At 40.8% G+C, this 140,952-nt stretch overlaps 14 protein-coding genes across 15 annotated transcripts in view; 5 read left to right on the forward strand and 9 right to left on the reverse strand.

The window, feature by feature from the left end:
• The window catches only part of LOC310948487 (alpha-1A adrenergic receptor-like), a 12,166-nt gene extending 11,214 nt beyond the window's left edge, over positions 1-952 (forward strand). Inside the window, exon 2 of the mRNA XM_083915631.1 lies at positions 1-952. This exon is cut by the window's left edge and continues 120 nt beyond it. Coding sequence (XP_083771757.1) covers positions 1-446 — 446 coding nt within the window. The 3' untranslated portion in view covers positions 447-952.
• Positions 953-14,877: 13,925 nt separating this feature from the next.
• Positions 14,878-15,955, forward strand: LOC310948580 (gastrotropin-like). The gene is made up of 4 exons (XM_083915755.1): positions 14,878-14,965; positions 15,066-15,226; positions 15,360-15,449; positions 15,616-15,955. The coding sequence occupies exons 1-4, from the start codon at positions 14,899-14,901 to the stop codon at positions 15,673-15,675; spliced, it is 378 nt and encodes a 125-aa protein (XP_083771881.1). The 5' UTR covers positions 14,878-14,898; the 3' UTR covers positions 15,676-15,955.
• A 1,179-nt stretch (positions 15,956-17,134) lies between these two features.
• Positions 17,135-18,010, reverse strand: LOC310948288 (gastrotropin-like). The gene is made up of 4 exons (XM_083915360.1): positions 17,884-18,010; positions 17,642-17,796; positions 17,455-17,544; positions 17,135-17,254 (listed from the first exon to the last, which is right to left on the reverse strand). The coding sequence occupies exons 1-4, from the start codon at positions 17,948-17,950 to the stop codon at positions 17,201-17,203; spliced, it is 366 nt and encodes a 121-aa protein (XP_083771486.1). The 5' UTR covers positions 17,951-18,010; the 3' UTR covers positions 17,135-17,200.
• A 7,447-nt stretch (positions 18,011-25,457) lies between these two features.
• ccnjl (cyclin J-like) lies at positions 25,458-43,550 on the reverse strand. 2 transcript variants are annotated; one of them, XM_083915055.1, is made up of 6 exons: positions 43,320-43,550; positions 42,530-42,637; positions 38,354-38,564; positions 29,545-29,844; positions 29,286-29,445; positions 25,458-28,597 (listed from the first exon to the last, which is right to left on the reverse strand). In XM_083915055.1, the coding sequence occupies exons 2-6, from the start codon at positions 42,605-42,607 to the stop codon at positions 28,075-28,077; spliced, it is 1,272 nt and encodes a 423-aa protein (XP_083771181.1). In that variant the 5' UTR covers positions 42,608-42,637; positions 43,320-43,550; the 3' UTR covers positions 25,458-28,074. The 2 variants fall into 2 exon arrangements, with proteins under 2 accessions (XP_083771181.1, XP_083771180.1); XM_083915054.1 differs by having other exon boundaries at positions 42,530-42,640.
• Positions 43,551-45,917: 2,367 nt separating this feature from the next.
• c1qtnf2 (C1q and TNF related 2) lies at positions 45,918-49,180 on the reverse strand. The gene is made up of 3 exons (XM_083914988.1): positions 49,011-49,180; positions 48,404-48,661; positions 45,918-47,675 (listed from the first exon to the last, which is right to left on the reverse strand). The coding sequence occupies exons 1-3, from the start codon at positions 49,036-49,038 to the stop codon at positions 47,035-47,037; spliced, it is 927 nt and encodes a 308-aa protein (XP_083771114.1). The 5' UTR covers positions 49,039-49,180; the 3' UTR covers positions 45,918-47,034.
• Positions 49,181-50,040: 860 nt separating this feature from the next.
• slu7 (SLU7 homolog, splicing factor) lies at positions 50,041-57,168 on the reverse strand. Its single transcript, XM_083915736.1, has 15 exons — positions 57,052-57,168; positions 56,617-56,785; positions 55,563-55,716; positions 55,398-55,478; positions 55,124-55,288; positions 54,874-54,939; positions 54,622-54,753; positions 54,353-54,450; positions 54,191-54,258; positions 51,583-51,722; positions 51,270-51,431; positions 51,072-51,173; positions 50,899-50,976; positions 50,671-50,790; positions 50,041-50,561 (listed from the first exon to the last, which is right to left on the reverse strand). The coding sequence occupies exons 2-15, from the start codon at positions 56,775-56,777 to the stop codon at positions 50,382-50,384; spliced, it is 1,707 nt and encodes a 568-aa protein (XP_083771862.1). The 5' UTR covers positions 56,778-56,785; positions 57,052-57,168; the 3' UTR covers positions 50,041-50,381.
• A 2,924-nt stretch (positions 57,169-60,092) lies between these two features.
• nsd1a (nuclear receptor binding SET domain protein 1a) lies at positions 60,093-75,734 on the reverse strand. Its single transcript, XM_083915710.1, has 24 exons — positions 75,463-75,734; positions 73,968-74,863; positions 73,326-73,467; positions 73,013-73,185; positions 71,077-72,928; positions 70,796-70,920; positions 69,749-69,965; positions 69,474-69,577; positions 69,304-69,363; positions 68,978-69,193; positions 67,895-67,987; positions 67,643-67,766; positions 67,341-67,541; positions 65,764-65,943; positions 64,621-64,777; positions 64,332-64,537; positions 64,085-64,197; positions 63,718-63,987; positions 63,505-63,621; positions 63,244-63,385; positions 63,016-63,122; positions 62,723-62,927; positions 60,807-61,445; positions 60,093-60,680 (listed from the first exon to the last, which is right to left on the reverse strand). Exons 2-24 carry the CDS (start codon positions 74,844-74,846, stop codon positions 60,538-60,540), a joined length of 6,465 nt encoding a protein of 2,154 aa, XP_083771836.1. The 5' UTR covers positions 74,847-74,863; positions 75,463-75,734; the 3' UTR covers positions 60,093-60,537.
• Positions 75,735-76,992: 1,258 nt separating this feature from the next.
• On the reverse strand, positions 76,993-78,960 carry LOC310948450 (UPF0461 protein C5orf24 homolog). The gene is made up of 2 exons (XM_083915592.1): positions 78,754-78,960; positions 76,993-78,466 (listed from the first exon to the last, which is right to left on the reverse strand). Exon 2 carries the CDS (start codon positions 78,461-78,463, stop codon positions 77,795-77,797), a length of 669 nt encoding a protein of 222 aa, XP_083771718.1. The 5' UTR covers positions 78,464-78,466; positions 78,754-78,960; the 3' UTR covers positions 76,993-77,794.
• A 322-nt stretch (positions 78,961-79,282) lies between these two features.
• On the reverse strand, positions 79,283-82,066 carry atp5po (ATP synthase peripheral stalk subunit OSCP). The gene is made up of 7 exons (XM_083915593.1): positions 82,012-82,066; positions 81,676-81,726; positions 81,481-81,591; positions 81,067-81,196; positions 79,954-80,066; positions 79,674-79,760; positions 79,283-79,547 (listed from the first exon to the last, which is right to left on the reverse strand). The coding sequence occupies exons 1-7, from the start codon at positions 82,036-82,038 to the stop codon at positions 79,437-79,439; spliced, it is 630 nt and encodes a 209-aa protein (XP_083771719.1). The 5' UTR covers positions 82,039-82,066; the 3' UTR covers positions 79,283-79,436.
• Positions 82,067-84,140: 2,074 nt separating this feature from the next.
• Positions 84,141-88,169, forward strand: LOC310948446 (serine/threonine-protein phosphatase 2A catalytic subunit alpha isoform-like). The gene is made up of 7 exons (XM_083915587.1): positions 84,141-84,494; positions 84,942-85,151; positions 85,278-85,451; positions 85,550-85,639; positions 86,322-86,483; positions 86,587-86,705; positions 87,458-88,169. The coding sequence occupies exons 1-7, from the start codon at positions 84,393-84,395 to the stop codon at positions 87,528-87,530; spliced, it is 930 nt and encodes a 309-aa protein (XP_083771713.1). The 5' UTR covers positions 84,141-84,392; the 3' UTR covers positions 87,531-88,169.
• A 1,584-nt stretch (positions 88,170-89,753) lies between these two features.
• sfxn1 (sideroflexin 1) lies at positions 89,754-100,730 on the forward strand. The gene is made up of 11 exons (XM_083915709.1): positions 89,754-89,818; positions 92,040-92,209; positions 92,330-92,500; positions 93,267-93,365; positions 93,491-93,566; positions 93,894-93,979; positions 95,597-95,724; positions 95,873-95,922; positions 96,173-96,222; positions 97,630-97,677; positions 97,863-100,730. Exons 2-11 carry the CDS (start codon positions 92,046-92,048, stop codon positions 97,957-97,959), a joined length of 969 nt encoding a protein of 322 aa, XP_083771835.1. The 5' UTR covers positions 89,754-89,818; positions 92,040-92,045; the 3' UTR covers positions 97,960-100,730.
• Positions 100,731-100,881: 151 nt separating this feature from the next.
• atp7a (ATPase copper transporting alpha) lies at positions 100,882-119,049 on the reverse strand. The gene is made up of 23 exons (XM_083915626.1): positions 118,857-119,049; positions 117,074-117,204; positions 114,740-115,244; positions 112,600-113,376; positions 112,168-112,380; positions 111,533-111,696; positions 111,118-111,279; positions 110,866-110,942; positions 109,644-109,863; positions 109,240-109,473; positions 109,059-109,150; positions 108,565-108,692; positions 107,594-107,748; positions 107,363-107,497; positions 106,979-107,173; positions 106,582-106,764; positions 106,264-106,477; positions 105,982-106,128; positions 105,728-105,870; positions 104,543-104,746; positions 103,725-103,842; positions 103,269-103,371; positions 100,882-103,137 (listed from the first exon to the last, which is right to left on the reverse strand). The coding sequence occupies exons 2-23, from the start codon at positions 117,191-117,193 to the stop codon at positions 102,864-102,866; spliced, it is 4,563 nt and encodes a 1,520-aa protein (XP_083771752.1). The 5' UTR covers positions 117,194-117,204; positions 118,857-119,049; the 3' UTR covers positions 100,882-102,863.
• A 3,138-nt stretch (positions 119,050-122,187) lies between these two features.
• fbxl3l (F-box and leucine-rich repeat protein 3, like) lies at positions 122,188-125,920 on the forward strand (the record flags this gene model as incomplete). The annotated part of the gene is given in 8 exon segments (XM_083915014.1): positions 122,188-122,275; positions 123,836-124,191; positions 124,195-124,206; positions 124,489-124,544; positions 124,604-124,670; positions 124,716-124,869; positions 125,549-125,577; positions 125,579-125,920. Coding segments are annotated over 8 exon segments (1,104 nt in total).
• A 757-nt stretch (positions 125,921-126,677) lies between these two features.
• Positions 126,678-140,952, reverse strand: part of atp10b (ATPase phospholipid transporting 10B) — a 20,829-nt gene continuing 6,554 nt past the window's right edge. The window contains exons 6-21 of the mRNA XM_083915919.1: positions 140,662-140,789; positions 140,193-140,445; positions 139,397-139,587; positions 136,745-136,921; positions 135,540-136,083; positions 135,321-135,421; positions 135,101-135,227; positions 134,795-134,979; positions 131,603-131,870; positions 130,945-131,021; positions 130,737-130,862; positions 130,440-130,640; positions 129,823-129,903; positions 129,591-129,695; positions 129,096-129,283; positions 126,678-127,499 (exon numbers count right to left, since the gene is read on the reverse strand). Coding sequence (XP_083772045.1) covers positions 127,214-127,499; positions 129,096-129,283; positions 129,591-129,695; positions 129,823-129,903; positions 130,440-130,640; positions 130,737-130,862; positions 130,945-131,021; positions 131,603-131,870; positions 134,795-134,979; positions 135,101-135,227; positions 135,321-135,421; positions 135,540-136,083; positions 136,745-136,921; positions 139,397-139,587; positions 140,193-140,445; positions 140,662-140,789 — 3,038 coding nt within the window. The 3' untranslated portion in view covers positions 126,678-127,213. The remainder of the gene's footprint in view (positions 127,500-129,095; positions 129,284-129,590; positions 129,696-129,822; positions 129,904-130,439; positions 130,641-130,736; positions 130,863-130,944; positions 131,022-131,602; positions 131,871-134,794; positions 134,980-135,100; positions 135,228-135,320; positions 135,422-135,539; positions 136,084-136,744; positions 136,922-139,396; positions 139,588-140,192; positions 140,446-140,661; positions 140,790-140,952) is intronic.

A 140,952-nucleotide genomic window follows, 5' to 3' on the forward strand; every position in this document is an offset into this window, starting at 1 on the left:
TGGCCTTCATCCGCATCCTACGATGCCAGTGTCACCAGCGCAATAATCCCGGATGGAGGGCCTACAACTACCGGTCCTCCAACTTAAGCTCCTCTGGACACTCACGCAAAGGCTCTACGGATCACAATTCCAGCTGCTTGAATGGCAGCCAGCGTACTATACCCTCCTCAGCCAGCCCGAGCCCCAGCTACCTGAGCAAGGGTCTCCCACCTTGCCCTGAAGGGGAAACATTATACATCTGGGGGGACACCACCCCGACTCCCTCGACACCCAACCTGCTGCCTGGCTGCCCAGCCGATTGCCAGCAGGGAGCTCCTAGAGGGGAAGTAAGAGGACGGAAACCAGCTGAGGAGACAACTGGCGGTATTTTCTCTTTCTCCTTTGGTAAGAATAGAGACACGGGAGGGATCAACAAAGACAGCATGGTGCCTGATGACAAGGTGTGACTCGTTCTTTCCTGACAGGGATTAAAGTCACAGAGCTTGGATGTAGGATTTCACAGGTTTGCCGCCCTCACTGTACATGGCCCCATGATCATTCATCAGTCAGTGGATTGTCGTTGTCATTAGTGGTCCGAGTAAGGTGAAAGTAACTGAGTATTGTCCTATGTTACTGTAACTGTGGTTGACATGGACAGGTTTCAGTGAACAGTGGGGGGTTCAAGACAGGTCATTAACATTACTGTTTGCCACCTTCTTTGATACACAAGTGCATGCATTTTGATAAAACGAAAAAGATATTTGAAGGAAAAAAAGGACACCTTTTCAGAAACCCAACTCAGCCTTCCCTTCAGTGAAAAATCTGTGTCTGGCCTGTAAAAAGAAAGACAAAGAACCATGTAAAATGTTTAATGAGACAAACAATCATATTTCTTTTGCAGTCACTTGATATCGTCATGGTATGTTGTGGAAATAAAGTATAACCTGGTTTATCTGCTGTGCGCACAATCATCAGATGCCGTCGTGTTTGTATATTTGATGTTTAAAACGTTTGCAATATCAATATTAATAATGTGATCGATACATGAATAAACATTAAAACGTTGATCAAATGTTGATTGAAGGCAAAGTCTCTCTCTGTAACTCTCCCCCTTTATATATGAACATAGATGGTTAAATCGATCTGATGGTTAAAGATCAGCACTGGATGTCGTTTGCTCTAAGTGCCAATGTGTCCTGAGTGAAGAAAAGGGCGCAGTTTTGCCTGTCTGAGGTAAAGAGCAAATATTACGCATTTCCAGAAAGCAGTGATAAATACGAGGGTTTATTGCTCATATAGAGAGGGCCCTTTGATCACAGCTCAGCTATAAGACATCTTACTGTATAGACCTACCTGTTCCCTTACCTCATGGCCCACTGACTCCTGGTACAGTACATAGCAGTTAATCATTTACCCTGATGGGCTTTGTTTTGACAATGAATCAATACTGGACATATGAACACACATTAACACAGACAAAGAGTCTTCATCACAGGACGCTTCTTTTGGTGACGGAACAGAAAGAGATTTAGATTTAAACTAGTGAGATCACACTGAAAGGATAGGCATCCACTCGTTGAACCCCATGGATTTATAGAGTGGCTGAGGTTCATGCTGCATCATGATTTCCATGCCAGGGAGTAACACCTCAGTTAACTACAGCCTGATTAACGACGACAGCGATTCTGCTTTATTTCCTAGCACCACTGTCAAAGTCTGTGTGCTGTGCCTGCTCCTGCCCATCCCCATCTTTGCCATCATGGGAAATCTTGTCATCGTGGCTGCAGTGGCACGTTTCCAAAGCCTCCAGACGCCCACCAATGCGTTTCTGGTCTCCCTGGCTGTGGCGGACTTCCTGGTTGCCGTGCTGGTGATGCCTTTCAGCCTGGTGCGTTCCATCGACAGCTGGCACTTCGGGCGCTGCTTCTGCCGAGCACACTTCTTCCTGGATGTCAACTTCTGTACGTGCTCCATATTTAATCTCAGCTGCGTGGCACTGGACCGATACATCGCAGTGTGTGACCCGCTGCACTACCCTGCCCGAATGTCCCCCAGACGCGTGGCCATGCTGCTACTGCTCTGCTGGGTTTTGCCTCTGGTCATCTCCTCTCTTTGCGTGTCCCTCGGTATGCACACTCAGTCGCTCTCACCCACAGGAACACAGGAGTCTCAGACCTGTCCGGCCACTTTTCATGTCCCCTACGCCTTTGCGTCCTCAGCTATCTCCTTCTTCATTCCCATGGGCTTCATACTGTTTGCCTATGGGAAAATCTTCATGGCTGCCCAGAGACAAGCAAGGATCCATGCAATCGATCACCAAACCGAGCAGCTTCAGATGAACCCCATGGGGACTCACTCCACCAGACGAGTCCGGGCTTACATGGAAAGATATTCTCTGAAGAAGGAAAGGAAGGCTGCAAAGACACTGGGTCTGATCATCGGGGTCTTCCTGTTCTGTTGGCTTCCTTTCTTCTGCGTGAACGTGGTCCATCCTCTGATGGGCTACAGCGTCAGCCCCCTGGTCCTGGAGGCCTCCATGTGGCTTGGATATGCCAACTCTTCTCTGAACCCTTTCCTGTATGCCTTATTCAACAAGAACTATCGTCATGTATTTAGAGCCATGTTACACTGTGGGATTTTGGGGAGGCAGTTAAGAGCATGTTTGGATTCCTCACTCTTTGGTAGGCAATCACATACTGTTGTTACCTTGGAGACGATTTCAAGGTGATCGTTTAGGCAATTAGGCAATTTCCTGTTAGGAGGGAGTTTTCGTCTGTTTTGTCATAGCCAATCAGTTGTGAGTTATTCAGCCGTCCCATAGATGAGAGCCGTGGTACAGCAGAGACCAAGACATCCCAACTTTTAGTATCTAGGCCTTGGCCCAGACCTTTTAAAGGTGCACTACTCAAAATACTGACGAAAAGCTGCCTCCATACAGTTCTCACCTACCATTCCCCATGACCCCAAATACAGACATGTTGGGGCAACCCTGGGCGCCAGATACCGACACACATTGCACTGACATGCATGCATGGTCCGACCGTCTATTGGAACAAACAACAGATTCTCAACACAGAGGGAGTGACTTCCTTCTCTGCTCAGGACGCCATTACTCGACCATACCTTTACACAGCAGATATTTGATTGCTTCTATATTTTTAATGCTCTCACCTATCTCAATATTGGCCAACATCATAGTTTGTTTTAACATTGATCCGTTCCACTCTTAAAACCTCGACAATACCAGTGTGTTGGCAGGCTGCACCAGCGTCAACTGAAAGCGACTAATTAATTAGGTTCAGGCGGATGTTGGTCTCCAGTGATTGGTCAGGGAAATCAAATCCCCCTCCCTCACAGAAATCAGTTATGCAGGCATTGTTAAACTGCAGATGGAGACAGAGCGTAGCAAGTTGACAATTCTGTCTGATATCAGGCAACTTTAAAAACACTGGATCCTGCATTTCCCATAATGCAATTTCAAAAACTATTTCATTAGACACAGGCAAAGGAGCCTGAATAGTTTAACCAAACTCATTTAACTTAATTCATATAATAAAATATGGCTTGTGGTATCGTTAACGTGTCAAAGAATGCTCACTTTGTTGTCATGGAAACTGTTGCTCTACATTCACTCTACCAATGGGACATGTGGTGGAGTGAGCGAGTAGTTCAGACCACTGACTTTAATTTCCTTTTGTGGCCAGGACAGAATAAATACAGTTATTCCCTTTCATTATTTTTTACTGTTTACTACAAGAGGCATTTTTTTCAGTAGGTGCACATAAGTCGAGGGAAAGATGAAATTTGAAAAAGTGGTTCATTTTTAGAGTTGAGGAGGAACACCTTGCTTTACCCTTCCTGCTTTCTGTTTTTTTTTTTTTGTATCAACCACAGTCTCAATATTTTTGTGTTCATTCTGCACCATTAACCTGTGTAACTTGTTTTAAGGACTGTGTCATAGCATAAAACTGAAATAAAATTGGATATCAAAATGATACCAAAGAAGATTTTTTTTTAATTCTCTCAAGCATAACAACTTTTATACAACACACACACACACACACACACACACACACACACACACACACATATATATATATATATATATATATATATAATTGAAATCTGATAAAACCGAGTTTCGACAAACAAACTGTAATACCAATAAATGTTAGAAGTGTTTGTAATTCGAATTAAAGTCACTGCTTAAAGTCAGTCAATGCTTCATTTTTTTAAGGAAGTTAACTCAATACCAGTGATGCACCGATCTAGTCACTTCAATCCTGTTTGCAACATCAGTTAGGGTTTTATATCACATTTAAAAATATCTCTTTGCAGTGCACTTTACATGGAACTGTTATTTATTTGTTTTTGCTAATGTACACATTGTTATTTGTTAATAAATAATATTAAGTACATCTGTGTTAATTTACCTTTTTTAACAAGGCTAAATGTTTATGTCAAGCCTGATGCCTTCACTCACATGGCAGTTATACGGTTAGTTTATTCAACAGTAGGATCGGATCGGTGTCGGGTATCGGCTGATACGCTCAGACCAGGTATCAGATTGGATCGGAAAAAACTGGATCGGTGCATCTCTACTCAATACCAGAAAACTATTTTACAGTGTATTGTCTACATTCACACATCCAGCTGTAGGCTAAGAAGAGAGAACTACACATATTATAATACATTAATTAATCGCCTTATTAAATAAGGCTTATTCATTATTCCTCGTTAAAAGGGGGCACCAACATCTTATATACAGGTAATGTGGACTAAGCCAGATGGAAACCTAGTCACCTGCAAGAATTAAAAGAAAACTTTTCTATCAGTTTCTCTTATCAATTAATTGTATCAATTATCTCAATCTCAATCTAAAAATGTTTGTTCTCGGACAACACCGACCTCAAAACTTTGCAAAACAGAATGAAAGCTTACAGACAACAGCTGAGTTTTGGGGGTTTTACTACAAAAACATGAATATATTTATAAACATAACATACATGATAGATTATAACTGGAAATTACACACATGAGAATAACACAGAAGATGAATGGGCATGGTAAAAGCTATGATAGGGAAATGCAATTTCTATTCACACCTTTATGGAAAGTAAAGTTTAATATCAAATAGCCAGAGGTCACCAGATCTGCTCATTAAAATACCAACGTCATCTCACCAACTCAGCTTTGTAGAAGGGGGATCCAAGAGGAAGGAGGTGTGTTTCACAGCTCCAGAGCCGTCGTCCAGACGTGCAGAACACCAGGTCTCTCCCGAGGTGCAGGGCTGGCAGAACCAGGTGGTCAGAGGATTCGTCAGAGGCAAAGGAGTGGACTGGCTGTCCAACAGAGCGGCACACGATAGGGGACGCTTCACCGTGGCAACGGATATTCAGCGTCAAGCGTCACTTTCGCTGCGAACCCTAAATCTTCAGCTTTAAGCGAAAAAAGAGTCTTTGAGTTTGGTGGATGAGAGATGGTCTCTTCTTGCAAGCTTTTGGTAAAATACAATCCTTGGTGGATCCTTAATGTCAATACTTACATGATCAGGTTTAATATCACCACATTTTGCAAACAACACACGTTTCTTTATAAATGAATAAAATACATATTATAACAGTTTATACTTCCTATAATAGTTTTCTTTAAGAACATATTAAAGGGTCTCTGGCCTTCTTCAGATGGTCTGTGGGTTGCTCGGAGTCATAAAAGTGTCACAGGTTTTCTGTGAGGAGCTGTGAAAAACACGCCCTATGGCCATAAAACGTATCTTGAGTCAGGTGGGGGGGTGGGGGGGGGGTGAAGTCTTTCTCCATTAATTAACAGATAAATTTAACTTTTTGGCAGTGTCTGTTTGTCTTACATAAATTAGTCTTACATGGTTCTTCATTAAATGACCTTGACGTCATTTTGTTCACTCATTAGTGTGTTTCAGCTTCACCTAAAAGGTCAAGGGATTATGAGAGTAGTGCAGGGAGGGAGAGAGATGAGATGTCTGATAAGGCACTTTCTACTTTCTGATCAGACTGGAATCTAGGGGCGTCATCACAAAATGTGTCCCCATTCTTTTGATGACGACATATGGGGCAATGTTTCCTACACAGCAGACACAGTTCCAGTTCACACAACAAATTAATCCAATATAATATAGAAGTCTTCACCTTCTCCTTATACCTTTTTCATTGAAACAGGAGCAGTATTTAATCCTTTGTTATTCAAAAAAACTGATTAGTGTAGCTTTGATCACTCTTAGAGTTATTAGATTAAATATATTTACAATAAAAACGTTAATCATGTCAGTCATCTGATATGGCTTTCAGTGCAAAATTAATCAGGAGTGTCTTAATGCTTCATTTTCTCGCATTCTTCTCACAGTGAATCAGCAGCTGGGACGAGCGCAGGTTTCTCCTTGAACACTGCAGGAACAACAAAATACAACATCACTGCTATTTTATACAACTTACACTTCTCTGTGCACTACACTTCAAACACCTGATTTCAAACAATAACACAATAAAGGTCCCTCTCCCTCTAGCGCGGGCACTTTGCAGGGACTGAAAGAGTGAAATATTAACAAGATCAAGTCTCCGTAGCTCTTACCTGGCTAAACAGGGAGGCCAGAGGGCAGCCCCAGCTCAGCAGAAAGTGTAGGGTCTCTGCTCTGAAGGCGAATGAATATCTTCCGGCTGGCTTCACATCCTTTCTTCTTCACTATATCAATGAGGCAGCGTGCCCTGTCTGCAATGGTCTGGTTCTCCTGAAGTATGGAGTCTTTCTCCCCATCATTCAAAACACCATCCTCTAAAAGGTCATCCAGCAGCTGACTAATCAGTTCTCTGGACACTCTCTTCACAAGTTCAGGCCTCAGTCTGGCAAGCTCCTTATCTAGAAAAATAAAGTGAAATCCAACTGAATTTTTCTGGCTCTTAGGTATTTCATAATGCACAGATATTGAAAACCTTTAGTTACACTTTAATACTGGTAAGGCCCATGTGTATTTGAATGATTGATTTTACTGTTTAATCACAATCTCAAGGTTGTGAATAATATAATACCATAAAATATTACAATGAATAAATGTTTGTGGTGTTAAACATTTTAACTGCATTTTTTAACAAACGCGGGAAAGACCTCATAGCACTTTCTTCTAAATACTCATACAATGTCTTACCATACATGGGCTGAATATCACCGGTGTTTTGATAGTCATCTGAAATAAAAGGCAGAAAACATATTTTAAAGAAAAATATACATATACACAAAATATGTGTATTTGGTTCATTTAGGTTTCATGTATCACAACACAAGATACTAACAAGCCATTTTAGATAAATAAGAGTGACACATAGTTTCCGTAAATAAAGATTATTTTATAATTACTAACCTTTTCGAATTGCACAGGTCCAGACTGGTGCAGATTCATGTGTAAGCGAGAGCTGGAAATTACTTTCTGGATTTTCAATGAACACTTCGAAGAAGTTTGGGTCCTTGCCTTCGTATATGAGCTTTAACTTCTGTAAAAGAAATATACAAAGGGAAAAGGAGTGGGATAAGATATTGTGCAAGGTCAGTTTTTTAAAATGTGATCTTTTATATGCAATTTGTCAAATAAGGTTAATCAAGATGTGTTGATATTAGAAGTTTTATCAAAGAGATTTTCAGGTAGGCAAATATGTTAGCATATTGCAATGCCATTAAAAGAAAAAAATGATCAGTATAATTTTAATTTTGTTATAACAACACGTTATTACGAAAAAAAACTTATCAGGTTAACTATATAATATTCATCTTGTTATAACGTGAAACATTTTTCAGCTTTAGAGGTGCTGGTCAGCAGATTCTGTTATCATTAGACTGGGAAAGGCCAGCTCTTTCCCCCTATTTCCAATCTTTATGCCTAACTAAACTAAGTTAAGATAATAAAAGCTAGACTAGGCTAAACTAAGTTAAGCTAAGATAAACTAAAATAAGCTAAGCTAAGTTAAGCTAATAAAAGCTAAACCAAGTTAAGATCAGATAAGCTGAGCTAAACTAAGTTAAGCTAAGGTAAGTAAAGATAAGCTAAGTGTCTCCTGACTGTAGCTTCATGTTATTCCATCTTATAATTTTTTTTTGAAAGATAGCTCAAAACTTACCTGGGGGTAAATTTCTGCCCTGTCCAAATCGGCTGTGAGGACAAAACGATCGTGCATTCTCAGGGACTTCTCTGGGTATGGCTTTTGAATCATTTCGTATCCACTGGATAATTCCTTATTTTTTATTGCCTGCAGGGAAAAAGACATCCTCAGCACAGAAGACAAGAGGGCAACAGCTGTCTGTGTTTTTAAATATGAATTAACATGATGATAGCAATAACCTGATGCAGAGCAGGGTCGCGTGGGATCAGATAAACATGGAGTGTGAGGAATGCTTTGTTGGTCTTGTATATTAACACTTTACAGTTAATTTTCACTGGAAAGCCGGCTCTCACCAGGACTCCTCTTGGAGAGAAAATTGGCTGGGACAACTTGACATGGGACAGTGTGACCCTGGACACCTGTTCCACAACGTCTCCACAGGTATCTATGTGTAGGACTGCAAACTTGCGTACAATTGTAGGGTTGTCTTCTGCACAAAAGAGAAGTGCATCATGTTTGTTTATATACTTACTATTAAACATTAATAAAGCTGTAACCTGTTTTTTATTACACAATGTTTGCTTGCCTGTGCAGATCCAGTGTGGCAGATAAGCTTCATCTAACTTTCCAGCAATGATCATGATGTCCAGTAGAGGACCTCCAGGAATGTACCGCAAGGTCTCCAGCCTCTCCATGTGTTCCTCCCAAGAGCCAAACCGGTACTTGAAGCTGACTTTTTCCTTACAAACCCAGCGCACTCCAGAGACACTGCATTCAAAGTTACCTGCTTCAGACTGTAGGCTATTTATAAAAAGGAAAAGTATTGTAAGTTTGGGTCTCCTTTGCACTGAAATATTGTTACAGAAAAAGGACTGACTTGTTTTTAATATATGAAACATTACAATGGACATTTTAATAATGCATGGGTATGATGAAACACTGAAAAATAGTTCCCTCTGTGAAAAAGTGTATTTGAAGATGTTTTACCTGTAAATTGGAGCGTCCTCTGCATCCACACAGTTTACTTCAGGCTCAAGTTGAATCCAGTCAGCCTCAGGGAATGTTTCACTTCCAGGCACCATCGTGGCAGGGTTGACAAGAATGTGTGGTTCAACTTCCTCCAAACCTCCATGGCTGCTGGCACTCCCCTGGGGCCTGTTTCACAAAGCAGGTTCAAAAAACTCTGAGTCTAACCCGGAACTCTGAGTTGATCTACTCTGAGATAGGAAACTCTGAGTTTTCGGTTCCAGAACAGCAGATTTGCGTTAGGTTGATCAACTCAGAGTAGTTTGACCTGGAGTTAAGCGCGTGCACCACAAGTAAAAAAAGACAGCATCAATGGAAACCTGATTCGACGAGTCACCATGGCAACGGGGAAGCGAAGGGCTACGCTACAACTGGAAATGGAAATATTAATGCAGGTTTACACCGCTGCAGCAGCAAAAGAGAGGGAGACGGTGCGGGAGAACATTGCGGCTCGGGTCAGTGCATAAGTTTAAATGTAGTCCAGTTGCAATCACAGTAATATCACAGGGGGAACTGCTTGAGTGGGAGCCTATTAGTTTATTTCATTTAAGTGCAACCCCGCGGGGGAGAAGCGCAGCTTAAGATGAAACATAAAAACATTTTTCAAACAGGTAAAACCTCAGCACAGTCTCATGGTGACGCCTCATTTTGAGCATGTTTTACATCGTAAAGTAAATATTACCGTAAGTGGCTGTTTTTTATACAACATATCAATGTTGTATAAAAAACTCCCATTTGCAAAAAAAACGCAGCGCAACACACAATATCTGCTGTGATATGAAAGCATGTCTGGTTGTTAATGTTGGAAATGTAAGGAGGGGTGAGATGGACTGTGACATGAAACGGTGTTGTGCCGTATTCAGCCCCCTCGCATTATAGGTGATATTCTGGATCAGAAGGCTATATAGGAGTAGTTTATATACCGGTAACCCAATTAAAAGCACACACTTTTGAACCTATGAATTGCAAGAAAAGCTGGAATTATATTTAGAAACGCTGAGTCAAATACATTCAACTTGCTCAAAAGATCCATTTCATTAATTTTGTAATTATGGCTGCAGCATATTAAGGATGTCTATGCGCGGTCTGATAATCATCTCCCGACGAATATTTAATTCTCTTTGCGAAATGCGTCACCTTCATTCACGGGATCGTTATCAAAATGACACGCCATGGTAGTGTAAATATTCACCACCTAATATAACTTCTATTGTAGGCCTACTGAATGACTTTTATACGTTGTATACAAAAACTCCCGTTTGCAAAAAAACGCAGCGCAACACACAATATCTGCTGTGATATGAAACGGTACCGCTCAAAAAGAGAAATGCCTGGAAATGCAAGAACATCTATAATCAATAGTCTGATAATCATCTCCCGACAAATATTTAATTCTCTGCGCAGTAATGCTGCAGCTTCATCCACGGGATTGTTATCAGAAGGACACGCCATGGTAGTGAAATATTCGCCACCTAATATAACTTTTAATGACTGATGTTTGCAGTGATTTTCTGAAAAAATAGACGGAACTATAGCAGAACTATACTACGCCAAAACTCGCGTGCTGACTGAGTGAATGAGGAAATCAAACACCGTGTGTGGCTGAAAGAGGGCGGAGACAGAGAGAAACTCAAGGTTTTCTGAGAAAAACCTGGTCCCGACCAGGTTAGTTTCAGAGAGCATGTTACCATGGTAACTGACCGAGAGGTTAAGTTACCTCTCTTTGTGAAACAGGCTAGAGTTACCCCTCTGTCTCTGGTTTGAGTTACCTCCCTTTGTGAAACAGGCTAGAGTTACCCCTCTGTCTCTGGTTTGAGTTACCTCCCTTTGTGAAACGGAAAACTCAGAGTTTCCCTCATTTCAGGGTTAACAGACTCAGAGTTTTCACTAAACCTGCTTTGTGAAACAGGCCCCTGGTTAACCATTCTGAAATGGTAAAGGACAATAGATATTGTTTTGTGTTTTTCCAGCTGGCTTATCAAAACATAAACTTTTTTATTATTTTACTCATTTTAAACATATAAATTATCCTCACTTAGGTAGGCTACGCTTAGACAGCAATTTGCACAAAAAGCCCAAAGTGAAAGCCTTTTGGTTAACATTGTTATCTTGTTGTCTTCTGTTATTTCCAACATTATTGTTTAATTCTATTTTTAGTTAAATATGTCTTTATACATTTCTGTGTGCAGCGTGGAGGAGGCTACAACCACATTTCATATTGCAATCCTGTCTTGAATAATGACAATAAAGCTGAGACTTTTACCCTAGATCTTCAAATTCTACTGGAAACCATCTCATATTGATTTCGCTGAAGTTGTCTTTGCCTCGGACAACTTTCGGACGGGCATCAAAGATCTCACTTATCTTCTCCTCCGAGGTTGGGAGAGTGCGGATTTTATCATCATTTTCTTGTGGAATAACACCCTTGGTAGGGAGCTCATCCAAAATGGGTTTAAAGTCGCTCACTTCGCGGGGCAGATCATCTTCTTCTTCTTTCTGATCTGAGAGAGATTCGAAAGAATCATTGGTGATTTATTCATTCGAAGTGTACCAGATGCATATTTGTCACATACTACATTAAGGTTGTCATTTGATTGTTAAATATTGTATGTATCATTACAATGCATAAAACTCCAGGAGGTTCTGTGAAATAAACATCACAAACATGACTCATATTCGACAGTGATTCGATGAGACCCATGAAGTGTTGGTCTGGATAACAGCAAAACTTAAATAATAATATTTTTAAACTGTTGATTTTTGATTTTGGAATAAAAAAAACAACTTATTATATGTTTAATGTTTCTACAATAGTTTATCATTACAACAGTGTCTCAGAAAACAAAGAAATGACTCACTGCTCCTGGGATCAGGCAGAGGTTGTCTCCCTGCCTCCATGACTGACAAAATAAAAAGACACAGTGTTACATTACAATTTCAAACATATGATGGACTTGACTTTTAGACAGTTAAAGATGTATATTTATTCTATAAATATAAATGATATAACTAAAATATAAAAGAAAAAGAAAACATATGAATTAAATATTTTAAAAATGGAAAAAATTATAAATTCATTCATTAAAGGATAAAAAGACTATACATAATTTACCTATAAATATATTTCAGCAAGGTTATTCCTCCAGATAAGTACCTCCTCCTTCCCCAGGATTATATTTGTATTATAATTTTCAATTTAGACATAAAATGTATTTTTGTCATCCAAAATATGTTAGTTAAATTTTATTCAAATCAAATCAAATCAAATCAAATCAAACATTATTTACAGAGCACATTTTAAACAAGATTTGTCCCTCCTGCCTCTAAAACTTTAGGACTTAATTGAAACGCTCAACAGGAAGTGACATCATCTGAGGCCATTCTTAGACCAAAAATACATTTTCTCACTCTACGTTTTATATTTTTGGTCATATTGTAAATATAACTGAGACTGTCAATATCAAGGGCAGAATAAACATTGCTTCATTGAGCCCTTGAAACTAAAGTCTGAATATGACACGTGAGCGTCAGTGATTGGCTGTTTAAACAACGTTGAATGTTCAAGTTGCAACCCGGAAGTTGAGGTGAAGGATACAAATGTCTATGATACTGGCAGTACTCAAGCTCTCTCTGGTGGTACTTTAAGGAATCTCAAAAGTTAAAAAAAGGAAACATTAATTCCTAATACTAAGAAAATACTTAAACTTGTAATATCTGTGAAAGAAATAGGCTTAGGATTTCCTTTAATAGTTTTGTTTCTGGAAAATTTCCAGCAATTTACCAAAAGTGTACAGTGTCTCAACCACATTTTAAGAATGAAGAATATAGAGGTAACTGGAAGGTAGGAAATCAATGACACCTCTTGGTGTGTTTAGATAGTTTAGTCATGTAATTAGAGCTGAATTACGAGCTAAACTGTGATGGAGCAGAGGTAAAGTGATTGGCCATGTCAGTTCTGATGCTACCCCTTTATACAGCGTGGCTGTGGCTGAAGACAGTCATCAAAATAAATAAATAATCAGATGAGGAATAAACCTTCCTGTCCCTAGCCGACTTTAACACTGATCTTAGTGGTGGTACTGGAGAGAGCCTGGTTTTAACTGAGGTGGTCATGTACAAAGTTTGAGAACCACTGCTCTATGATATAAATCCATTTTTTTTAAATAATGTTAAGTGTCTATTGTCACTAATCATTTGCAGTCAACCTCGGCTGAATTGTTCTGCACCGATGGGTCCAGGCTTCATGAAAGCCTTTTGAAAGCTTTACCTAGTGTTTCTGCCTCACGGAGGCAGCCCATCTCCGTCAGTGTGTCCACAGCCGCCGCCACAGCACCAGCCTCGGTCAAGGTAGAGACCAGCAGGCCCGTGAGCCCTGTGGGGTCGTTCACCAGGGGCTTCAAAGTCGACCAAGTGATCCGCGACCCCTCTCTGTGCCTCAGCAGCTGCTGGCAGAACCGGGAGGTCCGCGGCCCCAGCTGCACCATCGCGTTTGCTAAAGCTCTTACAGTGTCGGAGGACATTTCTCACAGACTGAGACGCCCCGCAGCTTGGGACACTACTGTCGGGCCCCGGACCATGAGGCCGAAACCAGCTGGATCTGATACAGGCTGAAGCCCTTATCTACAAGACAGAGGCTGCCTTCAAATGCAGTTGGAAATACAACGACCATTTGAAGATTAGAAGCAGCCTCATCATCAGGATGAGTCTGTACCCTGTCTGTGTGCCTTTCAAACCTGAATACCTGTTGATCTCAGTCTAACAAGCGACTTCAAAATCTCTATGCAATTGTGCCTTTTTTCTGCAATGTTTATAAGCAAAACAATTAAATGATAAATGATTGAATTTATTCAAACATGTACATAAAGAAAATAACACAATACAAGCTAAAGGAACAACAACACAATATTAACATGTCTGAAAAGGAATAACGAGGCAAAAATGCAAATTTTACCCCTCATGTCCTATCTACTGTATCTCCATTAATCAAGAAAAGTTATTCTGGTGGAGGTTTATTTGTTACGAGTTGTTTTGGTCTTTTTCCAAGCAGTTCTTTAGTTTACATGACTTAACAGGTAACTTAAATTCAAGAGGCTATTTTCCATTTTCTCAGTTAAAGTTATTCATCATTCAAAGAAATAAAGAAAAAAGATACACAAACCTGAGAACACAGGATGTTAATAAGGTAATAAGTTCAAAGACTTACTGTCTTTTATGTTGCATGTATTTTACTGCACCAAACATGCTCAAACTTGTAAAGTACTGGAAAACCCACGAACAGCGAAATACTTTGGATTTTTGCCAAGTTACAACATTTTGTCATAAATACATTTATAAATACGTTTTTCACACATCTGGTTGCTGACTACAGGGGAGCCAGGGTTGTGTTTAAAGTGTGTTATTTGACCGATCCTTGTCTTATATGTGCTGATTAACCAACAAAACATAGAAGGCCTACACCACTCTGCAGAGTAAAGTGTGCCCTGCTGTAGTTGGTCGTGTTGGATCATAGACGTGTATTATATCAGATGTGTTCACATAAATCAACTATAGGCCTATGTGTCTGCAGAGCCTCTCTTTCATGGCACAAGGAAGAGAAAGGTGAGCTCCCCTGAAAGCCACTGTATATAGTAAACGCACTGACACATGCTGAGAGAAAAGGAAGAGGAAGGCATGGCAGCGGTTCAAAAACAACAGAAAGTACCGGCAGGCCACTCCTTTTTTTTTATTTGTCTCATAAACTCCTTCTTCACCTCGTCTCCTCTCATTCACCATCATGACCTTCTCTGGGAAATATGAGCTGGAGAGTCAAGACAACTACGAGGAATTTCTGGAAGTAATTGGTATTAAGATTTTTCTTTTTAATGATACATGAGTCATAAATGGTTAAATGTGAGTTGTCATTCAACGTATTCATTTGAAATTTTAACTGCTCCGTCACAGGGCTTCTCCACGCCAAGACAGACCACAAAGTGGTAACAGAGGTGCTTCAGGATGGGAAACATTTCACCTGGACGCAAACCATTCCCAACTGGACCTATGCCAATAAGTTCACTGTTGGTCAGGAATGTGAGCTGGCAACAATGACGGGCGCCAAATTCAAGGTGAGTTAATAACGTGCACTTGTAAATGATCGTTTAACTGCAAATGTGCCACATGTTTACAACTTGTTATGAAGCTTTTTTATGTAAGCAAGTTCATTGGACATTTCCCTCTGTGACCTTTTGTGACCTTCAGGCTCCTGTCACCATGGTAGACGGCAAGATTTCAGTACCATTTCCTCAGTACCAATTCACGGCAGAGATGATCGAAGATAAGCTAGTTGTGGTGAGAGAAGCAACCACTTCACATATGCTAAAGCAATGAAACTCAGTGATCCTTTAAAACTTACAGAGACAACTTCTTTCAGAATATTCTCAGCAACCTAAATAGGAATTGTAGTTTTTTGCATTTTTGTCTTGAATCATCTTCATCTTTTCCCTGTGACCTCTAGAATTGCATAACTCCAGGAGAGAAGGGCGTGACCTTGACAAGAATTAGCAAGAGGATCTGAAGCTGCGAGACTCAACATGCTTCAGTTGAAAAGAGGCTGCATGCGGATGGTAAAACACATCATGAAAAGGCTCGCTCCATTTACTGAAGCAAGAGGAATAAAGTGCCCGTGCATCGTGACGAGCAAGTGGGACAACTCTTGGCTTCACAGGAGTGTATTTTGTTGTGTTACACTAAGATCTAACTTAACAATGTAAGTGGTGAAACTATGTACTGTATCTCTGCAAGGATGAAATAATTTACCAGTAGTTCGATGCAATAAAAAACACGGAAATACAGCATATTTTACCGATGCAATTGGATTTTCTTTCACTTTGTTCACACCAAGCATGTTTTGTTTACAGTCTCTGGTATTCTAAGTCTAAAACATTTTTTCTGTATAACTTGTACACACTACAAAGACACGCTAACATTTCAAATGTAAAAAAAAACAGATGTGTTTAAGGATACATGTATTATCTTTGACATTGGAGTAATGGTTGAAGTTTGAATCCATGGATGGCAAACAAACTGGTTATTAAATGTGACACACCCAGCTAGTTTGTTCAGAACAAATAAGAGCAACCTGGTGTTATACTGCAGGTATCAAATGAGCAGAAAAAACGGTTTTTATACTGGTCTGAATATGATCTTTCTTTTGTTTTATCTTATTTAGCTGCTACGGGTTCACTAATTTGAAACAAGCAGTGTTTGGCAGTAGTTTTTATATGCATCACAGTGATAATATAACGCTTACACGTAGTGTAACAAATAAATAAAAGTGTCTTGTTACAAGATGCTGATTTGAAATCTACCAGTTGATTCATAGGCTGCAGAAAAGTACTTCTGGCTTGAATCCTTACAAGCGATATTTCTGACATGGTGAAAGTGAAGTCTGGATTTAGGGAGAATGGACCAATATTGTGGTGTAACAGAAAATCATTATAACGAGTAGCGTTACGAATTACTCTTGGCAGAGAGTAATAAGTAAAGGAATAATATAACGTTTGAAAAGAGTAATGAGTAATACATTATTCTCATTATTATTCTCTAACAAGCTCAACATTTAGGAGCTAAAAGTAAAAAAAAAAGAGTCAGAGGAGTCTTTCATGGTTTGTGTCTCATGGCCTGCAGAGACACAAAAGAAAACTTTTAACTTTTAATGCCAACTGCCCATTTAACCTTCAAATATGTATAATAGCCTACATGTGCAAATAATTATTGTATTTCCATTATTATAATAGCATCAATATTCATCATCATTTCATATTTGTAGCCCTTTAGTGAGAGCACAGGGTTACAAGTGCGTCACCCTTCATCAGCCAGTTGGTTCAAACTATTCTGGTGTGGTTGGAAGCAACATAGCGGCTTCTAGCAGGGCTTTAAAACAGTGTCTTATCAGAGGTCCCCTCACTGTCATCATGTGCAACTGATCCTTCAAAAAGCAAATCATTGAACAAGAAGACACAAAGAAGTCGATGTTGGATACTTGAAATTAAATGATTTATTGATGCCTTTTCAGGTCTTATTGAATGAAATTTCTGTCATCATTGTGTCTTCTTACTGACCATCTTGCTAGTAACGTTACCAATGGTGCTGACCTGAGAAAGTGAGGAAAACATGTATCAAAATGCTGTATTATGTCACATCTCTGACACACACACACACACACACACACACACACACACCCACACACACACACACACACACACACACACACACACACACACACACACACACACACACACACAATGTGTACTCCAAAAACGCACATCCTGTTTCATAAGTTGTACATGCTCACCTCAACCAGCTTGCCATCAACCATCTCAGCGGTGTAAAGATATTTGGGGAACTGAATCTTGAGTTTATCCCCGTCCAAAATGGCAGTGGCCTTAAAACAACCCCAAAAAAGGCGTGATTGGAGCAGCTGAACAACAAAAATAATATCAGAAAACATTTATTAAGAAACAAAAAAAATATGAAGTTACCTGGAATTTCTCGCCATCCAGAGCCTCCAGTTCACTCTCCTTCCCAATGGTGAAGGTGTTGGACCAGGTCTGGTCCATCATAAATTTAGTCAACCTGAAGACGTCATTCTGATAGATGTCTGTTATGATGTCGTCCTGGGGCTCTTTTTCCATTCCTACAGAGAAAAGAAGATCTAGTTAACATCAATCAAGACACTGCAATCTAATACTTCTGACATATTTACGTGTATATGGTCTTTTACCAAGAGCCTTTAAGAATTCTTTGCAGTTCTCCTGGCTCTCCAGAATATATTTCCCTGATAACGCCATGATGAAGCAAACACTCTGCAGATGGCTGAACTGAAGCGGCTGGGTGCTCTTTATATGCTGCTCCTGTTCTGTTCTGTTCCCTTTCGTGCAAATGTCTGGGCAGGGCTAAAAACCGTTTCTCACCAGTTTATTCAAATATTTAAAGAAATACATCTGTAATCGCTGTTCTGCCCTCAGCATTTTGACATGACATGCAGAACGTTTTTACATATCCGTTACCATTCAAGTTTACCCATCGCCACACTTTCAGCACATAAACCATTACTACTATGCCAAAGCGTTGCTCTGAGCTCACAATCGGTCTGATCAGTCTGAATAAAAATAGTGTATTTTGCACATATGCAGTGTGGGCATTTGTTTTTTCAAAATACAATTAGAGCACCATGTCTTGGTGATAACCTTATTGTTTCGACTGAAATGCTCAGTACAAATAGCCAACAAACAAATCCACACGTAACACAAGCTTCTAAAGTATTAATAACATTAGCCCCCACACTATTAATCCACAGTGTTATGTACGTCAGTCTGAGTCAGAGAGGTACTGTGCCATCCGTGGTTCAAGTAAAGTCCAACTTTATTATCCTTTATTGCAGCAAGGTTTACGAACAACATTCATCTTTTAAAAAAACATCATCACATAATGCAACAAGGACAGATCACAGGGACAAACAGTACAAATGAGAGATCATTTCCGACGGAGACAAGAGCAAAAAACACAGCTGAATGCCAAATACATAAGGTAGCAAGATCTCAGGTTCAAGTAATTAATCAAAAAACATATATACTTTGTATCTTTTTGTCCTCTGAGCATGAACTCTGTCTATGACCTAAAGGAAGGAGCTTAAACTCCCTCTGCAGTGGTGAGCAGGGCGGTCTGGTATGGCCTGGACCTTCCTTCAGACCTGCCTATAACAGAAGTCAGAGAGCTGCAGCACACTCGCCCTAATAACTTTGAAAAGACGTGCAGTCAAACCTATTCTTATCAGCCAGATTCAGGTTCCTAAACTATGTCACAATGCAGAAGGACAGTACAGACTGAATAAAACTTCCGTAGAACAGAGTCATCACTGTAGTGCACACATTAAAAGAGTTAATTTTTAGTTGAATTTCCTTTTCTATCTCCAGCTGCCATGACACTAACATGCCTGCCTGTGTACCCGTTATACTGGAGCGGGAACATTTTCAACACCAAATGCTATAGTGAAGGATGGGAAGGAAGACTCTCACAGCTTTGTAAATAAGCTCGACAGACTGTCAAAGCACTGAGAGGGACCCCAGATGATCAGTAGCTTAAGACCGTTGAGGATAGATGCAGAGTTTTCTGAGCCAATACCTGCTAATGCCTGTCACGCAGCAGGAAGAGGAGCAATCCAATGTGCCACGTATGCAGGAGCAATACTGAACACGAACATGGTGCAGGATCGTACATTGAAAAGGTAAACACATAAAAGCATAAACAGAGCAGAGGTGCAGATAAAGTGCGCTCACAGATACTGGAGTATCTAGACTTGCAGAATTTATTACACATCCTAAAAAATACTAACTGAAGCATGCACTGGTCACAGGACATGCAACTTCTTCTCTTGCTTCCCTGCCTGGGACAGAGTGAAACAGTCACTGAGGAAATCACGTAATCACACAGCCTATGCGTTTAAATTTTTTTAAGATCTTAAATCTTTTCACAGGACCATCGGATGGGAAGTTTGAAATATGTATCCAAAGACGGATCCCCCTAAAAAAAGGGAAAATCGTGTTTTTGTTCTTGTTTTTATAATCACCATTATGCTTAGGACACAGTGTGTAGCCTTGTTTTCTTTTTCTTTATTGTATTTAATCATCACTTGAAAACAAGGAGGTCCCACTTTAGGTTTGTATCTGGTCTCATCAAACTTTTCTTTTTAACTTGTGTCCTTATTCTTATTACCATTTTACTGTTAGTCTTGTTGCAAATGCAAATAAACTAAATTAAACAAAATATTAACCCTTGTCAGCATTATTAAGCAGATATGAAGCCCTGCAGGCTCTGCAGCTGAGCCACAGCTCGGCTCAGGCGGCACAATATACTTTAAAAGATATTTGATTAATGTGAGCTGGGCCTCAGGAGGTGTCTGGTATCATGAACACCTGTGCAAACAAATAGAATACACAAACTCAAGATGCAAGGACAATTATTGAGACAGAGTTTATTGAGACACAGGTGTTGAACAGGTGTTTGCTCAACTTTCTTAAATATTTATTACCTGTTGTTTGTTGTCTTGTTGCAGTAAATTGTGTCTTGTAAGGGCTATTGTTTTCAAATGCAACACGTACACAACCTGTTTCCAGATCTCTGAATCGACACCCAGTTGTTTTCAGCAATTAATAAAGAAATGAAATGATGTGGAAATTCAGTCTGATGATCAAACTAACATGCACATCATCGGGACCAAAGGACAGTACATATAGAAAGTCCTCATACCCTTTTGAAATAGTCTTTTTTTTTGTTTTACAGCCTGAAATGATAATATATAAAAATATATAATATATAGGATTCAGGTCAGGGCTCTGACTAGGCCTCTCTAGGACATTCACCCTCCTGTTCTTTAGCCACAGTGTTGTTTTTATGGTGGTGTGTTTGGGTCGTTGTCATGCTGGAAGGTGAACCACGTGCCCATTTTCAAGTGTCTAACAGAAGGCTGCAGGTTTTCCTTAAGACTTTGGGTGTACTTGGCAGCATCCACTTTCCCTTCAATCCCGACCAATTGCCCAGTCCTTGCTGATGAGAAACAAGCCCACTACATAATGCTGCCACCACCATGCTTCACTGTAGATATGGTGTGTTCTGGGTGGTGTGCTGTGTTTGGTTTCTGCCAAACATAGCGCTTGGAGTTCAGCCCAAAAAGTTCCATTTGATCTCATCTGACCATATAACATTTTGCCACATGGCATCAGCATCTTCCACATGTTTTGTTATGAGACTCAGTGTGACATTTTTTCAGAGAAGGCTTCTTTCTTGCCATCCTGCCATACATGTGGAACTTGTGAAATGACTGTCACATACATAGATCGACCAACCTCGTAACTCCTTCAAGGTCACCATGGGCCTCTTGGTAGATTCCCTGATCAATCTCTTCCTGGCTCGGTCATCCAGTTTGGAGGAGCGGTCCGATCTAGGCGAGGTCTGGGTGGAGCCATATGCCTTCCACTTCTTCACGATACTCTGAATGGTACTTGGAGGGAAAGCTAAAGCCTTTGAAATCTTTTATATCCTTCTCCTAACTTGTGCCTATCCACAACTTTACCCCGGAGCTCTTTTAAAAGTATCTTTCCAACCATGGTGAATTATGTGTTACCATGCACTGCTAGGAGTGAAATCCTCAAGGAACAGCTGATTTTATTCTGAAGTAAAATCAAAGTCACCACAATTGATGTCAGGTGGAGGCAAATTAACCTGGTGTGTAATCTGGAAGGTGATTGGTTAAACCTGAGAATGTTTATAATGGTTATTCTAAAGGGACTCATCATTTTCCAATACTGCTATTCTAGGTTTTCATTTTTGGATTTATTTTTTAGAAATGTAGAAGAAATAACTTTCACTTGAATGTTGTAAGGCAAAATGTGTAAATCACGCTGGGAAAATATATTTTTTTATATATTATCATTTATTTCAGGCTGCAAAACAAAAAAAGGGACTATTTTGAAAAGCATGACTTTCTATAGGCACTGTACTTTAATATGAAATTGGATAGGCAAAATAATACAATGAAAACAAAGGTTTTTTTTTCTTTCACTATTGCTCCTCTTTCTTTTTTGGTCAAAGTCTTGATCCAGACGTGCTTATGTCTACGTAAGCTTTTCCCAAAATAGCTAAAGTGTCTGGAAAAATCAGGGGGGGAAAACTTTTAGAGTTTCCTTTCCTTCAACAAGTGTCTGTTGCCATGAATACCATGAAAGTCTTTTCTGTTTTGCATTTTTGCTCCAGGAGAAGAGATGCATGAAAAAAACTGCACTTTTCAAATGTCACCACTAAGAGGCGCCCTCATTCCGCAATAAAAACCAGAGCGAGCGGGCCTCTCCAAAGTAACCCACTTATAATATACATGTATTTCAATGCATCAAGAGAATGGGGTTGTACTTGTGCAATGAGCAGGAAAAAAGGATATAAAATGTAATTATCAAATAAATATCTGGAGTACGTTCGCATTCGGGACTTCCATTTACATTGACTGTGTTAATAATAATCACTTATTCTTCTGTTCTTCCAGAAATATTCAATTTATAGGCTACTTGTTTAGCAGAGAAATGTGCTCCTTTTGATGAAGGAATGTTGCAGCATAATGGTGAAATGTACTGAATTAAGACACTAAATCATGTATATCTCTCTGGAGCAGTCGTTGACATTTGACATGCTGCATTTCACCATGAAAAGGAGCAAATGGACAACATGTAGCTGCTGTATGGCAAAGAATCCAAGGCTCCTGTTATGGAGCTTTTTTAATGAGCGTTACATCACACATCACAAGAAAGGATGGTGGCTTTTTTTGTCGCGTATTCTTGAGGTGAATAAAAGTGTATTTTAATGATATGGACTGGACATGTTCAAAGCTTAAAGTCAGTGCCTGCTCTTCATTTTTTCTTTTGAATGAATGAATTCAGAGAGGGGACGGATAAAGTGAAAGATGAAGATGATAAGAAGAAAAAACATCACAGGATATTTAACTGAGAATAAAAGAAACATCAACTTAACAATAGCAAGATTGACTATTTTTAAATATCTAATTGTTTCCATAATAATGGCTCCTAGCTTCATCATAATAGTAATTTCGTTGCACCATGAGTAAGGTATTGCCACCACTACTTCTACAGAGGTTTACCTGCTGCATACAGACTACAATGGGAGAAGGAAACTCTGAAGGCTGCTCAAACAGGTGATCTTTGCTGCAGCAGCTAGAAGTACAAAAGGTGAAAAACATCAAGAAGTATTGCTGAGCATAAAGTAACAAAAAAAAAAAAAAGACACTCCATTCATGAATGAAATGATAGGCCTATAACTTTAAATTTCAAAAGTATAGGGAACAAATCAGACCAACATGTATCCACTCTACTGAGTCTCGACCCTCTGGTGAAGACTCAGCAAATGTCCTGGATTTTTTGTCTTATGTAGATAGATAGATGTGTGATATACATTTACTATAGTATGCAAAGTTTACAGATTAGTGAAGCATCAAAGAAACATTTTCTTTATGTAGCATAGATATAAGACAATGATGTTAAAGTGAGGCTGGATAAACCCGCCAGAAGGCCCAGGTTAAAAATGAGCTGCTGGGCCCCTTTTGACCTCCTCTTCCCCTGACTCTGTGCACATCCCCAACACCTTTCCAAGACTGGAATACTTCCATGTCCCACGTTTGCTATGTGGTCTTTTAATGAAATAAAATCAATTTAGGAATTTGTATCAGAAAAGCACAAAACGCCCCTGCTGATAAAATGTTGTGTTGTAAGATTTAAACAAATCTAGGCCACTGAGACCCCACCCAACCCCCCCAAACATAAGGTGAGCCCCATTCTCTGCACCCCCAACCAACCAAATTCTTCCTGGCTGACACATAAAAGGAAGCCAGCAGCTTCTTCAGCCCCTCGAAAGGTTGCAGGCGGCCGTGAGTGGTGCACTGTTCCCGTCTTCACCTCCTCCACCCCACCAGATGTGCCACTTAACATTGGAGATCTTTAAAAAAGTCCCTTCAATCTCAACATCAAAACACACTTTTTACCAAATGTTGTTAGAAAAAATACACAAATCACTTAAATAGTGTGCCAAATAGTGATTGCTCTTTAATCTGTATGCCAAGTTAATTACGGTTTGATCAGGCTTAAGTGGAGGAACATGTGCTTTATTTCATCTTTTGGTACTTAACTTGATGCTAATTAAAGATCTGTGAGCTTATATGATTAAGCATTTGCACATGATTATGTTCCAGATTTGTGATTGGGGAAGACACTACCAAACAATATTCTGCTGTGTGAGAGAACAGGCTAAAATATGTCCACAGTACTATGTCCAACGCAAGAAAGGCGGTCAATTTGCAAGCATTATATCGGAGTATAATGTCTTGTGTGTGAGAGAGAGCCCCATCACTGAATAGATTTCTATAAAACAAAATGCCATAAGACATAGAGAGCTCTGACTGAGCTGTGGAGGCGGAGTAAAGCAGAAGAGAGGCTCAACTTGTTTCTCAAATACTGAAGAATAACTTTGTCTGCAGTTAGAATAGAAGTACTGCTCAAGTGTGGGAATGAGATTAAATTATTTGCTTTTGATTTGACCCCAACAACAGAGTCTGCTTTATTCAATGGGAGATAAAGTATGCACATCTTTGAGGTTAGTAAAAGTTGCAATACCACAATATAACAATACTCCAGTAGTACAGTGAGTAACAGCAGTTCAGTATTATAAGAAAAATATACTTAAAGGTCTAAATGTAAAAAAACAAAATATACTATTTTCCTCATACTGTCTGAATAAACCTGTATTCACCCAGTCTGTGTTTCCAGGTCTTCCTTATCTGGGCTCTCAGCATCGCTGCACCTTCATTGCAGTTGGGGAACGACTGTAGCTGTATATGCTACCTATATAGTATATTTGTGACATCACAACTGTACAAAAATCCTAGTGGTTCGTTTAAAGACAGTTTCTGAATACGGGCTGTGTGCATTTCTCTAATGTTTTGATACTTTCACAGTATTTATCTAGCACCACGATCTCCTTTATTAAAAAAAGACAATGGAAGGGTGGCCGGTGGCACAGTGGTTAGAGCCGTTGCCCCATGTAAAGAGGCTGAAGGTCCCTGAGGCAGTGACTGCAGGTTTGACTCTGACTGTGGCCCTTTGCTGTCTGTCCTATCCAATAAAAGGCTTGAAAAACTGCCAAAAAGACAATGGAAATCTCACTTTTTATAATATGAGACCTTTAAGCAGAATGGCCCATGTTTATTCCGGCAGTCATCTGTAAGAAACATCTTATTTGTAGCTGGTGAAGGCAAGTCTTCCATTTAATCTGGAGAAATGTATTACGTTTATAAACTGTTTTGTATGTTAAATTCAATCAGCAGAGAAGAAGTATAAAGGAGAATAAAATGGAAATACTCAAATTATTGTAAAAACGCTTGAGTAAATGTACTTAGTTACTTAGTTGGGCCTTTAGTGTGGTTTAGTGCTACACTGTTAAAATGAGTGATGTGTTGCATTGACAGCATGCGGTCACAGCTGGAGGATTGTGTGTAAAGCCTGCAGGGCTTATTTCTAGAGCTGCTGCATTGTCTTTCCTCTGAACCAATTGGAGCACAGCAATGGAAACCGTAATTTCCCTAAAAGCTGCAGGCACTTCACTCATGCTTCCTCAGAAGAAACACACCCCTCAGAAACTCAGTTCACTGGTGTTTATTTTTCAGTGGCACATTATGATAAACGATTTCTATCATTTGGTGTCACATAAACCAAGACTACAAATTGGTACAAAATAATACAAAAATATAAATTGGAAGTTTGTGGTGTTTGTGGTGTCATTACTATCACATTAGACAAGTTTGCTGTTTGGTGTGAGTGATATCAGCACCTTTCACAGGAGGGAAAAATGCACCTATAGCTAAAAGACAAAAGCATTCAGTAATATCGATTACTTCAAGGAGGTGGCTGCAATATGCAACATATTCATTGTGTTCAGAGCCAACTGTCCACGAGGGATCGAGCTACAGCCAGTCAAATCACACAATTATCAAAAATAAGTTACAAAAGATGAACCAGTGGTGTACACAAGACAGTGATGGCTGTGGTTAAACAGAAAAACAATATATTGCACCTTTAACACCTCAGTGAGAAGTTGCTCATGAATTATGAGGAGAAGAGCAAGTTGAACTTCAAAAACAAAAAACAACCTGCAAAGGCATTCATCAGGAGAATCTAACTAAAGTACACTGAAAAGGAATGTAAAAATTATAACAAAACTGTACATGAAAAGATAAAACATAGGCATAGTATCTTAGTTCATAGCACTGGCAAAACAAATGAACTAACTGTAAAAGGTTTGATGATTGATGATTAGAACGGTCTGAGAAGAGTTCATGTAGTGAGAAATGCATGTCTGACTATGAATTTAAGGTTCAATGATGGCAACTGCTGAGGACAAGGCACGGCAGGTAAGATGTCCAATGTCCACAGCAAAACGCTTTGAATTCAGTCAAAATCATCCCAGAAGTTTGGATCCACAGTAGAGCTGCAGGGATTAGTGGATTAACTGATTGATCAATAGACCCAAAAAGCAATCGTTTGTCAAGCAAAAACCCTGGTTTCAGCTTTTCAAATGTGAGAATTTGATGCTTTTCTACATATTATGTGATAGTGAACTGAATAGTTTTGTCTTTTAAAGCCCTTGGTCAAATAAAACAAGCCATTTGAATTAATTCATTTGTCTTTTTTTTGGACATGGCTATTAATCTACAATTAAAATAATTTGTTTCATCCCTCATTCAGTCACAATTCAGTCAACAACATCCCAGAACTTAGGGTACATGGTGATTTAAGTTATCACCATGGTAACCAGAGGGCAACCCTTGTGACCAACAGGGTATCTGGATGTGTTTATACTTTAACAGGAAGTGGAAGATTGGGGATCGCAGCTTTACAAATGAGGGAAGCAATTACCGTCGACTGCCCACAGATGTTGTGTGAAACTAGTGACCATGAGGTTGTTCCACTATGACTCAAACAGACTGTTTCTGGCATTCAGTTACTGAACTGTCAGTAGAGTATGGTCCGGAGATGAAGAAGGGGACTTTAAAGCATAATAGAACAAAATAATGGGAAGGCTGCCAGTTTCAGCCTTGAAACCTGAGCCTGAATAAACAGTTATATGTATATTAGCAGGTACAAAGAAAACTATAATTAATAAATGGTGTGTTTCTAAGTTGGTATAAAACGCTACACTATATCAAACAAAAATTAAGTAGATAGGAAGAAATGAGTCATCATAAATAAAAGCTATGGCATGTTTCAATGGCATCATATTCAAGTAATCTTGTTCAAGTCCCTGATACTTAGTGGTTCATGTAAACATTGGAGTCAGTAACACACAGACACAGAACCAAAAGTTCATAAAGAAGGCAGCAGCAATTCATATTTACAATACACTAACATCGTCCACGTCTCCTTCACCATACTGGTCCAGTCACATCAGTTTGTGTTAAATTCTTTGAGTGGTGCCGGAGACACTAAATTTAAAACTTTAGTATGACGAAGCCTGCAGCTGCCAGAGGGACAGATTTTCACCCGTGTGACAGCTCCGCCACAAGGCTCGACTTTGGAGATGGAGGGGAAGAGATGACGAGGACAGAGAGAGGGGGGCAAAAACGAAACACTGCAGGCATGTTCCTGCTGTGGACTTCACCTGCTGAGCTCAAAACAAAGAATTCTTCGTCCCCTCCGAGGGCTTATGCAGTGAGGAATTCCTAAAGAGGGGCCCTTTAGCTCCAACAGAGACTACAGGAGTTGGATCAATGTTTGCAGCGACAAGCCTCTATTTTTTCTTCTATCTCTCATATATTGTGGCTCAAGAAAAAAACACTAGCCATTTTTGTTCCTCTCTAAATTTGTTAAATTTTTGGGATTAAAAATTTCATGTCAAGCAGCCAGAAACCCTTAACACAGATTATTTGTGTTCTGTGCATTTCTAAAATTGGCTCAGCTATCAAACAACTGAGAACAGGCACTGAATGAGGTGGTTGTTAGATCACACTGCTGCTTTCATCTCATTCACAGTGAAGACAGTCTCATATTAAAACAGATTTATATAAAAAAAAGAAAATTCAGAATATGGAAATAACATTTTTAAAATGCCTCAGTATTTCAGGGTGGTAGAGCATTTGTCACGTCAGTGTGATGACTTCCACCGGGTCTGTCTTGCCTTTGGACCTCTGCTTGCGTTTGAGGCGTCTCTGTGTGAGGGACGGGGGAGTCGGATGAGCTGGAGGTGTTGCGGAGCTGACGGAGAGAGAGAGGAGGTCTGGAAAAGGATATTTCGGGGTAGGGAATTGGAATGGAAGCATAGCAGTGCACTCCCGCAGGGGTTTGTGTTCTCTCTCCGTCTCCTGGCGTCACCTGTCGAAGCAGCCTGCTGCGAAAGTGTGATGAGTCCCCAGGTAGCCCCCGCTGTAGGCCATACTTAGACAGTGGCGTGGCTCTCCAGCGAGGGCCATCTGCACAGAAATGGGGCCCTGGAGCGGCAGAGCGCGGGACACTGGCTGGAGACCAGAGGTCAGGCTTGGGTATGAGGGGAAACCACCCCCAGGAGTCATGGTAGGAGCCCCAGCTAGGAGACCCATCCTGTGGCTCTGAAGGAAGTCCTGAGACATGTTCACCACAGACCCCAAAGCCTGGGAGTCAGCTAGCGCCTGCAGCTGGGACAGGGACGGGGAATGCTGTGAAAGGTGTGGGAATGCGTCCGGCTGAAAGAGCAGCTGTGGTGTGGAGGAAGTGGAGGAGGAGGAAGAGGCTGGTCTCTGGATGGTTGACACTGGAGAGAGGTGAGAGGTCTGGGGCTGAGGCTGCAGAGAGGAGGGCCGGTGAGGAGGAGTGGATTTGGTCTTGTTGGCCTCCTTAACGTCATTGTCATGAGCACTGTGGAAAGGAAAGGTAAACATTTTTTTAGAGAGATTAATCAACAAATATGTAGGCAAATCAATTGGAACTAAAACCATTCTTGCTTTGCAGGGAGAGAACAACGTGTGTGCAAACCTGAGTAACAGATCTATTTATAAAAAAAATAGATGCTCAGGGCAGAGGTCTGTACCGACCCTTTTCATTCAACCACAATTAGTGTGAACATGTGCAAACAATTACACTTACACTGATTTACACAGAAATGGTTGATAAATTACACTATATCATAACACTTGCTATCAGCTAGGATTATAAAATTGACAGGCTTTTAGATGATACAAACAACATTATAAGCCTCTACTCATTGAAGCAACGAGCAGCTTTTAATCCAAAAACCATGGCAACTCAAAATGTAGAGAAATACAGGTCTAAATGTCACCTTGAGTTTCCCACTACACTTCAAGAGGCTTGTCTGCCAGCCTGGCTTTTTGTTAGATCTTTTTCATTACGTGTGTGTGTGTGTGTGTGTGTGTGTGTGTGTGTGTGTGTGTGTGTGTGTGTGTGTGTGTGTGTGTGTGTGTGTGTGTGTGTGTGTGTGTGTGTGTGTGTGTGTGTGTGTGTGTGTGTGTGTGTGTGTGTGTGTGTGTGTGTGTGTGTGTGTGTGTGTGTGTGTGTGTGTGTGTGTGTGTGTGTGTGTGTGTCTTACAGCAGCATGAGCTCAATGCACTGGGTGAGGTGGTCCCAGGTGTAGCCTGTTAGTAGATGCAAAGCAGTCGTCCAGCTTGGGGAAATCTGAAGGCAAATGCGAGATGCTGCCACACACGCGGCAGCAACCTGTGATGGTCGGAAACTCAGAAAAGCGTGGTCTACAAGAACACAGACACAAAAGTTTCGTGAATTATTTGATCAAACGTACAACACAAGCTTATTAATTCATGTCCATCACCCCTGGATGTTCAACCCACCTTGCAGTGAGACCTCCAGAAAGTAGTGAGTGTATTTGTCCATGAAAGCCTTGGTCTTGGAGAGGGAGGAGAGAGGCCATCCATTGTACAGGTCGCCTTCTTGCACCGAGGCGTGGAGGTAGTAGTCAATAAAGTGGGCGGGTGTGGGCATGCAGAGATTCCAGCCAAAGGTTTCGAGCAGCAGAAGCTCCATTTTGATCAGATCCTTCTTGTTGAGAACCAGATTCAGGCTGCACATAAATCCCAGAGAGTTCAGCTGCTCTAGTTTGGGAACCCGGTCCTCCTTCTCCTCAAATTTACCTGAAGAGTAAAGAAGAGATGCAGTGAGGTCACTCAACAGTGTTTAGTGTTTAATGCAATGAATATATACAATTGACAGTTTGAGGTGATAAGAGAAGACTACCTAGGTATCGGTAGTCTTCTCTTATCACCTCAAACTGTCAATGTATTTTTTGCAGAGCTAAAATAATGGCACACATTCCAGCTGTCTTGAAACTGTGTCAGGTGTTTTTCAATATTTTAAATTTTATACACAATAGACAATTGATGGATTATTTTCCTTCAAAAAAAACCCCAACTAATTAGGCAGTAATATCTGTTGCCCGTAATTTATTTTTAAAGTTACCTTTATGGAAATCATGTCACAGAGGTCACAATTATGGCAATTAACACAATTGACAAGTGAAGTCCACTACTTGAAGAACTAAATCTCTTTCAAGGGTCATTGTATCTTCATCAAAATAATCCCCCAAAATAAGGGTGATGAACTAGCTAGCTACAAATGAGCAAGGGAAATGAGAAAATGGCATCTTGTTCAGAGACAAAGTTAAAACCAGTAATCTTGATTTGGGGTGATCATAACTCTTGGCTTTCTTTCAGTATTACAATCATCATTACCTGCAGCCTCACAGAGTCGGTTTATGGTCAGCACTTAAGAGCCTCGTCCAGCATTCACAAAACAACAAGTGCCTGCTAAGCATTAGCAATTAAGCTGACAATTACTGAACATCTGGCTAGAAAGCTAAGCTATTGCGCTATCAGGGAAACATCGCTATAGGCTTATATAGACAGTGTGAGTGCGCCCAGAGGGTGGGACGTTTACTGTGGATTATACAAGCCTTATACTTTCTATGAAAAAAAGCTTGATCCCTAATGTTTCTGTGCCTCTCACTCACTCCATATCCTCTAAGACATTACTGCAGTGCCATTTTAGTGAGCCCCCTCCCCATCCCAAGATATCCTCCTTTCCATGGCAACAGCCCCGAGGCCTCAGGGGCTTGTGTGACCAATGAAGAGGGGTGACTCTGTCTTTAATCCAAGGGTCCAGCAGGCCTCCTCTGCCCAGGCTTAAAGAATGAGGGCGGGGGGGTGTCAGGTTACTCTGATACAGGTCTTCCTCTAAAGCATGTGCCTTAGCCATACTCAGCTCTGAGTGGACGTTAATGGATTTTTGAGGCTAATATCAATATTTGAGAACAATAATAATGTACAGATAACACTAGCATTTAGCGACCATACGTTTGTAAACAAAATTAAACAAAACTACTTAATTTATTAACTGTTTAGAAATGCTAATAATATTTGTTTGTCAGTAGGATTAAGTCAAAACAAGTAGCTTGATTTTCATGAAACTTTCATGTAACTCGGTGGAAGGGTGTAGCATGGGCCAAGGAAGAACCCAGCAGATCTGAGTCGCATGGCAGATACACAAATTACTTATCACCATCATTAACATTGCAAAATAGGACGTGACCTTGGCAGAGGTCTGGGCTCTTCGAGTGCCTTTCTAGTTGAAGTCCCACTCCAGACACATTTTAAAGTATGTAAAAGCTACTATGCTATGACTAATATTTTGTACTATGATGATACTAGTCACTATAGTCATGTTCAGACATTTTAGGGGATACAAAAAGACACACATTTAGAGCAGGGGACGACTTTAATTTAAGCATCAGCTTTGTTAAATATGGATCCAGTTAAGATTTACTAAAAGCCTCCTCTAATCTGAAAGCATGTCAACCAAATTTTTTTTTAAAATAGGGGCTTTACTGGCTTTTCTGAGCTGTAGTTAAGTGGATACTCCAAGATACAAATGTCTGCAGTGTCTTTCATTGCCTCATTTACCTCTTTATGCCCACGTCTCAGTGAGTGTCTTCCTACCGAGTGCGATTTTTACCGCTGATGTTGCGTCCCACCATTAAGCAGGGCAGGAGAGAGGAAGAGAGAGGGAATGTTGAGAGAGCATGAGGGGAGGGGTGTGGGGCCAGAGGGGTAATTAGCAGAGAGGCAATAATGGGATCTCTCCACCAGAACAGGAAGCACTGTGAAACAGGGCTGATTACACCCACCGGGGCTCGTTCCACAGCCCAGTCCACACTTGCCCCATTCTCTCACCCTCATATCCTCTGGATCGGGGCTGTCTGCTGCTAGACTGCTATGTCCACACAGACGCTGCCATAAAAAGCCATCAATGCCCCCAGTCGTCACACAACTCGAGCCTCTTTGATCTTAAGAAAGACACAGTGCAAGTCAATCTCCTCATAGTGCTCTGTGATTACTCCTCTGGTTTACTGCTATGGGTGACCGGGCACATGAGAGACACGGGATGCCAAAAAGCTTTGAATACAAAAAACAAAGCAACTTCAGAGGGACCGACATAAGTACAGTATGATAAGAGCCACAAACCAGTTCGACTTACTCTAAAAAGAATAGACTCCTATGTGTATCACCGCCTGAATGACAAAACAGTGGTCTCATTCATTTCAATGAGTTGGCACAGCAGGGGTGCAGCCACAAAGTGCTCCAGCAAAGAAACACAGGGCAGAAGGGCAAAAAAGTTGCTTCTGGTTCCACTTTATCTGCAGCACAACCCAACATTAGATAAAAGTGCTAATTGAAGCTGCGACTATTATATACATTATGCATTGAAGTGTGAATTATTTTATTTGCTCAATCGTTTGCTAAACCACTTGTCTTCCTTTTACAGACATGCCCACTGTATGATAATCCCAGACAGTTTGGGGCAAAAATCATGCAGTTTTTCCTCATGTATCACAAATGGGTTTTTTATGTTTCTATTTTTGTCTGTACTTAAATAGTGTATTTGAATATATGTCTGCATACTGGGATCCCGTAACAGTCTTTTAATTGCAGCTGAGACTTTTGTGGATTAAATGAGACAAATTTTTATCTATGTTAGTCCCACAATAGCCATTTCATTGTAGTGTAACTTGTCTAAAATGACATGTTGTTACCTCTAGGATAACACAGTCAGAAGTGTTCACATCAAGAAATTTTCTGTGGTGTCCTTCAAGGTCTAAGTTCCTTGATGTGGTATTTTGGGGGATATTTGACCATTTTCTATCAATTCTCAAGTGGTAAAAAAATACTTAAATTTAGCACCAAATCTCCATAACAAATGGTGTCAACACAAAAATGGTTGCAACAACTTATGAGACATAACGGCGGGAATGGGACTGGGCATCATAAATTAATACCATAATATGCTCAACTCTTATACACCCCCCACCCCCCTTCATACAAAATTTAGCAAAGAATACGTAATCTTTGCCTGGTTGCTGAGTTGTATCTGATATATAATTCTTGATAGATTAATACTTAATGTCTCAGCAAAATTTCTTCACTTAAAAAAAAAAGTACATAGATTCAGTTTCCCGCCCAATCCACTAACAAACTGCACTAGTCAATCAAAAACAGTATAGCGCACAATTCAATTTCAATACGTTGTGCTATTTTACTGTTTGCCAAACAAGCTGTAAAATCCCATCTCAAGCTAATATAGACCCTTCATCAGTGTCTGGTAAGCCATTACATTTTGTGATTGTATGTCATCTTCTCACTGAGACAGTACTTTGTACCAACAACACCAGTGCAGCACCTTGTAGTGTTTCACTGTTGTCAGTGTGAAGGGGGCATGAGAGAGTCTGTGCATTCCTCTCCTGTGAGTTCAGCCTACCTGGAATGTAGGCAGCTAAATGATCCTTTCTTAAGTCAGCAAGCCGGGTAGAGGCAATGGTGAAGACGAAAAAAACAGCCTTCCTTTTTATCTACACCAGCTACCTTTCTATGTACTGGAAATACAGGACACATATCCTTCCTGAAGGCACATGATGATGATGAGAAGAGCAAACAGGGAGAAGTTGGAGGGCAGGGGTCAGGGAGAGGTAAGGCCAGGATGCAAGACCTCCTCCCAGGTGTGCCGTTTGTGGAAGAGGTGGGGGTGTGGAGGGGTTTAGAGTGATCAAGGCTGTTAGGAAACCTGAGAGCTGCATTCTCACCCAGAGACAAAGGACAAAAGGTTTCTGTTGCTCTTCGTTTTGCAGACATAATGTAAGTCTAATAAATTTTGATCAGTCCTTAAAGTATTTCAGTTCCTCTAAAAGACATGTAAGACGACCACAATCAATTGTGTGCTTTCACACAGTTTGTCATAACACCTCCCAACAGAGGTGCCAGTGACTGGTTATCATTGAAAAAAATCTTCCTAATGAAACTAGAACTACTAAAAAAAAATGGGAGAAATAAACATCATGCAAGACTCAAAACATAAAATATTGTAGATGAGCTACAAATGAATCCAACATTTAAGAAATTCAATATGTGAATGTATTTTTCAAACTGTTTTTTGAACAAACATTTACTTTTACCATTTAATGTTGATACTATTTTGCTAATAAAGATTTAAGTGACGGTAATCTTAATTTATTTCCTCATTCACTACTTCTTTTTCTTCTCGGCTTGACAGCCATGGAGGAATTTCCTCTGCTGTTTAAACTCCTTTTATTTGCTGGTTCATCTTTCATTGAGAGTGTGAAATTGGTCAAAGCTCCATCACTGAATCTCTGTGTTGCCACCCCTAGCCCCGGCAGCTCTCACAATGTGGGCCCGGGGCTGACCCTTGACCCCTGATGCTAATGACTGGATGTCCAAGGCGAATCTTAGAAACCCAGCCCTGTGTATTTATGTGCGTGTGAGTATGTGTGGTGTGCTTTGGGGGTATCCATGTAGTGGGGGTGTAAGGCGCCTTGCCGTATGGGTGATGATGAGGACTGACATAAGGAGGGTGTGCGGGCAAACAGAGCCTCAGGCATTACCCAACAAAACACGAAATATGACTTAATTCAAACATTTGTAGTAGGATATGTGGAATACATGCACACGAGCGCCCATATGAACACAAAGGTGAAACGGTGCTTTGGTAGCATCTGATGGTAATGAATATTATTAACTTATTCAAACCCATCAGTACATCTTTACATAATTTCTTTAATTACGAGAGCCCCACACGACAAAGGTTCAATCAGAAATATTGTCAAACCACTGAGAGGGGGGGATAAAGGGGGGAATGCGTTCCCTATTAATCTACATTTCAGGGCACCCTGCTGGGTGGTTCAGTTCTAACATTTCCCATTTTGCAGGCCACCACCTCTCCCTCCCTTTCTACCCTGTTTAACATCAGCAGCCAACCTGCCTTTGAAGTACCGCTCCACTCGTTTCCCAACCCCCCAGGGATGTTGGGCTGCTTTTACTGGCCGCCCTGTCCCAGGACTGGCCCGCTCTGCCTGTCCCTGACAAGGTGAGAGAACGAAGAGGAAACAGAGCCAGCAGCAAAAGGTAAAAGGACACCACCAGAGCCTGGTCGGTTAAATGAATATATGGCAGTAAAGCAGTGTCCTATCAATGGGAAATTCTCTAATGGATTAAACTGAATCTTAATTAGATGACCACAAAAAAAAAATCCTAGGATTATCACAAGGTTGCCACGGTGACCGTTTCCTTATTAAGCAACGTTAGCTTGCATCAAATTTCTACCATACACACACACATCAGACGCAAGCCCGCACACACAACCTCCACCCCTCCGCCTCGGCTCCCCTCCCCCTCTCTGAGAAGGGTCTGGCTGCCTGTCCTGCTTGCATTGACAGGCTTTTGTTTGAGGCCTGACTCGGAGAGCATATGGCAGGTGCCCCTCAGCACACAGTTCCTCCCCACCCCCGGGCTCCGGGGGCTATCTAAGTGCACTGTGTAGTCAATATGACTTAACTGCTTATGCGTTTCCCCATGTTGCTCTTTTTTTGTTGTTAAGAGACCCTTCACTGCATCAGGTTCACTGATCAAAATATATTAAATACAGTTTCAACAGTACCTTACTGCAGACACCAAACATCCAATGAGCCAAACAAAAAACTTATAATATATGAACAGAGAGTAAAATACTGTGACAGCGTATACTAGCTGGCAGCAGAGACACGTCAATGATGTCATTTACCATAACAAATAGCTGCAGTATGCAGAGCCCTGACTTCAGGGACCAAGATCTGCCAAGAAGACAGATGTGATCACTGCAGGACTTCATTGAATTTAAGACAATAGAAACTTTAGTTTGGGGATGTGAACTGATTTTTCAAACGGAATTGTGCAGTGTATACACAAATAACCTTAATGGAAGTTCACATTCAATTCCCCAGGATTGTTTTGCTTCTTGGAGTAATTGGATTCTCTGAAAGGAGGTGAGGTCTCTACATGAGCTCCTGACAGTCAATACCACTGAAAAACTGACCATTATCTCACTACTGCAAATGAAGAGGAGCTCATCCATGAACAAATATGCACACACACACAAGCACCCACAAAACACACACACACAATAGAGTAACAGGATTAAGCATTGACTGCTGAGACGCACAAAAGAAGTAGTGATTAATTAACCAAGTGCGCAAGCCAGAAAAATTTAAAGAAAGTCCATGTATGTGCCTGTCAAAGGCAGGCAGTGGGACCTGGGGAGGCCGTTCAATAACTAGGCCAGATTCCAAAGCACCTCAGGACAGATAAAAACCCAAGACAACTTTGAATCAAACACCCTTTCAAGCCTTCATCAATCATGGCTGAGACTCCCTAGAGTCCTAGAGGAGTCAGAGGCAGGAGAGAAGAGAGCCTGACTAACTGAGAGCCACAATCAAAAGATTCAATAGAAAACCAGATTAATCTATTAAAGAATAGACCTCTGTCCAGGTTGGCTTGATAATATTTATATCACTCCATAAGCAAACTCTCAAAGCTATTCTTGGATTCTCATGAGATTGCTTTAAAATAAAACCTCTTTCAAGTCTCATATTCAAATGTATCCCACCACAGAGACTACTCTGATTGCAAAGATGGCCTGTGCACAACTACACACACACACACCCCTCCCAAGTGAGTGGGCCATATTCCAGACTCCCACTTTGACGGCATCATTAGTCTAATTACCCATGATGCCAAGGGCTGCATTAACGTACAGAATACCTCACAGTCTGTTAATCACAAGACAGACACAGAGACACTAATATCTACCTCACAACCTGCACCATGCATCAGCAGGGGGAAATGATTAACATACCTGCTTTACACGCAACACACACAAAGACACAATGTTATATTTCACAGCAGAGAATCGTGTTGGATACTAGTTATTATCACTTCTCCGGAAACACTGACAAGAAAAGCAAAGAATAACAACCAGTCATCAGTGTAGGGAAGAAGAGATATTTAGGAATTTAAATCCAAACCTTTACTTGGTTGTTTTAAAGCTTATTAGCTATATAATTTAATCAGTATGTCTTCAGTAGTCAGACAGCAATTTAAAGGATAAGGCTGGGGTTATAATATTTTATGGTAACAAATCCCACTTCTTTAGTCCTTCAGTACTTTAGAACTTCCCTATCCTGTTTGCTCCAATCACATTAACTACTACTGAAGATGTAAAGCTTGAAAGGATTGGTCACAAATTCATAGTTTCACTATTTTTTAGAGGCTCAGTAATTTCCTAAAACAGCTGGCCATTGGAGCAAACCTCACCCAAAAAGGAGGAAAGGGTGAGTTTATTTTCAGTCGTGGATGAATATACATAAGGGGTCAAGTCAAAATTTATGGCAGCAAGGCAGTGTTTGTGGCAAAATAAATCCATGTTCATCACAATGATGGAACATGTCGCTGAGTAAAACGGAGAGCCGCCTTTACATGTTTTCCAGAGTTTTTGGACAACAACGGAGCTGCATGGCACAGAAGAAGAATAAACTACATCAGGCTTTGGCCACAAAAATAGTTGTTAGGAGGATCAATAAATTGTTGGCCAAGAAAGAAAATATAGAAATGATATTCTATTCTCTTTATTGATTGTAGCTCAAATTGACTGAGTAGAACTTAAGTAAATCCAGCACCCCCAGACATGTTATGGCAACCAGGATCAAAGACATACAAGAAGCTCTGCAGACTCAAGCATAACCCCCAACACTATCTCCTAAAACAATGGCACACTCAGCCTGCCACAATGGAAACCTTGTCCTTTTCCTTTTTTTTTTTTCAAACCAACATTGCAGCTACAGTAAACTGTCGACACAGGCTATCAGATCAATCTAAATAGTGGAGCTGGAGGAAAAAAAACAAAAACACCATGGTCTCTTGAGCGTAACTTAAATTAGCTTTGTTGCATGAAGTGTTTCACCTCATCCCAGATGCACATAAACCACAGTCACAGTCTCTCTTTAGTACAGAAGATTTATAATATAGTTCTTCTGTATTTACAAGTCAATTTTTAAGATGAAACCCAAAACCCTTATCTTAGTACAGTTACCTCTAGTAGATTTACATTTAGATCCCACGCAATAAAGCATTCAAAACGTCAATTAAAACACATATCTGAGTCTTAAGAGGAAAGATTAAGAGTTGGTATTTAAATAAATGTTACTCCAGAGCAAAAAACTATGTAGATGGATTTAGGGGGTGAAATGGAAGGCTGGAATGGACTTACTAGCTAGGAGCAGACAGGAGAGGGCAATGACATAGAGCTGCTTGACGGCCACATCATAGTGATCCATGAACAGGTCCAGCAGGTAGACGGCTAGGTGTCGTGCTGTAGGACATAGCTGGTAGCGATTACTCAGGATGGCCAACAAGTCTGCAAAGTATCGCCGCATGCCAATCTGCGGAGAGTGGGCTCGGTAGACCGGTAGCTTCAGCTCCTGGAGAAGGAGAAGAGAAGAGGTAAAAGGGGGATGTAAACGAAGGGGGAGTGAGAGGAGCCGGGTGGGCAGGAAGAAGCGGTGGAAAAACATGGGGGTTGTAAAGAATATGCATAATAATAGTGAGCCATGCGTGTTTCCTGCTGACTGGGTTTAACTGCTGTCAGGAGAGCTGATGTGTCTAAAATACTCAAAGACTAAAACGTCATTTGCCACCAGATATTCTTGAAAATGCTTCAGCCTCGTTTCAATTTCATTTAATTCACCGTCACTGCAGAGAAGAGGAACTAATTTGGGTCATTGCAGGGGTCTCTGAGCAATGGGCTGTGGTTGAGGGGGTAGCATGGTTTCTCCAGTAGAAGTTGAGTAGTAGATAGGATTAGGTTTCACCCCTAGCACATCTCCTATTCATGTTCAATTAGCTGCATGTGTTTCAAAGTAGAAGGAAGATACTCGGGGGCATTAGCATTGAATCAGCATCGGGTATCTTTACAATCAGAAAACGGGAGAGCAAAAGGCTGCAGTTTGAAAAATCCCCCTCAGAGTAAGAAACAGTAAACATTTAGTAGCATTTGTACAAACTCAAAAAACACATACTGTCTCTGCATTTAAGCTGCTTATATAAAAATGTTTTCAAAAACGTGTTTTGCTTTCTGTGAATCCAAGTAAAAACAAGGGCTTTTGATTTAGATTTAATAAGAGATTGAGGATTGGTAATCTGCTTGAATGGAAAAAGTGTGTGTGTCTGTGTGTGTGTGTGTGTGTGTGTGGGGGGGGGGTCTTTACATGAGAGGAGAAATACAGATAAACATCATGTCAGGACTGTTGTTTAGGAACATCCCTGGTTGTCGGCTTGGTTTAAAGCTTCATATTTCAAATCATTCAAACCAACACATGCTACTGAGCTAAAAAAAACATTAATGATGCTCAAACTGACACTTCAATGAAATCTAGACAAATAAACAGACCCCCCTCTCCCAAATCAACATATAGTCACTACAGCCCCGGTGCCACAACCGCCCATACCACCCAATCCTCCTCAAACTCTCCTCTCCTCCCACTGCTTGAGCTTCTGCCTCTGGTCCATCTGTCTGTCTGTCTGGGGGTACAAGGGCAGCAGGAGAATGGGGGTGGATGTGAAGGGTGGGAGGACTGCTGGGGTCTGAGGGGCTCCGGGGGGGTCTGTGCAGGGTGGAGAAGGTGCCTTTGTGGGGGACCCGCACCATAATTAAGGATTCCACAGCTGCCTCTGCCTGATTTGCATGTCTGATAATTTGCCACATGCTACACACCACAGCTATCTCCCACATCAGGGCATTACCACTGCAGCAAACGTCATTAAGGCTGGATGAGACTGTGGGGGAGCAGGCGCCATGCAGGAAATCTGAACGCTGTGTGAAGGCCTTTTTACACACAGCTCTGATACTCATTTCACCATTCCTTTCCATTACACATTTAACTGGGATTTCAGCTTAGCCACGTGTGAAGGCATTCAGTCATCAGAAATTTTGGAAAAGTGTAAAGCTTTTTGAGCATTTTTTATTAAGATAAAAGCCATCCGGTCAATTTAAATATCGCAAAAAAGAACATTTTTATTTTAAATGTTCAATTAACCTGTTGACTATTTAAAAAAACTATTGTTCAGTCCATAAAATCCAAAGTAACCCCCTTTTGTTTTTTTTTTGCAATGCTGCAATCAATCCATCAGCAACTATTTTGATAATTGATTAATCATGTAAGTTTTCAAGCAAAAATGGCAAACTTTTTTATCTTGATTTGAAATTTCAGGTTTTCTCTGTATTACACTATAATATACTGTACACAGTGTATTGGATTATCTGTTGGGGAGGCGGTAGTTTAGTTCATGGCAGAGTATGGCGTGTGCACGGGTAGCTGCAGAGGTGCCATGGCATCAAACCCCTAACTGATCAGGGCACCTGTCCATGGACAGCCCTCACTCTGACATCTTTCCATTGAAAGAATGAACTGTGCATCTCTTTCTTCAAAACAAAACGTGATGTCAAACTTTCACTGTTTTTTGTTGTTGTTTTATAGACCAAATTATAAATTGATTAGTCGATAAAATAGTATGTAATGAAAATTATTTATTTCAGGACAGTTTTCTTGTCCAACCAACAGGCAAACACAATGAGAAAAACGCAGCAAATATTAGATCATTTTTCTTGTCAAATGTCCGAGAGATTTCAAATTCATGGGTCCGAAAATATAAATGCAGTCTCTAGTGGAACACCATGACACTCTGCTGTTATGGTGATATATAAATGTAAACTTGTCTCGTAGCAATGAAACTCAAACCTTTACTCATCGGAAATTAAAAGATTGTTCATAGATCAAGTACCTTGACGCATCGTGCACAGAACCCCAATGGTAAATCGAGCAATTGGGAAAATAATCGTCAGATTAATTGATAATAAAAAATAATCATTAGTAGCAGCCCTAATTGTGAGAAGAAGCTTGAAAAAAAAAAGCTGCTCTTAACTGGTCTGACAAACATACTGCAAGTTAAAAAACAGATCCATACATACATATACATATATACATATATATATATATATAACCTACAGTATGTTGCCTGCTACAGGTGTTTAAATAACGCAATCAACTCTAATCTGTTAAAAGTCTCAAGCATTTCTCGATTCACCATTCATGCAGCACTTACAATGACAACATTGCATTACCGTGAACCTGCTGCTTGGGATTTTCACCAAAATGCTGATATAAGGCAATCCAACCTAACATTAGAATGACTACCCCTCTCTCATTATAGTCTAAGAGAAATAAGTGGGTGTGTTGTTTAGATTCAAGCTCTGCAATAGGGATTTTCAGTCCTATTGGGGTCTCATTCTGAGTCAGACACTGTCCAGCATGAGTAAACTGTGTCTAAATGAATGATTCACATATGGCTCACAAACATCTGATCCTCAATCTGATAAACTGCGGTCATCGTGCTACACATAAATACAATCCCTGGTTTGTTCAGGCCCCTGATATCGAAAACCTGATCTGCATTCAACCCCCTCAGCGTGAAGCTGGCAGCAGAGTGCCAGCCAGAAGATGCCAGTCGAGTGACAGATGTCTCCATTAAAGTGACACACGGGAAGAAATATGATCACGCTTCGAGGTTAATTAAGACATTTTCAATTAATGAGCCCTAACTCCTCCATGTAATCTCATTTAGATCATTTTTAAATAGAAAACAGGACCATGTAATTATATTTTCTTCCCAACTTTCAATCCAGTGTGCGGCGCATCATATGCTAAGCTGCAAACACAGGCCTGCTGGCTGTCGTATTTGTAGGATATAATAAACATTAACATTTAAATTATCGATAGACTTGCTAGTTAAGTTTTTCAATTAATCACTTAATCACTAAAATGTCAGAAAATAGTGAAAAATACAATTTCTCTCCATTTTCTAGCAAACAATTCATTAGCTGCCAATATCTTTTTCATTACTGACAAATCTACTGACTTGATTAATCATTTGTTTTTTGTTTTTTAAATGCTACCAAACTGTAGAAAATGTCCATCACAATTGACTTCATCACATGGCTTGTTTTGTCTGCCCAATGGTAAAAAACCCAAACATATTTAATGAATTAGGACAGAGAACAAAACAAAAAATATTCTCATTTGAGAAAACTGACGCAGTGAATTTATGGTAAAAATGTGCTGAAACGATGAATCTATTATTAAAAGTGTTCCATTATTATTATTATTTTTGGTTAAATAAGTGATTAATTGACAAATAATTGACCTTTACATATTGGTCTATTGTTTTAATCGGGCCTAATATACAATCCCACAACACAATGTTATTCTCAGGTTATTGGAGGATGAATAAGCCAGGGCGGACCGTATGATGTTTTTGTTTTTCAGTGTGAACGTCAGTTACAGCAGTCACAATGAAAACAGGTTTACTGTCAACAAAACAACAGACTCACCTTGATGCGGAGCGACTGATGGATATCTGCAGCCAGCTGTCCTTTCCACCATTGCAACTCCCTCTCCATCTTTCCCATCCAGAGGAGGCTTCAAGAATCAAGTTTTACCTGCTGAGACACACATACACACGTGTCCAAAATGAGACAAAAGTTCAGACACTTTGTTGGAGTGGTGAGAATAAAACTGGACATCTACTGAAACAAGAGAAGGGGAAGTTTCACTGGAAGTTATTCTACAAATGTACTCATTCTGACGGATTATAAGATTAAATCAACTAGCTAGATGTTTGTGTGCTGGCGACAAAAGCAAGTGGTAATTTAGTTGAGAAATAGAGTGGTTTTGATAAAGTTTCTGAACACATTGCTAATCCCCCAATGCTAGTCTGTGTCCCTGCATATAGGCCATTTTCTCTGCTCGGGAATTTAAATGGCTCAGTTAAATGCCCGCTCGACCACGCTGCTGTAGGGCAAATGAATCAAAAGCAGCCTTTCCCTGGTGTCATTTTAGCACACGGTCGTTCACTTTCCGACGACAAATAACTTAACAACACCTCACACTTGGGTTTATCGTTCAAAAACGTGTCTGCACCACGAGACAGCGGCCAAACACGGGAGGCTACAGTGAGGCTCCTCAAGTTAACAGCTCACAAACACTCGCCTCGTTTATCCAAACAAAAAGCAACACACTCTCTGAAGCTAGCGCATCTCGACACGAACACAGCTCGTCTCCTAAACACGGCAGAAACCTGGTGAACTTTTCCTCTCGGAGGTTAATACATGTGCCACTCACCGCTCCGACAGGAATGCCCCCCAGACCCCTTTGTCTCAGCCCGACATCCTGAACCGCACAACTCCTCTTTGGCTCAACTTTGAGAGAAACACCTCTTTTTTTCGGCGAAAAGACACCGTTCAAATCCGATGGTAAGTTCATAAAAACAGGCTGCCACCGCCAAATTAACGGCAACAGGCGTTTGGTTGCGCCGTTTCCCCCCAACTGTTTACACTTTTCCGAGAGGTTTTCGCTCCGTCGCTTCTCCTCCGGTAGCTGCGCTGTAACAAAGTAACCGTCCTTCGGCTGCACCAGCTGCTGCTGTTGCGGTGCGAGGCTCGTGCGATCGACGTCAAAGTCCCCTCTTGCAGCCTGGGAGTTGTAGTCCGTTAGAGGTCAGCGTCAGAACTACAAATACCACTTAATGTTGTTTTTTTGTTTTTTATTCTCTTGAGTCGGGTTGTTCTGGTTTATTTCTGTGTCTATTAGCTACTGGGATTTGTTAACAATGTAAAAATAAATAAATAACAGAAACACTAGATCTCTTAATTATGTATGTTGTCATATAAGTTGCCTTGAATAAAGCATTTTAAAGAATCATAACTATAAATACCCTCACATGTTTACAAAAGTGTTTATTTTTATTCTACGAAACGTGAGAATTATATTTTCTTTTCTTTATTTCATTATTTAATATATATGGTATGTTATCATATGTTTTATATTAATTGTGTATTCTTGTGTATTGTTTCTTGCATTTTATAGACCTTTTCAACTAAATTCCATCGCTAGGCAACAGTCTTGGTCCTTCTGAACTTCCTGTGAGCTGATGTCATTCACACAGCAACAGGAAATAAACGAGGACAGTTTTGGAATGTTCATGTTTACATCTTTAAACAGGTCCATAGATAGGCCTATTCTGAAATTACACATCCTATTTTCATAGCATATTTTACAATTTTAAATACTGAGCTATTTTAATTTATCTTATTTTTTGTGTTTATTGTTTATTGATAGAGTCAGTGTCGGCCTGTGAATGTTCTCATTTGTCCAGGTCATCGCTATCCCCAAAGCATAACGATAGAGTCAGTGTCAACTACAAATACCACTAAATGTTGTTTTTTATACTCTTGAGTCGGGTTGTTATGGTTAATTTCTGCTACTGTGATTTGTTAACAATGTAAAAGAATAAATAAATAACAGAAACACTAGATCTCATAGTTATGTATGTTATAACATACTGTAAGTTGCCTTGAATAAAGCATTTAAAAATACTATAAATACCCTTACATGTTCACAAAAGTGTTTATTTTTATTCTACGACGCCTGAGAATTATATTTTCTTTTCTTTATTTCATTATTTAATGTATATGGTATGTTATCATATGTTTGTATTTTAATAGTTGTAGTTTCTTTATATTAATAGTGTATTCTAGTATATTCTTTGTGCATTTTATAGACCTTTTTCAACAGGTCCATTGCTAGGCAACAGCCTTGGTCCTTGTTGACTTCCTGTCATTCACATGCGCTGCAGCAGGAAATAAAGGTCATAAGGTCCATAGATAGGCATATCCTGAAAATACATATCCTATTTCATAGCATATGTTACAATTTTAAATAGTGAGCTATTTGATTTTATTTTTTCTGTGTATTGCTTAGAGTCTGTGTCAGAACTACAAACACCAGCACATGTTCACAAAACTGTTTATTTTTTATCCTATGTAACAAGAGAACTAAATTTTCTTTTCTTTACTTGATTATTTAATACAGCGGTGTTCAAAGTTTTTTAGGCCAAAAACCCTTTAGCTGAAAGCGAGAGGGAGCAGAGACCCCCTTATACATACAATATATTCTATAAAATTGGGTTGTATTTCAAATTTGACTTACAATATTGTGTAGGGCAGCCTTAAGCTTGCACGCACACCGTTTTATGGTGCATACGATACTAAGCTATTGAAGTAATAATTATGTTATTGAAACATCATGTTTTAAGGCACACTCAACACTTAAATCTAATTGTATCTGTGGATAGTCATCAACGTTGTGTTAGTTAAAGGTTTTATGCCAATTTATATTTGCAAACAATAATTTGCAATCATGTCAATGTGTATTTTCATATAAATTAAAATGTTTGGAAAACCAAAACTTGAAAAAAAAAAAGATCAATCAATAATTTGGCGACCCCCCCTGCAGTTCCTCTGAGGGCCCCCTAAAGGTCGGGGACCCACTGTTGAAGACCTCTGATTCAATGTATATGGTATGTTAGCGTATGTTTATATTTTAATAGTAGTAGTTTTGTATATTTAGTGTATTTTAGTATATTATTTGTGTATTCTATAGATGGGCCTATGTTGTAGACATATATCTTATATTTGTGAGTATGTTAAAGTTTTTCTTGTATTTCGTCTTGAGCCGTATTTTTGTGTTTATTTTCCATTGATATGTATTTCTCTTTTCTAGTGCTGATGTGTACGTTTACTTGGTATTTACTGTTCCTGCACAAAGTCTGGATAACCTGCTGCTTTAACACACTAAGTGATCTATTTATCTATTTACTCATTCACTCTTTTTACTTATTTCAACACACTTATCATCAAAACCAAGTTTATGTATGTAAATGTTTAATTGATTGGTTAATACCAAGGACCATAGTTTACACAGGAAAGTGCCCTTTTTCTCATAGTAACCCAGTTTAATTTTTTCGGACTGGCTGGTTTCCCAAAGACATTAAGGTAACAATAATGAGCTGAGTAAAAAGTTGTAAATTAAAAATTCAAATGATACATAATGATTTATTTTTGTATTTATGTCATGCAATATATGGTAAATGGACTTTACAGCGCCTTTCTAGTCTTCTGACTACTCCAGGCGCTTTCACACCATTTGTCACATTCACCCATTCACAGTGATGTCAGCAGACATCTACATATCATCTAATACAACCATTCACAGCACGGGGAGCAATTCAGGGTTAAGTGTCTTGCCCAAGGACACTTTGACATGCGGACCTGAGGAGCTCGGGATTGAACTGCCAATCTCTCAAATGGAGGACAACCCGCTCATTAAAGTATATAATATATCCATCATTAAAGCAGTGAAATGAGAAAACATTTGATTTGTCTTATGAGATGGCTAATTTTAAGTTGCCTCCACTCAAATGTGTTGTATACCTCACTTAGATGTTTGACTTCATCCAAATGAGGAAATACACCAGGTTACATAAACAGTACAACAATACAAGACATACAGTAGGCACCTCTCTCCCTTTTCTGCTCCCTCTTTCCATCCTTCCATCACCTTGTGTCCTCAGGAATACATTATATCCTACTGTACAGTAAATATAGCAATGTTGGTGTAATTGCACTTCCAATTGTATATCGTCTTTGTGTATTTAAAAAAGAAGATGGCTTTGTGCCACCATCTATCAACCAGAAATAAACTTAACAGGCTTCCAGTTCCTGTAAGACAAATTCAAAGTTACCAGAGGATTAAAAACAATTATTTTTGGAGAAATGTTACAAAGATTTTGTCAGAATCACAGCACCATATGGAGGATGTTGCAGATACAAACACAGGGCTGCTCAACAGTTGTATTTCTATCCTTGTGCACCCCCTGCTGTCTGAACTTGTTAAACAATTACAATGCACTGAAGCACGCCATAGTGGATAAATTTTTACAAATGTTCATAACATTTTCATATGAAATTAAGACAATAATAAAAATAAAATAAAGATATCAGCTGTCATCCTGAGTATTAGCTTTTCTATCAGCCTCATTGAGATAGTCCTGGTCAGCGTAGATAAGAAAGCCAGTGAAGGTGCTGTCAGTCCAGAAAGGGTCAAAGAAGAGTCCGTTCTGCTCGGAGTAGAAGATCTGCAGCCACACCTGGTCCGACTGCTGCAGGTGGAGAACAGTAGAACCAGACGCCACATCGTGGTTCCCTGTGTTTGCATCAAATGTCTTGATCTTGTACTGTCCATTGTGGACCAGCCCGATGGCCAGGTGCTTGTTTGCCAGAGTGATATCATATGTGAAATAATAGACCCCGGGCACAGCACAGACAAACTTCCCACTGCTGGCGTTGTAGTGATCCCCCTCATTCAGCAGAATCCGGCTGAAGCGGATGGGCAGGCGTTCTTTAGGGTAGCTTTTCGTCATTGCCACAGAGAAGGCTGATCGGGCCGCATTGCCACAATTACACCCCCCTGGAGCTCCTTGCTGTCCCACATCACCCAGATCTCCTTTTTGTCCTCGTTTTCCAGCTACCCCTGGCGTTCCTCGTGGCCCCTTCAGTCCTCGAGGTCCCGCCTTGCCGATGACACCTTCGCGCCCTTTCACACCTGGCTTGCCTGGGTTCCCTGTCCTCCCTGGATCACCTGACACAATGAAGACAGAATGTTCAGTACAATTATCATACATTTTCAGAACAAAAGTTCAGAGGACCCTTGAAGAGCTCCTTGATCTGACTTTATGCTTCACAGTTTAGCATTTGTCCTGAAGGAACCTGTTGTCTTTATGTACAGTGGCACTTGAGTGAATCAAGTTGACACACATTAGCACTTTGTTTTGGTGACATTGGCTGTACTTCCTTAATGCTGGGGTCCCCAAGTCCCACCGCTGTATGAGAAATATATATAAATACATTTGATACAATCCCAGTCAATACATTTTAACTTACAGTATGAAATTATTACCATTATTATTAATGTTTTGTGTTGTATGTTATATGGGCTATGCATTAGAGAATATATGTTATTTTTGTTTACCAAATAGTCATTCACAGCCAATGACTATAGACTTTCAATGTATACATTTGGGATTTGGGAGGAGCAATGTCGTGTAAAGACATACTGTGAGCACTGTTCATATAGAGCTTAATGAAAACTTAACGCTTAACGTGTGTTACAGCTGGTAAGTAATGTGTGTAGCATACCTCTACATGTCATTAGTTCAAAGCAATTCTCAGAAAACTATGAAAAGTCATGAAGTATCAAGTTGATGAGAAAATGTTAAGTTTGTTGTTTGAGCTAAAGTTAAAGAGGGCCCAGGTTTGCCTCAACCCCAAACAGGACACAATAGTGGAGGAGAGTCGATCAATAACTACCTCTATCTCCATTTTCTCCCTTCTCTCCATCCTTCCCATCTGGGCCATCCCTCCCTGGGGTCCCCATGGGGCCCATGGCGCCTGGTGATCCAGGGGCTCCGGGGTTCCCGGAAGGCCCTGCAGGGCCTGGTAGACTGCAGACCAGCTGGGAGCTGTTGATGGTGATGTTGCGACCTCTCTTGGACGAGGAATTTGTTGATTGGGCGAAGGCAACTGATAGCATACACATCATCACATACGTCTGGATCATGATGTTCACTGCGGAGCCATAAGAAGACGAGGGGAAAGTATTTTTTTACAAGAATAAATGTGTTTTTGTTTTGAGTTAGTCGCAAGCAGATGATTTCAACGTCTTTTAATAAAAAAAAAAAACCCACTAAATCTGCCAGAAAAAAAGACTAAATGGGGAGTGGTGGCAAAGCGCATGCATATTATCTGGAGCTAAAATCTGATGACAAGACTTTACTCAGTTTCACGCTATGACTCAGCGCTTAATGAGAAATATGATATCTCAATCACACACGTTAAATCAAGGCAGAGTGCTGCTTACAGCATGTTTTTGCAAAGGGAGGATCAGACATTTCAAAAACACAGAGAAAGAACTCACCAGTGGAGAAATGATGGCCCATGGGCATTTTTCAAGCTCTGTCCAAGTCCTTTTTCTGCACGAGTGTGCACAAACTTTCCTACATGATTTTCCAATAATCGGGTGAGATATCATTCTTCAAGAGAAGAGCTGCAGAGAAATGTGCAGCCCAGTGAATCACAGCCCATAACATCCGCCCTGTTTAGCAAGTACACTGCCAACGAATGCTTTCATCATGATGTCATTAAATTCAAGTCAGTGCAGCAGTAGTGCACCGCTGAAGTGGTGACGCATCACTTGTTCACAAACTCAAACTGTGGGAAAATAGGATGTTATGTAACAGACATGAAAACAAATGTATAGTAAGTTTTGTTATATATCATCATGATAAAGTTACAACTTAGTGCATTTTATATATAACATACAGGAAAATGATTTTGAAGTGCCAAATTCAAATAGAATAACAAAGTGGTCAAGTGTATAAAATGCACCATGAATAGAACCAGATGTGGTTGTGTTTATGGATGTGATGCAGAGCCAAGAGCTGAGAGACCAATAAAAATGTTCCAGCTGCTGCACGAGGCAGTGCCTTGTGTTTAGAGACCTACTGTATTCACCTTTAACTGGAACCATGTGAACTGAAATTACATAACTGGTTCTTGTGTTGCAGGTTTCTATGAGACACTCTTAGCAACAACAACAAAAAGATGTGATCACACAAGGTCATTACAGACCTGCACACACTGATTAGGGTTTTAACTGTCAAAGAATGAAAACGAGTTGGAATAATGTGGGGAAAATATTCCAATGTTATGTAGCGATATAAAAAAAACAACCCAGAATAAGTACATTGATGCTCTGCAGTTAGCAAGCTCTACTCCTTGCAGGTCATAGCAACAGAGAACTTGTTAGGTTCTGTAAGAAAAACATTGTTCAATTTATTCTTTAAGTTACATTAGAGGTTAACAATATTTCATGTGGCTAATTTAAGATTGACAATGATCGCCAGCGCATGAAACAAAAACTTTAACTTTTTACCCAAGACAAAGTATTCCGACAAATATACATTTTATTTTAAAAAACAATGCTTTAATCAAACAGCAGCTACGTTCTTCAAACTACTGAGACTGAGGAAGGCTCCAAAATCTCCGAAAACTGTATTTTTCCTCAAGTACACAAAGAAAAGCATAATGTCATTTTTGGTCTATTGTCTATCGATCTGTGGCATCCAAAAACAAATAGTATTCAAAATGAAATAAACAAAACGCTGTACACATTTTCTGTCACATTTGTAACCAAACAGAAGCCTTCTGCTGCAAGTTAAATTGCATGAGTCCTATTTTTTTTACCGAGCAGTGGCTCTGGTAACAATCCTTGAGGAGAGTCAGCAGTTCACTGTCCTAGGAAGGGCGCCATTGGATCATCTGCCCGGCAGCGTTTCATACGGAAGGCCTCCATCTCCTCCTCAGTGGGCGCCTTTATTTCCTGCAAGCTGTTGTACGGCCTCTTTCTCTCATCCACCTGCATTATTGCCTCAAAGTGCTTCGCCCGCTTGTCCTCTGCTTCGAGTGCCTGGGGAGGAGGAAACAGGTTGGAGGTCATTGACAGAAAAAATCCGTCCAAACACCTGAGATGCAGACCGATGAACAGCATTTTTTCAACATCTAAAACATAACTATACCTTCTTCAGCTTCTCCTTCTTCTTCTCTTCATCATCTGAATCGCTGTCAGAGCCGTGCTTCTTGTTCTTCTTGCTCTTCTTTTTCTTCTTCTTCTCTTTCATCATCTTATCTCGATGCATCTGGGGATTCAAAACATGATTAAATCTACCTTTACACTGACAATAAAACAGCCATATGATCATTAACCGGGAACTTTTACAATCTTAAATCCCTGCAACATCACTTACCTCCAGCAGAGACTTTGGCTCTTCTTCCTCCTGTAGCTCCGTCAGTCCCTCTTCGAATGGAACACAGTCCGTGTTGTTCTTCACGTAATGAAGAGAACAAAAACAGAAGGTAAGTCAGTTAGGCATTTGCTTACCATGTGCGTCCAAAATAGCCTTTAAGCATATCTACTTACTATTCCAATTCCAGTTTCCCCTGTGCAGAAACTCTGTTTGACCATGGAGTGACAACACTTGTATCCCCAGAAGCCATCCTTCCAGAAGGAGCCCCAAATACACTTAAAAAAAGGCAAAAAATATTTTTTAGAATCCAAAGAAATGTGACAAAATTTAACAAGATACGTTTTTTTCCAAGTGCGTACAGCCATCCTTACAACGTGGTTGTTGATGAGCACATCCTCTTCATACTTTGAGCGAACCACAGCCTTCTCAAGCCCCTTCAGTACGGCACCATGACGAGAGTACTCCACGTAGTCCTCCGTCTGGGCCAACAGCAGCTCCCGTGGCGGTGCATCCAGGTGCTCTTCACCTCCATACTAGTTGTCACACACAAAAGGGAAAAACATCACCAGTGAAGTTTTCAGCCAGGATGAATACATAAGCCCCTATACAAACTGATGGTTTGACAGAGAGATACATGACAGACTGCTGCTAAAAAAAAAAGAAGGAGAGAAGTCAGAAGTGTACCTTCTCTAGAATGCCGTCCCTCTGCATCTCTTTAAAGTCTTCCTTCTTGACCTTGAAGGACCGGTGGAGCAGCTCCAGCTTAGTGGGGTCTGCCTGCAGATGCACCTCAGAGCCTCTCTCATAGGCCTCCCAGGCAAACACTGTCATAAGATGAAGCAGACAATTATTATTTTTATTTAGAATTTATTTGACAAGGAAAAGTTTTATTGAGCTGAAAAAAAAACCTCCTTTACAAGATATACATTTACATACATACAGTGCATCCGTAAAGTATTTACAGCATTTCCCTTTTTCCACATTTTATTACGTTACAGCCTTATTCCAAATTGTATTAAATTAATCTCTGTCCTCAAAATTCTACACATAATGCCCCATTATGACCACGTGAAAAAAGTTTTCTTGACAGTTTTGAAAATGTATTAAAATTAAAAAACAAAGAAATCACATTTACGTAAGTATTCACAGCCTTTACCATGAAGCTCAAAATTGAGCTCAGGTGCATCCTGTTTCCACTGATCATCCTTGAGATGTTTCTACAGCTTAAAGGAGTCCACCTGTGGTAAATCCAGTTGATTGGACATGATTGGGAAAGGCACACACCTGTCTATATAAGGTCCCACAGTTGACTGCATGTCAGAGCGCAAACACCAAGCATGAAGACAAAGGAATTGTCTGTAGACCTCAGAGACAAAATTGTCTCGAAGGTACAAATCTGGGGAAGGATACAGAAAAATATCTGCTGCTTTGAATTTCCCAATGAGCACAGTGGCCTCCATCATTCGGAACTGAAGAAGTTTGGAACCACCAGGACTCTTCCTAGAGCTGGCCGGCCGTCTAAATTGAGCAATCGGGGGAGAAGGGCGTTGGTCAGGGAAGTGACCAAGAACCCGATGGTCACTCTGTCAGAGCTCCAGCGTTCCTCCAGGGAGAGAGGGGAACCTTGCAGAAGGACAACCATCTCTGCAGCAATCCACCAATCAGGCCTGTATGGCAGAGCGGCCAGGCGAAAGCCACTCCTTAGTAAGCGGCACAAGGCAGCCCGTCTGGAATTTGCCAAAAGGCACCTGAAGGACTCTCAGACCGTGAGAAACAAAAATATCTGGTCTGGTGAGACAAAGATTTAACTCTTTGGTGTGAATGCCAGGCGTCATGTTTGTAAGAAACCACGCTCATCACGAGGCCAATACCATCCCTACAGTCAAGCATGGTGGTGGCAGCATCATCATGCTATGGGGATGTTTTTCAGCAGCAGGAACTGGCAGACTAGTAAGGGTAGAGGGAAAGATGAATGCAGCAATGTACAGAGACATCCTGGATGAAAACCTGCTCCAGAGTGCTCTTGACCTCAGACTAGGGTGACGGTTCATTTTTCAGCAGGACAACGACCCCAAGCACACAGCCAAGATCTCAAAGGAGTGGCTTCAGGACCGCTCTGTGAATGTCCTGGAGTGGCCCAGCCAGAGCCCAGACTTGAATCTGATGGAACATCTCTGGAGAGATCTGAAAATGGCTGTGCACAGACGTCTCCCATCCAACCTGATGGAGCTTGAGAGGTACTGCAAAGAAGAATGGGCAAAACTGCCTAAAGAGAGGTGTGCCAAGCTTGTGGCATCATATTCAAAAAGACTTGAGGCTGTAGAGGCTGCCAAAGGTGGTTCTACAAAGTATTAAGCAAAGGCTGTGAATACTTATGTAAATATGATTTTTGTTTTTTAGTTTTAATACATTTTTAAAACTCAAAACTTTTTTCACGTGGTCATAATGGGGTATTATGTGTAGAATTGAGGACAGAGATTAATTTAATACATTTTGAAATAAGGCTGTAACGTAATAAAATGTGGAAAAAGTGAAACGCTGTGAATACTTTCCGGATGCACTGTATACACAAATAGACTTATTTCTGGAATATATATCACTACGTTCATCTTGAATTCATCAGATTTACTATTTAATAAAACACTTTGATCAAGCCTGTCTTTGTTGACTCCCATGTTATATCAGAACCGTAGACATACTTTGGGGCTGGGAAATAATTTCCATAAACAGTTATAGCTTTGGTTTTTAACATCTGTAAAATTCAAACAATATGGTTACTTAGTGAAATTGTTTAATTTAGCTATGTCTGCTAGCTATTAAGGTTTGGTGACTTCCGGCAGCTAATGTTTAAAGTAAGTACAGGATTTACACTGGTTACATTTTAATGTTGCCGATACATACACATAGGGTATGTCAAGGATAACACATTTCCTTTCTTGATCTTGCTCAAATCAGTGGCCATGGGACCATGGGTACATCACACTGATACGTTTTCAGAAGCCTAGCTTCTAAGTTAAGAGATTAACCTTTTTTTAATCCCAGGAGGGAAATTGGGTGTCAAAGCGGCAGGGAAAAGAAACACAGGACAGATAAATGATAAAAACAGAACAGAATGTGATAAAACAGGGATACAAGTGATACAGGATACAGAGTGGATGGATGAACATGTATGTGCAGAGGAGTCTGCAGATAAATAACTGTTGTAAAAATAAATAAATGTGGTATGATGGCATGAGGCATATATTGTTACATTTAGGTAGTGGTGATAGGCTGATGAGAGCTGGTGACTTACACTGTGTTTGAGCCATGGTGATGGTGTCCCCCCTATAGCGAGCAAAGTTGTCTCCAGCATATCCCACCCTGTCAGATACAAAAAAAACAGTTTAAAAATGATTTCAGTCTAAGCCAATGAGAATTTTTGAACTATCTCGGTAATACAGTAACAACAACTTACTCGTCGGGGTTCATGCCTGTATTGGAGTATGGGTTCTCTCTCATAGCGCGAGTCTTTGGATCGTAATATGCTGAATTTGGATCCAAATTCCTCAAGTACTGTGAGAAACAGGCACAAGAAGTTCAGATTATTGGTCTCCCGAGTTAGTAACAGTACCTCACCTTCTCTTAAATCGACTGCCAACCAAACACAGTTCAAGTATAATTTCATTTAGACGGCTAAGAATAACACAGTATAATGGAACCGGTCTGTGCAGATTTGTCTCTTACTTTAGCTGTGTCTTCTCTGATACGCAGATTCCTAACAGTGATTCGTCTCTTGGAGTCAAAGTTCTGACCGGGCATGTCGATGTCATCTGCATATTTATCTTCATCCTCATCCTCGCTGTCGTGTTCCCGCTCCTGCAGGCGTATGATTCAAATCATTAAAAGTAAGTCTTGTAGAAAACAGACAAGACCTTTGGCTTTTAAGTTAGACAACAATGCAATTCATAGTTATAACGATCTTGACCGAATACTTACACTTTGGTCCAGTTTTCCAGAGGCCAACTCATCCTGAAGCTTCTGTGCTTTCAGCGTCCTTTTAGCCTGAGAGGCAGAAACAAATACAAAGTCAGATTCATGTGGTAAATCGGAAGTAGACAACACAGTTATAAAATACTTTTTTGTGCTGATAGAGATGTGGTGGAACAAAAGTTTGTTTTTCTGTTTATCAAACCAAACAAACTAAACATAGTTAAACACAGCTTTAATTGATTCCAAGACTGCTTACCAGATCTACTTTGGCATACTCTTCCACGATGCGCTGGTGTTCCTCAGGGTCATACCCGTTCCAGCGATCTCGCTTCCCGTCATAGTCCAAATCGAGGTTTACTTGACTGTGTTCATCTGGAGCTATACTGGTGCCTGTGAACTTCGCCCCAACTTTTCTAGGTCGCTGATGAGACAGAAGTGAATGTCAGGATAACATTATTAATGACAGATATCACATTATTTTTAAAGAACAGGATTAGAAATTAGTCAAAGATTGCTTTATCCATTTTTACCTCCAAGCAGTCCTTCTTCTTGTGCGTCATGGCGCCACAGTTCTCACAAGCTCCCTTACGAAACTTAGTGGAAACAGCATTCTGTTGGGAAATTTTTTTTTTGTTTAGCTTTTCCTTTAAAGTTTATTTGCAATGGCTAAATGAAAGTAACTAATTCCCCCTCACCTCTTGCACGCCTCTCTTGTACCACTCTCCAATGGTGGAAAATTGCGACTCAATTTCATCCTGTGGTCTCTGATGCTTTAGTGTGGGCCTTTTGGATGGGTCGATGTACCACGGCACTGAGGAAATATACTGAGGGATGTGAGGGTTGATGTCCCTGGAAGAGAAAGGAAGAGTCACCAGTGGGTCACATTGATATTACAGTAGCTGCATTGTAAATATGTCAATAAAAAGGGGAATGTTTTTTTTAAGTCTTCTGCGGCTTTGGAGGAACTTATCAAGTTTGGGAAAATAACCTGAATGATTGTTAGGATTGTCTCAGCTTAGAATAGAAAGCCTGTGTTACAAACTGGGGTCCTGTGGCTGCTCACAACTATATAAAAAAAAACACATTTTTGTAAACTTTGTCTACTTAATATTTTTTCGCCCTTATGAGCAAAAAAATGAACTCAAAATATTTCACATCAGAGTTTCTGAAAAATTTGAGTTAGCATGTGTGACATTCACCAGGCAGGTAGGAAAGGTCTAATGTCATAGAAAGGGTAGCATCCAGTTTTATAAGTTTAACCCAGTATTAGAGAGTTCAGTCAGAATATCTCTATATCTCTAATACTAAAATCGCCTAGAACAGGTGCTGAATAATTACACAGATGTGAACCCGCTGTAAGTTCGACTGGAGCATTTCTTCAGATTCTCTGAGGACCCTCTCTCTCTGTGCAGCCATAAGGTCAGAGGCCAGTAGGGGGGCCCTAGAGGGCTAAACAACTTTGAACTACAGCAGTGACAATGTGCAAAGTTTGCACCCACCTGATTCAGCCCATTCCTGTTGCAAGTTTTTTTTGTATTTCCGTTGCAAGTGAGGTGCGTGATCCAGTTTAAACAAACAATTACAACTAAAATGTCCATTTTTAAAAAACATTTTGCACTTTTTTGTTGTTATGAGCTTAATCATAACATTAAAGTGATGAATGCTGGTTTGAGGGGAGCCCTTTGCATTTTGCCTTGGGCCCCAACAGACTCTAGAATCGCCTCTGCGTGCAGCCATAAACTAACTCACTTCCCCTCCTCGTCCACCTCAGCAGGAGCGTTTCCCAGCTTCCTCTGCTCCTCCAGCTCCTTCTTCTTCCTCCAGTCCTCCCTGGTCATCTTCTTGGGCTCATCCAGGCCCACAATCCCCTCCGAGTTGGCGTTAACTCCAACGACAGTCGGCTCTTCCATGGTTGAACCTGCCAACATGGATATATCTCATTAAGCTCTCAGTACAGCCATGTAACACAGCGGAGGGGTTAGTGGAAACATATCAGTCCTGAATATGCTCCTATAACCGTCTTGTTGCCGTCTCTCTTTCACTGAACCGGCAGTGAGAGTATTTAGTTCACAAGTACGAAAGTTACAATAACACAAGCTGTCGTCTGTCTCGCGTTAGCTGTGACTCTGGAGTGAAACAACAATGTTATCTCGTATTAACAGATTCGGTTAATAACTTTATTACCTTGGTGCGATACAACAGATACCACAGCAGTTGATATGTCCCCTCTCTCTCTGTATCTTGTCTATGTTTCAGCTCCTGCGTTATGTTTTCACTAACACACGACCGTCGCCATTTTACACAAACTACAGGTACGTCACGTCCTCTCTTCTTCGGTGGTGTTAAAATCACCGCTGTTACGTCACTGCCGGAAAGAGCGGCCTCTACTGAGCAGCTCAACCACAGTGGTGCTGTTGTTTACATCAGGGGTCTTCGACGCTTTACACACCAAGGACCCCTTAGCTGAAGGAGAGACAAAGCAGGGACCCCCGACCACATACTGTGGCCTATACACATACCCTTATGATGTATACAAATATGTAGCTATTCAAATACCAATTTTTTAACATATTCACATATTTAAACATCACGTTTTTAAATTAAACAAAGACCTACATATGGAAGACACAGTGCATACTAAATACTTAACCATGTAGAGGATACCATAGCTAAAGACCCGTAGCCATTCACCAATGTTGTGTAAATTAAATCTTTCTTAATTTCACAAATAGGCCAATTTATCTTTAACCTGACTCCGCCAGATGGATTCATTCGCATAATTCCCATTTGCTCTATCCATCTGGGAAATCTCGGTTGGAGATTTTTGGGAAGAGGCGAAAATACTGTTTGCTGATTGGATAAATCATCTGTCTATCACCACCTAGGTTGTTGGTGATAGACAAGCCAAATCAACCAATCAGACCAACAAAGCGTATGAGGTACTAACAGAGCGTCGAGGCAAAGCTCAGAAAATAAACAACATGTCGGTAAAGGATATTTTCCATCTGTGTAACGTGAATTTACGGATAAAAGGCACAATATCAGGTGCCCGGTCCATATTCCAACAGAAGGATCCAAGAGAAAAAAGCGTTAGCGGGTGGCTTGCTCATCTCATCCGCGGAAGACACCATTGTTTACACTGAACAGTCACTTCTCGTTGCGTCACATTTCGAGACGCCTCAAAACCAACGCTGATTGGTTTATCACTTTGGCAGCCTCCTCCAAATTTTCTCTGCCGCAGGTTACCAGACTGATCTGCGAGTAAAATACTGTGGAGTTGCAAGATCAGGATGGTCTCACGGGGCTAATTTATCTTTGCTAATAATATGTTTGATTAATGTTAATGTGTATTTTCATGTTGGGAAGGAAAAAAAACGTTTAAAAAGTGACCAAACAATGTTTTGGCGGACCCCCAGGAGAAACTCTGAGGACCCTCCCAGGGGCCCCGGACCTTCTGTTGAATATCTGTGGTTTACATGATTGTGTAATCTAATCAGTACTTTTTCTTTCTGTGTGGTACATCTGTGGCAGATGTTATCAAACTTGTTCACACACCTGATAAATGTAAATGACACCCCGTTCACACACAAACTCTGCATTCACACCAGTAAATTGGGGGCACAAGCACCTTTTGCCCTGCTGGATTACTAACACTAGCCCGGGCTTCCTGTGTCTCCTGTTTTCTGTTAATTCATTGAGAATTAGTTTGGGAATATGCAGCACCAGAGCAAAGGCAACTGATAAATGGGCCCTAAGGTGTGTTTGTGTCCTGTATCCTGTAAATATAATTTTGCACATCCTGCACAAAACTGTACAGCTTTTCTTTTCTATTCTATTTTACATATTTGGTTATAGAAGTCAGGATGCCCCCTGGGCGCCTCCTTAGGGAGGTGTTCCAGGCATGTCTAGCTGGGAGGAGGCCTCGGGGAAGACCCAGGACTAGGTGGAGAGATTATATCTCCACACTGGCCTGGGAACGCCTCGGGATCCCCCAGTTAGAGCTGGTTAATTTGGCTCGGGAAAGGGAAGTTTGGGGTCCCCTGCTAGAGCTGTTAGGCCCGCGACCCGACCTCGGATAAGTGGTTGAAGATGAGGTGAAGTCATGAAGAAGGTTATAGTACTTGTTATACATAATTTTAATAGCATAGCATATTTTTTAATATTTACCTTTTCTGCTTGTATGGTGCAAATACCTGAATTAATGTGTTAAGTCAAATTCTCCCCCAGCAAATCTGAGGTCAGGTCAGAAAAAATGAATAAGGGCCCAGCAGCTCATTTTTCCCACTATGCTTAAATAGAAAACATATGACACCATATTATATTTGATATTATATTCAATTATGCTATACTGATGTACTATACATATATCCTACACTGTTAAACTATATATTATTATACTGCTATATTGTTTTATACTGTTATACTTGGTTTATACCTTAATATGTCACATAGCCCATACTATATCATAATGTGTACACTACATTAATGTTACATTGGTTATTGCACTACATTCTGTTATGTTAATACACATTACCATTAATTAATTATATCATATATTGGTGTACACTGTTTACACCTGTTGACTCAATTAATCACACCACTGTCACTTTATCAGCATCACCCACTTAGTCATTTGTCTCCAAAATGCACTTGTAGTTTCCATTTTTATGCTGTTATTTCAGTGTACTGAATCTGTATTTATCGCTGCAACAGTAAACACAAGTGAACCATACCTGATGTGAAAATTCAAGCCCTCAGACACAATTTGTAACAGAAACTTTCTCATCTATCAAACATGTACGCTAACAAGATATGTCAGGTTGCAGCATATAACTTAAATATAGCCTTGAAATATATATCGCCTTCAGACAAAGTTTCTTATGCAAGATGTGACTGTGAGGAAACGAAAAGCTGGATGCCAAGTGAATAAGTACTTTGATTTTATTTTCTAACTAAGAGAATGGGACAGAATCAATGGATGCAAAACAAATGTTAGCTATATCTGTGATGCAGTTAGAGACTGTAGGATGTCATGACATTGCTTTATTCTTCTGTACCTCTGATCCTGAGCTCTGACCCACCTGTCAGTAGAAACTGTAGAAGACAAAAAAACAGGCTTGTTTCTGTAGTCCAAAGTCTTGATGACTCCAGTGGGTTTATTTTTGCATTCCTCAGAAGCACCAAGCAGGTATTGTTGTGCCTAACGGTAATATGGACCAGTGAGAACAATATTTTGATCACTCTTAGAAAGACAAGGTTAAGACAGTAACAATAACATAAGATGCCCTTAAGATGAGTTTGGTCAGGTGAAACTTCTCACCTTTTTCTCATATTCCAAACATTTAAAAAAAAAAAGGCCAAAAAATGTAAACAATGTCGAGACAAAACGAACAAAAGAACATAACAGCACCAAACACAAATAAACATATCGACAGAAGTATAAAGAGACAGACTGAGTGAGTCCTCGAGCCTTAGCACCAGTACACAACCCCGCTGTCGGTCCAGCAGTCTGGGGATGAGAAGGCAACGCGGTACCACAGTGAAGGCAGTGTCGCGCTCAAGTCGGTACCAAAATATCAAACTCTCTCTGTCTTTTACTAACTTCTTTTGTCCTTTGAACATCTACTGAGAGTGTTTGCTGAGTTGTTATGAAGGAATGGGCTGACTGAGTCACTTGTCATCGTCCTCCACTCTGCCCCACTCCTCCAAGTCCTCCCCCTCCACCTCTCCATCGTCATCTTCATCCTCATAACCACCCCAGGTGTCATACACATCCCCTTCTTCTTCATCCTCCTCCTCTTCGTCATCATCACCTTCCTCCAGCAGATCACCCACCCCGTCATCATCGCCTTCCTCCAGCAGATCACCCTCCCCGTCATCATCGCCTTCCTCCAGCAGATCACCCTCCCCGTCATCATCGCCTTCCTCCAGCAGATCACCCTCCCCGTCATCATCGCCTTCCTCCAGCAGATCATCCTCCTCGTCTTCCACTATCTCCATCTCCTCCATGTCATGCTCTTCCTCCTCCGCTTCTTCATCGTCGTCGTCTTCATCTTCCTCCACCTCCTCCATCTCTAACCCACACACCTCCCCGTCCTCCACCTCGCCGTCCTCTCTCTCGTCCTTGGAGGAGGTAGGAGTGGAAAACCCTTTCCCTTCAGTCCTGTCTGTGGAGTAAGACCTGCTGGAGGGGATGAAGCTCGAGGTAGCAGTCTTTGTGTTGATATAGAGACGAGGAGGAGGCCCAATCCCGGCCGACGCAGCCTGGCCAGCAGGGGAAGTAATGGGAGCAGAACTGGCTCCTCTGGAGTCTGGGCCCAGTGAGGGAGTGGCAGGCACAGCCATGGCCCCGGGCCTCATGGAGGTCATGTTGGGCACATATTCACGAATCTCCCCCGGCTCCAGCGGGTCAGGCCCGCAGGGGTCGTGTTCACTGCAGGACAGCTTGCCGTCCAGCTTGGAGATGAAGAGCATGCCGTCACGATGCTCCTTACAGTAAGAGCTGGGGCACATCTCACAGAACGAAGCTGCCTCTTTGCCACAGACGTCACACTGGTGCCATGGACACTCCCATCGCCCTGGAGACAAGATCATTGTCATTACCAAGAAAATATATCTCTTTTTCTAGCCTAAAAGGTGCCAATAGTAAGAATCGATAAAAATCACTTAATTTGCATAATAGCAGCTCCATCTTATAAAGCTTAGATATGGTCAAAATCTACTTAAAAAGGGACGCTGTGTAGCATTTTAAGTAATTTATTAACTCAAATCAACACCTTCATTCATAAATAAGTCTTCATTGATGTACAATTACCTCTGCCAACAATCTCACTTATCCTCCTGAGCGAATAATTTCTAATCTGTGTTTACATAGGAAGGGTGAGCTCTATGGAGGCTTCCACGTCCTTCCGGTCTATAAAAAACTATGAACAGCCGAAAGGGAAATAAAGCACTACGTGGTACCGGTAAGACTAAATGTGTTTTCGCACAGAGCCAGCGCAACTGTGGAAGAGTGAAGAAGGAGCTCAGCGAGACGCGCCTGTCACGTGCTTGCCCCGGCAAATTTGAAAGTGTGCACTGCACTTTTGATCATAAGGCAAGATCATACCTATGCCACGCCCCAGGAGAAGGAACTCTTGTCGCCAAAAAAGCGAAAAAAGAGAATTAAAAGGGCAATGTGACCAGCAAAATCAGAAAACGAGGGTAAACAGCTTCTTGCCACATTGCGCCTACTATAGTTGCAACTTATATTTGAAAAAACGAGGCACTGGAGAGCACTATTCGTTTGAATGCAATATACAATTTTACCACAAGATGGGAGAAAAAACCTACACAGTTCTTCTTTAAAACATTGGAAAAATCAAACCGCGAAAATCCAAAGGCAGACACCCAACTGGCTGTGAGTTGGATCGGCTTTAATGTGTATAGCATTTTGAAAAGTTTATTTTCTCCCTCTGTCCTCTCCCACACTTTATCAGGATTATGAAGGTAAAAATTGTTCAGGGTCAAAGAAAACTGCACACTGTACAGAAAGTTTGGCTGCTCGTTGCTTTGAAATGCTTGGACCAAACATAGCCGATATAGATGGTTGCTGTAGTCACACAAGCTGACGTATTTGTTCACACTACCATTACCCAAATCTGTCATTTTCATACGTTTTCTTAAGTATTAGTTACCTAAATTAATTCCTTCATTACACTTGTTTATAAACTAATTTTGCATTCACCAACTCTAGTCAACTCTAATCTGAGTCTGGCAACACAAGAATTTAGATTCAATCATGCCCATGTTATGCTGCGAAAGGGCCACTAAGTCATCTTTGCATAAACAGTAGCAGCCCTCCACCTCTACTTGCCTGCGGGCCTCTTAGCCAGGTTGAGACAATCAGCATGATAGACCTTCGGGCAGCCGGGCTTCTTACAGGACACTATCTGGCCCCCATCACCACAGCTGAAGCACTCGTCTTCCCTCTCCTTGGTCACTTCTTGCTTGGTCTTCTTCTTCATGGGCACCTTCCTCTTACCTTCCTTCAATTTCAGTTTCTCAGCTGATGGCTGATTCTGAACACGAAAAAAAAGACAAGTTACAAGGCAGCTCTTCTTTTAAGTTGTAAATTTAGGCGGGGGGGGATGTGAATGTGTCTTTTACCTTTGGCCGGACACCCAGGAAACCACTGCAGTTCGGCGCTCCACATTTACAGGCAGTTTTCCCATTGCCAAGACACTCCAGGTTGTAGTTGAAATTCAACTCCACACCTAAAGTACATGTTCTTTCAGGACTATGCTGTGCTCAGATGTGTAGATTGTAAATTAATGAAATAAACTGCATTCTTAAATCCTACACATTACAAACGAATAATTAGGCAGTCGCTCAAACCTTTTGGGATGTCTTGTAGAGAAAACAGTCCCACCCTGGTGTCCCCGTTCACAGTCCACTTCTGAGTCTCACAGTTTGGCTGACAGCAGTGGTTCATGAAGCGAGCCTGGTTCCCTTTGGGCCCGGCATCAATGATCCGGTCCTGGTATAACAAATTACAATCCAGTTAGCACCAAGCGTCTGATCTACATCATGAATCAAGCGTGTTGCTAAGCTGCGTATCAGTTATGTTGTTTTTGTGGTCAGCAGGCTCAGAATCACCTTGTCCAGTGTAAGCATGTAGAAGTTACAGATGTCGTTCTCTTGGGCGTGTCGGATCCTGGCTCGGCATTCTTCTTCATCGATTACCTCTCCCACATATTCACACACAAAGGCTCCCTGAGAAGCAATGGAAAAAGAATGAGTATTAAAAAAAAATCGAGAGAGATAACGTGGGTATCGTAGTTGCCCTTTTTTCATCATCCGATTTCTTACCTTCTTGATGTCCGACACACCAACTAAACCCCAGCCGCAGGACAGCGTCCTGAGAATCTCCACAGGTGTGTACTGGCGCTTTGTGAAGGCCTGGTTCTGACATCGCTCCCCTGCCACACACACCTGAGGATGGCACTCGTACATCAGCATGCGGTTAATGCACTCTGAGTCTACGCCGCAAGGGTTCTCGTCAGACGCCTTACAGTTGCAGCGTGGGATTTCTGACAGGTCAGCAGTTATGATCTGAACCTTCCCAATTGGCCGGTTTACCTAAGAGATACACACAGGGGTTGGAATTTCTTTCACCATACATCTCAGTGAACTTCTCTTTAGTCAGGGCACACATCAGTATGTGGGGACACAGTACCTTGATGTGCTTGTATGGAGGAGGTTTCTTGTCATTCTTTCTGTCTTCCTGAAGCTGCTTCATCTCCTTTTCTGCCTGGAGCTCTCTGAACCGCTCCGCTGCGTCATTCAGGGCTAAAGAGACAAAACATGATCTTTTCCTCTTTAAGAAAACACAACCTAAATATCAAAATTAAGACTATATTTATTCATATCAAAAGCAGGAACATAGATCTAATATAAAGTACAATAACGGACCAACTACATACCATTTTTGTACACTGCATCGGCACCCTTTCCCATTTTCTCTATACTGTGAGTGTCCCCCTCCATGTAGGGGAAGACTCTGGCTTGGTACGTCCACACAAAATCTTTGGAGCCAAAGAATTGCACTGGAAACTCTCCAACCTCATGTTTCATCCTCAAGATATTATTTGGGACATCTTTGGGCAGACACACTTCTGCAGGCCACCACCTGAAGAGTCAGATAAGGTTTCAAAAATACAAACAGGTACATTCACCTGTGTGTGTACAAGAAAGGCGATGTTATGACCTTACCTGTAACGTCCCCATTTGACCCACAGTATGTCCTTTATACGAGGCCTCTTTCCAGCTTTGCAGTCATTGCAGAACCAGCTGCCCTGAGGCATCTCTATATTCAAACATTCCTGATGGAAAGCAGCAGGACAGGCCTCGCAGCACAGCAGACTGCCCCCTACAAAGTCACAGCAAAACACATCGCTTAGGTTGTTTTCATGATAAGTTTATTACCTCCGCCAAGGAGGTTATGTTTTCAGCTCAGTCTGTAAGAAGGATGATGGAAAAGCTAGTGCCTGATTTTCACGAAACTGGGTGTGAAAGTGTAGCATGGGTCAGGAAGGAACCCATTTCATTTTAGAGCAGATCTGAATCACGGAACTGATACACAAATTATTTTTCGCTTTTGTTAACATTGCATTTGTGTTGCATTCATGTGGTGTCAGAATTATAAGTTCCCTACGAGTAAAATTCACACATTGTGAGATAGGGCATGCCTCGGCCAAGGGCTGCACTCTGAGTGTTATTCTATAGTTGCTTATAACTTTTTATTTATCTTAAAAAAAAATCTAAATGATAACAAATAGCCTCAGACATTATCAGATTCAAAGTCTATTCTATTCTATTTATATATACCCAAAGGTATTCGATTTATAAGAATATGAAACAAACAGGGAAAATCAAGCAATTGTGGCAATTTGTGAGGCGTAACCAGTGACTTAATACCAGACAACTAATTAATTATCACACCAGGAGATAAGGCATTGAAATCAAATTAACTCAGCTGTGACTGTGCCAACTTTCACGAATCCATGTAAGTAATGATGGTGCTCAGTACGTGTGGTAATGCGAAGGCACCGTCCTTTAAGGTTGCATGGCTTTTTAAGACCCCGGGTTTCAGAGGCAGACCTCAAAGCAGCACTTTGCCACGAGGGAGTATTTAATTGGAAAAATAGGACGGGGCATGACAATTAATTTACAACACATTATGCACTCCTGAATAATACAGCACGGCGCATTTTCTAAAGCAGCCACTTTGATGGTTTGTATTAACGTTTGCAACAGAGAGACAGTTGGCAGGCATATATATGATTTATTTATGACATAATAGTAAAGTTGTTTTAATGACAGGTTAAAATTACCATGGAATTAGACCAGACTTACCCTCAGAGCAAACGAAGCACCAGCTAACATTGATGTGTTCGTGGTTCTTGTAGCCCTTGCGGGGAGTGAAGTGGTTTGGACAAAGGAAACTGTTGTTTGCCAGCACCAAGCTGCCTGCTGCCATACAGTTGTCATTGGCGTGATAGGCCACAGGGCAGCGAACGCATCGAGCCAACCGACCTACGATAAAAATACAGAGGAGCAATAAACAACTTCATCCATGCACATCCGGATATTGAATTGAGGTTTTGTAACAATAACCCGAAAAACACACAGTGCTTTCAGTCCAGTGAACTGAGCCACCGATGCCTAGCCAAAATCTTGGGCAGCAAGTGTTTTATCGAGGTCAAATGAGAAGAAAACACAAACGACGCACACTGTTTGTATTGCAGCGCCATGTTCAGTTACAAGGATGTCGTTTGAGCAAAGCATCTCAAACTATGGGCAATGTTTCCATTGACACGAGCAAAGATGTCAAAGAGTTATCACTTACAGCCACTTTATTAGGTATAGCTCTTCATTTGTTCAACAAGCTCACAACTCTAGACATTATCATCAGAACAAATCATGATATCTCCGGTCCTGAAGTTGAAAGCTCTTAATAATTACTTTATAAGAGATAGTCAATACTTATCAGCGCACAATCTTGAGTTGTAAGTTTGGTTATCAGAAAATATAAAAATCTTAAAAAGGTCCCATATTATGCTCATTTTCAGGTTCACTATTCTGGGTTTCCACTAAAACATATTAACATGCTTTAATGTTCAAAAACCATGTTACTTTCCCTATACAGTCTCTCTCTGACATCTGTCTGAAGTGCTTCGCTTGAGCGCCTGTTTCTTTAAGGAATTTAATAAAAAGGTATTAAGTGTATATTTGGGCATAACATGGATGCTTCACGCATATCTGCAACATGGAAGCACAGAAGAAAGAGTTCGTACACTTTTAACAGTCAAATTCAAGCACTTTTCAAGCACTTTCAAGGTCCATTTTCAAGCTTTCCCGGCACCTTACAGCTGTGGTAAATCACATATTTCTACAAATACAAACATACATATTGAAAATGATAATTTCACTTTTTTAAAGCACGTTAAAAGACGTGGTATTATGCTATAAACAACTAAAATTGTGTTTCGTAATACCAGAAGGATAAGAAATTCAATTCAATTTCTATTCTTTAGCTTTTTGTTGTGAAATAAATGCGGTCTTTATAATTTCAAGCATCATCAAGTACTTTATCCAAAATTACAGCACTTTGCAATCCTTGAAAACGCAACATTAAAACATAATGCTTCCGGCCACTGCTGTCACCAGCGTAGAGGCATACATTTTTTTTTTATAAAACACCCAAAATGGATCCTTTTTACAGGACTGTCAACTCTAAAGGATGGTGCCCAGGAACATCGTATTAGCTCCTGAGTGCATACACTTTGTTGATAAGGAGGTAAAAAATAAAAGGGTAAAAATCAGGATATGAATGATGCTGTGAAAACACAGCTTCAAATCGTTGTGGAGCGTTTCTAACATGTCAATGTTATCATATGTGGTTTAAATGCACGGGCGAAAGTGGAGTTTACCTTTAGTGCAACAGATGTTGAGAGGGTTGGTGATGTGGCAGGACAGACACACATGCATAGGGCAGCGGAAGCCTTTGTTATGCGGCTGGGTGGCTGAATACGCCAATATGCAGTCGTTGTGGTAGAACTTCCCGCACAATGGTATGATGCAACGCTTTACCCCATTACCAGACTTCTTGCACACAAAGCATGTGTGGTCACCTGAAAGCAGCAGAATTTGTTTTTGTTTTTAAAGTGTTTAAGGACACTTATTTACGATCAGTGACAGATTCAGCCTCATCTCAGACACGAGGTGTACCCACCAGCTTTGCATTCACGACAGAGGAATTTCCCCTTGGGAGCCACTGACAGGCCAATACACTGTGGGTGAAAGGCTCCATAACAGTGGCCGTCACACACCAGCAGGTCTCCTGTCCTCTCACACACCTGCACAAACATACACACAAATACACGATAAGAATTGGCTAATGATCAACCCGTTACAAATAAATGAGGTGTCAGGAGCCAAGTCGTACAAAGCAAATAAAAATAGACTTTGTGGTCGATTGTCTCACCTGACAGACATTCTCCTTTAAGGATGCAGCTCCTATTTTCCCTTTAACATCCACTTGAGAAGAGAAGCTATCATTCAAGCTAACAGGCAGCACCTACATAGATGAAGAAAGAGAAGATGTTACACTGACGATTGCAAGGATTATTTTCTTCTTTGACAGATGAACACGGTTCTTTTAGCTGAACAATACAACATGCACACTAGTGATGGTCAACCCGGATCATTTTAAGGATTCAGGTTATTCCGAGTCACTCCCTAATATGATTAAGGTTGTGCGAGTCACTTGATCACTAATGAAACTTGTTCCTACGATGTAATCTACAGTTAATGCAGCCACTCACTTAAGCAAGTGCATAACCAAATGCGCGCCGTGGATCTGTAGGGGAATATTATCTTCAACCGTGTGCGAACATAGAGTTTGTGATTGAGTGATTCTTACTGATGCAGGAGCCGGGTCACCAACGCGGTGGGTCTCTATCGCCAGTGGCACTCACCACTCGAATAATAGGCCACAAAAAGCTGTAGGCTATTCAGCCTTGGTGCGAAATAGGTCAAATAATCTAACATCTATTTGAGGATTTAAGGAATGGATTTTAAACATTTGTAGTAGCCTTCTACCCAAAGCACAGTCAAATATTGCTATAAATCAGTTAAATGAGTGATGGCCTAATAACTTGAGGAAGTGTGGGTCATTTCTCTGGGCGCAGCAGGCTCTTGTGAGCAGCGACTCAGACTGTTTGTCAATCAGCCGATCCACAGTCTCTCACATGAATCGCCATGTACCCGGATGTATCCTCATCCGCAATCTCAGACTGACTGGCTCACTCAGTCCCAGTTAACGTTTGATGGTACAAATTAACTTGTTGCTGCAAATTATATAACATTTGGCAGCCTATATATAGTTGGATGTTGTTGTTGGGATGTAAACATTTCAAGATGTTTGTGTTTGATGTAATTACTCATTTAAGAGCTGAAAATGTGGGAGGACTCCAGTGTCTTGAGTGAGTGGTCACTAAAAATCCTTGATTCCTGGGTTATTTTAGGGAGCCGGGAGGTGAGTTAACCGATTATTACTAATTCACACCTCAGGTTTGGGAGTTAGTGTTCCAGTGTGTACATTTGGTTTCTCTTCAGTGCTGCAGGCCACCACCTCGGCCTCCTGCTTGGGAATCTTGGATCCTGGAGGGCTGGGAGGCCTGTTTGGAGTGAAGACCACAGGGAAATCTTTGCTTTCTGAGCACTGGGGGGCAGCAGCAGGGACAGAAGACGTGCTGGGCTTCTCTTTCTTCACAGATCCAACCTATCAAATGTGAGATTTCATTGTGTTTAGGATGGTTCATTATATTTTTGATGTCATTTTATCATGCGTGTACAGTGATTGCTTTGAGTTTGATCTTTAATTTGTAGTACCTGAGTTTTCTTGGCTAAGACTTTCACCTCTGAGGTAACTCCACTGTGTCGCTTTGGCTCCTAGAAAACAAACAGATTGTGAAAAACATTCAACATTTCCTAGTCCTAAGCACTCCCTGGAATAGTTGTAACACTCACCACACCCCACTACTGTCTAAATCCCAACATACCTTTTTCTTTGTATGAGCAACAGACACTTCTTCTATGGTACATTCCAGCACCTTGTGCGACAGCTTCCTTGGCCTCTTGCTTTCTTGAACCAATAACCCTGTTGCTAAAAATAAAAACAACTCAATAATGTTCTATTTAAATGTAAAAAGTAACATCCGTCATTCTGTCGAGCAACATCAATTAATTTTACATCATACAGCAAGATATATGATACTGGGTTAACCATCATATTCAGTCAAAAAAAAAAAAATACAAGACATCTAAACTTATTTACCAGATTCAGGAGGTAGATCAGTTTCTTCTGCTGTCTCTGTATCAAGAGAGGGTTGTGTTGGGACTGGAGATACTGAGGATGCTTCAGGTGAAAGTTCCTCCTGAGATGGACTCTGTTCCAGCTCTGCTGGAGCCTCCGTGGGCTTAACAGGAGACGAAGCTGAGGTAATTATTCCCGGTGTGGTGCTGAGATCATGGAGTGCCATCATCCATGATGTCTGCTGCATACACACATGCAAAGGAAACATCAAGTTCCAATGATTTTTTACGTTATCCAGAGATTAAAAGTTTAAAGTATCAAACTGCTATTTGCTTCTGCAATTATATCTGGACAACCTAGCGACGAGACCATAAATGACAGGAACATAGAGATAGAATGAGAGTAGAATGGACATTCCCATTCAAATCAACATTGCAGGATTGTCAGGATCTGCCATTGCAAAGTCCTAATTGATTTATTTCCAAGGTCAGGGACATTTTCTTCTGAACGCGTCAAATGACCCCGGCAAAACGTTCAGCAGTCTGTTCTGCTCTTAATTTATTTCTACGATACGATTATCTATACGATATGCCTAATTGTACACACATAATTACAATGATGTGATTCTTAGTCTGTGGGTGCCCGACAACAGTGGCAGCAGCGGATTGGTCCAGGGGTCCACAGTCAATCTGCAACTATAGTTTTGGTGTTCTGAATCTGGTGTCAGTCGCATCCAGACTCACATGAAGAGTGCATTAAAATCAGTGACTAGCAGATGTATCAGAATGACCACACGCATATGCAGATATAGTCATCTCGTTCATTCAGCTGAGTAAATATATACTGGATTCTGCAAGGCATGCTGTAACCTGGACACTGAATCAAGATTAGTTTGATGTTTACAGAGAAAAAGACTGTAAGAGCTTAACTGGAGATTTAATGTGATTCTTCAACACAGAACATTCAAGAACCACGTGAATAACATATGTATTACATAAGTACATTAGGTGCTGCTTTGAACTTTCATTTGTATTGTAAGGAAACTTAAAGAAAGAGAGAACATCTTACCATTTTGGATGATTCTGAGGCGTGTTTCTTGGATTTCTTTTTTGGGGCAAATATTTGTTCATACTCCTCAGTTGACTCCAGGAGCCTTTTAGTTGGTTTCCGGAGACGTTTGTTCTCTGAGTGGCCTGTGTAAACACACAGAAAATACATTTAAAAATAAAGTATTCATCTGGCAGACTCTTTTGTCCACAGTTAATCCAACAAAATAATATACAGGTATAACATGTTCTTACTCATTTTACCATATTACTTAAACTAAATAGCTGCAGTTTGTGTCTTACCGGCCGTGCTGCCTGTCTCTGAGAAGTGCGAGTCATTCTCTGCCTGTTTCTCGACTCCCAGATCCAGATCAAGATCTGGTGATGTACTCATGGTGAAAGACCCATTCATATCAGCAGACACCTCATTCATAACTTCACCCTTAGCCTCAGCAGCCCCCTCAACCATCTGCCAGCGCTTCTTTGGAGCTACTGTGGATCCAAGGTAGCTGGCTGAGGGATCGGCAGCGACAGGAGGAAGAAATCCAGAATCTGCTAAGTCAGCGTGGCCACTAACAAACTCCCTGCCGTACGCCAAGTCAGCCAGGCCCAAAGAAAGGCCATGTATGCCTAGTTTCAGTTTGGCAGGTTGTTTTTGTTTTCTGCGCTGCTTGTCTGAGTTCCCGATCTGAGAGTGAACAGGAAAGTCTTTGCAATGGTAGGTGTCAGCTGACATGATAGCTTTAGTCCTATTCTTGGTTTTTACCACTGTAGTTTTGGGTGTTGTGGATTTCCCTGAACTCCCATTCTCTGTTTTGATCCCTTGGATGAAACTATCACAAGAACCCTTCAGCGGGTTTCCTCCTATAGTAGTAGGGATGACCAGGGGTTCCTCCTTGATCAGGACCGGCGATGGCGGAAGAGCCAGGGGTTTACCTTCTTGTGCTCTGGTATCATGCATGTCTTTCAGGAGCATCAGGAAGGTACTGAATTTGTAATTGGAATCAGGTCGAAATGCGGTCGACTCGGAGTCGCTGTTGTCCTCCTTGACAAGCGATTTAAACGTTAGTTCCTTCACATCCTGGAAAGCATCCATTGGAGAAAGAGATGAGGATGGGGAAGTAGAAGATGATAGATCTGGGTTTTCTGTCTTGACCTTAGCCAGTTTCACAGCAGGTATGCTTGAGTCCACACGCTTAGACTTTATCAATAAGCCATTACGAATTTGTTTCTTATCAGGCTTCCTTGCACGCCTTTTTGGAGAGCTGTGATTTGTAGAGGATGATGCATTGTTTGGTGATTCCCAGTCAGGAGATCTTTCAGTTTTAAAGGTTGCATCCGCAGGTGTGTTGTCAAGACAATCATCAGTGTGGGCATCTGTTGAGATTTGGCTTGTGGCCAGTGCATCTTTGAGATCTGTCTCCTCCTCCGCTTTAATAGCCCTCGTCATCAGACGACTGCTGGCAGGGAGATTGATAGAGTGCTTTTCAGTTGAACTGTGCTGCAATTCATTATAGCTACCCAAACTCTGTTCAGAATTTGTATCTTTAGATTTCAGTTTATGTGTTAAAATGCTAGAGGTATCACAGGGATCTGCAGAAGGGTTCACTTTCTCAGTTAACTTTGTTTTAGCTTTTGTTGAACCCTGTTCTTTTTGGAACAATCTGTCCATACCCTTTACTGAGGACACTGCTGTGCGTTTAGGACGATGTAGTATTGGAACCGAATCCAGGTCTGCATAAGGTGAGTCCTTTGGCTCATCTTTCAGTGCACGAGTTGTTGTATGGAACTGATCCGCCATGTTTGTGATGGTAGACAGTTCCTTTGATCCACCAACTATATGGCCAAAAATATCTGACAAACATTTCTTTTTCTTCTTAAAAGTTTTGCTCTTATTGGATTGAGCCGCAGCAGAGTTTTTGATTGGATCGTGTTCATTTCCGTTTGGGGCCATATTGGGTGATGGGGGTCGACGTGGATCCACAGAGACAGAGGGGGCCTCCTGTGGCTTTTCAGTAGGAAGTGGGCTGAGCACACGCTCCTCTTCATTGACAGATATTGAAAGAACGCTTTCAGCGTTCCTCTGTCGTTCTGGGAGCAGACCCTCAGCCTCTGCCACACTGACTTTCCACGCAGTCAGTAAACTTTTGGGTATCTGCCAAGAACAGAAATAACATTCAAAATATTTGTGGACAATAATGAAAATTTTATATTTTTCAAGTCATTTTGATTAATTTACCGTATACTTGTAGTCTTTCTCCTTCTGCTTCCCTCTTCGTCGGAGCACAGGTAGGTCCTCAAACTGATGTCCTCCTTCAAAAGAAAGAATGGCAGTCCCGGGGACCCAGGCACCTTCTGCAATCTCCCCGAGCGTTTCCAGGAAATACATCCGGCAGGGACGGGGACTGGGCGCTAAAACAAAATAGAAATAATGTTTAACGTATTCATTAACACACACACACACACACACACACACACACACACGCACGCACGCACGCACGCACGCACGCAAACTGTCTCTCCATCACTACGCGTTACGAATGAAACCGCACCTTTCATCTTAGTGTAGATCTCCTGATTTGGGTCACAGGTGATGTGGCAGGGCCACCAGGGCCGTCTGTTGAATTTAGCCCACACCAAGTCCCCTTCAACGTATTTCACTGCAGGAGGAGGCTTTTTCTTTGGGCTGTTGGACTAACCAGAACAATGAAAATACTTTAACATGTAAGAAAACTGTGGCATTATGAATCATTAATATCAAATCAATATTCACATCATTCAACACATTGTATTAATAACAGATCACAAGATAAGATCTTCTTTTGCATAATTTACCTTTGCATCCCAACATAATAGTTACACTGTTAGGAGCCTGTATTGTGTTGCCTTTGATTTTAAACTGTTCTCTCTTGTTTTGTGTTAATATTTTAAAACGTTTGCTCTCGACACATGGTACAACTCATTTCTGAAATATCAATTAAATTATACATAGGGTGTCATTGTTTTTGGTCTGCAGCTTGTAGCATGCACGTTGTCCAGGTACAATAAAATTATACTTAATTATCACTTCAACACATGGGCATTCTTACCGCCTTGCTCAGAGGAAATGCATAACCAAGATCAACTTTGACAACATCACGTACGCTTGGTTGTACAGACATAAAGATAAAGTATCCCAAGTGTTTCAGACTCACATTAGAGTTGGTGCCAGCTGGTGAAATAAGTCCAGGGTCAACAGGAGAGGCAAGTTCACCATCACTGTCTGATTCCTCGCCCAAGCTCCACCCATCTCTCATAGTGATTTCTGGCAGTGCGCTGGGGCTTAGTGTAGGGTTGAGTTCAGATATAGTTTTGGACATCAGATTAAAGACAGTAGGTTTGTATGTTCTTTTATCCGCCCCTGAGCTGCTTGTGGTCTTACTGTCAGACACAGTTCGGTCCCGTCTCAACTTTGGGGAGGAGTGGAAAGGCGCCATGTCCTCACTACTACTGTCCTCACCCTCCTCCTCATCCTCCTCCTCCTCCTCCTCCTGCTCCTTGATGTCACTGCTGTGAAACAGCTTGGACTCAAAATGCAGGTAGCCATTGGGAATGGGAGAACAGCGCTCCATACTGTCCGGACTGTGAGGGGAGAAGCCATTTCTGCTCACGTCCTGCAGATTCTCAAAGGGCTCCTCGTCATCGTTGCCTGGAGATGGAGGCAGCTTGACTGAAGGTGCCTCAAACTCGTCATCGTCATCGTCGTCGCTGATTGGGCTCGCACAGCGCAAGTGGTTCCTGGGATGGAGGTCCTTCTCTAGGTCAGGCCTGTTTACCACAGCGTTCAGGTCCTGCAGCCTCTTCTGCGTGCTGTAGCTGTGAGATCGGTCTGGCTGTTTGTACCCCAGTACAGCTGGCTGTTTGAGGCTGGAGGATGGCAGCTGCACGGTTGATGGTTGGTCCGACCCATGTCTCGCAATGCCACATTGGTTTCCATAGGAAGTTCCCACAAGACCATTGCGAGGCCTGCGCTCTGGCTGACCTGAGCCAAACACTGAGCCTACCCTAACAGCTGGTCTGTATGATTGATTCATGTTGTCATGGCTATATCCTGTCAAATAAAAAAAGAGGCAGGTTAGATGAGGAAAATGTGTCATTTGAGTTTCTCACCAACTATAATCTGTGTGGTGTTAATGAAACTTGCACTGTAAATACAATAAAGCATGCTGACTGACACATTAAAGACATTGCGGAAATAGAATGACAATCATACTGAGTAAACAGAAAGGGAGCATACCAGCCATGAACTGTGAGCGCGCACACACACATTCTCTCTCTCTCACACACACACACACATATACACACTGCATGGCCTCCATACTAGAGGCCGGGTCGGACTGCACAAGACAAACACAGAACACAACCGCCGGCAAGCTCCTTTCACACAAATTCATTCACGAACTACCAGAAAACATAGTACCGCTTTGTCTGAAGGTTGCGGGTCATGGCGATCGCTGCCTAGTACAGTCAATGGAGGAGCGCCGAGGCTGTAGTAAAGGTGGTGACACTGAGCCATCACAGAAACACAGTGAGTGGCTCACACAAACAAGCTACAGCCACACCGACATAGGAAGCTACTATTAACCCACTAAAAAAGGGGTCGATCGGCACTAAGTTCACAACACTATCAAAAAAACGCGAACAACTCACCATTTGGAGATCGGTCACCGTGAAACCAACAGCGGGTGCTTGATAATGTGGCACAAAGCGAGTATTTTCCTCGGTTTGTGAAAGCGGATCTGCACAATCCCAGTTGCAGCAGCGGCACTAGCAGTAGGCCAAAGCACAGCTCTCATTCTCTGCACTTCATCTGCCTCATCAGCGGCGGCCCCCTAAAAACTGTCACCTTAAATACTAAATAACAAGTAAATCCCCATTACGCCGCAACAGCACACAGCGGCGAAATTCAGTGTGCCATAACCGGTCCCCTAACAGCCACAGCGGCTTATTTACTACATGATTCTTTCTTTTTTTTGCCTGCTGACGAAGTGCCCCTGGTTATGTTAAAACAAGCCCAGACTGACTGTGTTGGTGAGCAGCAACCAATCGGCACTGCTACCCAACCCCCCGTCTGCACAGGGCCGTGACACTCACCCTCCACACGCGCACACTTGCAAGCGCGCACGCACACAAACACGCGAGTGCGCGCGCATGCACACCCAGGTGAAGTTTCTTATAGTGAATAGTCTGTAATAGACCGTTTATCTACATAACATGAAAGCACAAATGAATGAATGGCGTGGGTTGTTTTTTTGTTGTTTTTTTAAACGTGCCCCATGTCTGCGCATCTGTGCCATTGTTTTCTGAGCTTTAATCTACTGTCAGGCCTGTGTATATCTGTCTGTGTGGCGCAGGGAGAGACCGAGAATACAAACATAATGGTAAATACGCAAACAGCCACGCACGACCTCTCCGGTCAAATCAAACTCCGTGTAGTGCGCCATGTTGGCTTTCTGCTGAGTCCTCTGACATGAGGAAACAGGCCACCAGGCGCTCAGGAAAAGCAGATAAAGAAGGGAGTTAGTGTGGCTGTAAGCGTGCGTAAAAACCGGGGTTCGCCTCGATTAAAATCTCCAGTGATCCTCTTCCAGTTTGCCCTCATGTCCCACTAGTAAGGATCTGGTGCGCATATTGTAGATCATAATCCATAAACACGTACACTAGAGAGCACAATAGGCTCGCTGCTGCAGTGGGCCAGTCCTTGAAGATCAAACAAAGACCATTCAGTTACTCGCCGACTTGACAGCAAAGGAACTTACCTCTCTGTGCTGCTGTTTGACATATACTTTCAGGGCTGTTGGTTCACATCTTTGAATGGCTCATTTCCCTAACCTTTGAGGTGAATGATCCAGTAGAAATACTAGATACATCCGAGAAGGAATTCATTTAACCACCCTAATAGAGCAGTAGTCTAGCGTTTATATTAAAACACAGCCCTTTATGAGTCCAATTCTGCCATCACACTGTAACAATGTCTTTAAATTAAGTTCAATAACGTCAGTGGGCCGTGATTTACTTTAACAGGGGGTAAATAAAGGTATTATTACAAGGTGATTACTACGCCTGTGGATACGGGCCCTCTTGTGTCGACAGTGAGAATTACAAGCTTTCGATTTGACAGGAAATTGTGATGTGGAAAAGACGCTTTTTTTCTTTTATTTTGTTTTCACATACAGCACATAAGCATTTATTACATATACCACGAAGCATTTTTTTCTGTTTTATGAAGTATATTTTCCCTAATGAACAGCATAACAACACATGTAAATCTGGAAGTGCTCCTCAAGTGAGTCTGGGGATTAAAAAAAAAAATGACTGTTACAGTTTATAATCAAAACTATATTCACAAAGTGCAGAAATAACAAATACCGTGTCCAGAAGGATATGCACTGAGTTTTACCAGTTGAAGCGAATTTAAAAAAATGTATTGCAGTGTTCCTGTTTTAGGTATGATGCAGGATAATCTCACAAAATGAAACAGATATTGAACTGGACATCACAGAAAGGACAACTATACATCCACATATTTATGTTCAGGAGGAAACTGATTCGATTGGCCGTTTGTACTGAAATGCAATTTTTAGAAATGTAGAAAATGTCACTAGAACCCCGCCATAGAAATATTAAAGCAGAGAAAGAGAACATGTCACAGCTCAGAGGAACAAAATGTTCGAGGGGGGGAAAAAAAGGATTCACTCTCGAGTGAAGTTTGAACCATAAACTTATACATTTTTGCCTATAACAGGCCTACTGATTGGTGTGATTAATTCATACGCATGCATCTCTGCCAAACTGGAATAACATACTTCTAATTCAGTCTTTTATTAGGAGGATGAAGACGATGTCAAACACCATACAAACACTCAGTCAGAGCCATTTCTAGACGACAAGAGTTCTTTCCTTCAACGTTGGAGATAAACGTTTCCCTAAGCATCTTCTTCGCTCACATGTTTTTCAAGCACTTGAGGAAAAACCTACAGAACTATTCGCTGTTTTCCTCCGCCTTGCCACTGGGTTCGCAGAGGGGTCTTTTCTCCATCATGCTGTATGGAAAAGCTGGAACATCACAGCTAGTGAAGTCCAGTTTCTTGGGAACACTGCAGTGGCTAAAGTCAAGTTTCTTGGCGCCGTCACAACCAAACTCCAGCTTCTTGAGCCGAGCTAGACTCTTGATGCTGCCGGGCGGCCTGCCGGGGCTGACCTTGTATCCTGCTGCTTTGGTGGTACCGAGGGGCCTCCCTGGGCTGGTTTTGAATCCAGCTGCTCTAGTTGTCCCAAGTGGACGTCCAGTACTTGTACGGTAACCAGCTGACTTTGTGGTCCCCGATGGCCTCCCCCTCCGCCCCGACTTCACTATGCCCTTCTTCTTCTTAGAGCCATCGGACCCTGCAGCCTCACTGCCCCTGATTCTCACCGTCTGAGGCTGGAAGTCGTTCTGGGCATCTTGCATTTGACAAACCATGGCCTTGTGCATGCCCTGTGGCAAAGGGGCTAGACCCGCAATAGACAGCTGCAATCCAGAGGTTGTCGGAGAGGGGTAGAATTTGTTGGATTGTGTGCTACATAAATCAAAGTGGCCGGCAGGATGACAGTCCTCTGCCAGTCCACTCATACAATAGTCACTGTTGGTGCTGGTCACTTGATGCATCATTTTCTGTTGGGAGTGCAGAGAAATATAAACATTAGGTACAAAAGCTACACATGCACACGTGTACCCAAACAAACACAAACTCAAAGAAGCATTTTTTTAGTAGCTTACTTTTGGTGGAGCCAAGAGGCCTTTTAGCGTTGCAACACAAAACACAAGTGATGTCAAGACAAAGCGAGGTACAGTTGTAGTAGTAATTATAATAAAAAGATGCATCCACAAATAGAAATGTTAATGTTTTCCAAAGAAAATGCTCAACTATTTATTAAAAACGTAAAATGAATAGTTCGTACCTCATTTGTTGGTGGATCTTAGATGGAAAGGGTTAATGTCGGATCGCATACATTTTCCTTCTCTGGTAGCCATAACATCTTTGTGAAGACGCTGCACAAACTACACCCCGGCGTCCATCACTATTGTCTTGAAGCGTTACTGCGATTTTGGCTGCCTATTTCATGCTCGTTTAATCCTTTAAGCAGAGGTTTAGATGAGAGAGGCAGCCATTTTCGCCTGAAAAAAAAAATTAATAAAACAGGACGCGTTGACAGCGCATGCGCATAAAGGCTTCCAGGAAACGCAGAAGCAGAGCATGAGTGACACCGTTCTGCCAAATTAAACAAAGACGCATGATAATAGAATGGATATGTACTTGCAATATAACCCACATTATAAATATACACTACATCAAGCAACTATATAACTGGTATATTGTACAAAATATTTAATTACCAACTACACCGTGTGTCAAAATCTTTACCATTGGTCACTGACAGGAAAAATGAGCATGTTAGTGCCACAATGAGAACAAAGACCATTCTCCAGTTTTTTTAATGTTTTATTAACATCCATATGAACTTAAGTACAGACACTGGGTTCATGGAGCAACTGCAGTGCTAGAACAGGTAGCAATATACATTTATCAGCGTTTTCCCCCGATGGTCGTCTCTGATCTTTAGCAAAATTAAGTCCACGGGACTTAAGTTTCCTTCATGAGCTTGGTTAGCTTCTGAATCTTGGTTTTAGTGGACATGTCCACATACTTGTCTCCGATACTGACGATCATGCCACCCATGATTGCGGGATCCGACTGTGAAGAGAAGACATCGGTTGAAATAACAGACGGTTCAAAATGATTAACATCAGACAGGTTTAAATCACCTTTACTGTATAATGGTCATTTGTGTGTTTCTGAGATCATGCATTGATACTCTACCTTTGTTTCCAGCTTGATAGTTTCACCCTTCTGAAGAAAGCCCTTAAGAGCTACTTTCAGGTCAGCAAGACTAGCCGCATCCAAAGCCTAAAATTAATCAATACCGGTTTATTGTACAACATATTTGCAGTAACAAAAATAATGCAATTCATTACTTTTAAGTGAGTGATATATATATATATATATATAATATATATAATTTTACTTGAGGTGACAAGTGCAAGGGATTCAACAAGCATGTGCAGGAACATAATGTACAGAATGTCCGCCCATTTCATACCTGAGCAGTGGTGACGCTGCAGATGACCTCTCCACGGTGTGCACTCATCATCTTGCCGAAGGCAGTGATAACATTACCAGTTAGAGGAAGACGACCATTGTCAGACAAAACATCTGCAACACAAAAACACATACATTTGAGCAAGACTCAATACTTTTGTCTCTCTGCATTACCAAGTGAGAAAACACATGTTCAGCACTAATATTGTACTACATCCGTTCAAAAATACATATTGGTGTGGTACTGCAATATAAATGAGTCATCTAAATGTCAAACCTAGAAACATATGTTACAAAGTTTATTAACACCATGATCGAACCATAAGGTGTATAGAGTTATGCTGCTGTTGGAACTGCTTTGTGGAGCAGCTGACAATTGGCCTGATGAAAAGCCATTTTTAAATCTACATTTTATTTTACAGTTATCTGGCTTGATTTGCACCACATGTTTCAGATTTGTTTCGACAAAAAAAACCTGTGAACACACTTTCACAGACTGTAAGCCCACAGAATAACTCAAACGTATGCTAGCTGTATTATGCTAAGTGTTGTCCCCAGGTCTGTGACCTCAATGAAGGTCATGAGGAAAAAGACATTAAGTGCTGCAGTTGATTGCAATTTGAGAGTGTGCATATAAGCTAAATTATCTTCAGATGTCTTAAAAGGAGAATCAAGAGAAAAATAAAATTCAAAGTAAAAATATTTTTTCTAAATTGGACAGCACAAGATCTTTAGCATGTGTCTTCTAACCTCAGGAAACAACAGCAGCAGAAAAGGGTTTGTGTGACATTTTGCCCAAGTCTGTATAACAAAAAATGAATCTGTTTGAGGCCAGAAAACAAAACGTATTACATTCAAACTTAGAAAAAAAATTAAAACATTGCTTGATGAAAGTGAACGTGTGATATTTTAGCACATTACATTTACAAAACTGTAAAATGTGTTTTTTTCGTGTCAGTTCCTATAAGCTTACCTTATAAAAGTGTAAAACATGTTCTTTATTTTGGCGTTTGTATAATTGTATTATTTATGTAACAAGAGGATACCTATGGTCTACTTAGCTATGATTAAGATAACATGCAAAAACACATAGCAGCAACTAGTAACCACTCACTGATGAGGTTGACAGTGAGGGGTGAAACCTTGGCCTTTGAAAGAACATCATGGAAAGTCTTTTGCTTGATGCTGCGCTTTACATGAGGATTCATTACAATACCGGAAAGATTGGGGTCCTTGATCAGGGCCTGAAAAACAAGATGGCACACAGCAAAAGCAAAGTGAATGTTATGTACTAGAGGAGAGGTAGATTAAGTTGCAACAGCATGGATTAGCAATGATCACCTCATTATCCCAGTGTTTTATTCCTTAGATGGGCTGCACATTTTTATTTTAAGACTATAAATTAATTAAAAACATATACACATATCCTCATGACCTTGCTTTAAAACACTGAGGAAATCAATACTTTCATCATCTGTTGACTTTTATATCATGAAACTGCAATTCAGGGTCTTGATTTTTTACTTACAGAGACTTTCCCCAGCTCCTGCTCCACTTGGTCCAGTTTGTTCTGCTTACTGGCAGCTGAGAACAGAGCAGTGGCATAGCGGCCCTCCACTCCATATATCTGGATGGGAGGCTAGAAGGGACATAAACACACAGATTAACCAAACTGCGAACATTAGTCCTACTAGACAGCGCGGTTATGCTTAACGTTATTTACCCTGATCAGTTTAGATGCAGGTCTGGCCACAGACGTGCTGAGCTGGCGGACCTACAATACCAAAAATGCATGATGTCAACACAGAAAACAAAGAACTGGAGCTGAATCTCTTTTGGCACGCTTTGTACAATTTACGTGAACAGACAGCTAGCTGGTAGGCTAATACGTTAGCAGTCATTCAAGTGCAATGCCTCGTGTGGATTTGTTGGACATTTAGCGTTACTTTCTGGTTCTCAGGTGGAATACATTGCAATAAGACATGTTTTTAAGCTATAAATAATTCGGCCAAAAATACCATAAAATGATTAAAATCACAAAAATCATTGAACGTCTTACCTGCTGTCCTAGCATGAGTGCTGCCATTTTCTCCTACAGCTGTCCAGAGTAGAGCACACGACTGCGCATGTGCACTTGAGAGGGCGACGTCATTTATGGGTAATGTAGTTTTTCCAGTGTGGCGTGTTTTGATAGCTGGAGCTATCTAAATGGACAACTACAGATTTCTATAAAATGTAAAAACAAAACAAAACAACAACAACAAAAAACAATATATGCATTGAGTTCAATTTTTTAAAAAGTTTATTTATTTATTTGTATGTACTTGCTTATTTGATTCATTTACTTGAATTGAATTATTCTGTATTCAAGAGTCCGTTTAAGTCAGTGTCTTTTGGGACCTGTCTTGTCTATGTTTACATGTAGAAATGTATGATAATGAAATATATTTATTATTTGCACACTGGTGTTATTTATATGAATATCTATTTTTGATTATAGCCTGCTTGTTCTCAATATGAAATTTTGGATTTATTAATTGAAAAAAGAGAAAAAAAGAACCAATACCAGCGTCGTCTGGTAAACAAATAGGTGCAAAACAAACCGTACACGATGCCAGCTAGCTAATTAGCAGCCTAGCTTAATAGCTCTGATTTCAGTTGAATGTGGTTTCCATGGGAACCAATACCGCCCCAACCACCCTTCACGAATGATAACTTTAAATAAACCAAACTGACTGTTGTCAGGGGTTACACCTCTGTCATGTTAGTATCTAACCCGTAGTTAACGTTAATGTTGGGATGTACTCACCGTTAAGATTACAACTGACCTGTGAATGTTTTCTTTTCAGTGAAGTTGCTGGTACTGACTGGTCCAGCAGGAGGAAGATCAACTAACAACAACTAAGAAAACTCAAAGCCAGCATGATAAAGTAGAATAAATAAAACCTACTTCTACTTCAACCATAGACTGTGTATCTTTTATACAGTCAAACACAAGGATACAATCATTTAAAAACGTCTCTTTTCTGTTTTTTCTTCACAACTTTATTTGTAATTTTTCACGAACGTGACAAACAGTTGTAGTAAACAACTACTATATATATATGTATATATACATATATACATATATATATACATATGGTTTTATATATATATATATACATATGTGTAAATATATATATGTATATATATGTATATGTGTGTATGTGTGTGTGTGTATATGTATGTCTGTACACATATAAGGCAGTCATTTTATTCTATTATTTGAACATCACAATCTTACATTATGATGACATAACATAAGTACATTTAAGAAGAAGGAGTACTTAAATTCACAATAAAAAAGGGAAGTAAAAAACAAAACAATAAATACAAAGGTAACAAATAAATACAAAGGTAACAAATAAATACAAAGCAGTTTAATTGAAATGTAGGATGCAATCCCAGTCCCTTGAAAGAATCTTGTAGTATATCAGCTGTATAAATTATTTTTCGTATTATTAATCATGGGAAAGACTCAAAATAATTACGAAATTTAATTTTGAAGGGATTAAAGGTTGGCCAAGATGTTCATTAAAAAAACATTTTATCGTGTTTTCACAGTACAGTTATTTTCACACAAAAAAAAAACAAATACAGAAATAGACAAGAACAGAACAAGACAAAATTACATACAAAGGGGCACCATAACAAAAATAAAAACATTAAAGAAAAATATATAAGTAAAGCTTTACAAACTGTAATTGTTTTAATTGCTTTACTATTTTCCAGTCCAAGTAATGTTAGAATATAATATCCAAATTTTATTTTGAAATATTGTATTCGTAGTTTCTTTTCAGACCATTTGCATTTGTGAAGGAAAAAAAATCCATACAAAATAATACAAAATAATACAAAATAAATAGGTCCAAAATACAGTGTTTTCAGTCAAAAACAATATCTCTTTATCCTAAAAAATGTTTAAACCAGCCAAAAAATATTCCATACCTAACCAAAATAATTTAACACACACACATTCATAAAATAAGTGGCGTATAGTCTCGTTTATAATAATTATAATAAAAGAAAATAAAAATGCGATGACGTCAGTGTGATGCGTTTGTCAGCCTCGCTCTGGAGCTCAGTGGGCAGCAGGGTGGGTCTGTGTCCCTGCGCGAGTCCAAATACAGGTGCCTGTGTGACCTTGGCCTTTCAACAAGGAGAGGAACATCATTTATGTATCATGTGAACTTTTGTCCCCATCAAGCGGTAGGGAGTTGACGCAGTCTTTTTTACGGAGCACACACACACACACTCACACACACACACGCTGCGAATGACCAGAGAGCTCGCTAGGACGCAGCAAAGCCTGGGCATCAAACACGTAACCAAACTGCGTGTGGTGGGTTTCCTACGACATTTTTAAAGCTAGTCGGCTCGCTAGCTGACAGCAGAACAGCCATGGACGACAAGTCATTCACCAAGGAGTTGGACGGATGGATTGAACAACTGAATGAGTGCAAACAGCTGAGCGAGAATCAGGTCAAAGTCTTATGTGAAAAGGTAAGGTTTGCGCAGGAAGACGGGCGAGCTATAGTCAGTACCTGCTGCTATTGAGCTTTTTTTCTACAAATGCAGCTGCTACGTGTCCTGCAGCTGCTTGGTAGAAGTATCGCCTCATGCATGTGGCCTTGCTGTGGAGCACACCATTTGGCTGCAGCTGCATGCAGTACATTGCTAAAGCGAAGCAACTCAGCCAAGAAGATGGAGGAGGATGCAGCTGCGAATATGTTTTCCCCTAGCTACGCCCACTCCTGGTACCTCTTTCTCAGTGGAGTGGCACTTCCACAACAAACTATAACATTCTTCTGTATTAATACTTGATAATCTGAAATATGATGCGTATTCAGTGTCTCGGGGGTATCAATAAGGCTTGTGTACCACACTATTGTGTTACCTTTTTAATCAGCATCATCCTGTGTTTTTTTTTCCCTTGGTCCTCCATTTAAGGCCAAGGAGATCCTGACAAAGGAGTCCAATGTGCAGGAGGTGAGATGTCCGGTGACAGTCTGCGGAGATGTGCACGGTCAGTTTCATGACCTGATGGAGCTGTTTAAGATCGGGGGGAAGTCTCCAGACACCAACTATCTCTTCATGGGAGACTATGTTGACAGAGGCTACTACTCTGTGGAGACAGTTTCTCTCCTGGTTTCTCTTAAGGTAAAATGTTATGTATATTATAAACAAGTCAGCTACAACTAGAATGGGAATTTGGAGTACGGGGAAGGATAATGTTTATTATCTGATTATTCTTACTTTATTTTAGCTGTACATTTTTCTTTAAAGGTAAGGTTCCGTGAACGAATCACAATCCTCCGAGGGAACCACGAGAGCAGACAGATCACACAAGTGTACGGCTTCTACGACGAGTGCTTAAGGAAATATGGAAATGCCAATGTTTGGAAATACTTCACAGATCTGTTTGACTATCTGCCTCTTACTGCGCTGGTAGATAACCAGGTAAGACGTATTCAGATGTAGCGTGACATAAAAGCACTGATACAGGGGGCTCATCATCATTTGTCACTCCCCGTTCTGTTTTCTCTTTCTTCTGTAAGATTTTCTGCCTCCATGGAGGACTGTCCCCTTCAATAGACACACTGGAACACATCAGGGCGCTGGATCGCTTGCAGGAGGTTCCTCATGAGGTAAAGTCGGTCCATTTGACTGTAGACAAACTTCTCTTGAACGCATTTACTGTCACAACATATAATGATGGTGAATGTAGCTACAAGGGTGCTCCTAAAATGTTACAATTCTTATCTATTAGACATGCATATTCATAAGCTTGCATTATTAAGTTTAGGGCTGTAAAGATCAGTCGATCAAGTAATTTGTCCATCCATAGAAAATCAACCAGCAACTACTTTAATAAGGTATTGGTACTTTAAGAAAAATGCACTGGTTCTAGCTTTTCAAATGTGAATGCTTTGGTTTTCTTCGTTGCAATTTTCTGACATTTATATATCAAGTAATAACTCAAGAACATAATACTGTTGATACAATATTGTTGTTGTTTTTTCTTGTGTTGTGATGTGTTTACCTTGTTTATTAAACAGTCTTGGTCCTTGTAAACTTCCTGTCAGCTGATGTCATTCACATTCACTGCAAGAGGAAATAAACTAGGACCATTTTTTAATGTTTATGTTTACGTCTTTGAAAAGGTCCATGATCATGCATATTTACATGTAAATGTTTATTATGCACTGTCCCGGTTTAAAATAAATCAATCTGAAATCAGTCAGTCAATGAATCAATAATGGAGATCATTAAATAAGTATAAGCATGTACAATAAACTAAACAACACTAATGTTTCCTCCATGTTGCAGGGTCCAATGTGTGACTTGTTATGGTCCGACCCAGATGACCGCGGTGGCTGGGGCATTTCACCCCGTGGTGCTGGTTACACCTTCGGGCAGGACATTTCGGAGACCTTCAACCACGCCAACGGCCTAACTTTGGTTTCAAGAGCCCACCAGCTGGTGATGGAGGTAATGTGTTTAGAGTTCACTTTTAGATATGCAGCAGATGCAGTTTTGGCATTACATGTTGTGAATATAAAATGGGTAACATGTCGGTAATCTCTTGATCTAGGGTTATAATTGGTGCCACGACCGCAACGTAGTGACGATCTTCAGTGCACCAAACTATTGTTATCGTTGTGGAAACCAGGCAGCAATCATGGAACTTGATGACACATTGAAATACTCCTTGTAAGTACTATTGTTTAAAAGTTCCCATATTGTAAAAAGTGGGATTTATATGTCATGTTTTTGATTTGGATTAGGTTCTGAAAGGTCACCGTGACCTCACAAAAAAACACGTTTTTGGCCATAACTCAAGAGTTCCTGCGCTAATGATGACAACATTTCACACAAATATCTAACAGGATCGAATGATGAAGTGATACATTTTATATCCAAAAGGGTCAAAGGTCAACTTCACTGTGACATCATAAAGTTTCTGTCCATTATTCAACGCCATAACTCAGGAACAGAAGGGGAGACATTTGATCGGATACTGAAGTGGTGACACTAATCTTGAAACTGTGGCGATTGTATTAATCCTCAGTGCTGCCGGGTTGAAGATGTGTGTGAAGCATCCACATTTCACCAACAAATAAACTTAATACATTTTATTAAATTCACTATATAGTTCACTTTATACATATATGATGTACGTCTGGACAGTTTGGATGCAAACTGCAACTTGACTGGTTGACAGAAGCTTTACTTGCATAACAGCAAGGCGTTGTCTAGTTTGAACATTAAGTATGTAAACATGTTCTAGTAGAAACACAAAGCACAAGTATGACCCTGAAAATTAGCATAATTTGGGACCTTTAAATGTATATAAACGTGTCTTTTTTATGGACTTTTAGTACTTTCTTAAGAATGGATTATTATTAATGAAAAAAAAATGAAAGAGTGAGTTGATGGGGAGTGTTTCCCTTTGTCTGCTGCAGCCTACAGTTCGACCCTGCCCCACGCAGAGGAGAGCCACATGTGACGCGGCGTACGCCAGACTACTTCCTGTAAAGATCACTGGCGGGGATAACAAGAGGCTACACAGAAAAGAAGCATTCAAACCACATGGACCAAAATAAAAAAATGTATGCCATGATCACAATCCAATGGAAACTATCACATCTAGCTAAAGACCGTTCTTTCAACTTTATTCCTCTCTGTGCATGATGTTTTGAGTTCTATAAATGATGGCTACTATGAACAATTCTGTCACAATACCTCCTGATTTGTCGGGAAACATGAAAGAACTAATGCTGAGAATAACTAAATGTAAGTGATCTTTGTGTTAGGGTGTTAATAATGACCAGAGTGTTTCCTTGTACAGTATGTAAGCTGCATCTTTCACTTGGCATGGCCTCAAATCAAAGGTTGCAGTAAATATTATGTTTTTCTTTTTGTAACTGAAGTGCAACAGTTTCTTTTGTGGAGATAATAGGGTTAGATGTCAGAAATGAATATGTTATCTTTGCACTTTTGTATTTGATTTTTATCACATGGCACTGGCAGACAATGTTCTTTTTTATACCCTGTTATAGTGTAAGTAGCTTCTGCTCTGCTGTCTGTTACGGGAGTGAATGTATTTCGTTTAATTTAAGTAGGCAATAGTACAAACTACAGTCTTATCAGTTGCATAAGATAACTTAATGTTCTGCAGCCACAGCTATATGAAATAAAGACAGACGTTGCTTGGTCATTTACTTCATAATGCACGTTTGTGGTCTTATTCTCTCTCACCACCAGTCACCACTAGATGGAAACAGGCACACAAAAACGGCTCATAGAATATTAGTGATTATCAGGCTTACTGTAAATAAGTACAGAAAACATGGTACTTTATTTAATAATTGTATTACAGATAAAGTATGATTGGGTGACTTTTTTTGTTCCATGTTCCTTATTTATATACATACAGAGAACAAAGTATTGATTTTTGATTTATTCTGAAATACTGTTATTTTTTTATTGTTCAGAATTGTATTGAATTTCCGCTGTGGCTCTACCACTGCTGTACTAGCATGTTTGTTTTTTGTAATCAACGCACTTCAACAAAAACCTTGATTTTGTAAAAAAAAAAAAAACAGTGAGCAATATTAGAGAACAGTAACCATTTTGTCAGAAGAGAAGATTAAAACAATGTTTTCTTCTATAGGATTCAGAAATGGATAGGAAGTGTAGAGGCCCTTGCTTTGAATGTCTTCAGCACATCTGCGCCCACAGGACATCACTAGTTTCTCACACTGCTCTGGTTTGATCTTGGTCCATTCTTCTTCAGTCTCTTCCACAGTTCACTAACTGGAGTAGGCTTTTTAGCCAGTATGTTGTTGCCAAGGATTTTCCAGAGATTCTCTATGGGGTTTAGTTCTGGACTCGACTTTTCATTGTTTCAATATTATTAGCTTCAAGGAACTGCGTAACCCATTTTACAGTGTGACAGGGGACATTGTCTTGCGTGATAATTGCAGCTGCTTGGGAGACAATAACAGTGAAGGTATTGCATGTTGCTGAAGGAGGTTCACATAAACATTTGCATTCACCCTGCCATGTAGCTGTACAAGAGACCCAACTCCTGCTGCAGAAAACATCGCCAAAAAAACATCAATTTTGATCACTGCTTTTCCCCACAAAATAAAACATGCTAGGACAGCAGTGGTGTAGCCACAGCTCATATTCTATCAAATTCTGAACAATAAAAAATAATATTTCAGAATAAATCAAGAATTAATACTTTAATACTCTGATTTTGATCTCCACCCGTAGACTGTAGTGTCAGTATATTGATTTATTTACATAAACTGCTGTTTTTGTTTAAAATGGACACTTTGCCCATCAACGTGGGGCTGTTGTTTGGCAATCCTTAAGTTTTACCAATTAATAATGATTTACTGCCTGTGAATCAGCGTGGGGAAATGTCAAAGCATTAACGGATGTGGTGCTCAGCTCGCTGCTGAAAATAAAAGCCTCCTTTAAATGAAGGAGTGAAATGAAGCTCAATTCCCTCCCTTTCAGTGTTAACAGCTGCGTTGAAGACAATTGTTTTATAGAAGAATAGAAAAACCATCGTGCATTTTCGAGACTTTTTCATTGCATTTATCGTTCAAACTGCAGGGATCTTTTTCCCCTGTGTGGATTGCAGCTTTGACGGGACTTTTACTTTCTCAGCGAGGTTCCTGCCGCTGGGGGGATGTGCGTCTGTGCGCGCTGAGCTGTGCTGACGCTGCTGCTGCTGCTGCTGCATGTAAAATTAGCTGGCTGCAGCCTTTCAGGGACACCTCTTGCAGACCGCCAGAGCTCACAGTGCAGTAAGTAACCTATCCTTTTGTATGTATTAATGGCTCCATAAAGACGCCGACATAGGGAAGACCAGCGTGCACTTTAGTGTCTGAGGTCTTGGGGGTGAAACTGTCATTAGACGTGTGTGGGGCTCCTTGAGAAGCCTGCTTGGCTGTGTGGATGTGGCAGGCTGATACTAGTTGAATCTGGGGCGCACAGCTGGACAATCATCGGGCTGGCCAGATGCCGTTTTGTAATTAGTCATTTTTAAAAGGGTGTTTTTTTTTGTTTTCTTCTTAATGTCTGGTAAAGGTTTGATCGCTTTGTTCAGATGCAGACACAATTCCAGTTACAGTCCAGATCTGACTGGTCTACGTCGGGCTGAACAATTAACCGTATCCAGTCACAGAGCGTGTTTACCCTGCGACCACAGCAGCTTCTTCCACTGTAATAGATGCTGAATTCACAAGAAATTAAGGTTAAAAAAAACAACAACAAACATCTGTCATGAGATGCCGCGCCGAGTATGTGCAGGATATTTTTGATGGTGAGGTGTTTTGCAGGTTAATGTGTAGCCACGCAGGTCGCCTTGGATTGGCTGAGAGTGAGGGGTAGAGGCAGCTGAGGGGTTTATGGATCAAAGGTGTCAGTCCAAAGTTCAGTCCCCTGGTATCATCTTTAATAATTAATTATCATGATATGGGATTTGACAGGAGTTGCCCCGCAGTCCATTGTTCAAATCCGGCTCATACAGTGAGTTGGTGTTTCAACCTCAGAGAAAACGGGGGTGTTTTGTTGTCATCTCGTCAGAATCCCATGGAGTATAATTCAATTTAAAGAGACAGCACGCCTCTTACACACCACAGCCGCCTGCACACAAGAGAGTTTTCTGTTTTCTTGTCAATCCAGTACGCAGCCATCTTTGGTGCAATTTCAGGTGGAGTTTCATCATGCTGCTGCAGGATCATTGCATGGACTTGCTGCACTTCGGCGTGACTCTGGTCCCCCAGTAGTTCAGCTGGAGCAAGGGACGCAAATAGCAAATGAATGGTTAAAAACCAGATCAGACAGGGTTATCTGGACACACACACGGGGTAGAATGAGCACGCACGTCCACAAAAGCTGAGGTTCTTGATTCGTGCAGTGTCTTTTCAGTGCAGTCCAGTCTTATCTGGTTTTGGGTTGTCAGATCATAAATGCATAAATCTTAAATGAAATACTCACCAGTGGGGGTGATAATAGAACATTGCGTAACGTACCAACGTAACCAGCTCAACCCCAAAACAATTTAAAAAATAAAAAAATAAACTGTGTGTAGCCATTCGCAGTTGGGCACACCCAGAGGGCTTTGTCACTTTCCTAAAGCTGCTTTCAGTCACAGTTTGGGGGTGTGTGTGCGTCCATAATAGGGCTTTGCAGTTCAGTGTTTCACAATCCTTGTGTCAGGTCAGCCATCACCATGGCAACATTATGCTGAATAAGCAGGATGGCAATTCAGAGGAGAACATTATTTTCACAAGTCCTCCTTCAGCGACTTGTGTGAGGGGAAGTGAGGGTGGAGTGAGTTCTGGAGAATGGAGTAATACTAGTCATCATCGGCCCGATATAACACTGCAGTTATGAAACAGTTATTCTAGATAACGTATCGCCAGACATTAAAGGCCCCATATTGTAAAAAGTGAGATATATAAATACTGTGAAAGTATCAAACTGCTCAATCCAGAGAGAAATGCACACAGCCGTATCCAGAAACTGAGCCGTTAAACAAGCTGTCAGCACTTCTGCACAGTTGTGATGTCACAACTATACTTTATATAGGTAGAAAATGTTGCTACAGCGAAGTTACAGTCATTCCCCGCCTACAGTGACGGTGCATTGACACAGAGCCCAGATACAGAAGATCTGGTAACGTTGACCATTCAGAGCAGACTGGGCTTTTTTGGGAGGGGGTGCTAAAACGTAGTTTCAGACAGTGGTTGAATCCAGGTATATTCAGTATGATAAAATGTTTGTTTTTTTAACATAAAAGCATGTAAACATGTTCTAGTAGAAACCAACAAATACAATAGACTGAAAATGAGCATGATATAGAACCTTTAATGTTCCTGTTTTGTGCCATTCCTGCTTCCATCTATTTACTTCAGGAGGAGGCGACTGAAAGTCCTTGAACCATTGAAGTATCATTCCTACACACTTTTGTGCGCTGACAAATACCTGATATGATTATTGTAACAAATTTCCTTTCCCCAGATAATTATGGCAGCAGAGCTATCCACTTCCATTAACATCAAGGAGCCCCGGTGGGACCAGAGCACATTTGTAGGTCGGGCGAAACATTTCTTCACCGTCACAGACCCCAGGAACATCCTCCTCACCAACGAACAACTAGCACATGCACACAAAGTCATCACCGACTACAGGTAACACAGGCGACAGCTGCAGGTGCAGTTGTAGCAGCAGCAATGCACCAGCAACAGGATGTAAATTCAGTGCTCGTATGAATGGAATTGCTTTAAATGTTATCTTTTACTGTCTCCTAGAAAAGGTATAGTCTCTCCAGGGCTGACAGAAGATGAACTGTGGAGAGCCAAATATGTTTTTGATTCGGCTTTCCATCCCGACACTGGGGAGAAGATGATCCTGATCGGCCGCATGTCGGCACAGGTCCCAATGAACATGACGATCACTGGATGCATGATGACATTTTACAAGTAAGTACATGCACAGTTTTATTTTCACCCACGTGTATAGGTTTTAACTCTATCACTGCCATGTTTTCTACTACTACTGCTGCTAAAACTATAACATTAAAGGCCTTCTTCACTGAGGACATTATGACACGTCACAGTAGGAGAAGCACAGGTGTGATTCATAAATAAGCGACTGCTGAATTCCATTTAGCTGCTTCAGTTCACTGTCATGGTATAATGGGACACCTGAGTAGAACGGACGATCTATTAGTAGTATTAGTAGTAGTCGTTCCCATAGATCCTTAAAGTCCTTGAAAGTTTTTAAATTGTGGGGTAAAATCAAGATCTCGAAAGGGAAAGAAAAGACATTAATAAACAGGTAATTGAAAGTGCTTGAATGTATTAACTCTGAGCCAGCATGTCTCAAATGATGCCGTGTTGGGTCCTTGCTTTGGAGGGAACTGGGCCGGAAAGTCCTTGAATTTATTTGATGTTTAGAAAGTATAGGAGTCCTTCCAGTTCCTTGGCTGATAGTGTTCTTACAAACTCATAATATTTGAGTTTGTAAGAACACTATCAGCCACTTGTGCATTTTTATGTGTCATATGGAAAGAAAAAAAATAGATTAGAATTATATTAAGCCATTAGCAAGCCATATTTTTAGTAATGTAAATTCTCTCTAGTGAAGTTGGTTTTCATACTTTCTAACTAAAAGCAGCACATCTGCTGTTCTGTGGACTCCTCTACACTGTCCTTGCTTAAATAGCTGCTGGTTTCAATCTTGCAGGACAACTCCAGCTGTGTTGCTGTGGCAGTGGATCAATCAGTCTTTTAACGCAATAGTCAATTACACCAACAGGAGCGGCGATGCTCCAATCACTGTCAGGTAATGGAAAGATGTTTTGGCACAGACACTGCTCGATATTATTTTTATTTTTTTTGTATTAATTAAACTGTTCTTTTGTGTGGACAGTTTTTGTGTGATGTGACCAGTGACTCTTTTGTTTGCAGTCAGCTTGGCACAGCTTATGTGTCTGCCACCACAGGGGCAGTTGCCACCGCTCTAGGACTAAATGCACTAACAAAGGTATCAGTCCATCTAACCCCATTCTACATCTCATTTTTAATGTATTGACCTCAGCATCGTAGTAGCACCATGCACAAATAGTCTCTTTGTCATAGAAGAGCTAGGTTATTTCCAGGGTCATGCCCTTGCATAATCATGTTTGTTTATAGTGACTCTGTGTTGTACATTCTGATTTATGATAGAAGAGACTACGTTCAGCATCTGAATTATACACTACATTATCTTCCACTGTCTCAAAGGTTGAATTGGTTGTGCTATCGGAGTACAGCAGAGCCAAATGATTAATCTCGTCAGTCCTGTTTTTATGCCTCTTCTCTCCTACTGTAGCACATCTCACCCCTGATTGGACGGTTTGTTCCCTTTGCTGCTGTAGCTGCTGCTAACTGTATCAACATCCCACTGATGAGACAAAGGTACGGAGGACATGCAACACTCAGCAAAGTACATCATCGCTTTCAAGCACTTTGACAACCGCAATACATAATAGCTTTGACCTCAAAGACAAAGATTCTAGGGCCATCCCTCCTTAGTAGGTGTGTTAAAAGGTCAGTTTATTCTGATTTAATGGTCCCGTACTGTAAAATGTGAGGTGTCCATGTCTTTTTTTAAATTTATTATAAAGCAGGTCTTGGTGCTATATGAATACTATAAAAGTATCAAAACACTTGATCCACAGAGAAATAAACACAGCCTGTATTCAGAAACTGTGCCTTTAAAGCCCCTGAACAGCCACACAGGTGTTTTCAGTTAACTAGTTGATTTGACCTCTTCTCAGGACTGTGTGGGTGGGTCTACCGTGATTGATTGACATCTTTCAGAGTCTGCTGTTAGCTTTGTTCCACCTGTTAAGGCGGCACAAAGTACACCTTTATCATTCTTAGTGGTAGACGGACATTTATGACCTCATAAATTCCCATCAAATTCTCATCATAGCCCCGCCCACCTCCGACCCAAGCAGAGGTCTAATCAGCCAGATTAACTGAAAAAACACCTGTGTGGGTGTTCAGGGGCTTTAAACGAGCCGTCGGGACTTCGGTACGGTTGTGATGTCACAACTGTACCATATATAGATAGAAAGTGCAGCTACAGTGCCGTTATTCCATTGCAATGACAGTGCAGAGATGCAGAGAGTACAGATGCTGAAGACCTGAAAAGGCTGATCAATCGGAGCAAACTGGGCTTTTACGGAGGGGGGTTTAAAGAGACAGACACCAAAACAAAGTGTTTCAGACAGAGGGCGAATACAGGTATATTCAGACAAAAAGTACGAGTAAAATAAAAACAAATCTACCTCTCTGCGAGGTGACAGCCATGATCAGAGGCATTACGTTTTCAGGTTGACCCACTCATTCTTGTGAATGTGATATCTCAGGAACCTCTGGAGGGAATGTCTTCATATTTGGCACAAATGTCCATTTCGTTTAAAGAATGACGTGATCAGATTTTGCAGATCAAAGGTCAAGGTCACCGTGACCTCACAAAACGCGTTTTTGGCCATAACTCGAGAGTTCCTGCGCTAATGATGACAACATTTCGCACAAATGTCTAACAGGATAGAATTATGAAGTGATGACATTTTATATCCGAAAGGGTCAAAGGTCAACTTCACTGTGACATCATGAAGTTTCTGTCCATTATTCAATGACATAACTCAAGAACAGAAGGGGAGACATTTGATCAGATACTGAAGTGGTGACACTAATCTTGAAACTGTGGCGATTGTATTAATTCTCTGTGCTGCCGGGCTGAAGATGTGTGTGAAGCATCCACATTTCACCAACAAATAAACTTAATACATTTTATTAAATTCCTTCACTGTAGTCTTCACTTAATATATTATGTTAGTCTGGACTGCTTGGATGTGTAACTGCAACTTGACTGGTTGGCTGGGGCATACAAGCGCAAAGCAGTAATTCTAGTTTGAACATTAAAGCATGTAAATTTGTTCTAGCAGGCACCCAAAATTCAAATATTAAGCTGAAAATTGAGCACAATATTGGCTCTTTAATTTGCTTTATCCTTGTATTCAGGGAGCTTCAACATGGCATTCCCATAACAGATGAGAATGACAACAGGTTAGGAGAGTCGACGAAAGCTGCACAGCAGGCTATCTCTCAGGTTGTGGTCTCCAGGATCCTCATGGCTTCGCCAGGAATGGGTATGAATATCTTTGTATCGTGAGTCCAATTAGACATTAGATCTGTTAACTCCTCCCTTGGCATTTAATTAAAAAACACCAACTTTGTTATATTTTTGTAACTTTAGTTGAAAATGTGTGCATTGATGTTTTATCTGTGTCTTTTCAGCTATTCCACCGTTTTTAATGAACCATTTGGAAAAGAAGGCCTTTCTGAGGGTAGGAATATCTCTGAATTAGTTACACCCTTTAAGACACACGCAGTAACCCTCTCAACATCAGCTTCATCGTCACAAGTTCAATGTGTTAAATGGTGGGAACCTCATATTCCCCTCTGTGTCTTCCACTCGGTTTTCTTTTGGTAATCACACATCAGAGGGCTGAAAAGCGCTGAGGACATGAAGCCACTCTACTGTTGGAATTCACTGCTTTTGTGCCCCTCATTCGTGTTTCTGCCTGGTCTTTTCAGAAGTTCCCATGGATGAGTGCACCTATTCAAGTCGGCCTGGTGGGATTCTGGTGAGTAGTCAGAGATGGCCCACCTGATAAGCAGCCACGACAAATTCCATTCAAATTTCCACTTATTTTCTCGTATACAAAACATGAGTGATCCTAATGTTAATGTCACTTTAAACGTTAAAAGCAATTGTGACGTATCTCAAGAGGAGCATGCTCATGCGATCTGTTAGTTTGAAGCTCTCTCAGCACTTTTACGTTCCAGTTTTATTTCCCTTTTTTATTACATGACACAGAGCTTGTTCTGTCTTCCTCTGAAAACGTATCCACATATCCTCCCACGCGTTTTCCTGGAACCGCTTCTTGCCTCCTGTGACCTCGAATGACCAATCAAAATCTTGTGTAACATTCCTTCAGTTCAGCTCAGACGACATGACAGTGATTTGAGCAGCTCTCCTCCCCCCCCCACACACACACATCAAGTGCAGTTACCAGGGCGGTCGCAGGGGAACATAAAAAAATTAAAGTGGCAGTGGGCCTTTATTTTGAAAACTGCTGGAGACACAACAATGTCTCTCAATGTTTCAATCTGCCATGAAACCAAAAGAAGAAGCGATGTTGAGGCTACACTTTGATGTATGACATAAACATGGCAACAGCTGCTCTGATACCACTCAAAGCAGGGTGAGAATAATAACCGCAATACCGAGGTCTAGTCTGACAAATACAATATTACAATAAATTCAGAATAAAGGCATAATAGAATTAGTTGCTTCAAGTCATATATTTTTACATTTTAAGTTGTATAAATAAGGACATTTACACCATAAATGGATGCATAAAAATCCACCCAATTCCAGGAAATTGAGTTTGTGATGCTCAAAACTCTCTGAGGGAGGTCCCCACTCACACATGAGCAGACCTTTCATAGGCGTGGATGATATGCATATAAATTTGTCACCCATCAGATTTTTACCTCTTTTTCATACCAAAGTAGCATTCTTTTTAATATCTGTGGTTGTTTAAGCCAATTTGTGCAATGTCGCATATCAATGGCAAAATTGGATTTTAGTAGGAAATTGTTTGTGTCAATGGGATGAAGTGAACTCGCAGCAGTTGTCAATCAGACTTCGGTCCAACCTGATTGTTTACAAAATGACAGGTGTGCAATACTTTGGTTTCTGACCACATAACTGCAGTACATTGTCAGTGAGAATATGTTAACATGCTGATACTATATCATTTACATGTGGCTGACATACAGTATATCATGATATGTCAATATCGCTATAATAATAATAACGTAAATAACACTGATTTTAAAGCTTGTACACATGAAAAAACAGCTTGCTATGACCACACTACTGAATCTACCCTCACTCTTGCACAGTGGGTATCTTTTTAGTCAGTCAGACGACGACAAGCTCTGGACTCATAGATGTGTTTCATAGATATCTATTTCTTTTTCAGCCTGGTGTTTGCCACTCCACTGTGCTGTGCGTTGTTCCCTCAGAAGAGGTAAGTGAAAGGTTAAAACTTGACCCTGAGATTATAGTAACCAGTGTGTCATCGAACCTCATCCTTCCTCTAGTTGAATATATGCAGAGTTTGCATGATTCTTCTCTGCCGGAGAAGTTGCATAACACGCCTACAGTATATGTGTTCGACCCACTAACCCCTGCGTTTTCTCCCCCCCGATCCAGCTCTATGTCAGTCAGCCGCCTGGAGCCGGAGCTGCAGGAGAAAATCCGGGCCAACCACCCAGGAGTGGAGAGGGTCTACTTCAACAAAGGGCTATGAGTGTGCAGCCCCCTCATCCAAACACTGCCATAACACAGCTGCAGGCTCAGTCCTCGCCTCTCTGCCAGCCCTCCTCATTCAGTGTGCCAAAGTTAAGTTTGTGTCTCCTCATTTCCACCATTCAGATGGATATGTGAGGACTCCCTCTCTCAGTCTCTTTTGTAATGAAATGTTTGCTTTTGTCGATGTGATTGTTGATTTTATTGTAACTGCTAGAGAAGATTTTCTCCGACCGGGCCGGACGAAAAGTGTATCATGATAGATACTGTATAGTGGCTGATGTAAGGTTGTTTTAAGTGGCCATTTTTTCTGTGCAGTATATAAAGATATATATATCTATGGATATATATATATATATATATAACTTGGTGACTTTTCGATCGTATGTCGCCAGTCCGCTGTTTTCGTACCTGCATTTTAATTGACTATAATCAGATTTTAACATTGATTATACAACGACCTCTGCAGTTCATGCATTTTCCAAATCTGTACTAATTTTTTTTTTTAGACCTCATCAACGATGAAAACCTCCTACTCTTGACAGTGTTATTTTAAAGAATGGCGTTGACTTAAACTCACACTAATTCAGTTCATTTTGCCAAATGAGTGACATTCAGCGAGCCTCGGGGCGTCTTGACATCTAATCATGAATCTGAAAACAACTGTCCAGGGATCCACCCTATAAAATGTGATGCTATGACGGTGGCAAACATTGATGGGCCAACACGGTGCTATTTGATGTCTTAATATACAGTGTTTATCATACTATTTATTCTGCTTGCCAAACATGTATGAACAAACCACTCCTCATATGATTTAACGTCTGTGAAGAATCATCGTTCTGTATATTTAGTCACACCGAGGCCACACTCAGGAGAGCTGAACTGTGGCTACAAAACGTGTCATTACTGACCGTTTTAGCGAGACCCACTTACCTAATCTCCAAAAATGAATCCAGGATTTTTTGATCACCATGCAGCTCACTAATGGCTCACACAGACTTGCATGGTATCTATCTTTACCTTCATGCAGCATCCTAAGAGGTTTAATTATAACTGCACAAAGTTACACATTTTATATTTATTCGGCAGTTTTATCATATTGTTTTTGAGGTATTATAGTACATTTATATATACATATGTTAGATATGGTTCTAAGAAACCTTCTCAAGCATTCTTCAAGGCAAGGATATATATATATATATATATATACTGTATATATAGAGAGACATCCATCTGACCAATATGTGTTTTAAATATTTGACTAGAGCTTCAACCATTAGTCGACTAATCGTTTAGTGGTTAAACAGAAAAATTATAGCCAACTATTTTGATAATTTATCAATCGTCAGACTAATTGTTCATGCAAAGATGGCAGGAAATGTTGTGTTTGTGCTGATTTTATATCATATCGAACTGAATTTCTTTGGCTTTGAGACTGACAAAGCAATACATTTAAAGACATCACCTTGGACTTTGAGATACTGGCATTAATATTTTTCACCATCTTCTTACATTTTGTAGACAAAACAAGTAATCGATTAATTTAGAAAATAATCGTCAGATTAATCAATAATGAAAATAATCGTTAGTTGCAGCCTGACTGGTGAGTTCCCAGCTTGAATCTTGCGTCATTAACAACGCCCCTGCTCAGTATTTCATTATATTTTGCTGTTAAAGTGAGAAATATACACAGCACACAGTAGTTATTACATACAGTTACATCAGCTCACACTCTCTCAGAGATAAAGCAGGTGCAGCCTGATGTTGGAACTTCCTGCATCATTCATCAGGATTCAGATGAAAATGCCTCGTGTCGTGTGGGTCTACTGGTGTATGAAGGTGACGACATTTGTGTGCCACATTTACAGCTACTATATTTGACTGTCTGAAGAAGCGGCATCCTAGATTTATCATCGGACGTTTTAAAATCAGGGACGAGAGTGAAAAAGAATTGAGCAGTATTTGGCAAACCTGTCCTCATTTTGAAACTTTGAAAATTATTTTAGGATCCGGTGTTAAAATCACTCGGTCCAAATACTGCAAATGTTTCCATTTCGCCAAAACGCTTGTGAACAATAATTTGATTTCTTTGCATCTTTTGCTCATCATGGTGTGTAATTTCTGTAATGTGTTTAATGTTTAATATGCTGTAAATCTTACATATATTGCTGTATAAGAAACTTTACTTTAGATTGTCAGTGTTTCCAGAGAGATGTGTCGGAGTTGGAGCTGTTCCCTAGTCTAGCTGGTTTTGAAGTGTTACTCTAGTGTTAAAGGTAACTGAATGTAGCATTTTCCAATTACAGCTGTTTACGGTGTGTTCGTCCAGAAAAAGCACAATGTTGTAACAGATTTTAAATGCTGCACATTTTAGAAACTACTTGTTAAAGCTGTTCAGTTTCCTGACCACAATGCTTTTCAGTACATCCTTGATCAGCGAGGGAGTGAGAAAAGGGGATGAATACTATTCTTAGACATTATTTCTGAGCATCCCTTAACCTCTGACTGCATCTCGTTAGAACTAATCCCCCTTTAATATGTTCAAGAATATCAAATTCATAAACTACATGTTAAGAAGCTTCAATCTACCAAATGAGATGAAATGTCAGTACAGCCAAAGCGATACAAATCAACTCGAGAGGAAGAAGTCATTTACAGTTTGCATTATTGAAATATTTTACAGAATATGACAAAAACTTTGTTTTGCAGTACACTGGGGTGATGTGATGTTTAGACTTAACTGGATAAAATAAAGTTGATGAAATCTTGTGTCCTGAGTTTATTGATTGTGTTTAGCTGACGGCTCCACAGCACCATCTTCTGGTATAAACAGGACGCAGGTGGGAGACGTTACAAAAGCGTTTTATTTCTAAGGCACATAACTTTCAGAAGAACTATAAAAGACAGCGAACATGGACTTGCTTAACTTGACCGCACACAGATCTGAAGCCCTATGGACGTCTTTACAAAGCAATGGACAGAAACTACAGACTGGCACATTTAAACTCAATGGGCTGTGATGGTTACAGAACATAATGCATCATGGGACAGCGGCAGGAGAAATTGATCATCAAAAAGAAATCCTAGAGGATGTTTGGACACAGAAATTCAAGGAATTATTGGACTGTAGTGATAATCTCCTGATTTTACACAGCAGATAGTAATGTAGAAAATCTTTGTAATACTTTGACAGGAGAAAAAAAGTATATAATGAGAAAAAAATCGACTTCATCAACAGTGTCTTTTAGTCACTTGTTTGGTGGAGACACAGCTGTGTTTAGTCGGCTGATGCCGCTCCCCTGCACTTAAGCACATTTTTTGATCAAGTGCAACAGCGTGAATCACATAAGGAACAGAGTCGCCCTGGTGAAAGAAAGTTCTGGAAAACAGTAACAGCCTCTTGTTTAGTGTGATGACAGAAAGAACACAAATGCATTTAAAACAGGCCTTTTTTCATGGCAGACATTTGACTCGTCACAGTAGGAAGTGTGTTGCTGATAACGTTGATGGGTCAGTTGTATTCACAAATCCACCAACAGCGAGCCAGCATGCACAACACAGCAGCCTGAAACTAAAGCAGCTAAATGGGATTCAGCAATCGTTCTAGAGCTGCAACAATTAGCCAACTAATTGTTAGTCAATTCACAGAAAAATAATCAGTAACTTTTTTGATAATTTGTCGTTTCGTTAGTTTTTTCATGCAAAAATGGCAGAAAATGCTGTTTTCAGCCTCTTAAATGTGGAGATGTCCTGCTTTCCTACATTTTATACCATATAATATACCTTTGAGAAACTGGGATCATGTCTCACTATCAGCAGATTAATTGATAATAAAAATTGGTAGCTGCAGCCCTACTTGATTCATTTTTTAATTTACAACATTACTGTGACGAGTGAAAAATGTCCACTATGAAAAAGGCCTATTTGGCTTTTTCACCACACAAAACCTTTCTTTGCAAATAAAGTATTTCGAGCACAAACGTCCATGTAACAATTGCTGTTTCGGTTCAACAGTGAATAATATTCAGTCATTGACAGACATCTTGTATCATTAACCAAAGACGCAGAGGGTCAGCACCATTTTTGGCGCCACCATTCAAAGTCTATGGAGTGAGTCATTGACCTTGATCTCGGTTCACACTTTTTTACACGTTAAGTCCAAGGTAACCTCTTCACGGTGCTATCTTTGGAATGTGTTGGAATTTGCCAAGATGGCAGGTAAATTGGCACTTGGGTAACATCGACATTTGCAAATCACTCCACATCAGTTTTCAGCAAGCTACTTATTTAACTGACTGAGTTTGTATGCCTTACCTTACTCAGTGAATACACATTTTGGGAGATTGAAAAATTTAAATTGGCATTTAGAAACAACTTCATTTTTTTCACATAGGATATAATAATATAACGATAAATAACGGTAATATAAATACTCTGGAACAGAATTATACAACAGTGTTATCATTTTTCAATTAGTTAAAACATTACTGGGTAGTGTCCACTCTTACACAGGGCACCACTGTTAAAATGTCTTTGGATAGGTGTTAAAGATTGTACTGGCAAATTACCACAGTAGCAGAGCTGATCATCGCTCTGCTTCCTGGATGTGGACACCTGCTTCAAGGCTCTGTAGATGCTTCATGTCCCGGCGCACAGTGTCAAAGGGTTGGTCGAGGAGTGTGCCCGAGGGTGGTGACCTTAATAAATGATAGTCTGCAACTGAGGAAGAGAAGATCGCCCCCTCAAGCTCTGAAGTGCATTTGATCAGTTGGTTGAGCTAAAAGAAAACCAGGGGCGTGTAAGTCAACAGTGCCGCCCTGAGGCCCCTCCAGCAGATGGATGGGCCGTTATTCAATGCAACCCTTTCAGCTTAGCATGGCAGGCATGAGCTGACCCATGTTTTCAGCAAAACTCCTCCTCGCACATCGCCCCCCCCACAAGCAGTGAGTGTTTGTCAGGCTCAATGAGCACCAAGCTGTTGAGAGAGTGCTTGTCAGAGCGCAGGGAGTTGATGGAGGCGCGACTGTAGTTGACAATGCGGTCCAGCAGGCTGAGTCTGGGGGAGGGACGACGCATCTCGCCCATGCCAATGTGGACGCTGACATCGGACAGGCTGCCCTGCCGCCTGCTGTTACCCAGTCTGGCCTCCAACTTCTCAGCGCTGGGCTTAGTGTAACTAGACAAAGACAGGAAGAAAGAAAAAGGCTGATATTGATCTGAAAAAGTGTTTTTGATGAACAATCAAAAGGGAGAAAAACAAAGCACACAGATGAAAGGGCCTGAACAAAGCATTGAATATCTCATTACCATTTGAGTAGAAGGGAGGACAAAACCACAGAGACAGATGACAGCGCCATGGCAGCAGAGCCCATCCACGGCTGTAACACCAGACCAATGGGCATGAAAACACCTGTGGCAGACAGTTCATATTAGCGCTGTGGTCAAGATTGTTGCGATGGTCGCTGTCAGTGTTATGACATTATTTAAATAGTATGCCTAGTATGTATGTGAGGAGGCTCCAGGTGTCTCGAGGTTATGTTAAGATGTTCTTGTCTGTTTCTATCAAGGTGGCATAATTACACATGATTCGGTATGAGGGACATACACTGTATAAGGCAGAAATGATTGCTCTGTATTGGAAATGTACTGGTATGACTTCAAGTAAGGACAAGTGAGGCTCATCCAGTGATTATTCTATTCATCCAAGTGAAGACTGACCAACTGTACAAGATTTCTACATCACATTATTTTGCAGGCACCTACCAGCAGCAATAGGAATGCCAACCAGGTTATAGATGAGCGCAAATACAAAGTTGATCCTGATCCTCTTGACGGTCTTCTTAGAGAGGTCGATGCTGCCCACCACATCCAGGAGGTCATTCTGCAGATAAGACCAAAAAGAAAAAAAAGATGCGCTTAGTAATAAAAATTTAAACCACATTCCAAGTAATATCCCCTTTGCGGAGAGGCAACAGCTAAATTTAGGTTTTTATTAGACAAGATTTGAAATTTTCTGACTCATGTTTACATGACAGTATTATCTGTCACTATTCATTCAAGTAACTAAAGACTGTATAAAATACAGTCATAATCTCTGTGACGTCTGTGACCAAAATGAAGCCCAGCGTGGGTGGCTTCAGCTGTCGCCATTCTGGCAGAGCTCACAGAATGGCCCGCCTGCTTCCGCCTAATCCAAATATGGGCAGAGGCAGAGCGTGGATGGAGCTGAGGCGGGCTGTGCGAAGCCTCCTTGACTTGATTTTGGAGCCAGTCTCAAGTGGACAATCAGGGAACTGCAGTTTTTGGCACTTCCATATTCACCTAATTTTTCAGTGGGAGGTTCCAGCTTGTTTGTTACACATGTGATTTTTAGGACAACTAAAATGAAACAAAATATAAAATATATTTCACTATACAGTGAATAAATATATTAATTACATTATAAGTGTACTGTAACTTCAGTATGTCAGTATGTGATGTATTGCTGCCATGTAAAATATGGCATATTGCAGAATCACTTGTCTCATGATCAGTGTTGGATGCTGTGGGTGATGACATCTTCACCAAGCAAAAATTCTTACCCTGATCAACACCACATCTGCCGCCTCTATGGCCACATCTGTCCCAGTTCCTATGGCGATGCCAACATCAGCCATGGCCAGAGCAGGTGAGTCGTTGACACCGTCGCCCACCATGGCAACTCTCTTTCCTTCCTGCTGCAGCTGTTCCACCTTGGCCACCTTGTGGGAGGGTAGCACCTCGGCAAACACCTTCCTGATACCCACCTGTGGGAGAGGCAGAGAGACCAACAGGCTCAGAAACACGTACACGCGCACGTACGCACGCACATACGCACGCACGCACACACAAATATACAAAATGGCTGTCCTGAGTAACATGGCTGAAAAATGGCTGAAAAAAATGGCAAGAAAAAACCCTTTTACCAATTATAGCATTTGTCTATAAGACAGTTGTGACATGCCGATATTATTTGGGTTTTAGAAGCAGGCGTTTTAAGTTTGCAGCAGTTTATGACCTCTCACCTCTGTGCATTTCTATGGTTGTTGTACATAAACCAACTAGCCCACAGTTTGCAAGGCGGGGGTAGAAATGTCTATTTTGCTTGACTGCAGGTTAACAGGAATATTAGTGAAATATTCATTTTAATTTTCATAAACAGCTTAGTAGGAATATTCTATTTTTCAGAAAAGAGCAAATATTTGTGCATGTAAACCTAGTCATCGTAGTCTTATATCAACATTATTAATGTCTCCTTCTAACTATAAAGCAAGGAATCTCCATGAGTTTGTGTGTCTGTAATTCAGATATCTTGAGAACCGTCCATCCGATCTGCTTGGAAAACGGAGGATGTAATGTTTGGGACCCAGGGGAGTGGTGTGGAATTTGGTGCAATTTGGTCAGAAGGTGGCGCTATACAACAAACCTTATGTATTGGCCTGTAGCTTTTCTTCTGTAAGAAATAAGATTATGTGGGTCCAGACGACTCTATCCATATAAACATTTGGAGAAATGTCATATCTCCTGAAGCCTTTAGGCTACTGCAACCACATTTGGAGGTCCAGATACGAGGTCTGAGTGGCCATGACAAATCTGGCGACATTTGGCCAATAGGTGGCGCTGTAGCAGCCTCATCTAACTATAATGGAAGAAATCTGTGTCTGTGTATGTACGTATGTATGACTGTACCTTGCACATGTAAAGAAGCAGTCGTCCGATTAACACTCAACAACACTCCCTTTCCATACCTGAGCAGCAATGGCTCGTGCTGTCTTGCTGTTGTCTCCAGTCATCAGCACAACTTCCAGACCCATGTTGATTAGAGTGCAGACTGCCAGCTCAGCCTCTGGTTTCACTGTGTCTGCTATGGCTATCATTGCACACAGCAGATCTACACACAAAACAAAATGCTTAACAATAAGAATACAAGTAGTTTTCTATAAAGAGCATAATTGTTAGCAGTCAGGAAATAATGGCAAAAAGATTACGCAGTACTACTCACTGTCTACAGCTACTAGAACAGCAGTGCGTCCTCTGCGCTCATGCTCTACCATGGCCTCATCTATATCTGGTCTGACCTGCAGGCAGTTCCTCCTCATCCACTCTCTATTGCCAATTAAGACAACATAAGTGGCTGTCTGGACGAAGCCTACACACACAGGTCATTTGGGTTAGACAACAGCAGGGAAACATAATAGCGAATGACATTTATCACTACCTCAATTTATAATCTAAGCACCAAAAACAATCTGTATTTCTGTTGAATACACAATCTCCGACATACTTAGTGGCTGTGGGTCCATGATGAGTGGATGTGAACTGCTGGACATGCGGGTGTCACTAATCTGGACGAGGACACTGTTGCGCTGGTTGTTGTCCTCGCTGTCACTGTCTGCCTGTTTCAGCAGGGTCTCTGTGTTGCTGACCTGACATCGGATGCCACAGCCCGGCACTGCCTGAAAGTCAGTGCATGCGCCAAGAGACTCCGTGCCAAGCTCCTTCACAAAGAGAGTAATGGATGTGTAATAACACATTTCTGAAGCACACTGAGGACCATGCAGAGTATCCGAGATTATTTGTGGGCATTCAATTTAAGACTGACCTGTTTGCAGTATTTGGTAATAGCTGATCCCAGAGGGTGTTCACTGTTGTTCTCAGCTGTACCCACGATGGCCAGCAGTCGGGAACGAGGCATCTTGTTCCCCTCCACAACTATCTTGACTTGGATAACCTTCGGAGCACCATATGTGATGGTCCCAGTCTTATCAAACACCACCGACTGGACCTGTCAACAAAAGGAGATATAATAGAAATCAAAATAAAATATCAAGTGGAATTTTAAATGTTTTAATAGTATTTGATCAGAGTAATAGCTACACTAATGTGGTTTTGTAACCTAGGAAACTAGAGCCATTTCATAATGTGTTTAAATTTGACAGTTGGTCTGTTAGATAATTGGCTAACCACACAGCAGTGTCAGAATACCATCATCAACACACCTTATGTGCCATCTCAAGTGGCTCTCCTCCCTTAATCAGGATGCCATTTTGGGCTCCAACCCCTGTGCCAACCATGACAGCTGTAGGGGTTGCCAAGCCAAGGGAACAGGGACATGCGATGCATAACACTGTTATGGAGGCCTGGAAGGCGAAGCGAATCACTGCCTCGGCCCTGGAAATGCTCTTGTCGTAACCCTTCAGGGAGGAAAATATATTCAAATGAATTACAAATCACTATCAACATCACTGAAGAAAATAAGGTTAAATGGTTATAAGGAACAATATTAGATGCAGTGATATTTAGACATGTCATGGATGTCATTTTCTGAAGCTGTAATGAGGTGTTTGGTACAATCAGATATCAAGATTGAAAAGAAGACTCACAGGAAAGTACTTCTCTACTAGGGAGAAGTCTAAAAGCCCAATGATGATCCAGGCAAACAGCGTGAGGACGGATATGCCAACTATGAAGGGTACAAAGTAGCCACTGATCTTATCTGCATACTGCTGGATGGGAGCCTAAAAAAAGAAATGTCAGCAATTAAACACCTGAGAAATTACCATTAAAGCAGGTTCCATTAGAAAGTGCTGATCTCAAACCACATAGTAATTCACCTTTGAAGTCTGAGCCTCCTCCACTAGTTTGACAATCTGAGACAGTGTGGTGTCCATGCCAACATGTGTAGCACTGACGAGAAGAGAGCCATTCTGGTTAATGGAGCCTGCGATCACAGAGCTTCCAGGCTTCTTAGTCACTGGCATGGCCTCACCTGGAGTCACAAAGCAACAGCTGGTCAGAAAACAGAACAGCTCTAGGCAGCAGAAAATAGGAGCAGGACAGCTAAAGCAAATACTGCAGTGTTGGCAGAAACCACGACTCAAATATTTAACCAAAGACTACAATCTATCTTTCATATTCAAACATTTTTTTCTGATTGAATACTGATACTATCAATGAGACAAATAAAGGCTAATGACTGACATAACACAATACAGCACAAACAGCCAAGAGGCAAAAATTTCAGCAACCAATCGGAGAAGGGGTGTGTGTGTGTGCAAGTCATATCTCTTTTATTGGCTCACTTAAAGGGATAATTCAGATTTTTTTGAAGTGGGGTTGTATGAGGTATTACCTACAGTAGATGGAGGTTTGCACACGCCCAGTTTGGAGAAGCAGGCAAGACAACAATTACAGAAGCTAAGCAATGTACTGCTGTGGACGGGGGCGGCAGCAAAATGTATTTTAGCTACCCAAAAAGTGTACACTGTATTTCGTATATTTCAGAGAGCCCAGTTTAAGTTTATGTGTGGGGGGGGGGACTGAAGACGTATCACTCTCCTCAAAGCCACCAGACTCCATTAACAAAAAGAGTAATATTTTAAAGGGTTAGGAACTAACAAAACTAACTTACAAACTAACCACAACTCAAGTGATCTGCAAGGTAAAATTACTGATTTTATCGATGGAGTCTGGTGTCTTTGGTGAGAACACTGATAACGGCTTCAGTTAACCCCACGGAAATTTGAACATGTCTGAATACTGTACTGAATAATAGATATTTGGTCCTTTATTCACTGTGTCCAACCTGTGATTAGAGACTCGTCGGCCATAGAGTGTCCCTCGATGACCCTCCCGTCTACTGGAAACTTCCCTCCAGGAACGACTTTCACCACATCGCCCCTCTGCACCAGCTCCACATCGACCTGCTCCTCACTTGAACACACAAATGTCAAAAAATATAAATGTTGTAAATAATACAGTGTGAATACAATGCTAGATTATTACTACATTGTTGCTCTAATTATATTTTACAATATGCATTATCTTATTCATTCTGTTTTTTCTCAGCAGGATCTCTGAAATCGGAGCATCAAATTAAAATGCCATTTCCAGTTTTATTTCCCTTTTTGTGCTATTGTTACTATGGAAAATCACTTGTAGTTTGTTTATGCAGTCTTTGTTCTAGCACGTTGGACCTTTTACTGACATTTCAAATGCAAACATTTAGATATGCTGTAATCTAAAACCGACTAAAGATACGAAAGGTTTAACAAAACAAGCACAGAGAACAAGGAGTACCTGAGAATGGACTTGTCATTGCCGAGAGTGACCACTGTGGCCTCAGTGGCTTGTAGAGACATCAGCTTCGACAAAGCCTCGGATGTCTTGCTCTGGATGGAAGAAGAACATGTACAAGTGACCATTATATTAAATTAAGGTCCTGCTTTTAATGTTATAGATATCGACGGTGAGCTAATACCTTTGCTATCTGTTCCAGCCAGCGTCCCAGGGAGATGAAGACAAAGAGCATTGGCGGAGTGTCGAAGAAGGTGATGGGGTTGACTTTTGCCTTCTCCACCATGGCCACTATTAGGACAATCAGTGAGTAGGTGAAGGCTATGGAGGTAGCCAGAACTATTAGCACATCCATGTTGGCAGATCGGTGTTTGACTGCTTTGTAGGCTTGAATGTAGAAATAGCGTCCTCCAATAAACTAAAGAAAGGAAAACCAGAAAAGCTTGTATTCACTAAACCACAGACATGTCATACAGTGTACCTCCCCTCATCCTGAATAAGTATCTCTTTCTAAAATAAAAATGTGCATGCGCTGCTCAAATTTCCATACCACGTTTCCTGGAAATGTAGTAAATCCCTTCGATTTACCTGCACAGGCACACAAAAGAGGAAGGAGAGGAGGTTCATGATGGAGAGGCCTGGGAGCAGCTGTCTCTCCAGGAACATGGTGGCGTGGTAGTGGTTGCGGTCCTCCACTGTGGCGTTGTGTTGATGTGAATTCATCTGGTGGTCCATGATAATCATGTACATCATCATGCCCATCACAGGCACGCAGAAAATCAAGCTCACCAGGAAAGATTTCCTCCACCTAACAGGGGGGCAAATCATCATCACTATACCAAGCATCGAACCTGAACACTGCATCATAATGCTGAACACAAGTTCATACAGTATGCTACAGCCAGTATGCTTGAACTATATAACCAGTAAAACAAAATGTCAAAAAGTCATAACCACGCCCCTCTTGACCTTCATTATCATACAATTCCCACATATATTTACATGTTTCAAAACATTATTCCCCAACTAGAGTTCTCAAAGTAGACTTGAAACTCTCCATAGCCTTTAAGGAAAACTTTGGGATTTGAAATCTTGCGAGAGGCAAGACTAGTACGCATAGTAGAAATCTGCTAAATATTCAGCAATGAAATGAAACTGTGCTTTCTGTACTTCACACAACAAAGTCTTCACGGCATTCCTCTTTCCAAATCCCATTCACTGTTTCCAATCCCTATTCAAACCAACGGTCTCCTCTATTTCAGGACTAGACTTCTCCGTGAGTGAGACTTGTTTAGACACAACAACAAAAAGACCAGTCAAGCGAAAGGCAGTTATTTCCTCCAAAAACAATCCATTTTAATGGGCGTACACTGACAGTGCATTTTAGCCTATAGGATTACATTGCAGCCCGTTTCACAGCTGCCGGCTCCCGGGCTCTCGCTCAATACTGGGCCAAATTCAACAACAGTCACTTCACAATAACATGGGAAAATATGGTCCAGGTTAAGAAATATAGAGGTTTCCCTTTAAACAGGGTGAATTTATATTTTAATGGTCTAATGTTCTAAGCTATATGGCTTTCTATAGAAGCTGGGTGTTGTAATAACAGAATGCATTGAGTAATGTGATGTTGGGGTGTTTCCACCTCTGTACAACAACTTTTAGTCGCTGCCTGACCTAAAAACTGACTTTCCGAGTCATCAGTAAAAGAAACTAAAAATATTTGGTATAACAGGGATTCAAGCTACATCCGACGACACAGTTTGAGTTTGAGAGAGATTAAAATTGCTAAAAACAAAATATATCTTACTGTCGTATCTCTTTGCTGTGGTCCAGGTGACTGGCATTGCGGTCTCTCTTTACCAAAGATGCTTCAAACCCCAGATTCTACAAATAACAGTCAAATTTCATACCTTTAAGATAACGCACTTCATACAGGGAAGTACAAAGAGAAAATCCCTAATTATCTGGTTTACATGAGTATCAATTGGTGCTAACATGCGAGAAGGAAAGTTGCTAAAAATAACTGAACAAATGCTTAAATAACAAACAGGAATAATACCTCGATCAGTTTGATGATATCTCGCGGCCCTATAATTTCCGAGTCGTACTTAATGTGTGCTTTGTTGGTTGCCAAGGCAACAGAGGCATATATAATCCCCTTTTCTCTCATGAGGCTGGATTCGATTTTGTGAACACAAGAGGCACACGTCATTCCCCTGACCTGAAAGAAGGTGAAGAGAAGCAGTGAAGTAGAGAAAGGGACAAAAATAAATCAAAGAGGTTATGAAGTGGGGCACAGACATGATTCATCACATCTACTGAAAAGGAGGTCGCATGTATCAGTCTTCTCAGCTAGTGATGGGGATGTTTACTTATGGGTTTCATATTAGGAAGATAAATGACTATATTGAATTTCTCTTGTCTTCTTAATGCAACACAAACAATAATATCAATGCAATGTTACATTTACTCACCACTAGTTCTAGGTTTCCGTCTGATCCTTCATAGTTCTCCATAACAGAGGCGGTGAAGCCCAGCTCTTTCACACACTCAGCTATCTTCGCAGGGTCCATGAGCTCAGGGTTATAACGCACCTCTGCCTTACTGGCCATTAATGCTACCAGAACGGAGTAGATACCTGCAAAACATTAGAGATTTTCTATTTAGCTCCTAGGGAAAGCAATGAGATACAATTCATCCGCACTGACATAAAACTGAATATATATATATATATAAATATATAAAAACTTCAGGGTTCATACACCTTTCCCAGGTCAAATTCAAGCACTGTCAAGGTTGATTTTCAAGCTTTTCAGAACCTTACAGCTGTGGTATATTTCTACAAATATAGACATATTGAAAATTATTTCACTTTTTTATTACGCTGAAAGAGATGGACTTATGCTATAAACAACTAAAATTGTGTTTTGTAATAATAGAAGGATACCATATTCTATAACTATTTGTTGTGAAATAAATGCTGATACAATTTCAAGTACTTTATCCAAAATTCAAGCACTTTTAACACCTTGAAAACACAATGTTAAAATTCAAGCATTTTCAAGCACCTGTATTATCCCTGAAACTTAGAGATTTAGTTTTTACAGACCAGATTCATTCTTGAGGTTTCGCTCAATGTTTGCCACACAGGAAGCACAGGTCATCCCTCCAATCTGGATGTAGCATTTAGAGAGTGCGTCTCCGTTGCATCCCTGCGGGGTTTCTTTATGTCGCTCATTGTCCAGCTCCTTATCTTTCACATGCGCTAGACTCGAAGATTTTGAGAGACTGGGATTTGGTGCAGGCAGCAGAGAATTGGTCTCTGTGGAAAAGAGATATGAGATTTTAAAAGAAGATTTTAGCTATGATGTCTCACCCTCACAGTTCATCCACCCCTATTGGCTGAAGAGCATCCAGAGGCAAAGAAGTTGAGCTACAGGCAGGCAATGTTCAGGCTAAAACACTACAAACAAAACTGCTTTAGCTATTTTACTTTGTGAGAAATTAGCTGACTCAACAATCACACCATTTATCCTCTCACCAGGTAGGAAGGCATCAAAGCCCATGTCCTCTATGGCCTCCCTCAGCTCCTCTGGTGTGGTCAGGAGGGGATCATACTCAAAGGTCCCCTGGTGATCGGACAAAGAGACCTGGGCTGACATCACCCCCTTCCTTTGGGAGATCATGCCTTCAATGGACTGGACACAGGAGTTGCATGTCATGCCCTCAATGTGAATATTAGCAACAGACGCTAGAGGCTGGGTAAAACAGGGCTGTAAGGCAGCAGGTTTAGCCTGGGTTGCTTGTGCAGGCAGAGGTGGCAATAAAGCAGGCGTGGGCGATGTGGAAAGAGGACTGAGAGGGTCAGAGGAGTCCCAGGGTTGAGTCCTGAAGTTTCCTGGAGGCAGCGCCTCAATGGCCTGCTGCAACTGAGTCACAGTGACCTTCTGAGGATCATAGCAGATGGAGGCCTTCTCCTTCTCCAGAGAGACCTCCACAGAGGACACACCAGGCAGCATAGAGATATTGTCTTGTATATTGACCACGCATGAACGGCAGTGCATGCCTTTCACTCTGAGTGTGATAAGTGTCGTGTCGATGAATATTTCAGTCTCCTCTGATGTCTCTGATGGCGAAGAGACAGTTGGTTTTTGAGAACCAGTAAAACGTTCGATTTCGGAGGGGGATAGCTGCAGGGGGCGAGGCTTTGACTTGACAAACGCATTGAAGCCGGCCACAGCAATCTGGTTGGTGATGGTTTGGACAGTAATGAGGTAAGGCAGGTACACGATTGTAGCTTCCTGAGTCTCTAAAACAACTGTGAAATATAAAGACACCATTAAGTTAAAAATACAGACGCAAAGCTAAAAAAAAGTTGTTTTTTTAAAGGCAATATTTCACTTGAACAGGAATTGACTGTGCATGAAAAGATGATGCAGGTGTTTGCAATTATTGAAGAACTTAAAATCCACTACAGCGACATTCATGTCCACATAGAGGGCTGCAGGAAAACCCGGAAATTAGTTAGTATGTTTGCACTTCCGGTTCCCTCGTCTCTAAGCCAATTACTTTTTGGTTAGATCTAGGTCTTTTGTCAACACAGCTTTAAGAGGTGTATACGTTTATTCTATGATATAAAATACATGAGTAAATACCCCACTTGATAATTTTGAAGCTTTATCACAACTTTAAAAAGGTATTTGCTAATAAGTGGCTAAATTAAACTATTGAGGTTATCAAACACCATCACCCCAGACAAGTAATATGAGTTGGAAGCTAGTCATAGTTATCTTGCTAAACAAAACGTTTAAGTATCATAAATGTGACATTTATGATAACATTTGCCACAGAGCTATTTTCTGCAATAATCTGAAAATCCAATGGACAAATCCCATTTAACCTTTTCGGGTAGGCCAAAAATACATAATTCCTGCAGCACTCTACTTGCATGAAATGTGCGCACATAAAGCGTTCAATCACGGTTAAACAACCATTTAAAGTAATTTTCACCTTTCTGGCATTTTTACACTTTTCTTTTGTAATCTTAAAATACTCCTAATAAGCGTATGGCACACTTAAATGTAAAAGAAATCCACCAGGTGTTGAAACTCATCAATATTCAATTCTCATATTTCTGATAAAAGTCTGACCAATCATTTTATTCGGACCAAATAAAATGATTTGCCGAGCTCAAGCTGCGTCCCAGTGTCATGGGAAGTCCGAATTTTAGGCAAAGTGCACTGGAACCTCCTAGCAGTGAATTCGGGGTAGGTGGATCTCCCTCAAATTCAATAGTAGAAGGTTCTACTTTGACAGGCATCTCAGTGCACTTTGCCTAGTAAATTCAGACTGCCCATGGCCCTTGAACGCAGCATACGCAGCATTTCACTCTTAACGCACGTGTCGGGGGAGGAGGGAGCGTCAGAGGTCAGACAGAGGAAAGAGGGTGGAACTTTTGAGTGAGACATGCAAGAAAGGTAAGAATTGCTTTAACATAGTGCCATACAGGCCTGTTAGTTTTAGAAGGGGTCTTTTAAAGCTTAAAACTTGAGGACAGAGACTTTGCAGTCAGGGCTCTGAGGCTCTGCATTCCTGTATGCAACTGTGTTACAACATCACGTTCAGGTCAGACAGTGGGGCAATGCGTGACTACAGTCTTGTGAACAATTCAAGTACATTACCTTTGATCTTTTCAATCCCTTTCAGTTTTCCAATCTTCCCTTCAATAGTTGTGGTACAGGAATGACAGGTCATTCCTTCAATGCTCAACTTTAGGAGTGCCACCCCGCCTCTCATGGTGTGAGATGGGGACATTGCGGGGCCTTTTTGCAGCGGGCTGCTGGGTGTTGGGATCTCCTGAGGTGTTAAGCTGGCAACCACCTCACTGAGCTGCTGCAGAGAAGTCAGGGATGGGACAAATGTAACCGAGAGACCCATCTGGACTGAGCTCTCTCTGACGTCCAACACTCCCTGAACCTGGGATAGCCTCTCCAAAGCCTTCTGTTGGGCTGCAGGTGTCAGACCTGAGGTGGGGATCCGCTCAGTATCTGTAGACACAGGTTTGGCTGTGCTGGAATCTGATAGACTTGATTCAAAGCCCATGTCCTCGATGGCCTCTGACAAAGACTCTGGGCTCTGCTGGCTGTGGTCAAATATGAAAGTGGCATTCTTCTGCTCTAAAGACACCTATAAAATAAAGGTCAAGGTATGAGTTACCAATAAACAAGTAAATATAACAGAGTACATTCATCCTAAAAGTTAAATCAGTTTAGCTTCCATTGGCTGCATCTGTCTTTCATTCTACTAACAATCAGGTTAATAAATATCAAAATAAAGGTGCCAGAGGTGGTTCTCTTTCTTCAGATTAACAGCATATGAAGAATATTCTGGTAAAACTGTAGGGAGCACATTCACAAGCCAATAGTACTTTTAAGCAGTGGTGTGAGAAAATATTAATACTCGAGAATCTCAATATTATGTTTTGTGATAGTGAACTGATTCTCAAAAACACTGGTGTGGCAGTGGGGTGTGGTTAGGGCGTGGGCTGCTGGGGGAGAGGGAGGAGTGGCTCAGCCGGTGATCAGACAGCTGTAAAGAATCAGGTAATCAGCCAATCAGTTAGCTACTGTATACAAGCATGTTTGAAAGCTGGCTCTTGTCTCTTGGCAGTAGGCTGGGTCCAGGAACGGGGCTGGAGCGGAAAAAGGCAGCAAAGGCAGCAAAGGCAAGACCTGCTTTCAACACTCAGCTGTCAGAGCGACGGCTGCTCTTTTGTGTTTGGTTTTTGTGTGCAACTTTATTTTACACTGTGGCTGCCTTGAGCTAAATAAAAGACAATTAACAGACAATTAATGTGAAACGCAACCTCTCTTCCATCATTTGGTCACGAGCTGTGACGCTCACAACTGGATATATTTTTAATTAACCCTCTGAGAGGACCACTAGCCTTCAGTGTTGCAGTACATTGAACCATAACCCCTATGTCATGATAAATAACATATTGTCAGATTCTTGCCAATACACAGCCCTACTATTAAGTACTTAAAGCCAGTTTGTTTGCCTTTGGTGAAGTGCTGGATTAACCAAGTATTTAAGTGTTATTCTTACTGCTCTAATGTAGATACTTCAAAGAAAACTCTTGCCTTATGTGACCAAACCCACATCAGAAAATTCCATTTCTGTAAATGTATTTTACAGCCACACTGTGAATCAGCCTCGTCTCAACAAGAGCTAAAACAAAACTGAGTCTGTAGCCTTGGGAAGCCCAGTGTGTTCTGTCTGACCCTTAACTCTTCCTCTTTAGCAAGAAGGAAACATGTGACACACTGAAGGGGTCACCTGACTGAGCCATACGTTAGTTTAGTTGTATGTGGGTGTGCCTGCCTGTTGGATTAACTTTTCTTTTTCTGAGAGTGAGACGAGGGGGGAAAGCAAGAAATAAAACGGAGACTGTTGTACCAAGACAAATCTATTAAAGTCTTGCAGATCATGTCTACATTAATTACCTTAAAACGACACTGGACCTAAATTCTCTTAAGACATAAATGACATTTCCTGTGGGTAAAAACTGCATATCGACCTGCTGTCACAGTCCTGCAAAAGTGCAGAGCTCTCTCGGGAACACAGTATTACGTTATCTTCTCATTTAACTCCAGCCTGAGGGGTAAACAACCCAGAAACAAATCAGCAGACCTCTACTATTGTAATTTAGCTATCTCTCATGGCTACATGATGTCACTGGGTTGTAAGTCAGACCAGCTAGTCCTGAGGGAGTAAGATTAATCAAACCTAAAATGGGCATTAACCTTTAGTTCATATAATGTGTATATGCCTATTAAAAAAATAGATTGCATGTGTAACTTCCATGGTAGTCATTTCAGATCCTGTTTTTAAACTGCAAGTGCCAGCAAGAAATTTTAAGACATTTTAAAAACTGCACCTCAGTGTGGAAAAAAATGCTGATTGACACTTAATGTAAAAGTGTCAGAGTATATCCTTGAGAATGCTTCATTTACCTTGATATGTATCACCCCGGAGAGTGACCCGATGCGCTGCTCTATGGACTGGACACAGGAGCCACAAGTCATACCCTCCACTCCGAGGGAAACTGAACACAGATTGATTTTCTGTGTCATGATTGCTCTCTCTAAAAAAGACACAAGGACGACAAAATGTAAGCCGTTGTCTTCTTTTGAACAAAAAGAGGGCAAACAATGATAAAACAGACAGGTAGGCTCTTCTCACAAAATGCAGAAGAAACAACAAAACAGGGTACTAAAAACTATTGTGACAATCATCTAAGGATCTTGGGAAATAAAAAACAGAATATTGAGTTCTTTATACATTTGTGATATGGTTATAAGGCATAAATCAAAACTCATTTTATTGCAAATAAACAAAGACAGTCATATCACTGAGAACGGCGAGACGTGATAGCTGTGAGAAGACAAAGTTGTTTTACTAACAAATATGTCATTTTGTCGTCACAACTGTAAGCCCCATGACCAAATGAGACAGGAAACACTTCACAATACTACTTATTTTAAAGAAATCAGGATATCCTGCCCTTTTAAAAAAGCTGAATTTAATTTGTATTTCCAATTCTGGCATTAAGTTTTCAGAGAAGAAACAAAGGACAAAAGTGGCTGCACCAATGCAACACATTTATATAACCTGTAATATTTTCACTTCACAAAAAAATAAAAAACGAAAAGGGAAAGTTATTAATAATGAATTAAGCTCAAACCATTATGCCACTTTCACTAAACAAATGGAATAGAATGGTGGGCAACAACGCCGTCCTTCAAGAGCGCTGGTGCCAGTTTAGCGGTCTCTTTACAACCAAGCCAATATTTACCTCGAAAGTCACCTGCCACACCAATACAGGGTCATCTTAGGTAAAAAATAAAATATCTGATCTGATCTGAATATCATCTGATCACAAACTGATGAGTCTCATGGTTAAGTTAAAATAAAGTCTACATCTGACTGACACCAAATGAATACAACTGACGAGACAGAAAATCTGCAAGGCACTGGGTCTCAGCGACTTTAAAATACAATTATTTCTAAGGGGGTCAACTTAAATGTCACTCTCAGAGAAGATACGTGCAATCCACTCATTACTACTGCAAACGTTACCTAGGGCATCATGAACATGTTTTCGTTACGCCTTAAATATAATAAGCCACAGCCAGACTCAGTGGTGTTTACATCAGAATTTCACAGCTTTAATGGCCAGTGAGTGAAACACATACAAGGAATTTGACTCAGGCCTTTTGTCACTCTCAATATAAAAACACAGAAATAGACATACAGCCAATTTATATAAATACATTACATTACATTAGGACAATGATATTGTAAACATGACAATAGTGCATGATGACTGTAAGACTGATAATAGTGCTACGGGTGCTGTAATAACTGTGGGATTATTAATCTACATCAGGCTTTAGTGGGATTGTTCCTGACACTATGGATATTAAGTGTTCATTTACTATGTAAAAATGTTTTATGACTTTTAGTGAAGGAGACTGAGTAAGATGCTCACACTCTTGCTTTAATTTAGCTAAAGTTAAAGCAGCTGAATAATAAGTTAACGTTAAACTTCATGAACCTGAGCTGTCGCCTGCTTGTGGCTAAACTCACAAAACAACGTTTAGACGTAGTCTATTTAAAGTCAGCTGAGGTGTCAACAAGAAGATTAACCTTCCATCTACCTCTCAGACACACATTTGCCATCTGTTAATGTGACAAACATGTAGTTTGAGGTGAAAAGAAAAGCACAACTCTTACCTTTACTCAAATGGAAGCGATGCTAACCAGTTAGCTTCAGGCTAATGACGTCGGCTGTCAGGCTAAACTAGCTTCTTCTCTTCTTCCTACGTTACAAGAATCACAACGGGCACGTCGTGGCATCGTGCTGCCTGCGAGCAATAACAAAGACTGCTGGAATAATCGTTTTTCTCCCCTGTTATCACAAAACTCAGCTCTGACAGTGTGAGGCTGCTTCCTTACTTCTACGCATGCCTACGTGACTGACGTCACCACGCTACTGCGTCACTTTCAAGGGGCGGGGCTTCAACCCTCCCAGTCCTAAACCCTGGCTGCGTTTGCTCCATTTAAAATCAGAAACCTTCACTAAATTGGTTTAAAAATGAATTAGATAAATGTATTTATTCTTTACAAACATCAATTGATCCCGATCAGCTGTTCCCCCAGAAAAATGTCACAATTTTTGGTGTTTTAAATATTTTTTTCTGTTATAAAAATGTCTGTGCTTTATTGATAGTGTCTCAAAATACAAAGAAAAGGTGATACATTGATTTATCTGTGTATAATAACTAATTTGAGAACCGTTATATTGACAGCTAGGAGAGGATAATGCCTTGCCTTAAGTATTTTTACTTTATTATGTATGTATATACTTTATTCTATTCTTATTTATTTATTTAATGAATTGTCAATAGAGCCTTGTCACTTTGAATATGTTTATAATGTTTTTGAGAAATGCAAATTTAATATTCCATAATAAGTTTCTTCTTTCTTATCAAAAGATATTGGGGGATACGAATTCTGTCAGACGGGAATTTCAACATGCAACAAAATGTATCCCCATTCTAAAATGCAGAGACATTGCTCTGTTGAGTTGTTATTTCAAAGCATGCCCAATTTCCTGGGTGGATATGGAGAAGTGACGACTTTCCTATCTTAAGATAAAGGGAAATAAATTCTGTAATACTGCATTTTCGATCTGCCACAAACCATCCTACAACGCAAAAACATTGGAGAAATGTGTTGCTCCATATGTGGCCCTAGCAAACAAAGACTGCTGGGAAAATGGATCAAACAAACAACCTTCTACATTAATGTTCCACTGCTCCATCTCCCGAGCCACTGCACAAGTGGGGGTCTGCTGGGAAATCAGTACATTCCTTACTAAAGCCGTCGGGGGATACAAATTCTGTCAGATTGTATTTTCAACCTGCCACAAAATGTATCTTCATTCTAAAATGCACAATCTTTGCCCGATCCGCAAGAGTTTTATTTAGTATTCACTTCAGGTAATGCCAAATATCCTTGGTTAATATAGAAAGGTGTCTTCTTTTCTAGCAAAAGTAACAGGGGGATACAGTTTCTGTCAGTCTTCATTTCCAGTTTGCCACAAAATGTATCCCTTGTCTATATTGCACAAATGTTGCTTAACCAACTAGTGTTTCCATTTTTCCGATCATGTCTACTTACCTTGGTGAATACGGAGACGTTTCATATTTGGTAGGAAAAGTTAAAGGGGGATACAAATTCTGTCAGACTGCATTTAGGGTCTGCAACACAATGTATCCCGTCTGTGTAATCTATAAAATTATGCGCTGCCACCAGGCGTTTTGAGGGTCATGGGGTACTCATAGCTCAACATTGAGCATTGGCCCCATAACCAAACTTCTGCAGTAGCAAAGGTTTGAATCCCCTCAGGTTGTATGTTGTCTACACTCTATTCTCGCCAATTTCCTGACAACTGTCTTTGAAAAACTAAAATAATCTGAAAAAAAGAGTAATAAGGAGAGACTTTTAAGTAATTTATTTTGTACATGCTTCTGATAATGCCTAATTAATGTGGTGAATATGGAGAAGTTTCGTCTTTCCTTGAACCCATGCTTGAGTTGTGACTCTTAGGGCTGATATTTGACTTGCTTCCCAGTAAAGTGCCTTTCAGGTTGATATTTCAGCCCTTTCTCCATCTTCCAGCAGTACCTGCACATGGCTGCCGGACCAACCGATCGACCTGATTCAGAGCAGCCACAGTGACGTGAAGACATTTTCAGCATTCAAAGCCTGTTTTATTTTATTTTACGCCATCTGGTCATGAAAACGTTCTTCCCTTTTAGCTTTCAAGTGAACATTCTGCAGCCATAGTTAATTTAAGTTCATTTGTAGTAGACTTTAGAATGATGTTAATATAGTATGTACGTATATGCTATATATGTTGAATACATTGTTAAAATGTATGGGTTATCTTCACTTGCATAACAAAAGTGTTGTCTAAAATACACTGGAGCGTAAAGGGAGACGAGAAGATGCACCATCATGTTGCCTGGCTAATGACATAAACATAATTATCATTCATCTGTATCTTGATAATTATTGGCCTATGAGTAAGCACAAACCAGGCATACAGTTAAATACTTTCATACTGCCATCTACTGGCAGGGAGGGTAAACATCAGCCTGGCCTTACAGAGCAAATTAAATTAAATATCAGTGCAAACAATAGGCTAACAATTTGTTTTGCAGATCTATCTATCTATCTATCTATCTATCTATCTATCTATCTATCTATCTATCTATCTATCTATCTATCTATCTATCTATCTATCTATCTATCTATCTATCTATCTATCTATCTATCTATCTATCTATCTATCTATCTATCTATCTATCTATCTATCTATCTATCTATCTATCTATCTATCTATCTATCTATCTATCTATCTATCCATCTATCCATCCATCTATCCATCTATCCATCTATCTATTATTATTATTATTTTCAACAGAGGGAAAACTTGTTGCCTGACCCCTATATGTGACATAAACATTTGCCCTGGTAACTTGTAACTTTCTGTGGGTGTCTCCAATTGTGATGAAAGTTAGAGGAACATCTTGTTAACCTATCAAAGTTTACTGTATTCAGGATAATAATGCTTCTGTTTCAACAACTTAATACATTTATTAAACATTATGAATTTAATCTGCAAAAGTTCAATTTGTTAACTAGTGTCCATTTGTTATTATAATCCTCTCTCTCTCTCTCTCACACACACACACACACGGCATGACACACTGACCTACTTTCTTAGTGCGCGTGCACATAGTAGGCAATCTTGTGCTCGCAGCTCATGGGTCACCACACACACACACACACACACACACACACACACACACACACACACACACACACACACACACACACACACACACACACACACACACACACACACACACACACACACACACACACACACACACACACACACACACACACACACACACACACACACACACACACACACTGTTGTAAATAAATGAGTCAAAGGTAAACTCTCCCTCTGCATTTCTCTGCATGCTCCATGGAGGGTGGAGATGCCACCGAGCAGATCCATGTTTTCTCCCCTCTCACGAGTCCTTCCGCCCTTCAAGCTGCCGCTAAGGCCGAGAGTAGAGCTTATTATGGGAGCTGCTCTCATTCCTCCAGTCATCTCCAAACATGGCTCCAAGTGAACGCTGTCTTCTTCATCGACAGAGAGGAAAGTGCTTTTTGTAAGTCGTTCATGTAAGTAACACGTGTTTTATTGTGTCTTATTGTATGATCATAAAGAATCCAGGTGTCTGTAAAAGTGTCTACCTGGCGCCACAGATGATGTTTTTATTATCTCTTAATTCAGCTCAGTTAATCAGTTAGGAATGGTTTTAATAAAAGCAGTTGGTTGATTATAATAATTATATCAGTATATTAGAGAGTTGTCTGACACCACACAGCGTTATCAGAATATCAAGCTTCAAAATAAACTGTAAATTCTTATTTATAGGCTGGACCAACATATCTGTAAACCTGCTCACCTCTGGTTAGTAAAAAGGGAAAATACATTTGCAATTTAACACCATTTGGAATACATTTAGGAAATAAACAGGAGTCAGTGATTATTCTTAAATTAAGTTTAGGTTTTAAAAAAAATAGTGTCAACTCACATTAAGACTGCAAAGCCCCGGAGATTAGGAGTCCCCAGTGATGATCTAATGAGTGGGTGACATGTCACATTGGGTGTTCATGCATGCGAATAGATGACATCAGTTTATACTGGGACTGAGTGAAGGATTTATCCCACAAGACTGCGAGAAGTCTCTGGAAAAAAAGGCCTCAGCATCACTTTTTATCTGTCCACAAGTGTTTTGACAAGGATTAGGTGAGTTAATACAATATTTGACAACTTAATGTTTGATCATGCCGTCTTTTGTCAAAGCCTGTTGGTGAGTTGTTGTCTTGTGGTAGATTTATAAAGTATAAACTGTCTGATATGATAATCAGTTAATTGAATAAAAAAATATTATTGATGTGTTATAGTCAATAGCAGCCAATGTGTTCAAAAATGTAAAATATTAAAAACAAACATTTGATACATGATACTGGAGATGTCAGTGCTGTAGTATACTCCTGACAAGGTGGAGATGTTTATCCATAACCAGTGCTGAAGAATATAATGAACGTTAATACGTTTACTGAACAGAAGTAATTCTCAGATCTTTTACTTCAGTAAAATTAGCAATGCCACAGTGTAGAAATACTCTGTTACAGGTAAAAATCTAAGGTAAAAATTAAAGTACTCATTATTCAGAATGACCGATTTCAGAATAACATGTATTATATTATTGGATTATAATTGGTGTTGCATTCATGTGTTTATCATTTTAATGTTGCAGCAGGTAAAAGTTCTTATTTTAATAACTTTCTATATGGCTGGGTAGATTGATTTGAAATATTATATTGATTTGAAATAATATATTATAATTTACTAGATCTTTTATATTTTGTATTAATAAATACTATTTATATTTAAGTACAGTACTTGATTAAATGTACTTAGTTACTTTCCAACACTGTTATTGAAAGTGTAACTTACCTTTTTGAGGTCTAGCTATTAAATAACTACAGTGAGAGAGAAAATCACTTTATTTTAAAATTAAGAGTCCAACATTTTGCCTGGTCTCAGTCACAAACAGCTACAGGACTAGCTGGTTCAGGAAGGACAGGTCTCAGATCAAAGTGCCAGTGCTTCCCCTCCCATGAGATTAGGGCTAAAAGACAGAAGTGGGGGTCCTCCGGCTCAGCCCTGACTTCATCAGTGGACTGGGGTAACCTGTCCCACCACGTCGTCCTGGAGATCTTCTGGCACCTGCCCCTCGTAGACCGGGCCAGAGCCTCTTCTGTGTGCCGCTGCTGGAATGACGTCTTTCACACCCCAGAGCTGTGGAGGAGGTTTGAGTTTGAGCTCAATCAGCCGGCCACGTCTTACCTGCACTCCACTCACCCTGACCTCATTCAGCAGATCATCTGGAAGCACGCCCAGCACCTGCAGTAGGTCAGCTTCAAGGTATAAGCGCCTTCCCTGCTGTCACCCTTTCCTCCTCTCCTTTCACCTCCTCCTCCTCCTCCTCCTATTCACAACACATCTACCTTGAAAACAATGTGACCCCCTTAATCCAAATCATCTGCTGCAGAATTGATCATGACGCATCTGCTGCCCTGGCATTAATGGGCTTAACACATCTAGGCTGAGATTATTTTTAGTAAAGACCTCTGTGTTTCCGTTCCTCGTTTTTGTGTGTTTTTATTTTATTTTTGCCTAAATGGTGAATCACTGCTGGTTAATCAGGTGGACAGCTGCACAGAATCTGCAGAGGCGGCCTGTGACATTCTCTCCCAGCATATGTGAGCCACTTGCATGTCAATCTGAAGACTGGAATCATCTCCCTCGTATCCCTGCACAGCAATTTTAGTTTGGCAAAAATATCCCTTATTCTCGCACCTTTTGTACAAATTCCTCACATTTATTTAGTATAAGATGTTCTGGTTTAATCGGAATTGTTTGTTCCTCCTCAGGCCCACTTTGCATCTGCACTGACATGTGTGTTTGTTAGCTCCAAGACTCTGTCCTCCATCAAGATTGATGATACCCCAGTGGACGATCTGTCCCTGAAAGTGCTGGTTGCCAACAACAGCGACAACCTGAAGTTGCTGAAGATGAGCAGCAACTGTTTCTGTTATATCTAAATCAGGTCAAGGTGCTATAAATACTGTGAGAGTATCAAAACGTTCAATCCACAGAGAAATGCACACAGCTTATATTCATAAACTGTCTCTTTAAACGAGCTGTCAGAACGTCTGTACAGTTGTGATGTCACAAATATACCACATATAAGTAGAAAGTGCTGCACTAGTGCTGTTACAATCATTCCCTGGAGTTGTTGTTGTTTATTTCAGGCATGTCAGTTAGATCAATCATCATCACACATTATCTTAGTTTAAATCATACAATTCACATGGCCAAAAGGGAAAGCTCGAGAAGCAAAAGCTTATCTAGTCCTGCCCCCGTTACCTACGGAATACATTATCTTCATCATACTGCTTTTCTTATGACATTTGACATAACATGTTTCAGCAGCAGATAGTAATCAGAGCTGCAGTCTAGCTTTTGACAGTCAAGCAGACTACGTGTGTGTCATCACAAGTGTCCTTATTATTCCGTCATGAGTAAAAAATCCCCAAAAACAATCTGCTTACACACAAGTTGACATTTGACTCGTACTGTGCTTTTCAGTGTCAGCTATTGTTTGGGTACAAGTGGTTTTTGTGTTTTCTCTCATACCGTCTCAACACAGTGTCTGCTGACTCCTGCCTTTGACCTTTATCAACCCTAATCCTGGGTCATTCTGTAACGACTCCCGTCACCCACCTGTACTTTGGCCCGGGCAGTTAGCAAAGAGATGCTGGGCCGCATCGGATTGAACTGCCCTCGGCTAGTGGAGCTGGTGGTGTGCGCCAACGGCCTTCAGCCCCTGGATGAGGAGCTGATCCGCATCGCAGAGCGCTGCAAAAGCTTGACTGCCATCGGGCTAGGCAAGTGTGAAGTGACCTGCAGTGGCTTTGTGGAGTTTGTAAAGATGTGCGGGGGCAGGCTGACTCAGCTGTCAATCATGGAGGAAGTGTTGATCCCAGACAGCAGCTACAATATGGAGCAGATCCACAGCGAGGTGTCCAAGCACCTGGGCCGCATGTGGTTCCCTGATATGATGCCCACCTGGTAGGCTGACATGAAGCCAGAGTGGAGGGCTGTAATGTGATGTGCTCTGATGGACAGTAAGAAGGCGAGAGACCATTTTTCTCTCATCAGTGTTCTTAGAAGATGGGTTATTTCTAAAGCTGTCACTTGATTTTACCCTGCAGTAAATTTTATGTAAGACTTAAAATGTTTTCTCACTTACAAACACTGGCAGATTGATTTCAGTGTGGATAACTCGTGAGCACTCGGCTTTCTCTCTATGCACATAATGTGATGTGAAGTTTTGGTAGTAGGTTCTTTCAGTCTGTGTCAGACTGTATTTAATTGTTAATAAGATATATTTCATTAACTTGAAAACTATAATATAATATTGTCAAGTCTCATGTTGGATGTTTTTCTGATTTTGTCCCTTTTGACCTTTCTGCAGCTTTTCATTTTCAACACTAGAGAGCAGCAATGATCTAACTGGAGGCGGCAGGACCTTATATAAGCAGAGCTGCTGCATGAAGTATGCCAATGATAACTCAGCCCTTTTTTACAAGTGGATTCGGCTTGTGCACACTTCATTTCCATAAAAAAAAAGCATCAGACTTTTGTAGCTTAGAAGCCTTTTCTTCTGATTCTTCTGTATTTACCTTTTGGCTTGTTTGATTTAGATGCTGGATCTGAAATAAGGAGACACACACACACACACACACACACACACACACACACAATTGGGATAATGGGAAATGGGAAATGGAAATGGGATAAACACAATTTGATTGTTCTCATGTGTATTTTCACATCAAATTTTACAGATATACAAAAATTACACACATCTAGTCACAGGCCCATTATACTGTATATATATATATTTATATATATGTATGTAACACGTTTTTTTTCTATACAGGCAAATTCATTGGAAAAAACTGTAAAACACACACGTGTGTTCGCCTCAGTGACAGGATGCATTGTGACTGTTTAGGGTATCTAGGTGAGAGGAATATATTAAACCAGCTAAGCATTTTGTTCTGGAAAAGTGCCACGTTTTGGAGGGGTGGGTGGCATGACTAATTGGGTTACCACTGTGCTCTGAAAACCCATCAGGAAAGTAACAGGCTTATGTGTTCACTATGGCAGCTTGTTATGAGGAGAGGGCCTACATACTTTTTTGTCACTCATCACCCCAATCAATGATTTGTCACAAGTCAGAGGGGGAGACTATTTTCCCCTGATTGCATTTATGTAAGCATGCTTGGATTCACCCACTCATGAGCCAGTTCAGAATATTTACAATTTTCTGAATAAATAATCATAAACAAGTTTCTGTTTCTCATGTGTGTACAGGCCTCTTATAGCTTTCAGTGATGACATTCAGTGTGAATTCATCCCCCGTGACATCAGAGGTGGTGGGAGACTGGAGAAAAATGTCCACAGGGGTCTCCAGGGTGGGAGAGGGTGGGGTGGACAGCCTGGAGCGTTTGACCTGCCCTGCGCCCCTGAAGCTCCTCCACTCCTTTATCCACTGGTCCCTCGTAGAGGGGTCTAGCCGGTCTAGATGCTTGGCTTGCATGAGTGGGGAGGGGGCGATAGAGTTCCTCAGCACGTGAAACATGTACCTGGGGGAAAGAGTGTGGTGGTGAGAAAGTAGGCCAGAGAAAAATATGCGGCCCTTTGATGTAAATCAGAGCATTCCCTCTAAATATCATCACTTTCAGACACATCGGCAACCAGGAGGAAGACCGAGCCGAGGTGCAGATCGTTCCTGGACTCCACAGTTAACATTATTTAATTACAAATCAGCCTAGTCCGTCTATGCACAACAACAAACTTGCAATTACACCATGATCTGCAAAAGTCAAATACATAGGCTACTCCAAAATAATGCATATGTAATTATGGTTGATTAGGTTTAAACAGGGGTGGAAGGAGGACTACTACAGTGGTTTCAGACCTTTTTGACTAGTGACCCCGAAAAATGAGCAATGTCACTTCCTTCATCATAGGTTATCTATGACCTTGGTGTGGAGCAGTGGTGAAAGAAGTTCTGAGATCTTTTATGTCAGTAAAAGTAGCAATATCACAGTGTAGACATAATACAAGTAAAAGTCGTGTTCAAAAGTTTACTTAATTAAAAGTACAAAAGTACAGTTAAAATATGTACTCATGCAGAATGTCCGGTTTCAGAATAATGCACATTATATTATTGGAGGATGAAAAGATCTTAGCCCATGATAATAATACATCCTAATTAATTTGTTGATTATATTTTGTATCATTAATCAGAATCTGTAAAATAAAAGTTATGAAATGAATGTGGTGGAGTAAAAAGTATGACTTGTTATATGACTAGGAAGTAGAAGAATAAAGCAGCATAAAATAGAAATACTCAAGTAAAGTCTCTCAAAATTGTACTCAAGTGCAGTAAATGTGGGGACTTTTCAACACAGGCGGAGGGGACTATTAGAGGCTGAAAAAAAGCTAAAATTAGATAATAAGATTAATAAAAATAAAGTGCTGAATATTTTCAAAATGAGTTTAGCTGTTTCTTATTCCTTTGTTCATATTGGGTAACCTCAGCTTTAGTTTGGGACCCCTCAGTGGAAACAAAGGAAACACCTTACTAGAAAATTCATGTTAAACAGACTCTATTGTAGTCAATTTATCGATTAGTTGATCGACAGAAAATGAATCATTTTTATTTGTTTTAATTCATGTAATTTATGGAATAACTTCAGGTTTTGGTCAGAAAAAATGGGACATTTTAAGATGTTGCCTTGGGCTCTATAGGCATTATATTCAGACATTTTAAAGACAAAATAATGAAAAGCTACCACCCTAGTTACATATGGTCAACTTGTCAGTGAGGCATCCAGTGATAACCATCTTTTCTTTATGTTGTCTTATGAGTAAAAACAGGTTCAGAGCAAAATATAATTCAACACCCTCCTGACTGTAAATCACCAGCACAGCTGCATAGGCTGGTTTTTTAATTCTTGCCTTTCCAAAAATATAATGCGTAATTAGAAAGTTCCTCAAGTATACATTTGTTTCTTGTTTTACTGTAAATGTCACTGTGAAAATGGTTGACATTTCCCCCTAATTATACATATAACAGGAGATAAAAGTGGGATGAACGGCCACAATCTGCTGCTTATACGACAATGCTTATTCCCTATGTGTGACAGACACAGGGAGGATAACAGTGATGGTACCTGGGCAGCAGAGCCACCACAGTAGCGATGATGCAGATAAGGTAGAACATGGGGTCGGCCATCTGGCTCTGGAGGATCCAGTACGGGTTGGATGGAGGGTTACAGGTGACGCAGATGGCACTGTAGGCAAGCGTCACAATGAAGTAACATGCCACACTACCCAGCATGATTACCCAGTGAACCACCGTCTGCAAGACAGAGACATAAAACAGCAATCAGATACAGTCATAACAACCCAATTTGTCAAAAACTGGCTGTCAATCTGTTTTGTTTATTGCATTCATTTAAAAATACAGTGGATTAATGTAGACAGTAAAACAGGTATATTCAGACAGACAGGGTGAGAACAATAGTGGAGTAATAATATTTAAACATGTAATCTGAAATACAAGTATGAACCTAAAAATTAGCATAATGTGACCTTTAATGATAGGATTTTTTGGCTCTCATACTGTGATTATATCTAGAAAAGATATCCATCAGTTCAGCACTCACCCAGGCTTTGATCTCTATTGACAGATGCAACAGGATGGTAAATAAAGAAATTGTGTTCAAAGGAGTTCCAAAGGTAAAAACATCAATGTCTGAATCCTGGTAAGCCTGAAGGGGAGAAAACACATGTACTCAAAGTTTACACAAAAAGCAGTAAACCAGTAAAATAACCAGTAACAAATGCAACTTTGCACTATTTTTATCCAAAGACAGATAATTCAAATGTTTCTCTTACCAAGTATGGAATAAAGAAGCACACCAGACTCTGATAGAAGGCGTCGAGAATGGAAAACCAGAAAGCTTTAAACGTGTATTCCTAAGAAAGCACACAAACACACGCACACACATGTTTAAATACATGAAAATAGTATTCTGTGCAATTTACTCTGGCCCTTCAATCTCGGAGCCCATCGGCTATCTGTCTGATAACAATGTAGCCCTCTGGGGGCAATGACTAATATTTAATGCTTTCAGGTGTAGTCTGCAGATATCCGGGCCAAGACTTCCTCTTCCAAGCAGCAGCCATTGTTTACGGTCCCATTAGCAACTTGAGTTGCGAGAATGGAGTTGGAGTTGAGATACAGATATGTGCATATGAATGCAGATGAATAATAACAGAAAGCTAATGAAAATCTAAATCATCGTCTCATGATAACGTATGGGTTCCGTGATTGCATGATGACCAATGCTTTCCCTCTCTTTTTCTCCCCACACAGGCTGTTTACCTGACATGACTGGTAAATACTACTCGGACTGCAAACAGAAACCAGACCGCTTCTGCCACCTAAATGTTGTCCCGTTGCCTGCAGATTCTACAGTCCCATGAAGCATCTGTTTATAGAGATTACTGACCCCTGCACCCTGTCCAGTCCTGTACAGTTCAGGAACACCCAGCAGCATCTCTGCAGATACGTCTTTGTCCATTATCCCAAACATGATGGGCGGAACAGAGGTGAAGAAGAGGTTGAAGAAAATCATCAGCCAGTAGTCGATCATGGCAGCGCCAGAGAAGCCACAAAAGAACTGATACCAGAACAGCAGGTTCACGTACACCTAGGAGACACATGAAAGTGTAGATGATCTGATGAGAAATCAAGGTAAGAAGTTGATTCAGACAGACGAGTGTTCTGTTGTAAATACAGGACTCACCACGTTCTTATAGAAGAAGTAAATGATCATGTTGGCCAGTCGAGTGTAGCACCAGTGTCCGTGAACCAGGAGAAGTTTTTTCAGATGTTTGAATCGAGATATAGCGAAATCACTCGCCATGACTGCCTGCAGACGGCATAGGGTTTTGGACAGTGAGAATAGCAGAATAAACAGCAACACTTTCAAAGCTAAAGACCTAAGTTCGGACCTGCATGCCCTCCTGACCGGATATCCCGATGCCGATATCAGCTGCTTGGATCATGTTGACATCATTTGCACCGTCACCTGAAATCACAGAGTGAATATTCGTTAAACAACAGTATTAAAGAAGAAATGTATTAAAAGCTTAATAATAAATTACAAATCAGATGCATTTATCTGAGAATTTAATGTGAGTGTAACCCACAGAACAGTTGTCATGATTGAGGAATTTAATGATGGAGAACAAAAACGTTTTTTATTTGTACCAGATCTGCTGTAAAGCTGGGCATTTTAACATTGGGGTCTATGGAGATTGTACGAAAGCCCTGAAAGGCAAGGTGAAATGTTTTTTTTTTGGGCATTGTTGGCGTACGTACGAGATAAACTTTGAGGCTTAATTAGTCTGTTTTGAAAGCCATGCCTGCTGCACGAAACAAAAGGAAGTGAAAGTTCAGCAAAATGCAGCATAAACAACATGTTTTACCTCATTAGTGAACTACAAATGTCTGTAAAACATTAAGGGACTGTGCATAGGTGCCCGCTTAGGTTAAACAGTGTAGATATAAGGTCTAGTGAATCATATTGAGAAGAGACTGTGTGTTCCACATGATAGTATCTCCTACGTAGGAGATAAACTGAGGTTTTGGCTCAAGAAAATTTCTTACCAACAGCAAGGGTCATGACCTTGAGTTTCTCCCTGACCACCTTCACCACTCTGCTCTTCTGTAAGGGTGTGACCCTACAGCAGAGCACAGTGCGGCAGCGCTTCGCCAGGTCCACAAAGCGGTTCTGCAAGTCCGACGACAGAGCCATGGTCAGGGTGCGTCCGTCGATCACCAGAGAGATGTCTTGTTTTGTATCCACGTTACGAGGGTCCTCGCTGTACCTTCTCACCTCTTCCAGTGTGCAGTCCAAGATGGATGTGCATGCGAGCTGGAAAACAACATCTGCTTATGTTGATGATCCCATTGTTGTTTTCATCTTTATGAAGCTGTCCAAACCAAAGCTGAATAAATGAAATAATCACCAACCATTTTGATAATTAATTCATTAAGGCCATTTTTAAATCAAAAATGCTTTAATAGGCTAGTTCCAGCGTTGTATATAAAATAAATAACCTGGGGTTTTGAATGGTTGCTTGGATAAATATTGGGATAATGGATGGGAATTTTTTTTTTACAATTCATGTTCGTTGCAGTCTTACTAAAAAGTTTGATTTAATTTGACTAAGCTGCTCACAAGGTGACTTAAAGAAAATAAAAAATTAAAGAGGATGAGTTGTAAGATGGAGGTGACAGCTGTTAATCCCAAAAAGGTCAAATGCATATTATAAGAAAGCACATTGAAAGCTATATTTTTCTTCTGTGCTACAGAGTACAAATAGTGGTGTGTGCTGGTAAAAGAAACATGACATCATTCACTGCTGTTGATTCATGTTCATGATGTCTGACTATAAGCAATTATGAGGCTCTGGTCCCATCAGACGCATCATTGTTGTCAGTAAATAACTCCAGCCTCTTAGCCAAAAGGAAAAGCAACATGATGAACAAAAAATTGGGTCACATCTTCTTTTTATATCATCTATCTAATGCTGGTTAAATTTCATTAGGTGTATTTGGATGACGACTATGGGAATGTGTCCCTCCGGTGGTCATCGAGTTACAGTAGTAAAAAAAAATGTTCATTACCAATATGAGCGAAGGGGTATTTCCCCTGAGGGTTGAATATTAGACTGGTAATTAGATATGAAAGCAGTAGATATTGTGTTGGGGGTCTCTCCATTCATCATCAATGACTAGTCCCATCTGAGAGGAGAGCTCTCCATGTATCCGTTAGAGCCGATGGGTAATTTCTGTCTATTTGAGGCCGGGGATGGTTAGACATGGTCAGGCTCTTTTTAAGGGTTCATTCCTGTGCCACCAGATCTTTAATGACCTGAGAGAAGCAGCGCCCATACATGACACCTTATCTTTCTAAGATGAGAAATGTGAGGGTTTGACCTTTAGTTTAAATGTAAAAGTGGTCAAAAAGGTTTGGCCATTTAAATTGGAGGGAAACAAGCTCTCAGGGGAAACCTCCTGAACTTACGGCTTGGAAAACACACGACTTGTCCTGAATGACCATTAAAAAAGTCTGAAAAAAGCTGTTTGTGATACGTGAAATATAAATAACGTAAAAGGCCAATGTTCATTAGGAGTCTGTGGTTGTGTTAGCTTCTGATGTTCCAGATCTTCACTATTTTTACTTTTGATTCTTACATTTGAAAGCTTCATTCACCTTAAACTGTGTCAATCAATTGTGTTGTTTGCAAGCAACTGCCAGTGTAAAACACTGTTACACAATCATTGCCTGTTTTGGGAATTTAAATTATTTTTCACATCTCCTGTTTGTTCCAGTTGCTGTTCACTGTAAGCATTTTAAATATATTTACATTTAAAAGTTAAAAGTAAATTATTTCAATTCACATAAATACATCATGGAAAGTGTCATGGCTTTCTTACAGCATTAAGCAATTTTGTTGGATCAACTTAATTGTATTACTTTAAACTTAATTTCACTACTGTACTACTTGTGATCCAGTTGACTCAGCCCTAGAGAGACAAGAAAACATGGTGACTGCTTTGATTATTTATATTCCTCTTATCTGTAAGTGTCCCCCAATCAAATTTTTTGATTGGCTTTTTCATAAAAAATAATCTGATTTGTGAATGTTTATGGTGTGGAGTCCATTGCCAACTGCCTGCAGTTCACAGAAACTAAAGTGATTTGGATGATTTAGATCAAAACTATATTTTCTCTTGTCTCTGAACAAGGTTTGTATGCTTGTTTTCTCAACCTGAAAGTATTACAACCCTTTTTCTGTTTAGTTTTCACCCCCGGAACATTCCCCTGAAGTGCAACAAGTGGTACCAGTGAGGAACGTCAATTTGGCTGCATCAGTGTTTATACCTCCAACACATCAATCATGGTGAGTGTAGCCAATCTTTTGACATGTTCTCGTTCCAACAGTGTATTGCATGGGTTTTGATGTTGCAGGAGAGCGAAGCTAGATCAACGTATAACCTGTGCGTAACTGAGCTAAAATAAGTTGTAAATAAGTTGAATCGACACTAATAGTTGCTGTTATTACATCTGATCGTTTTTCTCATCAGGTTTGCCCTCTCTCCTCCTTATTTGCTTCATCTCTTAAACCTCTTGCAGAGGCTATTTAGCAATCACAGGATCATAAATCTATCACAGTACATAACACACCCTATTTTACATCTCTTTATGCAGATAATCTTTTACTTTATTTTTCAAAAATCCTGCAAAATCAATACCAACTTTGTTACAACTATTTGACAGGTGTGGTAAGATCTCTTGATACAAGATTAGCTGGTTTAAGTCAGCACAACTAGCCGATTAGCTTAGCTTAGCCTAAAGTCTGGAAACAGCTAGCCTAGGTAACAAAATTCAACTACATGTATCTATAAAGCTCATTACTTAATTGTATCATGTTTATTTAATGTGTAAAAACTTCCATTTGCTATTTTACGGGGGCTTACAATTTCTTGGACTGGTAACCTCCTGGATTCTGCTTGTTGCCTGGCAACCATAGTACGCAGATTACACTACCTTTGGACAGAGCCAGGCTAGCAGGTACCCCTGTTTTTCAGTGTTTCTCTTAAACTAAACTAACTGGCTAATTGTTTTCCAAAACGACAACATTTTCATTTCATGTTCGGTTTACCTAATTGTGGTGTAAGAAATGAACCAGAGGCATAATTCCCCCATTTATCATTTCACATAAGCAGCAAAGAAAAGCTGCTCTGAGTCAAACAGCCAACCTTCAGTGAGGCAGAGAGCGGCCTCCTCACCTTGTTTGTGCAGCTCATGTTAATCACCAGGTCTTCGTCTTCCAGTAGCCTGCAGGCATAGCCAATGTTGACAGCTGTCTCCGGCTTGTCACCAGTCAGCACCCACACCTGGATCCCTGCCTCCCGCAGTGCCACGATGGTGTCTGGGACACTCTCCTGCAGACGGTCCTCAATGCCCGTCGCCCCTGCAGGAGGACATATATTCAACGTCAGATGTGAGTCAAACACAGAGTTTGTCATGCAGATACATGGTATGTTTTTCAGGTGTTTATTATCAATCATGTGTGTTGGGCTGATGTATGTTACCGAGCAGGGAGAGGTTTGTCTCTAGCTGCACAGCAGTGTCCATAACAAGCTCTTCTCTGTTGTCAATAGCAGCCAGAGCTCTCTGTCTGTTCACCGACCAGCCTTCATACTCCTTGTCACTTACAACCTGCAGCACATGCAGAAAAAAATATTAAGTAGAACTCCTCTTGTACAAGTAAAAATTATGCTGGTCAATATTAATATATATTTGATTTTGCACCTTCTTTGTAAAGCAAAGTGTACGCAGCCCCTCTTTAGCATAACAGTCAAGGTGATGCTGAGTATCTGCTGCAATATTCTTCTGCTTTTCACTGAGATGTTCTATAAAATAATATGACACAGATGTATTTATATAGTATCATTTTGAATTATAAATCTAATAAATCATTTAAACAAAAGTGCAATAAATGTGTGTAAATGTACTTTCACCGTCAAATACCTGCGTACGGCGTACCGAGCAGCTCCATAATGGCATAGTCTGCACCTTTTGTGTACAACACATACTCTTTGGTGACTGGGTGTCGCACCAAAACAGACATTCTCTTCCTGTTGAAGTCAAAGGTCAAGGTGTCCAGCACCTCAAACACCAGGTCCTCCCCAGATGGGAGCCTCACTGTCACACTGTCAGGGGTGCGGGCCAGCAGGGTGAAGCCATAGGCCTTAGCCGCGTACACCAGTGCCGCCTCATCTGGACTCTCTGCCTCATAGCTCAGATCATCCGAGGTCGTCGCAGGCTTGCCAACGTGGGATGGAACGTGGAGTGAGCATCTTCGGAGCCCGTCAGTGTCTCCAGACCCCTCTGGTTCTACAGGGGGGTTAAAATGGTGGTCTTCTTCTACAACTGAGTTCTCTGAGATGGTGCGACTTCTCTTGGGCTTGTGCTGCCAGAAGGTGAAAATATGGCTAAGAGAGCCAGTCTTTTTCACCACACCGCAGGTATCCAGTGGACCCTTTGTTTCATCAGAGCAGGAAAACCCACTCACCTGAAAACAGCAAAGAAAACAGAAATTTGTAAGTCATATATTACTTTTATTTAGCAATACCCATATGGTGATTACACAAAAACATTTTTAAACCTTGTCATCCATTTCCACTCTGTTTCTTTTTGTGCTTTTACCTTTAATTACAAACTCAAGGGAAAACCCATATATTCCTCCCATCTGCCAGACCCGAGAACAGCACAGTTGAGAGCAGTGAAAACTAAAATGAATAAAAGCAACCTTGATTGCCCCTGCAAATCTCCCTTTACTATGTGGCTCATTTAGTGAGGACTCTTTACAACTGGGGCTTTAAAGATGAAAGAAAATCAGTACTGACCGCTGATGAAAGACCAGAATCTTGAAGCTAAACAATTGAAGAGGACTTTCAAAATTAAACTAAATCTTTGAGGTTAATAAGAAGAACTTTTTCTTGTGTGTGTTACTGATTAAATTATGCTACAATACTGCAGTCAAATGGCTGGACACCAGGTGTATAGATCTTTATTAAATAATGAATGAGACAATTAATTGCCAGTTTTTATAAGTTTGCATACTGGGAATACTGGGAATGGAAGAGAGCAAATCCTTTCGTCCATCTTTCCTCTCCTGACTGTTCTCCTCATCTCTACTTCTCATCCACTGTGACAGTAAACGGAGCGCTCACCCTCTGTCTCTGAGCTGTTGCCATGGAAACCACCACCGTGTTGCAAATGGCGAGACCCAGAAAAAAGTCCAGGTAAGGATCTATCTTCCGGCTGCCGCTGCTGCCGCTCCTGCCGCTGCTGCTCTCTGCCCTGCTAATCTGCTGCTGCAGCTTCCTGTCTGGAATCACCTCAGTTTCCTGTTGGAGTAAAAGTTAATCAGTTTTTTAATTAAAAGCTCATGTTGATAAAACTGTTTCTTGCTTACATTTAGCGTTGACTGTTTTGACATGTCAGGATTGGAAAAAGGTTTTAGCTTTTAACCTTTTCCTCCAGTGTTGTTTGCTTATGCACAAGGGTTGATTACGGACGGAAGGAAGGGGGAAGTTTCCATTCACACGTTCAAGCTGCCTTGCTGGAATAAACACAACACTTTTTCTGTCTCAGCTTGTATCTCCAGGCCTCTGCTCTTTGCCCCGTGGACCAAAATAGACACAGAGCTACTGTACTGTACACCAAGACGACGATGACTAATCTACATATATATATAGTGCACGTTTACAGTTTATGTGACATCAGTGGTCTGTGCCAAATGGTGCCCAGCACGACCATATGTCCTGTCACAGACACAGAGGCAACTTTGAGCCAAAATGGATGTGCTTATCACTGACACCTAGCAGCTTGGCCATCTGCAGCAGGGACTGGGACCATGAGGCCTTTCGGCTAATGGAGGGGAGAGATTTGGGTAAACAAATAAAAGTTTGAGGTCTTTTGAGAGTGTATTTAGTCACGGAACAGAATATTACTATTTATGTATATTCATGTCATGTTTGACATATACATTTATGTATAGATAGCAATCACCAAATGAGTCAGCAAATATAATAAAAAGAAGCAGAAAATACTAGCTTCAGTACTATATATTTTAACCTTTTTTATTACGCGGCTTTGCTGGATAATCGATTTGATTACTGCATTCTACGGTCTGTTATTTCTGGATAGCAAGCAGACTGCTGCTATTGACGCAGTTCTGTTCATCAGTCTGCAGGACCATATTTAAATTAATAAAATCATTATAAAATCAATGTTCTATTTCAAATTATTGATATCTTTAGTTGAAATGAACGGGATACTATAGAACGAGCCAGTCATTGTTGCAAATTGAACCCATGTATGGTGATGCAGAACCCTTCTCGTCAGGGTCCTGCATCCCCCTGTCTAGATTCTAATTCTCAATAATGACTAGTTTGTTCTACATTATCATATAATAGGGACCTAAACTAAATCCTCCAAATAAATACTATTACATTATTATCATAATAATCTTGTCAGCCCTGTAATAGACTGGACATCTGTGCAGGATGTATCGTTCCCCCTGCACAGTCCATGCTGGGATAGGCTCCTGTTCTCCGTCACCATTAGCAGGATAACTACTTTAGGATAGATAGTGTTACATTTCCATACTGATAAATGCATAAATAATAATGTTTCTGTGGTAAGACATTGTCATGAAGGACATTATAATTATTTTCCCTTTACATTCGTCCAAAGTGGTAAGACATCACAAGCTGCCCCATCTCTCTACATTCACACTAATGCACAGTCATTATGTTATTTGTGCTACTCAGTCATGGTTATAACTGCAAGGACACTTATTCATCAAGAAGAATGGGTCTAATTTGTGGGCCCCTCTGGATGGCCTTGAGTCAACTACCTGACAACTACCCTTCCTGCATGAGTAAACAAAATGCTGATGACCAATGCTGGCCTCCTGTGACTCTCCATTATAATATCAAGACCCTGACTGAAAGAAAGGTTTAAAGTCATCCAACACCTTCAATCACTGTCCCTGAAAACCTCAAATAAAGCCAGAAATCTTGGGGTTATTATGAATTCTGATTTACATTTCGAAAGTCACATCAAGTCAGTAACAAAATCGGCCTACTATCACCTCAAAAATGTAACATGACTTAGAGGGCTCATGTCAGCTCAAGACTTGTCCATGCCTTCATTACCAGTAGGCTAGACTACTATAACGGTCTCCTTGCAGGTCTTCCCAAAAAAGCTGTCAGGCAGCTACAGCTTGTTCAGAACGCTGCTGCTAGAATTCTAACAAAGACCAAAAAATGTGAGCACATTACACCAATTCTTGAATCATTACACTGGCTTCCTGTACGTCAGAGAATTGATTTCAAAATCCTCCTGCTCACATATAAATCACTACATGGTCTAGGGCCGAGGTATATCACTGATATGCTCCCACTACATAAGCCTTCTAGATCACTAACATCCTCTGAGGCCAACCTGTTAGTGGTTCGCAGAGTAAACTCAAATCAAGGGAAAGCATCTTTCAGTCATTATGCAACAAACAGCTGGAATAAACTTCCTGAAGATGTGATTTCACCCACTCTGACCACTTTTAAAAGTAGACTGAAAACTTTTATGTTCACCTTAGCTTTCTGCTAAATCTTTGCACTTTTAACGCCTGCACTGTTTTGTTCTCTTTGTCTTTCTGTAATGCATTTTAATTCATGACATGTTGTGCTGTGAAGCACTTTGAGTCTGCCTTGTGTATGAAAAGTGCTATACATATAAAGTTGCCTGGCCTTGCCTTGCCTTGACTGCACTCTGAATCAAAGATCTGCCTTTTCGTCCTGACTGACCGATCATCTTACCAGTGGACTGCTGAAGGCCACATCGCTCTGGGCACTTCCCTTGACCTTGTGTTGGTTGTCATGGTGATGTTGCGTGTCTTCAGGGTTGGTGTCCTTAGTATCCAGGGACCACCCAGTCTGCGGGGGTCGTGTCTTCTGGTTGAAGATGACCTCCTCTTCTGAATCTGGTTCAAGAACAGCGAGGCGGATGGCTGCAAATCCCCCATCCCCGAAAAAACAAACATTTTGATGCATACAGTAAGTGCTGTATATTATATATGTCAAGTCATGATCAAATATGGAGCCCTTAACCACAACTGCAGTGTCAAAGGACTTTACAGAGAGCCCTGCCCAGGTGGAATCAAAGAGTCACTTAAAAGATTAGCATGCTAACTTTTGCATGTTTGCATAATGTCGGCCTCTTGCAGTAACATGCCTACAGCTAGCATGCCGACACAGAAGTGTACTGTAGTATGCCACTGTGTTACAGTGATACGCTAATATTAGCATATGCCAGTGTTGTCTTGCTTTGTGCTTTGTTAGCATTGGAAAAAGTGAGTGTAATTCAGTGGTTTCTCAGGTATCCTGTGATGAACTAAACTATCTTTCACTAGTGAAAATAGGTAGGTTCATCCAGACCTGTTTATGTTTGAGAAATGACCAAAGTAAGAAGTCATTCTCTGGTGACTTCTGGGACTGTACTGTGTCTGAAATTTGTTGAATTCACGAGTGTGAATAAATAGGGGCCTAAATGATGAAGAGCTGTGCAGCAACAGCTCTTTTTGGTTACACAAAATGTCTCAGTATGAAGGTTTACCGTTCTCTTTGTGTGGGTACTCGGTGCCCATGATGGAGCATCTGCGAAACACCATCTTGTTCTCAGTGAGGGTGCCAGTCTTGTCTGAGAATATGTATTCAATCTGTCCGAGGTCCTCCGTGATGTTCAGGGCTTTACACTGCATGCAGCTATCTGTCTCCTCATCGTGCAGATCGATGTCATTAGTGATGAAGAAGATCTGACCAATCTTAACCAGCTCAATGGACACGTAGAGAGAGATAGGAATAAGAATCTGAAGGAGAGGAGAGGAGAGAAGGAGGGGAGGAGAGGAGAGGAAGAAGTGTTCAGAGAAAGGAAAGAAAATGAGGTGATGGTGTGACAAGTGATAAGATGAGTGATGGAAAATGTAAAGATGAGAGTAAAGTGGACAAGAGATGGTGGAAAGAGTTTATTAAGAAAAACTAAACACTAAATTATCTCTTTTAAACACACAGTAAGACTCCTCCACCTGCAGCAGGATGATCATAGTGAAGAACATGTAGAAGCTGGACAGACTGGGACTGTCCAGGTGACCGTTGCTGTCGGGGACCAGGTAAGGGGGCACACCGGGCAGTGCCTGCAGCCATAAGAAGTGACCTAAGGACAGGGGAATTAATCACACAGACTGTCGCGCAGGGAGCAAAGCTATTTTTGGCACCACACCTTCCCCTGTCTCCTCCCTATTCTCCTGGCATTGGGCCCGTGGCCAAAGTTTTTTTTAAATTGGAAATGAAACGTTCCCCCATTAATGTAAAATCAT

The sequence above is a fragment of the Echiichthys vipera genome (assembly GCF_963691815.1).
Source record: "Echiichthys vipera genome assembly, chromosome: 6".
In the NCBI taxonomy this organism is placed as follows: Eukaryota; Metazoa; Chordata; class Actinopteri; order Perciformes; family Trachinidae; genus Echiichthys; species Echiichthys vipera.

Coding starts and splice junctions, on each gene's coding strand:
- atp7a (XM_083915626.1), bottom strand. CDS start 117,193: ATGACACAGAAAATCAATCTGTGTTCAGTTTCCCTCGGAGTGGAGGGT. Junction 106,478..106,581: donor TTACCAAATACTGCAAACAG/GTCAGTCTTAAA, acceptor CTCTTTGTGAAG/GAGCTTGGCACGGAGTCTCT. Junction 103,843..104,542: donor CAGATGTGGTGTTGATCAGG/GTAAGAATTTTT, acceptor TCTTATCTGCAG/AATGACCTCCTGGATGTGGT.
- LOC310948580 (XM_083915755.1), top strand. CDS start 14,899: ATGACCTTCTCTGGGAAATATGAGCTGGAGAGTCAAGACAACTACGAG. Junction 14,966..15,065: donor GGAATTTCTGGAAGTAATTG/GTATTAAGATTT, acceptor GCTCCGTCACAG/GGCTTCTCCACGCCAAGACA. Junction 15,227..15,359: donor TGACGGGCGCCAAATTCAAG/GTGAGTTAATAA, acceptor TGTGACCTTCAG/GCTCCTGTCACCATGGTAGA.
- slu7 (XM_083915736.1), bottom strand. CDS start 56,777: ATGGAAGAGCCGACTGTCGTTGGAGTTAACGCCAACTCGGAGGGGATT. Junction 55,717..56,616: donor GAGGTGGACGAGGAGGGGAA/GTGAGTTAGTTT, acceptor TTTCTCTTCCAG/GGACATCAACCCTCACATCC. Junction 55,289..55,397: donor AGAAGAAGGACTGCTTGGAG/GTAAAAATGGAT, acceptor CTGTCTCATCAG/CGACCTAGAAAAGTTGGGGC.
- LOC310948446 (XM_083915587.1), top strand. CDS start 84,393: ATGGACGACAAGTCATTCACCAAGGAGTTGGACGGATGGATTGAACAA. Junction 84,495..84,941: donor TCAAAGTCTTATGTGAAAAG/GTAAGGTTTGCG, acceptor CCTCCATTTAAG/GCCAAGGAGATCCTGACAAA. Junction 85,640..86,321: donor TGCAGGAGGTTCCTCATGAG/GTAAAGTCGGTC, acceptor TCCATGTTGCAG/GGTCCAATGTGTGACTTGTT.
- c1qtnf2 (XM_083914988.1), bottom strand. CDS start 49,038: ATGCCCATGGGCCATCATTTCTCCACTG. Junction 48,662..49,010: donor GGGCCATCATTTCTCCACTG/GTGAGTTCTTTC, acceptor ATGGCTCCGCAG/TGAACATCATGATCCAGACG. Junction 47,676..48,403: donor GGGAGAAAATGGAGATAGAG/GTAGTTATTGAT, acceptor TCATTGTGTCAG/GTGATCCAGGGAGGACAGGG.
- LOC310948450 (XM_083915592.1), bottom strand. CDS start 78,463: ATGATGCATCAAGTGACCAGCACCAACAGTGACTATTGTATGAGTGGA.
- nsd1a (XM_083915710.1), bottom strand. CDS start 74,846: ATGAATCAATCATACAGACCAGCTGTTAGGGTAGGCTCAGTGTTTGGC. Junction 61,446..62,722: donor CCTGGCTAAGAGGCCCGCAG/GCAAGTAGAGGT, acceptor TCTTGTCTCCAG/GGCGATGGGAGTGTCCATGG. Junction 60,681..60,806: donor AGGCGATGATGACGGGGAGG/GTGATCTGCTGG, acceptor TGCTGGAGGAAG/GTGATGATGACGAAGAGGAG.
- LOC310948288 (XM_083915360.1), bottom strand. CDS start 17,950: ATGGCGTTATCAGGGAAATATATTCTGGAGAGCCAGGAGAACTGCAAA. Junction 17,797..17,883: donor AGAATTCTTAAAGGCTCTTG/GTAAAAGACCAT, acceptor TTTTCTCTGTAG/GAATGGAAAAAGAGCCCCAG. Junction 17,255..17,454: donor TTGATGGCAAGCTGGTTGAG/GTGAGCATGTAC, acceptor TCACTTTCTCAG/GTCAGCACCATTGGTAACGT.
- atp5po (XM_083915593.1), bottom strand. CDS start 82,038: ATGGCAGCACTCATGCTAGGACAGCAG. Junction 81,592..81,675: donor CTGCATCTAAACTGATCAGG/GTAAATAACGTT, acceptor TGTCCCTTCTAG/CCTCCCATCCAGATATATGG. Junction 79,761..79,953: donor GCAGCGTCACCACTGCTCAG/GTATGAAATGGG, acceptor GATTAATTTTAG/GCTTTGGATGCGGCTAGTCT.
- ccnjl (XM_083915055.1), bottom strand. CDS start 42,607: ATGGGAAAGATGGAGAGGGAGTTGCAATGGTGGAAAGGACAGCTGGCT. Junction 38,565..42,529: donor ATCAGTCGCTCCGCATCAAG/GTGAGTCTGTTG, acceptor CTCCTTCTCCAG/GAGCTGAAGCTACCGGTCTA. Junction 29,446..29,544: donor TCTGGAGGTCTCACTGCAAG/GTGGGTTGAACA, acceptor GTGTTCTTGTAG/ACCACGCTTTTCTGAGTTTC.
- sfxn1 (XM_083915709.1), top strand. CDS start 92,046: ATGGCAGCAGAGCTATCCACTTCCATTAACATCAAGGAGCCCCGGTGG. Junction 93,980..95,596: donor ATCCCACTGATGAGACAAAG/GTACGGAGGACA, acceptor CCTTGTATTCAG/GGAGCTTCAACATGGCATTC. Junction 95,923..96,172: donor AAAAGAAGGCCTTTCTGAGG/GTAGGAATATCT, acceptor TGGTCTTTTCAG/AAGTTCCCATGGATGAGTGC.